This window comes from Podarcis muralis, chromosome Z (assembly GCF_964188315.1).
Source record: "Podarcis muralis chromosome Z, rPodMur119.hap1.1, whole genome shotgun sequence".
Lineage (NCBI taxonomy): Eukaryota > Metazoa > Chordata > Lepidosauria > Squamata > Lacertidae > Podarcis > Podarcis muralis.
In genome coordinates this window covers 40009351-40152252 of record NC_135673.1, presented here as the reverse complement: position 1 = coordinate 40152252, position 142902 = coordinate 40009351, and the positions used below count along the sequence as shown (strand labels likewise).

The following is a 142902-nucleotide window of genomic DNA, read 5'->3' as shown; positions in this document are numbered from 1 at the left end:
CTGATGGAAAGCACACTGGGCTACTGAGGCCACCTGAGCCTCGAGCGACATGGGGAGCTACAAAGGAAGCCACATGTTCCCATGTTGCCGCATTCCAGACCTCTTGTGAAGGAGACACACAGAGCAGGGCCCCAGATGATAATGACAGGGTCTGGGTCTGTTCACAGGGAGAGGGGCAGTCCTTGAGGTATTATGGTCCTGGAACAACCTGGCCACCAAATTCTGCATCAGTTGAAGTTTTTGAACTGTCTTCAGAGGCAGCTTCACCTCTAACACATTGCAGTAATCTAACCGAGAGGTTACCAGAGCATAGACAACAGTAGTTAGGCCATCCCTGTCCAGATAGGGGCGTAGCTGGGCCACCAGCCGAAGATGATGGAAGGAACTCTTCCATGGTGAATATTTGTGCAAGCACTCCCCCTTATGGTAAAAGGGGGAACTAGAATTGCAACAATAATTTTAAGACTCAGACTATTTTTCACACCATTTCATGGCATTTACACAGGCCTAAATGCTGTTAAGGTGCTACACTCAATATGCCAGCAAGTTTGGAAAACTCAGCAGTGGCCAGAGGATTGGAGAAGGTCAGTGTGCATCCCAATCCCAAAGAAGGGCAGTGCCAAAGAATGCTCCAACTACCACACAATTGCACTCATTTCACACGCTAGCAAAGTTATGTTTAAAATTCTACAAAGCAGGCTTAAGCAGTATGTGGACCGAGAAATCTAGAACTTTAGAAGAGGCAGAGGAACCAGAGACCAAATTGCAAACATGCACTGGATTATGGAGAAAGCTAGAGAGTTCCAGAAAAACATCTACTTCTGCTTCATTGACTATGCAAAAGCCTTTGACTGTGTCGACCACAGCAAACTATGGCAAGTTCTTAAAGAAATGGGAGTGCCTGATCACCTCATCTGTTTCCTGAGAAATCTCTATGTGAGACATGAAGCTACAGTTAGAACTGGATATGGAACAACTGATCGGTTCAAAATTGGGAAAGGAGTACGACAAGGCTGTATATTGTCTCCCTGCTTATTTAACTTATAAGCAGAATTCATCATGCAAAAGGCTGGATTGGATTAATCCCAAACCGGAATTAAGATTGCCGGAAGAAATATCAACAACCTCAGATATGCAGATGACACAACTTTGATGGCAGAAAGTGAGGAGGAATTAAAGAACCTCTTAATGAGGGTAAAAGAGGAGAGCACAAAATATAGCCTGTAGCTCAACATAATTTTTTTTTTTTAAATAAGATCATGGCCACTGGGCCCATCACCTCCTGGCAAATAGAAGGGGAAGAAATGGAGGTAGTGAGAGATTTTACTTTCCTGGGTTCCACGGCAGATGGTGGCAGCAGTCACGAAATTAAAAGACGCCTGCTTCTTGGGAGAAAAGCAATGGCAAACCTAGACAGCATCTTAAAAAGCAGAGACAACACCTTTCCAACAAAGGTCTGTATACTTAAAGCTATGGTTTTCCCAGTAGTGATGTATGGAAGTGAGAGTGGGCCATAAAGAAGGCTGATCGTCGAAAAATTGATGCTTTTGAATTATGGTGCTGGAGGCGTTATGTATTGAAGTTCTCACCCTGGCCACCAGGGGGGGTTGTGTATATAGTTTTCACTCAGGTCCACTAAGTTAATTTAGGCGGGAAACCCTGGGCTGTTGTTGTTACAATGTTGACAGCTGGCTACCTATAAAAGCAGGCCAGCTGAGCTGTTTGCTGTTCAGTTCAGTTCCAGCTTACTTATAAATAACTACTTGGAGAAATCTCTGTGTCGTCTGCTATGTCCACCCACTACTTAATATTGGTGACGAAGGTGGGATTGGATAGACATCAGAGCACAGCCAGATTCGGACACTCACTGAGTGGAATCACTGAGCTAAAATACTGAGCGATATCACTGAACAGAACCCAATTCAGAGCTGACCGTACTGGCTAGAGCAGTGTGTTCCACCCATCGCCCACCAGCCTCTGAATCATGGGACTCATACCTTGCTCAGTTCGCCTGCTACCTCCAAGCAAACAAGCTGATCGAAGGTCAGAGGGGCCTATACCTCAGCCTATGTGGGCCCGAGGTGCTCGAGACGGTCCGAGTTTTGGTTGCACCATCCAGGCAGTGCCGTGGAACGTGCTAAAAGAGAAGCTTAAAAAATCACTACGCTCCAAAGCCGTCCAAAATTGCTGTCCGCCATGCGTTTTACCACTGGGACCAGGCAGAGGGGGAGTCAATCAACAGCTACATCGCCGCCCTTCGAAAGGCCGCACTGCACTGTGAGTTCCGAGACTTAGACGATGCCCTGATGGATTGACTGGTCTATGGGGTTCAGAACAATTGTCTGCAACACCATCTTCTCGCCAAGCCAGACCTCACACTGCAGAAGACCATCGAGGAGGCTGCGGCCTCAGAAGCTGCTGAACTCTCCACCCAGGAGATTCGCAAGGACAGCAGCCCACATCCTGCTAAGAAGCCAATTCCAATGCACCACGAGGCGTCCCCCAGCGAAGGCGAAGACGTGCACCAGACGAAGAGGGAACGCGGGAAGTTCAAATAGAGGTCCAGGGACAGATCAGAATGTGCTGGGTGTAGAGGCAATCATTCCCGTATCAAGTGTCGATTCAGAGATGCCATCTGTTGGCGATGCTCCAGAAGGGGCCACATTGCTAAGGTCTGCCGATCGGCTGAGTCCGACGCGCCCTCTTCACCATCTCGCAAGTCCAAGTCTTCACCCCAGTCCACCAGCAGAAGCTGTTTCACCCTCACCAACTGCCACTGCTCATCCGGATTCACGATTGGCCAAACCAACTCGCCTATGTGTCACAAGCTACATGTCACCATGCTCATCGGAGGAACTCCGTGTGACATGGAGATTGACACTGGGTCTGCCTTGTCCATTGTATCCTGGAGCACCATCAAAAGACTCGTGCCAAAGCTGTCCAAGAGGCAACTTGACCCACACCACATACATTTGAGAGACTACCAGGGAAACGACATCCCCATGGTAGGCGTCGGCCGGTTCTGGGTTGTCACGAAGTGGGAGTCACGAAGCCCCATTCGTACCAGGTGGCACTCAAGAACGGACGCTTGTGGTGCCAGCACATAGACCAGCTAAGGCACAGGGTTGGGGATTTGGACACTACCGCTATGCCCCCAACTGTGGCACCAGCTCCGGAGCGGATGCTAATGGAAGGCAAGGCTCCACCTACATCTTCCTTACAACCTGCGGGCATGGAGCTGAGCCAAGCCATTTCAGTGAGTCTGCCTGGCTCTCCATAGACTCGGACCACTGCCATCCCTGACCATCCGCCGAGTCCGCTCATGGCGGTTCCTTCAACAGCAGCGGAGCCAGGGAACTCAGGCTCAACGCCACATTTGGTCACACCACCTTCGCAGCCAGAATCGGGCGGCCACCCAGACTCTGGTATTGGCCCTCGGCGGTCCAGCACGGTTTCCAAGTGCCCAGCTTATTTAACTGCACATGTAATTGCTGTATGGTGAATAGGGTCAATTAATATGTGATCGTGAGTCTTACAGACAATATAGTTGATAGTGAAACAGTTATGCCTGTGAATTTGTAAAATTGGAATCGATATGCTTATGTGCCTTACTGAATCAATAAGGGTAGTGCTGTATGTAATGGAACCACTATGATTGTAAATAATGCCTTATCTTGGTGGGGAAGGGTATTATGTATTGAAGTTCTCAGCTTGGTCACCAGGGGGGATTGCGTATATAGTTTTCACAGGCCACAAGTTAATTTAGGCGGGAAACTCTGGGCTGTTGTTGTTAAGATATTGAACGCCAGCTGCCTATAAAAGCAGGCCAGCTGAGCTGTTCGCTGTTCAGTTCAGTTCTTATAAAGAACTACTTGGAGAAATCTCTGTGTCGTCTGCTATGTCCACCCACTACTTAATACGAGGAGACTCTTGAGAGTCCCATGGACTGCAGGAAGACCAAACCTCTCCATTCTGAAGGAAATCAGCCCTGAGTGCTCATGGAAGGACAGATCCTGAAGCTGAGGCTCCAATACTTTGGCCACCTCATGAGAAGAGAAGACTCCCTGGAAAAGACCCTGATGTTGGGAAAGGAGAAGGGGACGACAGAGGCAGTGGCGTAGCGTGGGTTGTCAGCACCCGGGGCAAGGCAAGTAATTTGCGCCCCCTAACCCGTGGATTTGCGCCCCCTAACCCGTGGATTTGCGCCCCCTAACCTGTGGATTTGCCCTAACCCCAGATGTTGCGCCCGGTGCGGCCGGCCCCCCCTGCACCCCCCACGCTACGCCACTGGACAGAGGACGAGATGGTTGGACAGTGTTCTCGAAGCTACCAACATGAGTTTGACCAAACTGTGGGAGGCAGTGGAAGACAGGAGTGGCTGTCGTGCTCTGGTCCATGGGGTCACGAAGAGTCGGACACGACTAAATGACTAAACAACAACAATGTCTAATACGGATTTTAGAGTTCTTCTAAAGTGTTAACATAGTTACCTTTACTCTTGGTGTGACAAAATAAACATGTGACTATAGCTCTTGTCTTTCACTATGTGAAGCATGGGTATAGCCAGCATTTTTGTTGGGGGGGGAGGGGCAGCCAAAGTTGTTGAACTTTTTTTAGGAAATCAAAGTTGTTGTTTTTTTTAAAAGATATTTATTGGCTTTTTCACAAATATTATAAAACATATAAATCACAAAAAACACAAAAAACAAAAACAAAAATACATACCAAAAAGCAAAAAACCACATGTATAACTTCATTCCCTTATGTTCATGAAACTTACCGTACTTTCCCGACCTCCTCGTACCTCTCCTTACTGTATTCCATCCTCTAATTAAGTCTCTTCAACAAATCCTTCCCTAATTTCTGATAGATTTTTAGGCTTACTTTTCATATTCACTTAAAGATAACAGCTAGCAAGCCCTAAATTTCAAAATCAACATCGTCTTAACATTCAACAATTTTACAGTATTTCTTAAGATAGTCTTTAAATTTCTTCCAGTCTTCTTCCGCTGTCTCTTTCCCCTGGTCTCGGATTCTGCCGGTCATCTCTGCCAGTCCCATATAGTCTATAACTTTCATCTGCCATTCTTCCACGGGGGGTAGTTCTTCTGTCTTCCAATACTTTGCAATAAGTATTCTTGCTGCTGTTGTAGCATACATGAAAAATGTTCTATCCTTCTTTGACACCAATTGGCCGACCATACCCAGGAGAAAGGCCTCTGGTTTCTTCAAGAAGGTATATTTAAATACCTTTTTTATTTCATTATGTATCATTTCCCAGAAAGCCTTAATCTTTGGGCACGTCCACCAAAGGTGAAAGAATGTACCTTCATTTTCTTTACATTTCCAGCATTTGTTATCAGGCAGGTGATAAATTTTTGCAAGCTTGACTGGGGTCATGTACCACCTGTAAATCATTTTCATAATATTTTCTCTTAAGGCATTACATGCCGTAAATTTCATCCCGGTGGTCCACAACTTTTCCCAGTCAGCAAACATAATATTATGACCAATATCCTGTGCCCACTTAATCATTGCTGAATTAACCATTTCATCTTGTGTATTCCATTTCAACAGCAAGTTATACATTTTTGACAGATTTTTAGTACCGGATTCTAGCAATTCAGTCTCTAATTTTGATTTTTCCACCTGAAAACCATTTTTCCTATCGGACTTAAAAACCTCCATTATTTGATAATAATGAAGCCAGTCTCGCACTTTATCTTTCAATTTCTCATAACTCTGCAATTTCAATTTATCCCCCTCTTGTTCCACTATTTCCCAATATTTCGGCCATTTCGACTCCATGTTAAGTTTTTTCACAGCCTTTGCCTCCATTGGAGATAACCACCTGGGAGTTTTATTTTCCAACAAGTCTTTATATTAGTCCAGACATTATACAATGCTTTCCTGACAATATGATTTTTGAAAGCTTTATGAGCTTTAACCTTGTCATACCACAGATATGCATGCCACCCGAAAGTGTTATTGAACCCTTCTAAATACAAAATATCTGTATTCTCAAGAAGTAGCCAATCTTTCAACCAGCAGAAAGCTGCTGATTCGTAATAAAGTTTGAGGTCTGGCAGGGCAAATCCCCCCCTTTCTTTTGCATCAGTTAGTATCTTAAATTTTATTCTGGGCTTTTTGCCCTGCCAGACAAATTTGGAAATGTCTTTTTGCCACTTCTTGAAGCAGTCCATCTTATCCACAATTTGCAATGTTTGGAACAAAAACAACATTCTAGGCAATACATTCATTTTTATAGCTGCAATTCGGCCCAACAAGGAAAGCTTCAACTTCGACCAAATTTCTAGATCTTTTTTCACTTCTATCCAACATGTTTCATAATTGTCTTTAAACAGATTCCCATTTTTAGCTGTCATATTAATCCCCAAATATTTGACTTTCTTGACCACAGTTAAACCTGTCACATTCTGAAACCTCTCTCTTTCAATAGGTGTTAAATTTTTCTCCAAAACCTTAGTTTTAGTTTTGTTCAATTTAAATCCTGCCACTTGACCAAAATCTTGAATTAGTTCCAAAACCCTTTTTGTACTAGATTCTGGCTCTTGTAGAGTAAGTACCAGATCATCTGCAAATGCTCTCAATTTGTATTGTTTGGCTCCGACCAATTCTTTCTCTGACTTGGAGATCACAGGGAAAAATACCCTGTGAAGAGGACATTACAGGGGGCATTATTATATATATTTATTATCTTTTATATTTATTTATTTATTTATTTATTTAATTGCGCCTTTTCCCCTGAGGGAACTCAAGCATAGAAAAAGCCATCATTAAAAAGCAATGAAATATTAATAGAATTAAAACTATATACATATGTAAAAATCTGTCTTGCATTTTGGTCCTGGAACAACCTGGCCACCAAATTCTGCACCAGTTGAAGTTTCCAAACCGTCTTCAGAGGCAGCTTCACCTCTAACACATTGCAGTAATCTAACCTAGAGGTTACCAGAGCACTGGGCACCTGCTCTTACAGGGGCAAGGCAGCGTACTTGCTTCAAAGTGCTGGTTTTGACCTATGAAGACTTAAATGGCTCAGGACTGCAATACCTCAAGGACTGCCTCTCTCCATAAGAACCAACCTGGACACTGTGACTAACATGTGAGGCTCTTTTTTGTATGCCCCCTCCGTGAGACACCTGGGGAGGTGGCAGCAAGAGAACAGGCCTTTTCGGCATCAATTCCGTGTTTGTGGAATGTTCACCCCAAGGAGTCTTGTCTGACACCTTCATCACATGCATTTAGGCACCAAATGAAAATATTCCTCTTCTCCCAGGCTTTTGGCTAATTAAACAATCCATGGGGTGGTTGTTTTTTAATGTGTTGGAGAGTGTGTATGTGTGTGTGTGTGTGTGTGATTCTTTTGTTTCAGGGTCATCTAGTTTTAGGCCCTGCAATCCTGCCCACAGCCATCTCTGTGTGGCTCAAACCACCAATGTTTTGGTTAATAGCCAGACACACTGACTCATCAAGCCACTATGTTATCCATTGTTGTGCTTTTTTCCTGTAATTTGCTCTGTGACCCTTGGATGAAGGTTGGTTAATACATAATGATAGTAATAAATAGATGCAGTTAGGTGTGTAGCCTTCAGTGTAAATATTTTATTTTGTCTACCTTTGTTTTATAGTCTTGAATTAATTCTTCCATGGTGAACATTTGTGCAAGTACTTCTTCCCCTTATGGTAAAAGATGGAACTCGAATTGCAACAATAATTTTAAGACTCAGACTATTTTTCACACTATTTCATGGCATTTACACAGGCCTATTAAAGGCATTAGGGACGCGGGTGGTGCCGTGGGTTAAACCACAGAGCCTAGGGCTTGCCGATCAGAAGGTTGGTGGTTCGAAGCCCCACGACGGGGTGAGCTCCCGTTGCTCGCTCCCTGCTCCTGTCAACCTGGCAGTTCGAAAGCACGTCAAAGTGCAAGTAGTTAAATAGGTACCATTCTGGCGGGAAGGTGAACGGCGTTTCCTTGCGCTGCTCTGGTTCACCAGAAGCGGCTTAGTCATGCTGGCCACATGACCCGGAAGCCGTACGCCGGCTCCTTCGGCCAATAAAGCGTGATGAGCGCCGCAACCCCAGAGTTGGTCACGACTGGACATAATGGTCAGGGGTCCCTTTACCTTTATAGTTCTGTCTTTCACTATGTGAAGCATGGGTATAGCCAGGATTTGGGGGGGGGGGGGCAGCCCAAGTTGTTGAACTTCTTTTAGGAAGTAAAGTTATTGAGCTTGGAGATTACAGGGGGAAAAAATTATTATCTTTTTTATTATTTATTTATTTATTTATTTATTTATTTGACTCCACCTTTTCCCCTGATGGAACTCAAGCATAGAAAAAGCTATCATTAAAAAGCAATTAAATATTAATAGAATTACAACTATATACACATGTAAAATCTGTTTAAAACATGCAAATAATTGCAATAGATAAGTCTCATATAACCTGCATGCTTAAGTTTCATTCATGCATGATTATGGCTTTTACATGTGTGGCAGGAGAGAATGGCAAGTGCGCTGGGAAGATTCCAGGACAATCAAAGAAACATTTAAGCAGTTCAGTAAAGTGTATCACAGTATAGTATCAATCTAATTCTACTGGATATACAAACAGAAACAGTATCCACATGTCTCTTCAAGATCACTGGCTATTCTTCTACAGTTCTCCATGACATATTGTTGTGAAGAGGGATTTTCAACTCTGACAAATATGAAAGATCAGAGAAGAGAAAGGCTTTTCACTGTGTTGGTGAGGAGATGAGAGTTTGTTAGTCTCAAATTGGACCTGATATATAAATGAGGTTACCTGGCAAAAGCAAGCTCACGCCTCCCGTTGAGTTTGCATACATATTTAAGGTACATATGTAAGAGGCTTGTTTATTAATTATACCTTGGGGAGTGATCTTATGTAACTGCACTGTTTTATGCTTTCTGGGTGTTAAGCTGGTCTCTGGCCGTAATAAATTATCTATCAATCTGCTTTCTGGGTGTCGCAGGATCATATCATAAAGTAGTTGTGTTCTGTGTCATAAATCAAGCACAGCTACGAGTTGTTTCTTTTTGTTTTCTCATGTATTTATCAATTAAAAATTTGGCGAGAGCAATTTTTTATTCTGAAAGTGTGGCCCAGAGGGTGGGCGAAGCTTGAGAACTGCTGCCCGTGCCTGGGGCTGGCATGTGTGTGCCTGGGTACGCACAGTTGTAGGGCAAGGTGCACCGCCGCTATGACCACCATCACCCCATTGGCCGGCCAGCTTTGAAGGGTGCACTCACGGCATCCTGCAAGCCCTGTGTTGCTTTGCAAGACTCGCAAAAATGGTGCTGGGCTCACAGGGCGTCGTGAGCTGTTGGAGGAGCACAGCTGAGAACGAGGCAGCAGGCATGTGCCAGCCCAAAACTGCTTTTGTGAGTGCCGCTGGGCTCAGAGCACCCGAGTTGCTGTGTCTTTCACAGCAGCGCCCCCCCCCCAAATTGATGGGTAAAAGGACCCCTGACCATTAGGTCCTATCGTGACCGACTCCTGGGTTATGGCGCTCATCTCACTTTATTGGCCGAGGGAGCCGGTGTACAGCTTCCGGGTCATGTGGCCAGCATGACTAAGCCGCTTCTGGCGAACCAGAGCAGCGCACGGAAATGCCATTTACCTTCCCCCCGGAGCGGTACCTATTTATCTACTTGCACTTTGACGTGCTTTCGAACTGCTAGGTTGGCAGGAGCAGGGACCAAGCAACAGAAGCTCACTCCGTCATGGGGATTCGAACTGCCAACCTTCTGATCGGCAAGTCCTAGGCTCTGTGGTTTAACTCACAGCACCACCCGCGTCCCAGTTGAAGGGTATTGCCATTCAAATGGTGTGCACCGCATAATGTGATCAATTATGCAGGGCACAGCTTACCTGCTCCCCCCAATAAATGTTGGCACCCATAATGTGAGGGAATTTATATACTGCCCTTCATCGGAAGAGCACAGGGTGGTTTACAGTATAAAGTATTTTAAAAGATACTGCTTGAATGTCAGTTCACACCTGTATTGTGACCTCTGTGAACTTGTGCTTGCTTTTTCTGCCTCCTTCCCATTCTTTTTTCCTTGTGTGTCATGCCTTTTTCTTCAGACTGCAAGCCTGAGGGCAGAGATAGCATTTGTAGTGGCTTTTGCAAGCTGCCCTGAGAGCCTTTTAGGTGAATATATAAATCTGCAAGTAAAGAAATCAACGAAAGAGATAAGAAAGGTGAGTTTCTTTGTTTTTGTATGCCACAACTGCAGCAAGAATTTTGTTAGCCAAAAATTGGAAATTGCAAGAAATACCAACAGTGGAAGAATGGCAGGTGAAGATGTAGGACTTTTTGGAGCTGGCCGACCTGACTGGAAGAATCCGCGATCAGAAAGAGGAGGTATACCAAGAAGATTGGAAGAAATTTAAAGATTATTTAGCTAGATATTCTAATATAAGATCAGTAGAACTACTTGTAAGTACCAAATTGGCCTAGGATTAAAGTATGTTTAATTGTATATGTCAGGGGCTCAGGAGCAGAGGCACAGGGAAGAGAGGAAATGGAGAGCGAAGGGGAAGAATCTGAGGGCAGCGTAGGGGAGTATGAAAGTGGCCCGAGAGATTCCATGAGTCTCTCCAGCGAATCAGAAGATTCCCAGAGGGGGGCGCCGATGGCCAGGGCAAGGGGGGTCCCAGGGGGGACACACCAGAAGCAAGGGGCCAGCGGGGACTCCCAAAGCAGCAGCGGGAGAGCAGGACCAGCTCCTCCACCAGAGCGTAGTGAGGGGGAAGAGTCACATGTATCAGGGCCGGCTTCTCCTCCAGCAGGGAGAGAAGACGAGTCAGGGGTGGCCACGCCTCCATCGCAGAGTGAGGGAACGGAGGGAGAGTCAGGTGCAGCTAGCCTCCCCGAAGGGGGAAGCAGTGACAGGAGCAGTGTAACGGTCAGGAGGAAGGTGGCCGGCTGGGCGCGCGCGCCAAGTTTGAATGTACAGGCGCGCGGCACAGCAGGAAACCCGGATTGGGAACCAGGTCCTAAAGCCCGCCGGAGGGAGGGGGAGGACTCAGGAGACTCAGCGTCAGAAGAGTCTAGGAGAGGCGAGACCCCAGCGGACAGGCGGGCCCAGAGGAGAAGAGAGCAAAGGAAGAGGTGGAGCAAGGCTAGAGTATTAAACTGGTGTCTGGGGGGAGGAGACTCAGACGGAGCTTCGGCGGTCTAGAGTTTGAGACGTAGAGCTGCGCGCCGCGGCTGTGAAAGCGGAACTGAGCTTCAATAAAGACTGTTTTATATAACAACGAACTGGCGTTGGTCCTTTGTGAGCTGGGACCTAGGGCAGCTCTGACAGTATAACATTTTGGATTCAGAATATTATGAAAAGGAACGAAGAGAGCAATTTGAATGAGTTAATTTTATGAGAAAGTGGATATTGGAAAACTGTTACAAGGAGATCCATTGAAATTCAGTTGGGGGGATTTGAGGAAGTCACTTAACAATGAAAATTGAATTGGCTTTTTAGAAAAGATAGGTGTTTATATGTTTGTTTGTTTTTCTTTTTAATATTGTAATGTTTTTCTTTTTTGTGTGTTATATTTGTTATAAATTTGGAACATCAATAAAAAAAATTGAGAAAAAGAGAGGTGAGTTTCTTGGTACTAGAGAAACCCATTTAGCTAAACTAGAACAACCGGTGTTGTGGAAAAAGAGGAAGGAGATCCATATCCAAATTTATTGATAAGAAGAAGGTGCTTGTAAATCCCCTTGTTTACTTGCTTCATCCTAATTTTAAGAGGCACCTTGTCATACCTGTTCTTGGTTAGGCAAACGAAAAAGCAGCAGCAATGTGATTGCAACATTGGTATTTCTAATGCATTGGGAAACACAAGGCTTTGGTCTTACGTTCTCAACTGCTGGCATTGGTGCAAAATATGGCTGCCGCATACACTAGATCAATCCACCAAGTGGCTGTCACCAGTACACTCTCTTGCCTGGCATAAGCACCTGGCCTCCCAGGCCCACTGCCAGGGGTGCAATATCCCACCAGTTCCCACCAGCACTGAGCCCTGCCTGAGACCCTCCACCCTAGGCAGCTGGGTCTGTGAGCCTCCAGTTTAATATCCCTAAAGTCTAGTTTCTTCCAGAGGCATGGGTGCTCCAGAGCAACCTAGGAGCTGTCCAGGTTGGCCCTTGCCAAGGTTGCTGGCTTAGGGGGTGCAAAAACTGGGCCTCTCCACTCCAGCTGCGGTTGGCTGGGAGGGATGAAGGCAGGCAGGCAGGCAAACAGACAGACCGACTGACCAATGGAGGCAGAGAAGGAGGAGGATGGGAGGCAAAGCAGAGCAGACCTGAACCCAGTGGCCGAGAAAGAAGTCACTGGAGGAGCACGAAAGGCAACAAAAAGCAGAGTCTCTGTTTTGTGGCTCTCCTGGGTTGGAGGCACTAGTACAGCTCCTTGCCAAGGGTGCAAAGGAACCTAGGTATGCTTCTGCTCCAGAGCAGCATAGCCACCCTTGGAAAGCTATTGATACTTATAGTTAAGCCTGGGAGGGGGCATCAACAAGACAGGCTACCAAAAGGTACACTGTCCAGTGTCTCTGGAACCAGGTGGGGTTAAGCCACAGGCAAACCATCTCAGCTGGGGCTAAGATCTGTGCTTTTCAAACCAGGAGCATTTTTATTAGGAATTACAGGTGATCACCGAAGAATTTATGCTTTTGAATTATGGTGCTGGAGGAGACTCTTGAGAGTCCCATGGACTGCAAGAAGATCAAACCTCTCCATTCTGAAGGAAATCAGCCCTGAGGCCACCTCATGAGAAGACAAGGCTCCCTGGAAAAGACCCTGATGTTGGGAAAGATGGAGGGCACAAGGAGAAGGGGACGACAGAGGACGAGATGGTTGGACAGTGTTCTCAAAGCTACCAGCATGAGTTTGACCAAACTGCAGGAGGCAGTGGAAGACAGGAGTGCCTGGCGTGCTCTGGTCCATGGGGTCACGAAGAGTCAGACACGACTAAACAACAACAACAGCTACAGTGGTACCTCTGGTACGTTCCGGGTCCCCGTTCGCATCCTGAAGTGAACACAACCCGCATCTGCGCGTGCAGCGATTTGCCGCTTCTGTTCATGTGCATGACGTCATTTTGAGCACCTGTGCCTGTGCGAGTGGCGAAACCTGGAAGTAATGCGTTCTGTTACTTCTGGGTCGCCGCGAAGTGCAACCTGGAAGTGCTCAACCTGAAGCATATTTGACCTGAGGTATGACTGTACTGACATTCTGAAGGAGCAGAAAAGACTTTTCATGTATGGACAGTGACAGAGCAAGCCAATTGGGCGCCTTGGGTGACACGCGTGCCCAGGGGCGGGGCCAGCCGCCCGCGGGGGTGGGGCGAGCTGGGGCAAAACACTCCATGGGGCCTCCGAGGAGTCTACCTGCCTCCTCCCACTCAGCCGCCCTACAGCTGGGAGGGAGGCAGCAGGCGGACCGCTTGGGCAGCCCAAGCCACCACATCTCTCCCAGGAGATATGCATGGCTCAAGTGCGCTGCAGGCCCCGTGGTGAGTGCCACCCGGCATTTTGTCACCCCCTCTCAGTTGTGACACCCGGGGTGGCCCACTCCTACCACATACCCCTTCCTTCGCCCCCGTGTATGGAACAACAGCTGTGTGGATGTTATTGGCCCAGAGTTGGAAAGATGATAGTCCCTACCAGAGAAGAATGCCAAAGTTGATGGACTATGCTGAGATGGCAAAGCTGACTGGAAAACTCAGAAACCAAGAGGATAAAAACTTTATACAAGAATGGGGAAAAAATTATAAGTTATCTAGGAGACCACTGCAGGCAGATGGAAACAAGAGCAGGATTTTGACTCACTTGTAGTGTAAAAAACATTATGGATAATATGGTTTGATATAAAAACTGGAGTATGGACTAATACACAATTGCAGATGTTTAAAACAAGACTCCATGGGCGGGATGGGGGGAAGTTGCAAGATTCAGAGAATCTCCACGTACAGAATGACTTTATTGATGTGTGTTTACTTGTATTTTTTATTTGTAAAACTAATAAAATGTATGGGGGGAGGGGAGAGATCTGTGCTTTCCCTCCAGGCCAGGCCTTAGCATGGTCACCAGCTTTTCTTTTGGGTCTGCTCTGGGGGTTTTGAATATGTGTGCAAAGACTCTTTCATGGGTATAGCCGTCCTTTACCTTGGGCAAAGCCGCTGGAATCACAGTTGATACTGATGACTTAAAGTAGTCATAACAATAACAACTGGCTTCAGCTTGCATCTCTGTTCCTGCAACCTCCTTTTCTCCTTGCGTCATCTCTTTGTAGGCAGAGGTCAAGGGCTGCCTTAGCTGGATCCCAACTAGAAAGAAAGCCTGGAAGGGGATTCAAGTGTATTAAGTAATAAAATAATAATGGAATTGGTTTTTATAAGCCCCCATTGGCAAAATGGTGTAGGGTTTAAAGGCTGAAAACAAACCTACCTACCCCACAGCACTTCTCCCCCCCCCCCCCATGGCCACCACTGACTGGTTGTGGGGCTGCTGAAGAGAAGCAGCATTTCATGACTGGAGAGCAAATATCTCACTCCCCACCCTGGGCTTAGCTCTTACCTGTGGCTCTTAGAAGCTATCAGCATGTGACAGCAGCCACAACAGTGGCCCCGATCCTCTGGTGACTCGCCTCTCCTAGCCTGGAGGCGAGCGCTCCTCCTGTGGGAACTTAGTTCCCTCCACCTCTCTGCCCTGAGCCTTGGCAGCTCAGGAGAGGCTGGGGGGTTATCGGACCCAGAGGCAACCTGCTCTTCCCCTGACGGGGCTGAGAGTGGAGCACCTGCAGGCAATGGGTCCTCCATCACCTCAGGAGCCAGAGCAGACTCAGCTGATGCCTGCACCTGAGATCCAGCACAGGTGAGGACCCTTCAGGCTCATACCTCAGCCCCAGCTCAGCTGGTTCTGGAGGCGGGGAATCCTGTGCAGGCTAGGATTCCTCAGGTTCAGCCTCTGAGTCCGAATCCCAGGCCATCAAAAACAGCTTAAGGGTAGTCAATGGGTCTCAAACCCTCAGCAAGTTAGGGACTTCCCTGCATGCGAAGGGCTGAGGGGCTAGGACCAATAATGGGTCCAATAGTCAAGAAGGTGGTTTCTGCTTGTGCTATAGAGGGAAGTGAGTGGCAGATGGGGCTTGTCAGCCTGGGAAGGTAGCCCATCTAGGAGAAGGAAAACAATGATCCTAAAACTTGCTGCCTTGTGGAATATATTTGGGAGAAGAAATGGCAAAAGAGTAAACCCTACACAAATCTGGAGTGGAGTCCCCAAGACAGTGGCTTTCAACCAGTGTGCCATGGCAGCCTGGGGTGCCTTGAATGATGGTCACGGGTGTTGCAGACACCACCTGTCCCTCTTTCCTTCCCTCCCTCCTCTGATGCCCTCTCAGGTCTCTGCCTCTAGCACAGCTGTTGCAGCAGCCCTGGCTACAAGCTCACATGTGAATGGTGCCTTTGGGGCTGTTCATGGGATGCTGGTTGCCAGAAGCTGAGGTAGTCTCGGAGTAAGCATGCAAGCAGGCAAGGGAGCCCAGCCCACCAGCCCTTGCTGTTGGGAATGGACAGAAAAGTCCCAGACCCCTGTGGGGCAGTGTGAGGGGGCACTTCTCTTTGGGGCAGGGGGGGCAGCTCAGAGACCAGGGGCAGCAGCAGCAGCTGCCCAAAGGACTCCCAAGTAGAGGGCAGAGGAGGAGGAGAGGAGGCTGAGGGAACCCTCCACAAGGGAGGGTGAGAGGCTGCTAGCTCTGCAGGCAAGGGGTGACATAACTGGGCTCCTGAGCCCCACGGGGGGGGGGGGGGGCGAAGAAAGAATGTAGTTGGTCAAGGGAGCTGTAGACACAAAAAGTTGAAAACTTCTGCCCTAAAGTATTTAAATGGCATCTTGTATGCCTCTTTCAGGCAACCCCCACAGCCAATCTGGTGCCAAACATTGCTCTGCTTTCCTTTGGACAACATCAGCAAGGCCCAAAGTGGGGTCCTGTCACCTTGGCAACCTAGGACATCCATGCACACTGCCTAGGCTTGAGCCCCAGGAAGGTCACATCCGTGTTACTAGCACAGTGGTTTGACTTCACCCGAGAAGCACACTCCATTGTCTCTTGGATGGCGGCTAACAGATTGAGGTTGAATCCTGGCAAGACAGAAGTATTGTTTTGGGGGGGACAGGAGGCGGGCAGGTGTGGAGGACTCCCTGGTCCTGAATGGGGTAACTGTGCCCCTAAAGGACCATGTGCACAGTCTGGGAGTCATTCTGGACTCACAGCTGTCCATGGAGGCGCAGGTCAGTTCTGTGTCCAGGGCAGCTGTTTATCAGCTCCATCTGGTACGCAGGCCAAGACCCTATGTGCCCATGGACTGTCTCGCCAGAGTGGTGCATGCTCTAGTTATCTCTCGCTTGGACTACTGCAATGCGCTCTACGTGGGGCTACCTTTGAAAGTGACCTGGAAACTACAACTAATCCAGAATGCAGCAGCAAGACTGCTGACTGGGAGCGGCCGCCGAGACCATATAACACCTGTCTTGAAAGACCTACACAGTACGTTTCCAAGCACAATTAAAAGTGTTGGTGCTGACCTTTAAAGCCCTAAATGGCCTCGGTCCAGTATACCTGAAGGAGCGTCTCCACCTCTATCTTTCTACCCGGACACTGAGGTCCAGCATTGAGGGCTTTCTGGCGGTTCCCTTGCTGCGAGAAACCAAGTTACAGGGAACCAGGCAGAGGGTCTTCTCGGTAGTGGCACCCGCCCTGTGGAAAGCCCTCCCACCAGATGTCAAAGAGAACAACAACTACCAGACTTTTAGAAGACATGTGAAGGCAGCCCTGTTTAGGGAAGCTTTTAATGTTTAATAGGTTATTGTATTTTAGTGTTTTGTTGGAAGCCGCCCGGAGTGGCTGGGGAAATAATAAATTGTTGTTGTTGTTGTTGTTGTTGTTGTTGTTGTTGTTGTTGTTATGACAGATGCATGCCAACAACTGCTGGGAAGAACTCAAAAGAAACTTCCATGCATGCAGTACCTCTAAATGAACAAACTGTCCTTTCGTTGTTCTCTTTTCAGTAGTAGCCCATCCCTTTTCATCACCTGAGGCAGAATGGTAGGTGCAGTATTCCTGCCACTACAACTTCACTGACCAGGGTTGCATGGGCAGGGATGGGTGTTGGTAATATGGCATCCTGAATGAAGACAAAATATGGTGCGCACACACCACAATATTCTTATTTTCACAATAATTTATTTTAGTACAGTTGCTTTTTTACTGGATCTTCTCAGTAGGTACCAGAATAAATATAGGTTTTTTTTAAAAAAGATTACTATTATTACTTTGTGCCCTGTGCGGGGGAACTGCCCACACCGCCCTAAATCTGGCATTGCATGTGGCTTCAGGGTCCAAGTGCTGGCAAGATCTCGTGAGAAGTCCACAAAATCTCGCTGGAACTTGGAAGCCATTGTTCCTTCTCCTTGTTTCTCTAGTGGCAGTAGCAGGAGACCAGCGGGACATTCACCCTGCATGGGGTAAGTGAGAAGTAGCATCAACAGCAAGATCTCAGGCAAGCTCTGAGAGATCTCACTGGTAGCTGCCACCAGTGATTTTCCAATGGTGGTGGCAGGCCCACCCTCCTCCTGTGGGATTCTGCTGCTCAAGGGATGTGCCCATGTGTGGTCTGTCTCATGTGTGGTCCAGCCTTGGGCTTCATGGACTACTTTCTTATGCAGCTATGTTTGTAGCAAGTGGGTTCTTAGCAAAAAAAATATATTGCAATGTAGGGCCCCCATATTGATTATTCCAGAGCTCCTCCAACCTGCTTATTGAGCATTCAATCCCAATTTGCTTACACAAAGCTTATGCAGAAGTTAGCCTATGTCCAGGATGGAGAATGTGGGGGGAATTAATAGGATGCTTTGAGTCTTGTTTAACTCGATGGGACTTCCTCCTAGGGGATGGTGTGCATGTGTAGAACAATCAGTCAGTCAAACTTATTGTATACAGCCATGGGTCTTTACAACACCACAGGGCTAAAAGCAAGACATTCATCTAGAATCAGGCAACATATATGTAAAATTCCACAGCATAAAATTTTGAAATCACAATGCATTAACACAACTGAAGCAAAGTTTCTTAGCTGCCAGAGCAAATTTGGCTACCAGATGTGTAATTTGTATGTATTTATCGTCTAAGAGTTCAACGATCACTTCCTTGGGGGATTAATCTGAGAGGGGATTAATCTGAAAACAACAACTCTGGTCATCGTATATAATGGGCAAATCAACAAATAGCGCATGATGTCCTCAACCTAGTTACATCCATAGGTGCATTTCTGGTCCTATTTCCAAAGTTTCTCCCCCTCCAAGCATGCTGAAGGCATCTGCTGAAACCTAAGTTCAACAAAAGCCCTGCATAACTGTGGAAAAGGAAGAGTCTCCAGATAAGGGGGCCGTGAGTGGTTGTCCTTGATTTGAGAGCATCAAGCAGAGCAATGAGCAGTGATAAGGGGTGCTCTGTCTTGGCTGGCGCCATGGTTGCCTGCCAGGGATTGTGTTATGTCCTTGGGTATCTGCAGAAGGGAAGATGGCAGGTACCCCAGGGAAGCTGGCTTCAAGCACTAGACCTGTTGGCAGTTCAATGCTGTGCTATAAAGATGTCTGCAAAAGTGACATGATCCCTTGCAAGACAACCACAGTGCCTGGAGACAGACAGTCAGGTCTTGCATCCACAGCAGTGACCAGAGGAGAAATGACTGCTGGGAGGAACGCAGAGAGAAAAAATGCAATGGTGCATCTGCAGTAGCACAACTGCATGCCTTCATCTGCTCCAGCTGCAACAAAACATGTCTCTCATGCAATGCCATTGCTATGGGTGGGGTTGGGGGCTCCTAGCCGGGGGTCTTTGCCCTGGGTGAAACCTCCAGATTGGCACCACTGAGGTTCCCAGCCTGTGTGTGTGTGTGTGTGTGTGTGTGTGTGTGTGTGTGTGTGCAAATGCATGTTCATGGGCCTTTGACCCAAGGGACATAAAACCTAGTTTAACTCCTGCTCTCCTGTATTGGCACATACCCCATGCACATTTGCCTACACACACACAGGCTGGGAGCCTCAATGGAGGCTTCACCCAGGGCAAGAAACCTGGCAAGCTAACCCCCTGCCCTGCCCCCAGCCCCATAGCTATGCACTGCAGCAGTCGCTGTAACTCTCCAATAGTTTGACTTCACCCCCAAAGGCCCACTCCTCCATTATCTTCCAAGGCAAAGGGATGCCAACCAAACCATCAAACAAATGGGATTTCAATGATAAGTAATCCTAGATTTTTAAACATATGTACTTGTTCATGAGGGACGCGGGTGGCACTGTGGGTTAAACCACAGAGCCTAGGACTTGCCGATCAGAAGGTCGGCAGTTTGAATCCCCGTGACGGGGTGAGCTCCCGTTGCTCGGTCCCAGCTCCTGCCAATCTAGCAGTTCAAAGCACCTCAATCTGCAAGTAGATAAATAGGTACCGCTGTGGCGAGAAGGTAAACAGCATTTCCGTGCGCTGGTCTGGTTTGCCAGAAGCGGCCTAGTCATGCTGACCACATGACCTGGAAGCTGTACGCTGTAGTACATCAATAAAACATACTCAACTAACTGAGGCTCTGCCTCTCCCCCCACCCAAGATAAATCCTAGCTACACCCATGTGCCTGGATTTAACTAGCTTCCTTCTATGTCCAATTTTATTCAAAGAAAGCAAAACTAGGTTATCAGCAGTGCTTTTTTCCTTTAAAAAAATGTTTAGGGGACAGCAGTCACGAAATTAAAAGATGCCTGCTTCTTGGGAGAAAAGCAATGACAAACCTAGACAGCATCTTAAAAAGCAGAGACATCACCTTGCCAGCCAAGGTCTGTATAGTTAAAGCTATACAGTACTCATCATCATCATCACTTTTAATTTGTATACCGTCTTTCTATCTTACAATACCCAAGGCGGTTTACAAGCTGAAGAAACAAAGAATGTACACCTAATAACAATCTAATGCAATACAAAAATGTAATAATAAAACATAACTTTAAAACAAGCAACCTACATCAAATAAAGTAACATTCAACAACCATTAGACTAGTATAGAATAATATTAAATATTAGCATATAAAAATTAAACAGAAATACACTATTAACAATTGCAATAAAATAATTTCTAAACTACAATCAATAAAACAACAGCAAGCCACAGTGCATAAAATAATACAATACAAACTGAGAAGCAGAGACTGGAGGGTGGGGCAAGGCAGGTGGGAGAAGGCCTTGCCTGATGAAGTCTTTTCCCTCACCACTTAAGGACTTAAAAGCTTTCTTCCTATTTAAAAGGGATATCTACACAGTAACAAACCCAAGTATTAAAAAAGTATTTTTTTAAAAAAGTATTTAAAAAGTGATGTATGGAAGTGAGAGCTGGACCATCAAGAAGGCTGATCGCCGAAGAATTGATGCTTTTGAATTATGGTGCTGGAGGAGACTCTTGAGAGTCCCCTGGACTGCAAGAAGATCAAACCTCTCCATTCTTAAGGAAATCAGCCCTGAGTGCTCACTCAGTGGCATCGCAATGGGGTGGGGGGGGTGGGGGGCGGTTGCGCCCTGGGTGCCATGTCGGGGGGGGGGTGACAAGAAGGCACCCCATGGGGGCTCGCCCCGCCGTGGCATCACGAGCAACCATTGCGCCGCTGCAGGTGTATGTGGAGGATATCCCATTGGCAGCTGCAGCTGTGAGCAGAGGACATAGTGCTTTGCTGCCGGTGCTGCTTGAGTCTGTATGGATGGCAGTGGGATCCCTCCATCGCCACTACAGCCACATGTAGAGGATCCTCCGTTCGCGGCTGCAGCCATGAGCAGAGGATCCTGGCACTGTCCGTATGGCGCTGGAGTGGCGCTGGGGGCAAACCGCTATGTACAGTGCATGTGCAGCATTGCTACATGCAGTGCATGCGTCGTACGTAGCAAGGCTGCACATGCGGCCTACGTAGCGACGCCCCTCCCCAGGTGTCACGATGCCTTCGTTCGCCCCTGTGCTCACTGGAAGGACAGATCCTGAAGCTGAGGCTCCAATACTTTGAACACCTCATGAGAAGACAAGACTCCCTGGGAAAGACCCTGATGTTGGGAAAGATGGAGGGCACAAGGAGAAGGGGACGACAGAGGACAAGATGGCTGGACAGTGTTCTCGACGCTACCAGCATGAGTTTGACCAAACTGTGGGAGGCAGTGGAAGACAGGAGTGCCTGGCGTGCTCTGGTCCATGGGGTCACAAAGAGTCGGACACCACTAAATGACTAAACAACAACAACATTTTCCTACTCATGTTGAAATACTGCCCCTCAATGAGGCCAAACTTCGATTTACAAAATGTTTAGGGGTATGCATACCCCCCAATGTCCTGCCAGAAAAAAGCACTGGTTATCAGTATACTGTATGATGGAATGAGCACTTCACACTTTGCAAAACATGGGATGCCATATCAGGAATGCAATTGTTGATATAAAAATTAAGTAAGAATGGTGCCAATATATATCCTTGCTTTAATCCGCTTTTAATAGGAATTGCCTGTGAAAGGGCATATTGTAATTGTAGTTGTAATTATGCATAGGAGCCAGCTTCTAGGAGCACAGGTGTATTTGGCCTTCCAATTAAATATTTGAGGACCCCAGGCTCCCACAAAATTAAAGGGCACTGCCATTCAATGGAGTGCGTGCACTGCGTCATGTGATCAATTACGCGGGGGGGGGGGTGTATGTGTGTGCAAATATTCAATTCAAGTTGTCACTCCTGGCCTGATGTAATTGTTGGATAAGCCAGAGAAGTTTTTTTTGTCACTGTTTGATCGAAGCAATTTGTTCTACAACCTGAGTTGCATAGGGATCGGGTCCCTCTCTCCTCTCCCGCCCACCTGCGAACACTTTCCCGAAGCGCGGCGGCGCTTCAGTCTCCACCCCGTCTCCGGCTGCGCACCTCCCACCTCTCCGTACATTGGATCCCAGCTCATCCTGCGCCCGCCCCGGCTCCACCTCCTCTTCCTCTTTATATTCGCTCGCCTGGCCTGTTCCGAGTCCTGTTCCTTTGGATTCTTGCCTTGGATCTTTCTAAGCCAGGAGCTACCCCAGGAGCTAACCGAGAGACCACCGAGAGACCACTGTCTACAGATCCCGGACACACACGGCGAGCGCAAAAGTACCAGCCAGGATGTCTCAAGACGAGGCGGTGGCGGCGGCGGCAGCGGCGGGCAACGAGAACGCAGAGGCCGATGACCCGGGTCTGCTTATGGCGATCCTGAGCTCCCCGCTCAACCTGATGCTGCTGGGCCTTTGCTGCTACCTGCTCTACAAGATAATCCGGGGGGATCGGTCCCAGCCCATCCAGAAAAAAGACGACGAAGACGGGCCGCCGCTGCCCAAGCTCAAGCGCCGCGACTTCACTCTGGAAGAGCTGCGCCCCTTCGACGGCGTCCAGAACGAGCGTATCCTCATGGCCATTAACGGGAAGGTCTTCGACGTGTCCCGCGCCAGGAAGTTTTACGGGCCGGGTATGAGATATTTTTGCGCCCTTTCCGTCCCTAGTTACAGCGGGGGCGGGGGCGGGGGGGAGCGGGGCAGGCAGGCAGAAGTTCGTTGCGGGGGGGGGGGGAGGAGGGTGGTGGCGTGGTGGTTGCGAATTGTGCAATCTTGCATGGCACGCTCCGGGTCAGTCTGCCTGTTGAGTCAGTTTGCTTTAATTCCCGGCAAGGCCACTTTGGGCTAGCGTTGGAAATTGATTCAGTAGAGTCTTTCCAAACAAGCCAGTATTTCTTATATTGTAAGAGAGCAATTAGTCGCTTGCCGGAAAAACCACTTAAAACTGCCAAATGTTGCCTGTACGTGTTGGCTGAGAGGTCTACTCTAGAGGTTAGCCCCTGGCGGAGTTGCCTGGCGGGGCTTTTGCTCGCGGGGAAGCGTGTCTCGCTTTGCAGTCGAATTCGGTTTTTTAAAATATATATATATGTAGCTGAGATGATAGTTTCGAAGCAGAATGCTGTTGGGTCTAGGTTGAGGTTTGCGAGGCTTGAGCCTGCTTGTGTTTGCTTGGAAGAAAGTTCCACAGATTTCGGAGTCGCTTACTCAAGAGGAAATTGGGTAATAGCCAAGCTACAGGGCTGCCATAGGCCATGTCTAGACTTACTGAGCAGTTAATATTTGCTCTCGAGTAAGCTTTCGTTGGATCGGGGTATTTGCCTCCGTGCTGATCAGCACTTTATATCAATCTGGAATAACCAGTACAGTGGCAGCATTTGTTCATTTCCTCCCAAGAATGTATAATTTAAATCCAGGCTTCTGCTACAAGTTTGCATTTGAAGAATTTATTTTCTCTTTTCACTATCTTAATTCTGAGTTAGGTGTTGTGGTTTGGTGTCAGTGCCTAAAATCCTGACCCATTTGCTAAGTAAAAAACTGCTGCACCTGTAAATAGTGATTAAAATTGGATGATCTCATGCTTTGATGGCACCTCTATAATAATTTTTGGGTCGGCTGTTTCGTTGGGGCTCTATAATGTGTTGCGCCATCTACTTTCTCACTGTGTGTAAATATGAATTAAATAGTTGACCATTTTCCAGTTGATCAGCCATCCTGATTAAAACTGTGTGAGAGAGGGATTTAAACCATTGTGACAGGAATGGAGGAAATATTTATGTACTGTTATTACATTGTCATCAATTTACATGGCACTTTAGAGCAGTTTCCCAAACCTGGGTCTCCAGCTGTTTTTGGACTACAGTCCCCATCATTCCTGACCACTGGTCTTGGTAGCCAGGGATGGTGAGAGCTGGAGACCCTAAACAGTTGGAGACCCAAGTTTGGGAAACATTGCTTTACAATAGGGGCAAGGAATGTGGAGGCCAAATGCCTCTCTGTAAGCTATTCTTTGTTCCATCCCCTCATTTGAGTGCTTTTGTTGTTTGGAGAACATTATTCAACTGTGATACTGTCTGTCCACCTAGGCCAGTACTGTCTATTCTTGACCTGCAGCGGGCTTTCTGTGCAAAAAGCATGGGGGGGGGCCTGGGAGAGGGAAGGTGTGCACACCTGACTTGCGGTAGGAAGCAGTTGTGAAGCTCTGCCCCAGTTGTGATGGGAAATTGAGAGATGATTGTGAAGTGGGTGATGTTCAGTCGCTTCTTTGTTTCATTTTAAATTAGCAGCCAAAGCCCTTTAGGACTCCAGAGATTTGTTTGCCATGGTCCCCACATTAAAGTTGTGCCTGAAGCCTAGAACTGGTGTGCTGTTTCACAAAACCAAGATTTGTGTGACTCTGCAAAACGGGTTTCCAGGGCAGTGGAAAGAGAAACACAGAACGCGAGAGTCAGGTAGAAATTTGAAGGAAATCATGTTGGGTACACATATGAAAGGTTAGCATCTGGATTGGTGTCGGGTACAAGAGGTGGGCAGAAGATAGATCAGGCTGTATTGATATCTCTGGGTGATTTGCAGATTGGTATGGAATATCTGCAATTCCATCCAGAGATGTTAATACAGCCTGATCTACCTTCTGCCCACCTGTTGTTGTAGACTGCAACTAAGCTGCAGAAATGTGGGGGGGGGGACCCTTATTGGTAAGGAGCAGGCGTTTATTGTGAAAGTATTGTGTGCTCAATTCAGTTCCGGTGTTGGAAACAAATTCCTAGGCTTGGAATGCACTAGGGAGGCACCCCGTTCAAGGCACCACCTTGCTTTTTTCATTAATGCTATGTGTGTTGTGTGCCTGGCTCTTCAGTGGTAAATCCAACAAGACTAAAGTCTTCCTCATCTTTAGATTAAAATGCTCAGGTACTGGGAACACTGGGAAGAGGTACAATGAAACAGCCTTTCAGATGTAAGGAGAGACTCAGCCCAGTTCCCTTCCCCCTTGTTTCCCTGCCTAACCAGCCAGTCTTGTTCTGTAGAGGGGATTATACCCCAGGCACTGAAAGAAGGAGGGAGGTGACCACTCTGGCCTATTGTCTTTCTAGCCCCTCTCAAGGTGAGCTTTGCTTGGCATGCAATCCCTGTGGTTGCACAAGACCCAGAAGCTTCTCCCCAAACTTTCTCCATTCTCTCTCAACCCAGATGTTGGGCAAGCCGAAAGGCCAGAGTGTGCAGTCGCAGGATCTATACAGAGCCCTTTGTATAGCTAGCTAAACATATACCATGGCTCTTCCACAACTTTTGTTTTTTATTCAACTGTGGAAGATAGATGGATGATTATGATTAATTGTGGCCCGCTCTTTCTGCAAGAGCCTGGGGCCTAACTAGACTTTTGCAGGCAAATGAATGTTAACAAAATGGCAACAAACTGTTTTGTTGTTGCTGCTGCTGCATGGAAGTAAGAAAGGATTTTATTTCCAAAATAAAAGTTCCAATACAAGCAGCAGGTGGGGAAGCACCCTCTTAACCTCATCCATACCTCTCCCCCAATCACTTCACCACAAATCGCCCCCCTCCTATTGCTGATTTACAGTGAGGTAGCCATGGGTGTTTTCTCAGAGCTGCATACTTTGGAGTTCCTCCTATTTAATCCTCTCAACAAGCCTGCAAGGTAGGTTAGACTGAGAGCAACTGCCAGAATGTCAACCATGGCTGATTGGAGATCTGAAGTCTCAGATGCAACATGCCACTGAAGCTTGGAATGGCTTCAAAGTAATCTGCACTCATACCTTTTTGCTCCTGGTCGGCAAGCACTTTAATCTTTCGCCTGCCAAAACTTTCTATGTCCCTAAATGTTGTTTGGCAAATATTGTTTGGCAACAGTTTCATATGGCCTACTTTTTGCATAGTTTCTTTCTGCTACTCCTTGTTTCTTATTCACAATGTGCTGCCTGTTGTCTGTTGTTGTTGTTTACTTCTTTCTCACACACACCCCACCCCATTCCCTCCCCAAGAATAGATCATACTCTTCTTGAAAGTATCTCAGTAATTCCTACCAGGCAGCTTCAGAGCCTGGAATTTATAAGCCAATCTTAACGTATGTTTCTAGACCTCATGATGAAAGTGAATCTATGTTGGGGAAATTGAGGGGGATTCCCCCCTCCTCCCAATTTTTTTTTTTAACCCACAGATTTTGATTGTACATAAATTTTAAAATAAAATTATGGTGTTCCAGCAACAGTTCAGAGAAATCAGGGAGTGATGAACTAGGAAAGTTACTGATTTACGCTTTTATTGTCTAAAGTCCATAGAGAAGCCTGCCAGAATTGCATATACAGTGGGTGGGGGTGACCTTGCCCATTATGCCTGTGCTAACTCAAGACTTCCCCTAGGAAGACAGATGGGGAGCTGCATTTAATTCTAAGTTTTGGTGCAGACCAGGAATGTGGAGCCACTGGCCTCCCACAGGTCCCTGACCATCAGCCATTCTGGCTGGATGGAAAACTGTTTCTACATATTAGCAACACACACATATATATATTGGCCTATCCTGACCTCTTTTTCTTAATGGCAAGTGCTCCTGCTCAGAAAAAAAAGCATATTGGTTCCAGAAATGCATTCTGACTGTGCAGATAAAATACAGCTGATAGAACTGTATCAGGGTGTGTTGTTAATGTGTAGAAACAGTCCAGATCCAATGATCCCCAGATGGAGATGTCTGGTGCCATCCGGGCACCCAGGAGGCTTCACTTGGTCACAAGTGGTCAAAAGCCAGGTATCTGGGTAACTTCGGACACCTGTTTTAAGTACTCATGTCAAAAGTTTAGAGGCCAAATGGGAGGGGATGTGAGTGCAGGCATTTGGCATGTCATGTGTACTCTGACCTTGTTATCAAGTCCTTATGGTCAGGCAGGTATCAGCATTCTAATATCTCACTCTTTTTCTCTGAAGATGGTCCTTATGGGATTTTTGGTGGAAGGGATGCATCCAGAGGCCTTGCCACCTTCTGCCTGGATAGAGAGATTCTGAAGGAGGGACATGATGATCTTTCTGATCTTGATGCCACCCAGAGAGAGAACCTGAGCGACTGGGAACAACAGTTCGAATGTAAGTATTTCAAATGTTGTTGCCCCAAAACTTTTAATCTTCTACACCCTCCCACGAGATCATATTGGTCAATAACTGATTATGGATTGGGGATTGAACCCATCTCACTTTTTTCCTAAACGAGTTGGCCATTGTTTTCCAGATGAATTTGTTTTACATTAGCATTAACTAAAAAACAGTGCTATTAGTACGATTCCATACATAGCACGATTCCAAGCATCTTTACTCAGAAGCAAATCCCTGAAGACAGGTTTGGGGAACCTTTGGCCTTCTGGATGAAGTTGGGACTACAGCGCTCATTCCTGACCTTGGTTCTGCTGGCTGAGGCTAACTGGAGTTTGTGAGTCCTGCATCATCCAGAATGCCACAGGTTGAAGTTGAATGGAATTGGTTCTTTGGGAAAGTGCAGTTAGGATTGCTGCCGCAAGACAGAGGAGCTATTTTAATGCAAACCCATGGAAATTTTCTGCAGGTATTTGCCTAAAAACCTGTCATCTTCTTGGCACACACAATCCAAAATTTCCTGTTGCAGAATCTAAACAGAACGGGTTTCTGTTGACTTCACTATTGGTATCTAGGATGTTCTAACCTTACATTTAAAGCGACACCACAACTGCCTCCCAAAAAAGTGTTGGTACCCAAAGTTTGTGGATGTTTACTAAAGTATTTTTCTTTGGTCTTCATTCAGTTAAATACCACTACGTGGGCAAGCTGCTGAAGGATGGGGAAGAGCACACTGTATATTCAGATGATGAAGAAGGAAAAGCCCAAGAAGGAGGAAAGCCCCAAGAAGAAGGAAAAGCCCAAGAAGAAGAGAAACCCAAGGATGCTCAGGCTCGGAAGGATGATTAGTGGAGAATGATCTTGAAATTGTTATGGGGTTTTTTTTGTTTAAATCTTGCATTCCGATTTTCTCTCAGTCTAAACACCAGTTTTGGTTTTAGAAATAGTATGTGAATTATCTTTAATTAAATACATTTAAATCTACATTCCTACATAACCTTGCCAAGTCGGCACTAAACTTCTTAAATTAAAGATAATGTGATACAAATTTGGCAAATGGGGTTACAACAGAACCCAGTTCTTTGGTAAATAAAGGGGGCAGCCACCCAAGTCTTGATGCTGTGCAGTTTCCATACATTTAATGGTGCTTCCCAAAATGCCTCCAGCTTGGTAGATAGCGAATGGCAAGTATTTGTTAAGGTAGAGTTTTTCTCCCTTTCCTGTATTCATGGTGAATCGAAGGGGATCAAAAAGCTTTCCATTCCTTTACAGCAGCAATGTTGTTATTTTATTTTTTTTAAATCTGACCTCTGTTTATTAACTACAGCTCCACCATAACCCATATTCGGGCACATATTCTCAATTTATGTCTACTGCAGGTTGCTTCTGTATGGTTTACTCAGAATATTGAATACTGTTAATATTTGGGATTAGGGGCTATTATATGGTTCCTTAGTGATGTATTGCTCCAAATATGGGGTATATATAAACATCTGCCTTTGCTGGGTCAACCCAATGGCGAAAGCCCCTGCATCAGATTTCATTAGAACGGTCTGGGAGCAAGCAGGATCCATGAACACTGGACCTGGAAAAAATCCACCAATGCAGCCTCAAACAAATGATAAAACAACAGCTTCAAAACCTGCAGAAAGACTTGTTTAGGTCTGAGGAATATCTTCCTTGATGTTAGTGTATGTTGTGGAGCCTTGATTAGATAGCCATAGTTCATGTATGGCTTAAAATTTGATTTTGTGAAGCCTGAACTGCATCCTTAGCTGAGAGGTTCTTTGGAAGCTCACCAGCATACACTGGATTACAGTGCTTAAGGATTAGACAACCATTGCTTCAAAGATGCTTGGCTCACCATTACTGTACAGCTGCAGGGTGCTCTCAGCTTCTGTGCCTGTATGAGCTGACTCTGTACCACAGAACCCTTGCAAAGTGCAGAAGACAAAAATGAAATTAGGATTGGCCTTACTATGGGTAAATAGCTTGAAACAACAAGCACACAGACCCATTTAGATAACCCCAACAGTGGGAATGATTGGACTAAGGTTAGTGTACCAATGTGTTCTATTTTTTACATGACTTAGTTTCTTTCCTGCATTCTTTATACAAAGCAATAAGTGGTGTCTCTTTGAATTTCCAGTATGATAAAGAACGAAAGTTCAGCTGCTGCTGGATATTCTCAGTTTCTAATGCAAGATTTTGTTAGATTTTTTTTTTTTTTTTTTGTCACTTGTTGGGTGAAGTATATCATGACCTACCCCTGGAAGGTTAACTGATAGTACTCTAAATGATGTTTAATTGTACCGCTGTGTCTCTTGGGGGGTTGTTTCCAACTCAAGACGCATGCATTTGTTTTCTAAATGGCAAAATAAAATCTTCCTTAAAAGTTGGCGCCTCATTGTCTGATTGAAAACTAACGAGCAGTAATTAGCACTCCTGTGTCACAGGAAATGGAAGTGTTTATAATGGAATCTCTCACTTGTGTGCCTTCCAATCCTCCTCAAGAAATAAGCCGTGGGTTTCTAATCAGATATTTATTTCAGTCTTCACACATTCAGTAGAGCAAGGCTGAAGCTACTTCACAGCTTTGCAACACAATATAAGAAATTGAGTAAGAACAGCCCTGTGGAAGGGCAAGATACATAACTTTCTGTAACACATACAACACAAGCCCTCTCTCCAATGTACTGGTTTGTTCACACAACTAAAGTGTTCTTATTCTATTGACAAGAGTCAACTGAAGCCACTAAGCAGAAGATTTTGGGCACCATTGAGTGGCAAAGCATCATTTAAGGAAATATTTTTGAGGCCTAACCCCTGCTATCAACACAGATTTAGGCTGGCCCAGGGCAGCAACCAGATCAGTGATAAAATGGTTAATAACAGAAGTAATTGCATACACTCGTGGCTAATACTTTTAAGCACAGTGGTACCTCGGGTTAAGAACTTAATTCATTCTGGAGGTCTGTTCTTAACCTGAAACTGTTCTTAACCTGAGCTACCACTTTAGCTAATGGGGCCTCCTGCTGCTGCGGCACCATTTCTGTTCTCATTCTGAAGCAAAGTTCTTAACCCGAGGTACTATTTCTGGGTTAGTGAGTCTGTAACCTGAAGCGTATGTAACCTGAGGTACCACTGTACGTGACAACAGCGGCAAAAGTTTTGATTGCTAGCTATTGGAAGAATAGGATTCCAACAAAAAGAATGGCTGGGGAAACCACTGTACTGTATTTTAAGAACTCTACTTTTCAGCCAACAGTATTCCCCCCCAAAAAAAACACTTAGGAAAGCAGGAATGATTTTAAATCTCTCCTGAAAATTAAGAAGTTTTCACCCAATTAAAAAATATGTATTCGTATCAAGTTTGAACTGCACTTGGAACTTTTTCTCCAACATAGCACATTCAAGTAGGGTAGTAGGCTTTCAGTTAGAATTCCAAAGGTTATGACTAGATTTATAACTATTTTAGGGAAATAATTTGACCACACGTTTTTGGGCTTTGTACCTTTAGACTCCTTTTGAACTACTAAAAAGTTCAGAGATAGGAAATTAGACAACACAAAGAAATTTGCACATGCTATATATAGTGCTCTCTTAATTTCTGCAAGTTGAAAGTAGTTTCTGTAATAATGTTGCATGGAATTGCATGGTGTCTTGCCTCTGTAATGGACTGGATGAGATCCAACAAACTGAAGCTCAGTCCAGATAAGACTAAGGCATTGTTTCCTATACCAGATGGGTGGGAGGTGGCTTGCTCTCGAAGGGTTTACACTTCGTCTGAAGGAGCAGGTATGTAGCTTGGGGCAGGGATGCTGGTGGTGCTGTGGTCTAAACCACTGAGCCTCTTGGGTTTGCTGATCGTGAGGTTGGAAATTCAAATCCACACAATAGGATGAGCTCCTGTTGCTCTGTCCCAGCTCCTGCCAACCTAGCAGTTTGAAGAGATACCAGCGCAAGTAGATAAATAGGTTCCACTGTGGCGGGAAGGTAAACAGCGTTTTTGTGCGCTCTGGCATTCGTCACAGTGTTCCATGCACCAGAAGCAGCTTGGTCATGCTAGCACAGGGGTCAGCAACCTTTTTCAGCCATGGGCAGGTCCACTGTCCCTCAGACCATGTGGTGAGCCGAACTATATTTTGGGGGGGAAATATGAACAAATTCCTCTGCCCCACAAATAACCCAGAGATGCATTTTAAATAAAAGGACACATTCTACTCATGTGAAAACACTCTGATTCCCGGACCATCCGCGGGCCGGATTGAGAAGACGATTGGGCCACATCCGGCCCATGGCCCTTAGGTTGTCTACCCCTGTGCTAGCAGCATGACCTGGAAAAGCTGTCAGTGGACAAACGGCGGCTCCCTCGGCCTGAAAGCAGAGATGAGCCCATCCAGGAGTCCTTTACCTAAGTAGCTTGGGGGTTCTTCTGGATCCTTTACTGTCACTTGAGGCTCAGGTGGCCTCAGTGGCTTGGAGTGCCTTCCAGGTTGCTCAGCGGAGCAAGTTTGAGCATATTACGCTGATCCTGGTTTGGCTGCAATGGCTAGCAATTAATTTCTAGGCCCAATAAAAAGTGCTGTTTTTGGCCTATAAAGCCTTAAACAGCTCAGAACCACAATGCCCCTCAAGGACTGCCTTTTTCCATATGAACCTACCCAGACCCTGAGATCATCATCTGAGGCCCTTCTTCATGTGCCTCCTCCTTGAGAAGTCTGGAGGGTGGTAACTTCAGGCGCCAGGCAAAGACATTCCTCTTTAATCAGGCCTTTGGCTGATTGACTTCCAATGCCCTTTTTAAATGTGCTTGGGAGGGGGTTTTATTGAGTTTTTATTCTTATGTATTTTTATTTATATTTATATTGTGGTTTTATGTTGTAACCACCCTGAGACCTGTGGGTATAGGGCGATATACAAATAATAATAATAATAATAATAATAATAATAATAATAACTGCTCTGTTATCCTTGCATCTCCCAGTAACTTCACGCCTTCCAGCTCAGGAAGTTCTATAAATCTCTAGGGACTTCAAGCCACCTTTTTTTAACTGTCTGATGGAACTCTGAGGTTTGCAAAAGTACAAAAAACGACTTCAGAGAAATATCCCCAGTGCCCCAGCCCCACACCCCTGGCAACCCAAACCAAATGGGTAATGCAGAACATCTGTTGCAGGGCAGAATGGAGTACAGTGGTGCCCCGCAAGACGAACGCCTCGCAAGACGGAAAACCCGCTAGACGAAAGGGTTTTCCGTTTTGGAGGCGCTTCGCAAAACGAATTTCCCTATGGGCTTGCTTCGCAAGACGACAGCCCATAGGGAAATCTCCGGGACAGCGGGGAAGTGCAGCGCATCTTCCCCACTGTCCTCGGACCTCCTCCGAAGCCTGGCGGCGGGGCGGGGACACCTCCTCCCGCCGCCCGGCTTCGGAAGGCTCCTCCGAAGCCGGGCGGTGGGGCGGGAACACCTCCACCCGCCGCCGGGCTTCGGAAGGCGGGGAGGGAACACCTTCTGAAGGCCGGCGGGGGGCAAAAGTCTTTGTTCCCCCCTGCCTGCCTTCCTGGGAGAGCGGAGAAACGCAGCGCGTTTCTCCGCTGTCCCGGACGGCTTTTGAAGGGAGGCGGGGGGGGAGGCAAAGACTTTCGCCCCCCGCCCACCTTCAGAAGAGGTCCTGGACCTCTTCTGAAGGCTGGCGGGGGGCAAAAGTCTTTGTCCCCCCTGCCTGCCTTCCCAGGGGCTTTTAAATCGCCCCGGACAGCAGAGAAGTCCTCCGCTGTCCGGGGTGATTTTAAAATGCCGCCCGCCAGCATTTTAAGATCGCCCCGGACAGTGGAGAAGTCCTCCGCTGTCCCGGGGTTTTTTAAAATGCTGGGGGTGGGAAGAAAAGCCCTTGTTCCCCCCCCCCCCCAGCCTTCAGAAGAGGTCGGGGGACAGACTGTCCCCGGACCTGGTCTGAAGGCGGTTTCCATAGGAACGCATTAATTGATTTTCAATGCATTCCTATGGGAAACCGTGCATCGCAAGACGAAAAACTCGCAAGACGAAGAGACTTGCGGAACGAATTAATTTCGTCTTGCGAGGCACCACTGTATTACATAACCAATCTCTATGCCACTGGGACAGGGATTCTATCATATTTATGTAAGCAGTGGCAAACTGAAGAGCTCAAAATCCCCACGGTACCAGCTAGTAGCTAGAATGTTGCTGCTGGAGAATAATAATAATAAAAAAAGACACTTGCAATACATTTTCCAAGCAAAGTTGTGTCAAACCAAGTTGTGTGCAATGTTCACAGTTTAATTAGGTTCTTCAACCACAAAGCCAAGGCTTAGTTCAGAACGTTCCTCCTATCAAGTCAGCACATTGGGTTGCCTCGCATAGTAACATCCATGCTGACTGCACCAGGTCTCCAAGGTTTCAGGTGGGGAATTTCTCAGCCCTACTTGCAGATGCCCAGGGTTGAATCTGCCCCTTAGCTACACCCCTTCCCTCTGCTTCTAGAATAGGTGACAAAAAATGTTTCTGAGTATGTACAGTGGGCTTTCCAATTGCCACATGACAGCCACAGCAAGCCTATACACTGGGGTTCAGGAAGAAGACACAGTGTTATAGCATAGGCCACTTCCAGAGTGGATAAGGTAGAGGAGGGATGGAATTAAAACCTGTCCACCACTGAAATTCAGGCTCTTCCCAAACTTTGTCTGGTCACTCATGTGGCCAAAGGTCACTTGCATCAAACTGATTTGGGATTCCTGGCACCTTTTCCAGATTCCATGTTTAGTTTAGTTTAGCTAGTCCCGGGGTGAGCTCCCGTTGCTTGGTCCCTGCTCCTGCCCACCTAGCAGTTTGAAAGCAAGTCAAGTGCAAGTAGATAAATAGGTATCGCTGTGGTGGGAGGGTAAACAGTGTTTCCGTGCGCTACTCTGGTTCGCCAGAAGCAGCTTAGTCATACTGGCCACATGACCTGGAAGCTGTCTGCGTACAAACACTGGCTCCCTCGGCCAGTAAAGCGAGATGAGCGCTGCAACCCCAGAGTCGTCCGCAACTGGACTTAACAGTCAGGGGGTCCCTTTACCTTTTTAACGTTTGGAGAGCTGCGGGTTTGCCAGCCATGATTTAGGCAAATAGGATCAGGTAAACTGCTGTGCAGAATGGAACCCGCCCCGCCCCCATCTCCTCTCCTTGTCTTTGTATTGGTGCAAGTCTGAAATTCAAAAGCCTGGATATTATGTTTATTACAATAAAGTAAGGCAGCAGCAATACTAAGACTGCAATCTCCTCTGTGCATTTAATGTGGAAGTGTAAGGCCCATTTAATTCAATGGGACTTCTGTGCAGATATTCTGTATGTATATGTATATGTGTGTGTGTGTGTGTGTGTGTGTGTGTGTGTGTGTGTGTGTGTGTATATATATATATATATATATATATATATATATATATATATTTGCTGCTAGGCTGCATTCTTAAGTGCACTTAAGTAAGAGTAAGCCCCATGGAAAACAGCACAACTTGCTTCTGAGTAGACATGCATCAGAGTGCGACGGGGTGAGCTCCTGTTGCTCGGTCCCTGCTCCTGCCAACCTAGCAGTTCGAAAGCACGTCAAAGTGCAAGTAGATAAATAGGTACCGCTCCAGCGGGAAGGTAAACGGCGTTTCCGTGCACTGCTCTGGTTCGCCAGAAGTGGCTTAGTCATGCTGGCCACATGACCCGGAAGCTGTACGCTGGCTCCCTCGGCCAGTAAAGCGAGATGAGCGCCGCAACCTCAGAGTCGTCTGGGACTGGACCTAATGGTCAGGGGTCCCTTTACCTTTTACACTAGTTTCTTACATCAACAAATGATTAGCATGAAAAAGCCCTGTTAACATGCTGTGAACTGCCCCGAGATCAATGGGTGAAGGGTGGTATACAAATTTAATAAAGAAATAAAAACTAAGACTTTCCATTACGTACTGAAAAGGCACAGAGGTCACAGGAACATTTTAACCCAGACACTTCTTTTTGGAAATTCAACACTGACGGTTTTGAAACATGGTAATTGCAACAGAGAACCAAACCTTCCTATTGCCTCAGGCCCAGCCTGTTTTTGTGAGCAAATCAGGCAGCTGAGCCCAAGGCCCATTCTTGATGGGGCAAAGGCCAAGCATTAAATTATTCTAGCACTAGTTTTGCCTGTCATGGAACAGCTTCCCTCCTTTCTTCCCTCCTTTCTATAAGCCCTTCTGCTGCTGAAAAGTCTGGCCTATGAATCAATTCTCAGTTCCTGGGATGAACGCAAAGCTAGAACGTAGCAATCGAGTTTTATGTGGCTGGTTTAGCACCTCCAGATGATATGGGTGCAAGCAGGAGGAGCAAAAACCTGCAGTAGATGACGGTAAACTTAATGTTCTTTCTCCCTCCTTGTAAAGGTTTCTCACTTTTCTTGCCGTTTCTCAACTGCCTGGCCATTAAAGGTAAAGGTACCCCTGCCCGTACGGGCCAGTCTTGCCAGACTCTAGGGTTGTGCGCCCATCTCACTCAAGAGGCCGGGGGCCAGCGCTGTCCGGAGACACTTCCGGGTCACGTGGCCAGCGTGACATCGCTGCTCTGGCGAGCCAGCACAGCACACGGAAACGCTGTTTACCTTCCCGCTGGTAAGCGGTCCCTATTTATCTACTTGCACCCGGGGGTGCTTTCGAACTGCTAGGTTGGCAGGCGCTGGGACTGAACGACGGGAGCGCACCCACGCCGCGGGGATTCGAACCGCTGACCATGCTATCGGCAAGTCCTAGGCGCTGAGGTTTTACCCACAGCGCCACCTGCGTCCCTTAGAACCACCGCCTGGCCATTAGAACCACCTTAATTTCAAAACAATACACTATGTTGGTTGTTGCTTGCCAATAATCATCAGGAACTAGCATTTAAACAAATTTACATAAATATTTTTATTTTTCGTAACACAGATTTCCCCCAGCAGTACAAGCTTGAATCAGAACATGTATTCACAATTGCTTTAAAAAGACATTTGACAAAGCATCCTAGAAAACATCTGCAAGGTTACTTTGCACGTGTCTTATCTTTTGGCAACCTAACCAGTGTTTTTTCTATATATATATAGAAATTCTGGCAGCACATAAAAAGCAGGGAAATAGTTCAGCACAGTTTTGTGTAGAAACTGACACTCCCGAGCGATTAAATAAGGGAGCTGCTAGCTAAAGTTATCTTCTGCAGTGCCATATGAAGAAGTAATTGCTTTTTATCTCTGGAGGTTTGGGGAGCATCCCTGGAGGGAAATTGGCTGGGATTATCAGTGGGGTGAGGTTGCGGGTGGCGCTGTGGGTTAAACCACAGAGCCTAGGACTTGCCGATCAGAAGGTTGGTGGTTCGAATCCCTACGACAGGGTGAGCTCCCATTGCTCGGTCCCTGCTCCTGCCCACCTAGCAGTTCGAAAGCACGTCAAAGTGCAAGTAGATAAATAGGTAGCGCTCTGGCGGGAAGGTAAACGGCATTTCCGTGCACTGCTCTGGTTCGCCAGAAGCGTCTTAGTCATGCTGGCCACATGATCCGGAAGCTGTACGCCAACTCCCTCGGGCAATAAAGTGAGATGAGTGCCGCAACCCCAGAGTCAGTCATGACTGGACCTAATGGTCATGGGTCCCTTTACCTTTACCAGTGGGGTGATTTTACTTGTCCTCCCCACAGAAGTGAATGACCGAACCAAGGAGCTTCTGCATTCACCGAAACGTGGAATACTCCCCTGAACCATTCAATCTTTTCTTTCTATGTGGAGGAGCACACAAACCCAGCTCCTAAATTCAATCCAAGGGTGACATCTCAGATGCCCCATGGCTTCATTTGGTGTTAAGGGCCATGAAAAAGCCATACAGTGGTACCTCGGGTTAAGTACTTCATTTGTTTGGGGGTCCGTTCTTAACCTGAAACTGTTCTTAACCTGAAGCACCACTTTAGCTAATAGGGCCTCCTGCTGCTGCGCCGCCGGAGCACGATTTCTGTTCTCATCCTGAAGCACTATTTCTGGGTTAGTGGAGTCTGAAGCATATGTAACCTGAAGTGCATGTAACCTGAGGTACCACTGTATTGGCATTTCATTTTAAGATGCAAGAGCTACGTCTTTGTTCGAATCGGAGCATTAGCAAAAGCTGTGTGGAGCATAGAAGCACACAGCATTCTCTTGGGAGGCTCTTATAAAACGCAACTTCAATTGTGGCGTACTTCCATGGAGATTTGACGTTCAGCAATCGACAGGTAGACCTAGCCAGGTCCCCAAAATTTCTAATTAGTAAAACTAGAAGATACTTGACTTCCCAAATGCCATACATAGCTAACCTCGAAATACCAAAACAGCGAAGGGCTTTCACCTTGGCCCGTTGTCAGGCCCTCCCTTCGGCAGTCCAGGAAGGCCGTTATAGGAAGATACCTTACGAGGGGAGGAAATGCCCATGGGCTCTGAGCATCAGGAAACAATGGAGCATGCCCTTCTTTATTGCCAGTATTATATAGACATTCGAGCCAGGTTTATCCAGCCCATCCTATATAAATTCCCAGGGCATTCAGAACAACACAAAATTTCCCTATTACTACAGGACGAAAGCCCAGAAGTCATATATTCAGGCGCCAGATTCTGCGCTGTCATGATAGATACTCGTCGAAGGATGGTCTATGCTACAAATCAGTCCTAAAATGAAGGCCCATATTGTTAGATCTGTATCATTGAAGCCCCACCCCATATAGCTGTTTTAACTGGTCTTTTTAATTCTTAATAGTTTTGGGGGGCTGCAGTCACCCCCACAGCTTGAGGGCCTCCAGCAAGGCCTCCAGGAGTAGTTTAATTTGAGCACTATTGTTTCTTGCTTTGTTTTTGTTTTTATTATTCTGTTAAGTTATTATATAGTTTGTATTTTGCTTTTTAAGGGGAAGGGTCAGGGCTGCCGGGAATGGGCCTCAGCCAATAGAATGGCTGGGGCAGGTTCCACGGGGGGGGGGGGTGTATTGGGACACCCGATCTCAGCAATCATGGGCAGCAGGAGGAGTTTTGCTAAGACCAGACCATGTCATTACCAAGGAGGCAGGTTTAGTCGTTGTTTGAGGACTATCCCTGCCTCCAGGTTTGGTCCTGACCGGAAGGATACAGGAATCAGCAAGGGAAACCCACATCACCTGAAAGTGTTGCTGTGCAATGCCAGGTCAATGATGAATAAAACCACTGCCATCCACGACCTGATTGTGGATGGAGGATTTGACCTGGCATGTGTGACAGAGACCTGGTTGGATGAAGCAGATGGGCCTGTCCTTGCTGCTGCTTGCCCACCAGGTTTCTCTTACGCACAGCAACCCGGGTCATGTGGGTGGGGAGGGGGGGTTGCAGTGATTTTTAGGAAGTCATTAGTTTGCACCAGGCGTCCTATTGGGAAGACCCAGTTTTCTGAGTGCATGTTCTGGAAGTTGGGCAATAGGGGCAGTACAGGATTCCTTTTGGTGTACCGACCTCCCCGCTGCACCAAGGATTCCCTGCCCAAGCTGCTGCAGGTTGTGGCGGATGTTCTCCTGGAGACACCCAGCTTGGTTGTCCTGGGGGATTTTAACATCCATGCCGACACGACCTTACAAGGGGTCGCTCGGGACTTCGTGGAAAGCATGGCCTCCATGGGGCTGTCTCTGAATAAGTTTGGCCCAACTCATAGCTGCAGACATGCCTTAGACTTGGTGTTTACCTCTACGGATGTTGGTGATCTGACACTAACTAAAAGCGAAACAAAAGAAGTGCCATGGTCAGATCACTTCCTGGTGCAACTGGACTTCTCTGCGACCCTTCCCCTCTGCAGGGAGGTGGGACCGATTCGGATGGTCCACCCCCGCCACTTAATGGATCCAATTGGCTTCCAGAGAGTGGTAGAGGATGTTTTATGCCAAGTTGATGGCCTTTCAGCTGATTCCCTGGTGGCACGCTGGAATGCGGAGTTAACCAGGCCTATTGGCTGTCTGGCTCCGGTTTCCCCCGGAGCTGAGGGCGATGAAACAATCATTGAGACGGCTAGAGCGCCGGTGGCAGAAAACTCATTCTGAATCAGACCGGACACGGGCTAGAGCTCAACGTCGAGCCTACCAAGCGGCAATGGCAACAGCGAAGAGGGCCTTCTTCGCCGCCTCCATTGCATCTGCAGAAAACAGCAGCAGGAGACTTTTTTTAGGTGGTTTGCAATCTATCGGAACCACCTGTACCACCGGGGCCTGGTAGGGACCCCAAGATCTCCTGCAATGCTTTTGCAAAGTTTTTTGCAGATAAAGTCGCTCAGATTCAGAAGGAGGTAGACTCCACCGTGGGAGCAGGGACAGGGCGGGAGAGTGCTAGAGTTCTGTCTGGTCCTGTTACATGGGATCAATTCCAATCTGTTACCTCTGAGGATGTGGACAGGCTGCTTGGACAAGTGAAACTGACCACCTGTCTACTTGATCCTTGCCCATCCTGGCTGATAAAAGTGAGCCATGAAGGGCTGGGCGATGGGCTCTGCAGGGTGGTGAATGCTTCCCTCTGTGAGGGAGCCTTCCCAGACCCGCTGAAAGAGGCAATCATTAAACCGCTTCTTAAAAAAACATCTTTAGACCCGGCCAATTTGGCCAACTATCACCCAGTCTCAAATCTACCATTCTTGGGCAAGGTGATTGAGTGGGTGGTTGCCTGATGCGGACCATTTGGATCCCTTCCAGTCGGGATTCAGGCCTCATCATGGGACTGAAACTGTCTTGGTCGTGCTGGTTGATGATCTCCGGCGGGCTAGGGACAAAGGTGAGAGCTGTTTCCTAGTTCTGCTGGATCTCTGAGCAGCCTTTGACACCATCGACCATAACATCCTTCTGGACCATCTAGAGGGGCTGGGAGCTGGGGGCACTGTTATACGGTGGTTCCGCTCCTTTCTCCAGGGCCGTGTCCAGAAAGTGGGGGGGGGGATGAGTGTTCAGACCCCTGGGCTCTCACTTCTGGGGTGCCTCAGGGTTCCGTCCTCTCCCCCATGCTTTTTAATATCTATATGAAGCTGCTGGGAGAGATCATCAGGGGGTTTGGACTGGGTGTTCATCAGTATGCAGATGACCCCCAGCTCTACCTCTCCTTTAAATCAGAACCAGTGAAGGCGGTGGAGGTCCTGTGAGAGTGCCTGGAGGCGGTTGGAGGATGAATGGCGGCTAACAGATTGAGGTTGAATCATGACAAGACAGAAGTACTGTTTTTGGAGGACAGGAGGCGAGCGGCTGTGGAGCACTCCCTGGTCCTGAAAGGGGTAACTGTGCCCCTGAAGGACCAGGTGCGCAGCCTGGGAGTCATTTTGGACTCACAGCTGTCCATGGAGGCAAAGGTTAACTCTGTGTCCAGGGCAGCTGTCTACCAGCTCCACCTGGCACCCTATCTGCTCGCGGACTGTCTCGCCAGAGTGGTGCATGCTCTAGTTATCTCCCGCTTGGACTACTTCAACACGCTCTATGTGGGGCTACCTTTGAAGGTGACCCGAAAACTGCAATTAATCCAGAATGCGGCAGCTAGACTGGTGATTGGGAGTGGCCGCCGGGACCACATAACACCGGTTCTAAGAGATCTGCATTGGCTCCCAGTACGTTTCTGAGCACAATTCAAAGTGCTGGTGCTGACCTTTAAAGCCCTAAACGGCCTCGGCCCAGTATACCTGAAGGAGCGTCTCCACCCCCATCGTTCAGCCCGGACACTGAGATCCAGCGTCGAGGGCCTTCTGGCGGTTCCCTCATTGCGAGAAGTGAGGCTACAGGGAACCAGACAGAGGGCCTTCTCGGTAGTGGCGCCCGCCCTGTGGAACGCCCTCCCATCAGATGTGAAAGAGATAAACAACTACAGTGGTGCCTCGCAAGACGAAATTAATTCGTTCCGCAAGTTTTTTCTTCTTGCGAGTTTTTCGTCTTGCGAAGCACGGTTTCCCATAGGAATGCATTGAAAATCAATTAATGCATTCCTATGGAAACCGCTTGCCAGGCTGGCAGTGTGGAGAAGGGCTTTTCTCCCCACCGCAAGCCTTCAGGACAGGTACGGGAACAGAGGGGAAGGGGCGCAGTGCTTCTCTTCTGTTCCCGGGGCTTGCGGTGGGAGGAGGGTATTTCCTCCCCACCGCCAACATTCAGAACAGCATTCTGAATGTTGGCGGTGGGAAGGAAAACCCTCCTCCCACCGCAAGTCTTCAGGACAGCTATTCCGAAGGAGGAGCCTTCCGAAGGCTGGTGACGGGAGGAGGTCTCTCCGCCCCACCGCCAGCCTTCGGAGCATCCTTCCGAAGCCTGGCGGCGGGAGGTGGTCTTTCTGCCCCACCGCCAGGCTTCGGAGCAGCCTTCCGAAGCCTGGCGGCGGGAGGTCTCTCCGCCCCACTGCCAGGCTTCGGAGGAGGTCCGAGGACAGTGGGGAAGACGCGCTGCGCTTCCCCTCTGTCCCGGAGATTTCCCTATGGGCTTTCATCTTGCGAAGGAAGCCCATAGGGAAATTCGTTTTGCGAAGCGCCTCCAAAACGGAAAACCTTTTCGTCTAGTGGGTTTTCCGTCTTGCGAGGCGTTCGTCTTGCGGGGCACCACTGTACCTGACATTCAGAAGACATCTTAAGGCAGCCCTGTTCAGGGAAGTTTTTAATATGTAACGCTGTACTGTTTTTAACACTTGATTGGGAGCCGCCCAGAGTGCCTGGGGAAACTCAGCCAGATGGGCGGGGTATAAATAATAAATTATTATTATTATTATTATTATTATTATTATTATTATTATTATTATTATTTCACCCATTATTTATGTTTAATCAAATATTCTATGTATGTTTTAATCTACAATTGGTTCTTGCTCCCATTTATTCAATAATTGTTCGCTTAGATTCATACTGTTATGCTATTTGCGGATGAGGGACCAACTCCCTTCTCTTGCAGGGGCCCAATTAGTGCCATTGCCTTCCGTTAAGAGTTTGGGTGTAATCCTTGACGCCTCCCTTTCCATGGAGGCGCAAGTTACAGCAACAGCCAAGGCGACATTTTTCCACCTTCGCCGCATCAAGCAGTTGGTCCCTAACCTTTCCCGCCCCGACCTGGCCACAGTGATCCATGCGATGGTCACCTCCAGGCTTGACTACTGTAATTCGCTCTACGCGGGGCTGCCCTTGAAGCTGTCCCAGAAACTCCAGCGGGTACAGAATGCTGCAGCGAGGCTCCTCACGGGGTCTGTGCCATGGGAGCATATTCACCCAGTGCTTTTCAAGCTGCACTGGCTCCCGGTGGAGTACAGGGTCAGATTTAAGGTGCTGCTTTTGACCTTTAAAGCCCTTCACGGCCTAGGACCCTCGTACCTACGGGACCGCCTCTCCCGGTATGCCCCATGGAGAGCCTCAAGGTCCATAAATAGCAACACCCTAGTGGTCCGGGGCCCTAAGGAAGTTAGATTGGCTTCAACCAGAGCCAGGGCTTTTTCAACTCTGGCTCCGGCCTGGTGGAACTCTCTGCCTCATGAGACCAGGGCCCTGCAGGATCTGATTTCTTTCCGCAGGGCCTGTAAGACAGAGTTGTTCCGCCTGGCCTTTGGCTTGGAGCCAATTTGATTCCCTCCCTCCCTCCCTTTCTTTTTTCTTTTCCTTCTCCTCCTGCAATGAGGCTACATTTTAATATTTTAATATTTTAATGTTGTATTTTATTTTTGTTTTTAAGTTGTAATCATTCTTCTTGTTTTTATTATTGCTTGTAAGCCGCTCTGAGCCTGGCCTTGGCTGGGGAGGGCGGGGTATAAATAAAAAATTATTATTATTATTATTATTATTATTATTATTATTATTATTATTATTAATTTAGGTTATGCTGGTTTGTGGCAGAATAAAGTTAGACGTTCAGCAATGCTTCCAAGGGACCTACGCTGAGAGCACTTTGCCACTTTTTGCCCTTTGCAGAGGATCAGCAACCTCCAGCAGATATGAGCTGCAGGATTATGATGATACCACAAGCCCTTCTTGATTACCATGCAGGAAGGCCTGTTTCCCCAGCACTGCATCTCATGCTTGCCATCATAAAATGAACTGTGTACAAACCGTGTACTAAAAAACATGCACACACATGTAAAACGTATTATTCACTGCAGGGTGGTGAAGATCCAGAGGGGGAAATGGAACCCCTCAACTGTCCTCTCCCCTTAACTGCCATTTGGGGGTAGCCATTCCATCAGGTTGCCTCAGTGGTAGAGGTAGGAAGCACGGTTCATTTCATTGGCTTTGCGGAAGACCCTTTTACTGTGCCAGCTGGTCATTACAGCACACCTGTTTAGAAATTGGTGCTTGAGTTTTGGTTTTTAACTTTCCTCTTCCTTCCCTCCCTGTCCCTTTCCCCTTGTGTGTCCTTTCTCCCACCCTCCTGGATTATAAGCCTACAGTGGCACTGTGTTAGCTTGATTGTATGTGAACCACTCTGGGAGCCATTGGCCGAAGAGCACTAAATGATCTAAATGAATAAATAAAACCCAAGTGCAAAATATTACTTTCAGATTAAATAAACATTTGTTGGCTGCATCGGGAAATCCATTCAATTTTTGCAAACTAGGTTAGCGTTAAAGAAAAGACAAGCTTAGAGGACTGCGGAAATTGCCACCACCCATCAGCCTGACGCAAAACATGAATCTAAGCACAGAAAATATCTGCATACATTGCTTCATTACTACTTTATTGGAGCAGAGGTTAACAAACATGGATGGTATGCTAGGGAACGCTTATTCACATGAAAATTACCATGACATGAAATAAATAAAGCATATTAAAAGTGTAAGCAAAAACTCAAACTATAATTTGTTCCTCTTCTTACAGCTGTGACTATCTGGTGCAACAAGCGACAACCTAGCTTGCAGCCCTCGGAACTGCCTATTCTTGTCAGTAGAATGGTTTCAGGTTGTAGTCCTTGACGGTCTTTGTTTTGCCCGTTCCATGTTTCATAAAATTATAAGCAATAACTGAACAGAATAATTTCTATGGGCTCAGACTACATAGCTATGCTTAAAGCATTCCCTGTTCAGCAGATCCATCAAATACAAAGTACAGCACCCCTAGCCTGTGAAGTACATGTGAAAATATGGACTTCTCGCTTTCTAGTTCTGTCTTTTGAAATGAAAGTAATTAATTCTGTGACATTTAGGAGAGGACTGGGGGAAATTTCATTGGTTCTCACACAACATCAACCATGATTTTAATTTAGCTCTCCCCTCTCAAGCCCCACCTATTCTTCAAAATAAATTAACTTGGGGGCCAAACTCTGTGTGAGTTCCTGGTCTCCTGATATGAGTTTGCTTTTTAAAAAAAGGAAAAAAGAAAAAAGAAAAAGACACTTTAAAGCAACCTTGGTGCATCCTGCTTTGACTGGCGCAGGGATGCTGGGCTCTAGGGGTGCTAAGCCCTCCCTTTCCCTGCTGTTTCCTCCCACCTATAGTCCCCTCCTGCCATTGACTTCTGTCCCATGGCAGGGGGGAAAAACAGATACAACTGGCCCGCCACTTAAAGCGAGGGTTCTGTTCCAGGTGCCCATGCACAAAAGCAAAGTTGTGCAGTCAGGAACCCCCAGAACTGTCCCTCCCCCCAATACAAGGCAAGGTCTGTTTACCAGGCTCTGGGAGCTTCCCACTATCTTCCCAAATTCTGGCAAGCAAGGAAAAATTGCTGGGTGCACAGGTGGGGGAAAATAAACAGCTGGGAATGGAATGTTTACCTCGCTCTCAATTTATGTATTTACCATCACCACCACCCCAAATATATATATATAAGGTGGGCATAAGATATGGGCCCAACCTTACCTCTCTCATGCCCACATTTCCACCTTACCCTGACGCTAGTAGGGAGTTACTTATTATTAGTAAAGTGACTGGGGTGGGAAGGGCTAAGCACTTCCTCCCAACTCCACTACTATGATTGCCATCTGAGCACCCTGAAACTGCTCTTTCAAAAGGAAAAAGGGGGGGGGAAATGAATGGCAGGAAATCTGATAATGGCTCTCCTGTGTCCTGTGTAACTTTGCCCTCGGCTGGATAATAAAGGGCAGAAGATTTAGGCAGAATTAAAGGGAGGAGCCATTCAAACCAGGGCACCTGTTATTCTACTCAAACCATTCCAATAAACCCAAAGGGACCTGCCACAAAAAGGGTCTGGACTGAGAAGCAGAATCTGGCACACAGCATATACTGCCCAATGCTGGATTAAGCTATGCTAATTGCAGAGTTTTCTGATTAAGTGGCATATAAATCTTTCTAAATAAATAAAAGGCTTCTTGCAAAATAAATAATAATAATAATTAAAAAAAAAAAAGCTTGAGTATCTCAAATTGCCACGTCTGCAGTAAATTATAAACACGTTCCTTCTCTGCCTTTTGGATAAATGTTTCATCTCTCACACCATCCCCTTTCTGAAATCACTGAGGAGGCACTTTCTTTTTTTAATCTTATAAATTAAACAATTTGTTCAACTAACTCCTTTAACTGTACAGTTACTAGGGAGCATTTTCATATTCTGTGGCTCCCTCCGAAATCGGCAGGGACCATTCACTTCACTTGGCTCAGATTCTGAGTAGACCATTCAACATGGCTTCAATCATGCACTGCAATAACTTTTTTTAATAAAAAAAAAAATTTGGTCATTAGTACAGATGTTGAATCTGTTGACCAGTTTTTGCCAAGCTGTGTCTGCCCTCTCGTGCTCTGCCAGCATGCACAGCAGCCCAAGCAGAGCACCCAAATCACCAAATGTGATTTATTTTTAAGTCCTTAAGAGGGCCTAATTTGAGCTTTCAAGAACCACCCCCATCACCCCCCCAAGACCAACCAAGTTAGCATCCTCTTCCAATTTCCCCTCCACAGAATGTCTCTGCATATGGATTGGATTGTTTTGACAGGAAACAAAGGGCATCCTTCAGGAATCTGTTTCCACCTATTTTCTTAACAGCAAGTCCCCTGAAAACCAGGAGTTGCAGCAAAACCTCCTGGAGTGAAGAATGTCCCCGTTGCAGGAGCTGCTCATTAACACCAAAAAGGGCTTCCAAAAACTGAAAGCTGCCCCCATCCTATTCCACCCACTTTCTTGTTTCACCATCTCACCAATTCTCTTGCCTCTCCTTCTTGCCCTGACACCACTCTTCTTGCGCTAGCCTTGAAAATTCTCTGCTTTTCATTTATTTCGCACCCATTCTCACCGGTCTTATTAATGTCTACATTCCCCTTATCTGCCTTTGGGTGAGCTTCTTGGAAAGGAGACCCACCCGAATGGGTGGCATCTGTTGCTTTTACTGCCCCTGGCATGGTGTGATGAGTTTTACATTTCATTTTGTGATGGGACATCTTGCCAGGAGACTCCATCTCTTCACAATGGTTTGCTTTAAAGAACTGCGGTTCATCATCAGACAAATTGTTTCCAGAATATCTCTTTCTGTTGTCCTTCCTACCAGCTTCCCTCTCCTCATCACTAGATGTCCATTTGACTCTTTGTTCTTCACCCCTTACTTTGCTGCTGGTTCTTTTGTATGTTGTCCTAAGCTTTAGCTTGGAGTGCCTTGCTGAGTCACAGTACTCAGAGCGTGAGAAGAAACTGTGTTTGCTGCATTCCATACCTTGAGCACCACAACAATCATTTTGGACAGAAATCGACAAATCTCTCACCATTTTCTGACCGAAGGGTGACACCTTGCAGCCACCACCATTTTTTCTTTCTTTTTTGCTTCGTGACTCATTAAGGGCCTCACTGAAGGATTCAGAATCACTGCTGATCTCTTCCAATACATCCTTCAATTTATTCACACGGCCAACTAGCTTGTGTGATGCCATAGCCACCATTTCAGTGTCTTCTGCTTCAGATTTTCTATCGTGAGTTGCACTTACTAGGACACGACTATTCAATTTACCACGCAGCGTTCCTTCTTCAGCCTCATTTGACAGATCTTTGCCCCGATAGTTTTTGGCAAACTCCCTAGCACATGCCTGGCTTTTTGGCAGAACCTCAGGTTCCTCATCCATTACGTCCCAGTTATCACTACGCCTGGAGCTTTTCTCTTGGGTATTTGGTACACAAATCAAATCCGTCATGCACTGCCTATCTTTGTTCTGCAGGTTAATCTGGAAGCTGTCCTTATTGAAATACACCACCCTCTGCCACTGAGACTTATTCGCTGGGTTATCCACCCTTGGAAAGTCCCGTGCATATTCTGGGGTTTGATAGTAGTTGAGTAAATAATGTGTGAATTCATCAGTTTCATATACCTTGGGCTTCCTGAATTCTCTCTCCCTGGAAGCTTTAGGGAAGCACCCAAATGAGTGGCTGTCATGGGGCCTGTGTGTTACGTAGGTGGTGATGGTTTCAGCAATTGGCCTGTTCAAAGTATTTCTCCAAAACGGATCAGGTAATGCAGGCAACTTAAATGGAATGTGCTGCTGCTGCTGCTGCTGCTTCTCCTCAATAAAAGCATCCGCCGACTGAGCTGATTGACACTTGGATTCTCTCTTATTCTTCGACTCTTGTTGCCCAAGGCAGTTTACTTGTTCCTTTGGTGCATTCTGTATCTGAGATGCAAAGGAGCAATTCTCCCTTTTGATTTCAAGATTCAGCAGAGGGCCCCCTATTTGCTCGGATGCTTGTGCAACGTCCTTAGGGGTGGGGGGATAAAAGAAAGAATTATAGCGCAACAGAACAAGGGACTTGAGCAGAAAGCAAATACCGGTAAATCAGCAAAGCCTAATGATAAATGATTTTATGTACAATTTGGGCTAGTCAAAGACCCTTCAGTGCCTAAGACAGGAAATCCAAATGGCATCCACCCACCCAGGTCAAACAACCCAGAATGCACCTGGTGTGTGGCCAGAAGCTCTTGGACTACAACTCCCATCATGTCAAATGGCCTTGGATTGCAGGAGTTGGAGTCCAAGAACAATTGGAGGACAACATGGATGGATTACTTTGTCCTAGTGATTCTACTAAAATGCAGAAGCTGCATAAAAGCATTGTTGTGTTTTAACAGCTCGTCCCCACCCCCATAAAAAGGGACTTATGCATAACCTCCCTGTGGGTTGTACCTCATGGGTGAAATCTGCCTCCCTCCCTGCCAGTCTTAGCAAGACCCAAAATACACGGCTTGGGAAACACACTTAAGACTTCATTCACTGTGGGAGTTGTCTCTGCTGTTTGAGGCGGTTCAATTTTTCCAGAAAGGAAACCTGTGTTTTTTGTTTTTTAAATGCCAATTCACTTCAAACCACATCTTAAAAGGCTCACAAAGCTGCACAAATCATAGCCTTTAAGATACAAGCCAGCTTGATTTTGCTGTTTTCAGAGGGAAAATAATTATTAATGAAAGTCACTTGCCATGGGCAATAGTCAGATTGCCGGTTTATTTGCTTTCGCTTTTTTAATGATAACTTCGGAGTCGTTCTACTAAAATAATGACCCCACAAAAGAAAGCGAGTTTCAGCCCCACCTCAATAATTCACAGCAATTTCCTATATGAAAAGAGAACTTCCACTAACAAGCATTTGCATGATCCTTTGTCACAGGATGAAAAGGAGAAGTTATCAAAAGCCTTACATCTTGCTGAGGAGTTTACTTAAATCACTTCATTCTCAGAGTCAGCATCTCCCAGCGCACCCAGTTCAGTGCATCAAAATGTGGTGTGCCTTGGATGTGGAAACTGAGAAACCTGCTGCCCACTTGTGGCGAACTCTGCTATCATATATGCCTACAGTTCTCCACAACTTATTACATATATTTAAAAAAAAAAACATTTTAAAAAACACCCTTAGAATATTTTGAAAATTATATCCTTACTTTTACTTTGTTTAAGAGCAAGGAAAGCAGCCTCATGGACTCCTCCCTTTTCTGAGCTATATCGTGTTTCTTCTCTTCCCAATTGGGCATCTTCTCTGTCCACAAATCTTCCGCATCTGTTACCTTCCGCTGCTTTCTTTGGCGTTTTGTATCCCACTCTATCTCCCTTTGCCCATGTTTCTTGTGCTTATGCTTCCTCTTTCCTTCTCCAGTTTTCTTTTCTTCATCATCGCGTCGTTTTCTAGGCAATTATTGATATGGGACAATTTAGGTGTGGGAGGGAAATAATTTTACAGTTTTAACCCTTGCAAGGTAGAAGGGAAGATAAGGAGGCAACAGGAAGGGCTTCCACCCTTGAAATCTGGACACAAGAGAGAACACTTCCTACAAATTTGTGTTTTGGAATGTAAACATATATACTTCACACATTCTAAGGAGATGCAAAATGTTTGAAGAACCTCAGGGCAGCTCTCTCTTGCAACATCTTCTGGTCCTAACATTTCCCAGTACTGCATCTAAAGTTACATGAGCTATTTCAAACACTGCCATAAACCATGGTTTATCATGACAATAATGAACCTAGTCTCCCAACCCTGTCCCTGCCCCCCGGTCCTTCAACGGTGTGGCACTTTTGCTCAGTGGCAGACCTACATTTTGGAAGTTTGAACTGTTAATGCGGGCCCCTACACAATCAGTAACGAGGTCTGGGTACCCACTATTATCTTCAACGGGGTATTCCGTGGCAGATCACCATATATATATATATATATATATATATATATATATATATATATGGGTGTGTGTATTTTTAAAAGTTAACTGCTACATCTCAGATTTTGATTAAAAATGCTGTACTGGACAGATTATCTCACATGTCAAAATCACTGGTGTGAATAAAAAAAACCCTATGCCTTATAGTTTTTGAGTTATGGGAGGGATGTTATATACAGTGCTACCTTGGGTTACATACGCTTCAGGTTACATACGCTTCAGGTTACAGACTCCGCTAACCCAGAAATAGTGCTTCTGGTTAAGAACTTTGCTTCAGGATAAGAACAGAAATCGTGCTCCGGCGGCACGGCGGCAGCAGGAGGCCCCATTAGCTAAACTGGTGCTTCAGGTTAAGAACAGTTTCAGGTTAAGAACAGACCTCCAGAACGAATTAAGTACTTAACTCGAGGTACCACTGTACATGTGTGGCTAAAGTCATTTCTGGGGACCCTCCAAGATTAGGGTCCCTGAAGCTTAGATCCGCCACTGCTTTTGCTATTTTAGATTAGTGATATGGTTCTCCTGGACTGATTGAAAAGCAAGGATAATTTGCACTGAATACATTTCTGATGCCAATACAATGAACCTGGGAAATAGTGGAATAGATGAGGACAAACAAGCTGAGCTTGGATCCTGGCAAAACAGAGGCACCCTTGTCTGAGAAATTGGTCAGTTTCTACCATGGATGAGGTTGCACTCTCCCTGAAGGAGAAGGTTCACACACTGAGGTGCTTCCAGATCCACCTACATCACTGGAGGCTCAGGTAGCCTCAGCAGCTGGCAAGGCCCTTTACCAACTACAGCTGGTTCATCAGCTGTGGCCATTCCTGGGCTGCGAAAGCCTTGCCACAGTAGTTCACGCGTTGGTTACATCAATACAGTCATACCTCGGGTTGAAGTAACTTCGGGATAAGTATTTTCGGGTTGCGCACTGCGGCGACCCGGAAGTAATGGAGCGTGCTACTTCCAGGTTTCGTGCTCGCGCATGCGCAGACGGTCAAAATGACGTCACGAACATGCGCAGAAGTGGCGAATCGTGACCCACGCATGCGCGGATGCAGGTTGCATTCGCTTCTGGATGCAAATGGGGCTCCGGAACAGATCCAGAGGTACCAGTGTACTGGACTACTGCAATGCACTCTACATGGAGCTTCCCTCACATGTGAGCTGGAAAATGCAGTCAGCAATCATGCCACAGCATACCACACTAAGAACCATCTTGTTTAGGCAAGCCTACCCAGATGCTTAGAAAGTTGAGGTGATGTGTGTTTTAACTTTATGTTTTAAAGCATGCTTGTGGTTTTTATTTATTTTCTTGTTTTATCTTTTGGTAAACCTCTTTGAAGTTGTTGTTGTTGTTGTTGTTGTTTTTTACAATCAAGCGGTCTATAAATTTTACGAAATGATTAGTAAATAAAAATCTAGTACAGTGGTACCTCGGGTTAAGAACTTAATTCGTTCTGTAGGTCCATTGTTAACCCGAAACTGTTCTTAACCGGAGGTACCACTTTAGCTAATGGGGACTCCCGCTACCACCGCCACACGATTTCTATTCTCATCCTGAAGTAAAGTTCTTAACCTGAGGTACTATTTCTGGGTTAGCGGAGTCTGTAACCTGAAGCGTCTAACCTGAAGCATCTGTAACCCGAGGTACCACTGTATAGCATGTTCACTTATATTTGCTTTTTTAAAAAGCTAAGAAACCCATCTTAAACTTTTCTCCCCAATTCTTACAGAATAGTTTCTACATGTCGTTAATGTTCCTCCGTTAGTGTGTTCATACCTGCAATACTGATAACCTAACAACTTTCTTCCGCCCTTCACTGGCTTCATTATAATGATGCCAAACGCTAGGATTATTCCCCATCACTCCTGAACAGGCATCATTATTACTACTCAGGGAGTGCTCAGATGCACTACGAAAGCTAGCAGATTGTATACAAACACTTTCACCTTCCCTGGCTCAAGAAAAGAAATAAGACACTCGTCTGGAGGCCCTGTGCATTTGCTGACCTTGGCTCTTCTTTTTTACAGTCAGAGCTACAGACCACTTTGCTTTCAATTTAATCATTGTTCCTAACCTCCAGTCAACATTTCTATGCCTCCACAGGCCAGAAAAAATGGTCTCAAGGCACAGAATGCAGTTCTAAGCAGTTCTGGCCTTGTAAGTTGCTGAGCCCTACTGCAGACTGAACAGAGCAGCTAATTCCCAAACTCTGCGCTGTGTGAAAACTGCTAGTATGTCACGTGAGCATATATAATGCTCCTGTGAGTTCAAAAGTACCCAGCCACAGAAGAGGATGCTTCTGGTATCTGTGTGAGTCACTACTCTGATCTTTCCTCCTCCTAACCTGTCACTGGGTGTAAATGGATCATTCTACCACTCCTCATGGAGTAACATAGAACGTCCTGGTCTGAGAGGTCTGTTGTGTCTGTGCATGAATCACTGCTCTGACCTTGCCGTCTTCTAGCTAGGAGGGCCCTTCTAAAGGCAGGTGAATTGTAACGAACATAGTATAAAAGTAGACCTTTTCCAGGAGCATGAATGAAGCACGTCTCTCCAAATTTAATTCGGAGAAAGTGTGCCAGAGTTCTCATAAAGCCTAAGAAGCATTGCAGAAAGGATTTTGTAAGGGTTCTATAGACCTGAACGATTCCTGATGAGAAAAAATATTTTGTGAAATCCTTGTTGATTTTCTAGGAAACAATTTCGGCACGCAGCCAACTCGGACTTCTGTACATACCGGTGGCTCTCAATGTATGGAGGGGCTATGTACCAGGGGTAGCACCTAAAGCCAAAATTGTGTGTAGTCAAAACACATTGCAACTGGGCTTGCCCAAGTCTTTTTTTCCCCAGACACCCACCCATTTTCTGCCCTGCCTTTGTTAATTTTTTTTTTTTGCCTACCTCATAAAGCTAAACGCACACAAGTTTAATGAGCGTACGTTGCAAATTACCTGTAACCGGAAATCCCTGGGCCTGAGGGTCTGCATTTTATATCCTAATTGCTAAATAGTCTTTAAAAAGGGGAGGGGTGAAATAAAGTCTTGCAAAAGCTGAATTTGCTGAGAGTTTCGTAAATCTAGTGTTACTATTTCAGTCTTTTGGCATAACAACTTTTGTTCTGAATGCAACAAAGAAGGTGGAGCCCAAGGCTCCCTGCAGAATAAGAACATATGTGCTCAGATGCAATCTGGCATTGAAGAAGCCCTCTGGAGAGCCAAGGAAGGTTGAGAAAACAAGTGGTGACACACATTTATCTTTGAACTCAGGAGCAAAACCTAAAAACCAAATTACATTATATTCTCTCACAAAAATTGATCTAACTTCAGTGTAGGCATAATGCTGTTATACAGAATTTCAGCAATTGATAAAACAAACCAAATTGCAAAAAAGGTCTTATACAACTATGCGCCTAAGGTTCATCCTCATACAGAACCGCCACTTGTTATCTCTTAACGTAAAGCAAAGGACATATTGCCCTTTCACTGAAGGAAAGTTTCTATTTGTTAATTACCATGAGGAGGCAACTCTGAACTAATAGAAAAGAACTAAGCATCTATGGAAAAATTCATGCCGCTATATAACCAAAAGCTAAAATGGCAAAAATATCCTTTTTTGTTCCCCTTGGCAGAATCAGGAAGTCTTTGAACAGTAAAATGGCAGAATTTGGAGTCTGCTGGATTTTCAGTCGCCCAATAACAGCTACCTGAAGGAGCGTCTCCACCCGCATCGTTCAGCCAGGACACTGAGGTCCAGTTTTGAGGGCCTTCTGGCAGTTCCCTCACTGCGAGAAGCAAAGCTACAGGGAATCAGGCAGAGGGCCTTCCTGGTAGTGGCTCCCGCCCTGTGGAACGCCCTCCCATCAGATGTCAAGGAAATAAACAACTATCTGACATCTGAAGGCAGCCTTGTATAGGGAAGTTTTTAATGTTTGATTTTTTGGTGTGTTTTTAATATTCTGTTGGGAGCCGCCCAGAGTGGCTGAGGAAACCCAGCCAGATGGGTGGGGTATAGATCTATTATTATTATTATTATTATTATTATTATTATTATTATTACTACTACTACTATCTGATAGAAGCATGTTTTGAATAGCAGGACATGAAATTAGTAACCAGATAGTAATCCCATGGCCAAAAGTTGGACTGTTTATATCTTGCTAGTTTTCTCCAGTAATCTAGATGTCTTTACTATCACGTTTACACCTACAGATACTGTTTTGAGTTTGTGGATGCCAGAGTCTTCAAATCCCAGGTACTAGCAAGTGTTCAAAACTACTCAAACCAAGCTAGCCTCCTAGTAAGGAGAGCAAAGGAAGGGGGGGGGTGTCTGTGGAAGGCAGAGTTTAGGAGTGATATGATCTAGCTGCAGACTGGAAAGCTAGAGAGGCAGAGCACAATGTTTGATGTCTACTAAATCTAAGGCTATGGCTATGGTAGAAGCAAGACCCTCTTGGGGTGTTAATGCTGTGAACCCCTCCATCGTAGGTTCAGGCTGCATATATGTGTAAATAAACCATATATCCTAAAGACATACAGTCCCCACTGTGCCTCATTTCCAAAAGAAAACACAAACCCTGGGTTAAGTGCCTGGAGCCCCTGGAATCTCACGCTGATTGGAGATTGGGATGGCACCTAGCACTATTAACAGCTGCAGATAAAACATGAAGTGAGAAACAGTGTTTTGATGTTTGCAGCCTTCTGTTAAAAGTCCTTCAGCTTTATCAGTTACACTGAAATGTACTTTAGGGAAGACAGTAAAATAATCATGGTTATGTGAATGCTACAGGAGCACACATTTTAGTAACGGGTAAACAAATTAATTTCCCAAGACTCAACTTTCATTTGTTTGTTTTAGGCTAAGACCCTACCTGCCCGCGGACTGTCTCGCCAGAGTGGTGCATGCTCTAGTTATCTCACGCTTGGACTACTGCAATGCGCTCTACGTGTGGCTACCTTTGAAGGTGACCCGGAAACTGCAATTAACCCAGAATGCAGCAGCTAGACTGGTGACTGGGAGTGGCCGCCGGGACCACATAACACCGGTTCTGAGAGATCTGCATTGGCTCCCAGTACGTTTCCGAGCACGATTCAAAGTGTTGGTGCTGACCTTTAAAGCCCTAAACGGCCTCAGTCCTGTATACCTGAAGGAGCGTCTCCACCCCCCATTGTTCAGCCCGGACACTGAGATCCAGCGCTGAGGGCCTTCTGGCGGTTCCCTCATTGAGAGAAGTGAGGCTACAGGGAACCAGACAGAGGGCCTTCTCGGTAGTGGCGCCCGCCCTGTGGAACGCCCTCCCATCAGATGTCAAAGAGATAAATAATTACCTGACATTCAGAAGACATCTTAAGGCAGCCCTGTTCAGGGAAGTTTTTAATATGTAACGCTGTACTGTTTTTAACACTGATTGGGAGCCGCCCAGAGTGGCTGGGGAAACTCAGCCAGATGGGCGGGGTATAAATAATAAATTATTATTATTATTAATTATTAATTATTATTATTATTATTATTATTTGTTTTAAAAGAAATGTTTCTAGCCCTCATGGCAACGAGCATATTATGTATAAATGCCTGCTGAAATCTCGGGAGGCAGAAAGGTGTCTGGAAAAGATTTCAAGTACTTGGGGGCAAGTTTTCCATTATCTCACATAGATATCCCAATAACTAAACAAAATCTGAATTATTCTTAACTAATAAAATGGCTAAAAAAGGGAAAGTATGCAGATTTTCTCTCCTTGCATAAACTTAGGTAAGTCACAAGGTCCAGCTGATTTTGGTACACAATGTCAGCTGCCATTATGCAAAGAAAAGGTATGGAGCCCTCACAGCCACAAAAAACAATCCTCTTATCTCAGTTTCCCCACTAACAGGGCATGCTCAATCTTGTCTTTAAGAGAAAAAAGAAAAAGCCACAGAGATTCCTCACCTTTCAGTCCTTTTCCCCCCTCTGTCTTCGTTCCTCTTTCGCCCTCTCTCTAGTTCTTGCAGAGTTATTTTTTCCAGGTTTCTCTGATTTACAGCAGTATCACTGAAATGATCAGTAGTATCAGACGTCACCTGTTTAAAAATCAAAGAAGTACAAATTGTAGTATCGCTCACTCAAGCATACAAAATCTACAAGGTCTCCAGAGCCAATTTCAAGATCTCAAATAGAACACAGGGAGCCTTAACAACATCGGGACATTCCCTAAACCACTTTGGCTCAACTATCTCCATACCAGAAAGAAGGCCTTTGCTATGCAGTCCAACACAGATGACATACGGGTGGCAGGGAGACTCATGCTCAAGTAAAGGAAGTTGTGCTACTGAGAAATAACTGCTTGTGACTGTAACCCAGCATGAACACAAACACTTCCCACCTGGTCCCTATGCCACACTGCAAGCTTCTATTTTTGGAGCTGGAGGTTGGAATTATAAAGGCAGTTTAAAGGTTCAGTTGGGATAGGGTGTAAACAGAATACAGGTGTCATGTGAAGGTACCCATGGGATATCCCTAAGGCTCTGAAAACCAGCTGTTATTTGTCCTCAATTTTAAAATGGGAATTGGGCATCTTTCAAACCTCTCCCATATTAAAAACCACAGTGCTGAAAATGAAAAGAACTAAAAGGTGTCCGTGTAACTAGGCTACATACATTTAATAAAATCAAATCCAAGTAATCTAAGAGGTGAACAAAGTGAAATTATTTTCAAAGCTGCAATTGTATACCCATTAAAGACCAAACATGGAAATAATGCTGAAAGATATTCCAGTTAGGTAGCCCCAGAAAAATGCATATTTTTTAGGAAGTTGTGATTTACTCTCAGTAATCATTCAAAGTTTCTGTATATGGAAGCAGATGCCCCATATAAAGAAGACCAAACCTGTCAAAACCATATGGCAGCGGGGTGTGTGTGTGTGTGTGAATTGTGCTCTTCAGTTCTGCTCCAATGAGTTGTGAGACCCCTTGCAACAGCATGGAAGTGGGTATAGGAGGTTGTAGGAGAGATAGGCAAACATCTCTTCACCTCCTCTTCCATTAGTGCTGGCTTCTGCAAGACTCTTCCACAAATGGAAGGACTCCTGTTTCCTAAAGCATGTGGTTTCCAGAGGTTGTTGAATTGCAGCTCCCATCAACTTTGAGCCAATATGGCTATTGGTCAAGGATGACAAATGCTGTAGCCCAGCAGCCTTGGAGAGCCACAGGTTCCCCATCCCTGGCACAACACAAAAACTCTGGTGCCACCTGAAAGGGTGGCAGATTAATTGTGGAACATGACTCCCACCATCAGATGCATGAAAAATTTAATTCAGCATATCCTTTCTTGGGACTAGATTCCACATCACTAGGCACTTCCACCTATGGTAGAAAATAGTTCATAATGCCTATGCCAAAATAAAACTGCCAGCCTTTCAGGTGGCATAAGACTTGGTAGTTTTTACAGCAATAGACTAAAAATAGCTACTCCTAAGCAATACTTCTTACCTTGATGTAACATGCAAGAGCTTTTCCATCATCCCCTTTAAACACCAGCTTCATTCCCTTAAATGTCTCCATAGCTTTTGAACAAGATGAGGACTCCTGGTATTGGACAAAAGCTTCAAATGTCCGCAGGTTCAAAAGGGAACGCAAAGTCAAATTATTCATGCGTGCTCCCACTTCTTCCCTATAAGGGTCAAGCATAGGGATATCTATGTTCTTGATCTTCCCAAAATTTTCAAACACTGCTCTCAAGACATCTTTCCTTGGTGATTCACTACCTGAGCCTTTCACTGCAAACCATTTGCATGGCAATCCTTCCAAATAGATGCAACCAGGACTATCCTTGCTTTGCTCTGCTAAGTCTTCCTCTGGCAATTCTCTAGTGGGTTCCAACTCCTGAGGAGCTGGCGGATTGGAAGGTGGCTCCATGACAACCACTTGCAAATCATCTTTGAAGCCACTGAGGTTTATCATCTTGCCATGAAGCTTCTCCTTCAGCCTACAAAACACGCGATTGGTGTCTGCCTCTCCCTCACACAGAATGAAACCCTTAGTGTTCTTGGTAACCTTAACACTGGCGAACCGGTCTGGACAAACCATTTTCTTCAGCTTTTCAATCACTTCCCACTTTGGGACTATGTAGGTAGGTCCGGTGGGTTCTGGAAGCACTATACAGATTGTCATTTTCATTACTGGCATAACATAGAGTCGATGAAAAGCACAGAACTCCATAGTTTCTGAGGTATCATATACTACAGTGTGGTTCATGATGTCCAGAGGTCCTTTAGAAAAACAATTAAAGAGGAGCAGTTATGATAAAGAGCAAATAAAGAATGCTCCTTTATATTCTACATAGTTACTAGGATCAGCTGCTTGCACCATGCAAACAGTGCAAGGTGACATTAAACACAGCTGTCATTCATACCAGCCTCTTTCAAGCTGGACTTGTGTTTTCCAAATTTCTGACAAGTACACTATTTTCTGAATTAAAATTAGAGGCACATTTAGACCTAAAACTGTTTGCTCTTGAAGAATGACCCTATCTTTGCAAATTTACTTTGAATGAAGGGCCTTTTATTTCAATGGAGCTCACTGCGATTGCAACCTTGCTTGTTTGCTGTTTTAAAGGTTATCTTCTAAAAGCACAAAATATCTTTAAAATGATATACAGTCATCTTAGAAATGGCATACAATCATCCTAAAGTGTTGGTAGGGAAGAGATATAATACACACTGTGAGGAGTGTTAAATACAACACACAGTCCCAATAGGACCTCTTATTGAACTACGGAAGAGTCTGAAATTAAATCCAAACTCCCAGCAAAACGCACGCACATAAAAAACTATGCAGATACAAAAAAAGCATTTGCAGCTGAAATACACACCACTCCTGGATAAATCACTAAGCATGTCACAGAATGCCAACCAAGAACCAATTTGAAAGAAACCCAGTAAGATAACCAAGAAACCAAGTAAGATAAAATACACACTCATGGCACGTTGCAAATTATGTTTACCCAGAAATGAGTTCCACTGGTCTTGCTCCCTAGCAAGTGTAATCAGGACTACACCCTTCAAGCTCTAATAGCCATGAAAGAATTGCAGCTAATGTATCCAAAGCTCTCTTTAAAATTAAAATTGAACTGCTGGGGAAATGGTATAAAAATATTTTAACAAAGTCTGAAACAAACTACACAAAAACTGCTTTCTGAAACTTTACACATCTACAAATATATATATAAACACAGCTTAGTAATTCTAGCAAATGGGTACTTTAGGAAAAGTCTCTAGACTTAACTAAGCTATTTCCAATACATGAGAACATGTAAACTGCACAAGTCAAACGTTCTTTTCTGTTAAAAATAAAATGACTATTGCTTTTAAAGAGCATCTGAAGTAATCAAAAACCATTCTGTCTTCTTAGACAACCCACAGTCAAGTCAAGCAGTGCAGTTACATGGATGAACTAGTTTCCATTAACATGGCAAAGAAATGCTTCCACAATTCACTCACAACTATGTCAAGTTTCAAGGCAAGATACACATACTGTATATGTGTATTTACTGCTTCATTTATAACAAAGGTCAAGTGCATGAGAGGTCTACACTCCAAGTTTAGTTTAACATAACTTAGGGAAATCTGTTCCTCACACTCCATGCTATAATTAATTACACACCTTGGAATGCAGTTTACTTCGAAAGGCAATATAATCCAGTCATTTTTTTTTATCTTGAGATTTTCTGGCTTTTCAGAATACAAGTCATGAATTCCATTCCTCCACACTGTAGTATGCTTCCCTTCTCAGTCCTCTAGTTTGTCTTTAAGCTCTGCACTAGAAATCATGATATTCTGATTTGTATAGTTTGGATTCTCTCCTAAAATGCCATAGTTCTCAACAGATTTATGTAATTTTTTTGTATTCAAGTCAGAGCATAACAAAATACTCCTCAGTCTAGTCCTTCTGCTATATTAATGTGTTAGGGAAAGTATACTGGCAAATCCTTGCCAGCTCTCTTCTGAGATGTCAGGGTCCAAATTACAAGACTCAAGGGAAACTGGAGCAAATAATAAAATGCAGCTGCTGGCAAAGCAATCACCTGTTCCCATCCTTTAAAAAAACACCTTGATCACAGGTGTACACCCACATGTGCTGCTGCTTATCTTGCTTCTTAATAAACATCCCAGTAAAACACATACACCCAATGAAGTTCAAACACAACGCTGAAATGGGCTATATAATGTCCTTTGCCATACTTCAAAACAATAACCAGAAAGCATCCTATCTTAAAAATTAAAATCACACAGAAGAGAATTGGAGTGTAGCACATATAAATAACTTCCCGATAGCCTGGTAAGTGTCCAATGATGCTGGGGAAAACCTCAACTACAGTAGCAGACTCATCTGCCTGTATCTTGGTTCCCATTGGTAAACTTGGACTGTTAGGACTTTCGTTCCACAAACAGAAGAGGAAGTTTTATGAAGCAAATCAAAAAGAAATTTGTTCCTATCTTCAATAATACTGCATGATGGTAGACACCGGAGAGGAATTTATGGCTGAGCAGAAGATTATAGTGAAAGCTATATACAACCTGCACCATAATGGTCCAGCTGCAACACTGCATGGTAATGCAACTGACCTTTTAGCGGTTAGCAGTAGACTTGCACTAGTACTGTCATGCTGCAGTGTGGGTTGTAACACAATTCAACCCCTTCTTCCTAAACACAGGCATCCTATTTTGCTTCCATCTTCACAGTCCCTTCTCCAGAATCTGTCCACCCAACTCTGTGCATCTTCAAGGATGGCATACTGTTTTTACATAACTGTACTTTATATTACTTTAGCCTTAGAAAAAGACAAGACAGAAACACCCTGATGCTCCTCTTCCTCCTAACCACCGTTCTCATCCCTTATACAGGGACCCATCACTGTCAAAATATCATTACATTTGCTGATATGATAGGATGACATGATGCCCTTTCTTCTGCAAGCAGGAAGAGTATTCTCAGCAACTGTGCCCTTCTTGTGGCAGGCCATTTGTGGAAAGGCTTGCCTTTCACCTATTCTGAAATTATTTTGGGACCATCAAATACTTTATTATTCCAGGCTTTTAAACTAATTTTACTGGTCCTATCTACTCTGAATTTTGAGTGCTGTTCTTGTGAATTTTGCTGTTCTTAGTGTGTTTTTGTTAGTTAAACTGATAACTCTATTGAAGGATTTTAAAAGATAATAAAATTAAGGAGCTATTTGGTTTTATTTTTACCCTTTTATCTCCCCAGGGTCTCGGTGAGGCAAAAAAAGACTAAAACACACACTGGAAATATTGTGGGGTCATGGCAGTTAGGCCAATATTATGCCAATTTATGATTAACCAAGATCACTCTATTATGTGATCAAGCATAGTCAAGCAGAAATTTGACCCTTCTCCTCAATCCAAGCCTAACATTGGCTCTTCCTAAACCCTATCAATACTTGGAGATACCAGTTCCTGCTTCCCATAACATATAAATCCATCCCTCCTTTCAATCTAGATATGCAGTCTTCAATCATCTGCTTCCTTCAATTCATATGTAAAAGGGGGCATAGCTCCCTCTGGTGTATATGCCACAGAAAGGCACTAGAGTAAATTGTAAAACAAAGTTCCCACAAATTGAGTCTATTCAGCCACGGCCCAGTATACCTGAGTCTAAACGGCCTCGGCCCAGTATACCTGAAGGAGCGTCTCCACCCCCCATCGTTCTGCCCGGACGCTGAGGTCCAGCACCAAGGGCCTTCTGGCGGTTCCCTCATTGCGAGAAGCAAAGCTACAGGGAACCAGGCAGAGGGCCTTCTCGGTAGTGGTGCCCGCCCTGTGGAACGCCCTCCCATAAGATGTCAAAGAGATAAACAACTATCTGACATTCAGAAGACATCTTAAGGCAGCCCTGTTCAGGGAAGTTTTTAATGTGTGACATTTTAGTGTATTTTTTGGTCTCTGTGGAAGCCGCCCACAGATTATTATTATTATCCATAAAATGAGACCTCCACTACCCTCAGCTTTCAATACTGGACTTCACAACACCTCTTCTTCCTCATCCACATATATTATGTTCCCCTTAGATAAGCTGCTGCTTCCTAAGCCCACCCCCAAATAACACCTTCCCCCAGGTATTGCCCTATGTACAAAAATAGAAAGCTGAGCTCTTTTTCCTTCAATCCACCCTGAAGCATTTCCACATTACATATATGTGACCCAAACACTTCTAATCAGTGGGCCTCTCAGTACATCCTCATCTTGCAGCACATGCACCCAAACATACACACACTGCACATGCGGTCCTTCTCACATACAGCTCTAATAACACATGCAGAGGCAAACACACCCTACACGGCCAAGCCCAAGTCATGAGCAGGCTTCAACTATTTCCCTAGGCCCAAACGGCTTTCTTGCTCCAAAGAGCTTTCTTGCTCTTCTTTCATACAGCAACAAGTCCCTCTTTAAATTATACACAGTAATGCAGCCATAGACCACTCCACAGGTCCTCAGCTTCCTGCACCCCAGCACCACAGAGCTGACAGACCCTAAAGTTATTCAACGTGCTTTTTCTCCCCCCCCCCAACGCCCATGACTCCTTGAGCCAATTCAGAAAGCAGCACAATCCATTCCAGAGGCCTCTAATCCCCACAGCCCAATCCTAATAATGTCTCACACCCCACAGAGTGCTGGCCCACTCCACTCTCCTAGGGCTTGCACATTGATCCTTCTTTCACACCTCTAGGGCAACAAATAACCCTCTCTACTACCACGGCCCACTCATGTCCTCAAGGAAAGGCCTTTGCTGCAATTGTGGTGTAGTGGCTGTACAGTGTGAAGACTAGGGCTGGGGAGACCCGAGTTCAAATCCCCACGCAGCCATGTAGCTCAGTGGGTGGTCATGAGACAATCTCCCAGTCTAACTTGCTTCAGAGCTGTTTTGGGGATAAAAATGGAGCCAAGTGAGTGCCATAGTCTCCCACAACCCAGCCCCACACAGAGCTATCCTCACATGGTCCAGAGAGAGCAAACCCTTCTTGCACAAGAAAGGGATTCCAGAGCCTATAAAGACCCCCACACATAAACCCACTAAGCGAACCAGACCCCTGTGTCAGGCAACCATCCGCACGCAGAGCCTTGCTTATGCCCCACAGAGTGCTAACCCCATTATACTTTCCACTATCCCCTTTCTTCCATCGCATAGGGTGACGTTACCCATACAAACACCACCACAAACCCTCTCCACTGCTAAGGAACATGCTTCTTTCCTTGCCCTAAAGCCCTAGACCACCCCCCAAGCCATGCAGTCAGGCCACCTACCCCCTAAAGCCCTAGACCACCTACCCCCTAAAGCCCTAGACCACCTACCCCCTAAAGCCCTAGACCACCCACCCCCTAAAGCCCTAGACCACCCACCCCCTAAAGCCCTAGACCACCCACCCCCTAAAGCCCTAGACCACCCACCCCCTGCACCCCTAGACCACCCCAAGCCATGCAGTCAGGCCACCCACCCTCTAAAGCCCTAGACCACCCACCCCCTAAAGCCCTAGACCACCCCCCAAGCCATGCAGTCAGGCCACCCACCCCCTAAAGCCCTAGACCACCTACCCCCTAAAGCCCTAGACCACCTACCCCCTAAAGCCCTAGACCACCTACCCCCTAAAGCCCTAGACCACCTACCCCCTAAAGCCCTAGACCACCCACCCCCTAAAGCCCTAGACCACCCACCCCCTAAAGCCCTACACCACCTACCCCCTAAAGCCCTAGACCACCCCCAAGCCACCCACCCCCTGCACCCCTAGACCCCAAGCCATGCATTCAGGCCACCTACCCCCTAAAGCCCTAGACCACCCCCCAAGCCACCCACCCCCTGCACCCCTAGACCACCCCCAAGCCATGCATTCAGGCCACCTACCCCCTAAAGCCCTAGACCACCCCCCAAGCCACCCACCCCCTGCACCCCTAGACCACCCCAAGCCATGCAGTCAGGCCACCCACCCCCTAAAGCCCTAGACCACCTACCCCCTAAAGCCCTAGACCACCCACCCCCTAAAGCCCTAGACCACCCCCCAAGCCACCAACCCCCTGCACCCCTAGACCACCCCTAAGCCATGCAGTGAGGCCACCCACCCCCTAAAGCCCTAGATCACCTACCCCCTAAAGCCCTAGACCACCCCCCAAGCCACCCACCCCCTGCACCCCTAGACCACCCCAAGCTATGCAGTCAGGCCACCCACCCCCTAAAGCCCTAGAACACCTACCCCCTAAAGCCCTAGACCACCCACCCCCTGCACCCCTAGACCACCCCCCAAGCCACCCACCCCCTGCACCCCTAGACCACCCCAAGCCATGCAGTCAGGCCACCCACCCCCTAAAGCCCTAGACCACTTACCCCCTTAAGCCCTACACCACCCACCCCCTAAAGCCCTAGACCACCCACCCCCTAAAGCCCTAGACCACCTACCCCCTAAAGCCCTAGACCACCCCCCAAGCCACCAACCCCCTGCACCCCTAGACCACCCCCAAGCCATACAGTCAGGCCACCCACCCCCTAAAGCCCTAGACCACCTACCCCCTAAAGCCCTAGACCACCCCCAAGCCACCCACCCCTGCACCCCTAGACCACCCCCAAATCATGCAGTCAAGCCACCCACTCCCTAAAGCCGTAGACCACCCCCCAAACCATGCAGTCAGGCCACCCACCCCCTAAAGCCCTAGACCACCTACCCCCTAAAGCCCTAGACCACCCCCAAGCCACTCACCCCCTGCACCCCTAGACCACCCCCCCAAGCCATGCAGTCAGGCCACCTACCCCCTAAAGCCCTAGACCACCCCCAAGCCACCCACCCCCTGCACCCCTAGACCACTGCCCAAGCCATGCAGTCAGGCCACCTACCCCCTAAAGCCCCAGACCACCCCCCAAGCCACCCACCCCCTGCACCCCTAGACCACCCCCCAAGCTACCCACCCCCTAAAGCCCTAGACCACCCCCAAACCATGCAGTCAGGCCACGCACCCCCTAAAGCCCTAGACCACCCCCAAGCCACCCACCCCCTGCACCTCTAGACCACCCCCCAAACCATGCAGTCAAGCCACCCACCCCCTAAAGCCCTAGACCACCCCAGCGGGCAGCGGCAGGGGATCAAGACCGTCCACGGCTTCCTAGGGATGATTCCGGCCAGCAGGCCTCCCTCCCCCAACCACGCCGACGACCCCGACCCACCTCCCCCTTCTTCCCCGCCCCACAGGTGCTCCCGGCGAAGCCCACAGTTACAGCCCCGAAACCTTCTCCGCGGCAAAACCCACCCCCGGGGGCAGAGGCCGGCCAGCGCTCCCCCATAGTCCATCCAGCCCCATTCCCCCCCCCGGCGCTTCGCCCCCTCCCTCCCCCGCCCGCCCCCGCCTCCCCGGGCAGGCCTCGAAGGGCGACTGCCGAGCCCCCCGCTCCGCTGCACGGCGTCCCCCAGCAGCATCCCTCCCGACCCTCCTACCGGGGAGAGGCCTAGTCGCTGGCGGAGGGCGAAGCCGGACCCGCGGCTGGCTTCCCCCTCTTACCGGAGGCCTCCGCCGCCTCTCCCGCCGCCGCCCCCAAACCGGCTCCTCGCGGCCTCTTGCTCGGGCCTCCCCGGGGCGGAGCGCGCCGGGCCCCGCTACCCGCGGGGGAACGGGGGAGCCTTTGCTTGCCGGAGCCCCGGAGCCTCCTTCTTCTCCTCCTCCTCCTCCTCCTCGCTTGTCAAAGGGACGTTGCCTCGCCGCTGGGAAGCCGAGCGAAGCCAGGAGCCCCTCGGACGCCCAGCGCTGGTTGCAATTTATTGCCCGCAGGTAGAGGTGTCCCACCCACTCAGTTTCCGTGCGGACCCGATCCTATGCTGCGCTCGCGAGTAAAAGCCCCCTCCGAGGGCTGCTACTCACTTGCAATAATAATTAAAGGTTGCTACGTGCCCCCCCCTTTTTTTTAAAGGGGAGGGTAACAAATTGAGACAAATTGCATTTATTCGCTTTGAATAGCCGGCGCAAAGTCCTCTTTTTAAATATATAATTATTTTGCTCTTCTATATACAGTGGTACCTCGGGTTACAGACGCTTCAGGTTACAGACTCCGCTAACCCAGAAATAGTACCTCGGGTTAAGTACCTTCAGGATGAGAACAGAAACAGTTTCAGGTTAAGAACGGACCTCCAGTTCTTAACCCGAGGTACCACTGTATGGCAACCCTAAAGTGACCATAATAACAGCGGTCAATTGACAGGTTTGCAGAAGGGCCTTAACTGACCACGTTTTATTCCGCAAGGAAAGGCGCTTGCTCGCAAGTAAACGCATCGCCATGCAGGTGGTTTGTTTTTTGTCGGAGCACGGAGCATGTTTGTTTTCTCCTGCTCCGGAGGGTAAGGACTCGAACCAGCGGATTCAAAGTCACAGGAAAGGAGATTCAGCATCTGAACATCAGGAAGAGCTTTCTGGCGGGAAGAGTGTGTTCGACAGTGGAAAGGACTCCTCCCGCCTTCCTTGGAGGTTTTAAACAGAGGCTGGATGGCCATCGGTCAGGGATGGTCTAGTTGAGATTCCTCCATTGCCAGGGGGTTGGCTGGATGACCCTTAGGGGTCCCTTACAACTCTACAATTCTCTGGTGCAGGTTTGTGCAGAGTCCTGGGGCACAAGGTGGATGCAAGGGGTGCATAGGATTGCAGCCAATCTTATGCATCGTCGGCTAGGGAATAAGTCCCACTGATCATGATGTAGGCGAGTAGATTGCTGCTGTGCAGGCTGATTTACCACCCTGCTTATTTAGAAGCAAGAATAAGTGTTTTCCTTTTCAAATAATACAGAGCATGGTGAAATCACAATAAGAAAAACCTCCCCTTCAGTAGTTTCAAGCACTACTACAGGTTCCACATAATACCTGTACTGTACCACATTGTTTAGTGTGGCAGCACCTGCACTTTGGAACTCCTAGCCTATTGCAATAAAAGAATGCCATTTTTTGCAGACATGGGGTGCCTTGTCTTTTTGTTGGTTTCCGTATCCACATACCCTGTCAGTTAACTTGCCTGTCAAAGCTGGGCTGCAGTTTTGTGCCAACCACACATCTCAAATAAATCTATATTTAACGTTCTCCAGTCCCCAGCTATGGCCAATTGTGCTGCGGTCATTGGTTGCAAGGGACGTGGGTGGCGCTGTGGGTAAAAGCCTCAGTGCCTAGGGCTTGCCGATCGAAAGGTCGGCGGTTCGAATCCCCGCGGCGGGGTGCACTCCCATCACTCGGTCCCAGCGCCTGCCAACCTAGCAGTTCGAAAGCACCCCCGGGTGCAAGTAGATAAATAGGGACCGCTTTCTGGTGGGAAAGTAAACGGCGTTTCCGTGTGCTGCGCTGGCTCGCCAGATGCAGCTTTGTCACGCTGGCCACGTGACCTGGAAGTGTCTCCGGACAGCGCTGGCCCCCGGCCTCTTAAGTGAGATGGGTGCACAACCCCAGAGTCTGTCAAGACTGGCCCGTATGGGCAGGGGTACCTTTACCTTTACATTGGTTGTGACATAAGGTCTTTAGAGCATTAACCTGCTGCACACACACACACACACACACACATATCCAATACAGGCAGTATTGCTATTTTAGAATCAAGATCCTTGCGTTACGAGTCCCATTTCATGAAAGATTTTATCCCAAAATAGGTATACCTGAGGGATTATCCACCACATGTGAAAAACAGAGGCTGGGTGTATACCCCAGGAGGAAAATGTACAGCATAGCTGAAAGACCATCAATGGGCCATGGGGCAGAAGTGGGAACACCCACAGTTCAGAGAGAAACTGTCATAAAATGAATGGACATCAAAATAGAACTGTTTAATGACATAATGTTGTTGACAAAGAAAAGCTGCTTCTCCACAGAAACAAAGCAATCAGAGCAGAAAGGGCTAAAAATGCAATCTTAAAGAAGGTACCCAGCAGCAGGGATATGGTACAGTCGTACCTTGGTTCCGGAACGCCTTGCAACTTGAACATTTCGGCTCCCGAACGCCACAAACCCGGAAGTGAGTGTTCCGGTTTGCAAATGTTCTTTGGAACCTGAACGTCCAACGCGGCTTACGCAGCTTCTGATTGAGTGCAGGAATCTCCTGCAGCCAACTGGAAGCCGCGTCTTGGTTTTCAGAAGTCGAACAGACTTCCGGAACAGATTCCGTTCGAGAACCAAGGTACAGCTGTATTTGAAAACTAATGTTCCATTTCAATATGCCCCCCCCCCCATTTTTATCTAAGATGTTTCAAATAGATTTTCTTATTACACTGTGTGCACTGGTGACTGGTGTGGCAAGAGAGGATGGCATGTGTCGTGGGAAGATTCAAGGACAATCAGAGAAACATTTAAACATTTCAATGTATAAATATAGTGCATATGGGTGGTGTGTGTGTGTGTGTGTGTGTGTGTGTTGCAGAATATGGATAGATATCTTTTCAAAATGAGAGCAAAAGCATCAAGAGATACTGAGGACAATCCTGGTTATGTTTTCCAATGCATTTCTTACCAATAAAACAGCAACAGTGTGGTGCCAGCATATTTTTATTCTGAAAGTATGGCCCAGAAAAAGAAGTTTGAAACTGCTGCTCTATTCCATTGACGGTGCTGGAGTGCCCTCTGCTGGGCATTTACCGAACTATTTATTGAATGTTTTATGAAGGTTCCACAGCTTAGATCTTAAGTAGGCCTGTTGGAGATCCAACCAATTAACAAAAACAGACTAATATACAGTACATAGGAGATATGGATTGGTCAAGAAAAGTAGTGATTATTTGCATGAATGAGTAAAGGTATAAATGCAATTGCTTTAAATGTGAAGGGGTTGGAAAACCTGATAAAATGGACTAAGACAGCAGAATTTCTTTATAAAAGGGATCCACAAATATTTTTCCTGCCAGAAACAACAAAGCCAATTGGAAAAAAAAAATATGTTTTATTCCGTCATGGGTGGGACAAAGGTTCAGAGCAAGAGGTTCAAGCTAAGGAGGAGGTATAGGCATATTAATACACACATTACTTAATTTCCAAACTACTAAAGCGCTGAGAGATGTAAATGGAAGACTTGTATTTGTTGAATGGATGTTTAATGGAATGCCTAAGGTAACATTGGCATCTGTCTATGTACCAAATAGTGGTCAGTTTCCTGCAAAATAACTTTGGGTAGAGCTGCTAGGGATTTAATAATTTTGTTTTTGTTCTACTAATTATGTATATTATGCAATAAGAATTGCAGTGCTATCTAGTATACTGTCATCATGTTGCTTGTGTTGTTTGTTGTGTTAGGGATTTAATAATTGACAGTGACCTTAATTGGAACATACTGTAAAAGGATTATCATAAGCATTTGGCTGATTCTGCTTAGAAAAAGAAAAGCGCACTGGAACTCTAAAAAAGGCAGATAGCTGCTGAAGCTCTCAAGACTGCTGCAAGAGTGGGGATTAAGAGACATATGCTGAGAGGCACATGAACCCAGGGGAAACCAGTCACTCACATGTGGCTCCAATTTTCTAGATTTAACTTCTGCCTCACTTCTGAATGCAGTGCAAGGGACGCAGACAGGAGACATTAAAATAGCAGAACATGCACCAGTCTCTGCAAAATTTGACTTTGCTCCAGTGTGGTACTTCAGCCCAAATCAGCTGATTAGGGTAAAGTTTACAAAAACACTAGCGAATTTCTTTAAAGAAAATAATACTGGAGGAATAAGCTCCAGTTTGTTTTGGGGAAACCATGAAGACAGTCATGAGTGGTGTTTATATTCAGATAAAATTAAACAAATAACACAGAATGGAGAGAGAAAATATAAATTAGAACAGGAAATCTCCTCTTTAGAACAACTACACAGAGGAAGAGGAACAAAGGGTATATTTTAAAAGCTACAAATAAAATGGAAAGAATTAGAAACTATAGAAGCAGAGAAAATGATACAGCTGTCATATTTAAAACAAAAACATACGAATTGGGGGGAAGGAATCAAAACTCTTAGCAAACAGATTATGGAGAAAAAAGAAATAAAACAATCATAACTGGTATAAAAAGCAAAAATAAGAGAAAATGCATTTTCTTTTCTTTTAAAAAAAATATTTATTAGAATTTTACAAAAAGAAAAAAGAAAAATGCATTTTCTACCAAAATAATCCGTAAAGAATTTAAGGAGCTCTAAATGCTTCTTACAACGACTTTGTGAGATAGTCCAGTATTCTTATCCCCAAGATGCAGTAGTGGAGCTGGCAAATAGTTGCCTACCAAAGGCTGTCCAATAAGCTCATTAGTGAAGAAAAATACAAAGCACATGCATGTCTTGTCAACAGACCACTCTGCAGCATGCAAGCTTTCTCTATATAGAATCTACCTTGCTAGAAATAATAGGGCAGTTCTGAAAAACCTAGCAGCTTTTAAAAAGAATCCAATTTTTAAAAATTGCAGAAATCCAGCTACATCCAGATTACTTAATAACCAAACAGCAGCAGATTATAGCTGAAATGGAGGTTCTCAGAGAACCAACATCTGCATATATAGCAGATATAGCAAAGCATTTCAATAGTGGGGCAGTCAAGCTGTTGGGACTCTGTTCGTCTGTGGAGTAAAGACCTAACCATGATCTTTCTTGCTCTCCGCATCATTCTGGCAAACACTTGTCTTTTTAAAAAATAATAATAATATTTTATTGATTTTCCAAAAACAAAAAACAATAGAAAAACAAAACAAACTGACTTCCCTCTAGTCCCTTCTCTGGTTCCATTACAGTGGTACCTCTGGATACGCACACCTCGGGTTGCGTATTCTTCAGGATGCGAAGTGGCAAACCCAGAAGCGCTGTACCGCGCAGCACACATGCACAGAAGCGGCACCTCCGGTTGCGAATTCCTCAGGATCTGACCAGAGCTCCAGAACAGATCCTGTGCACAACTGGAGGTACCACTGTATTTGTCAACATGCTGCATATCCATATTTATTTATTACATATTTATATCACCTATATGAATTTAAGGAAGAGTGGAAGATGTTTATTGCATATATACAGAAGCAATGTACACAGGTTAATACATTAGCAGGGTTTTAAGTTTATTTGTAATTTTACATAAATGGATAATAGGTGAATAGCTGGGAAAACCAGGATAATTGCACCAGGCCAGCTGCAGGTGGCACTATTGTTTCAGGAATGCTGGTGAACCAAAATCCAGTTAAATTAAGTTTACAGAACTTTCCCGGGGTTTGGTCTTCCACTCAATCCATAAATAATTACTTGTTGTAATTTAACTTTACCTTTACCTGTTAGTGGGGCTCCAGAACTAGTGCAGTAGTTCATGGGTAGGCAAACTAAGGCCCGGGGGCCGGATCCGGCCCAATTGCCTTCTAAATCCGGCCCGTGGATGGTCCAGGAATCAGCATGTTTTTACATGAGTAGAATGTGTCCTTTTAATTAAAGTGCATCTCTGGGTTATTTGTGGGGCATAGGAATTGGCTCATTTTCCCCCTTCAAAATATAGTTCAGCCTCCCACAAGGTCTGAGGGACAGTGGACTGGCCCCCTGCTGGAAAAGTTTGCTGACCCCTGCAGTAGTTCCTTGGTGCAGTGCCAAAATTGTTGCCAGGTCACAGTGATCTTCAAACACTGATCAGGAGACCTGCAGGTGCAAAATAAGGGTACCACGTCTCACACGTACAGCAGATTTTTCCTAACAGCAGTTAAAGGAACCTCGACATCTCCTAGCTGCTGCAACAAGCTTTCCTGCCCCCTGGTCACCCAAAACCAAAAGAGGCATGAAAAGGACAAAGGAGAGTTGGTAAAAGCCCTGGAGAGTAGGAGACATAGACAGCTGTGGGGACGCAGGGCCTTTCGGTCTTGACAGCTGATCAAAGAGGCAGAGCTCCTGTGTTCATTAGGCCCAACAGTCCACCAAATCTGTGCTGATTGTGTTCTTGCTAATAAAGGGTTAACTCCAACTTGCATGGCCTGATCTACTGATATGCAGGCACACCAAAGTGAGCAGGAATTGCTTAATTGCTACGGCAATGTGGACAGCACAGAAGAGCAATATTATTCTGGAATGTGCTGCTGGAGTTGGAGCAAGGAAGATTCTAACCCGTTTTCTTCAAAGTTGCTGATCTGTCCTGTTCTCTGGTACTTGCAGGGTCTATTCTCTTTGAGGCCAACTTGTGCCTAATCTGTACCACTTAAGAATATAGGTAGTGCAGACATTCATCTCACTTAAGCCTCTGGTGCATGTTGAAGTATTACAGTTGTGACTGTGTGTCTCTTTTTTTTAGTAGCAGAATGTATTTAAGAGAGACAATATGGTACAGTGGTTAGAGTGTTGGACTAGGGCCTGGAGACCAGGGTTCAAACCCCCGCTCAACCGAACAGCTCACTGTGTGACCTTGGGCTAGTCCCTGCCTCTCTGCCTAACCTACCTTGGGATCGTTGTTGATGAAACAGGGAGGAAGAGAACCATGCACACAACCTTGAGCTCTTTGGAGAGAAGGCTTGATATAAATCACGGGTGTCAAACACAAGGCCCGCGGGCCGAATCCGGCCCGCCAGACCTCGTCATGTGGCCCGTGTAGCCGCCGCCGGCCGCCAGCCTTCACCTTTTATTCTCGCTTTCTTTTCTTTTTTTGACACAAGAAAGCCGCCTCTTCAGCGCGTGCGCGGCAGCCTACAAGCCAGAGAACGTCTGCCCTCTAGCGGCGTCTGCCGTTCTACACAGGAAACCTCCACTTTACATGCATTCAGGAAACCTCCACTTGTTTTAATATTGAGCGCATGCCATCCTGTGATGTGACAGATCCAACGGCTGCCTGAACCCTTCTCTCCTGTACTGTAAGTCCTACAGATACAACCGGCCCTTTGAGGGTGACCAAACTGCTGATGCGGCCCCCGATGAATTTGAGTTTGACACCCCTGATATAAATGTATGTATAATATATATAATATGTGTCTCTCTCTGGGTGTGTGAGACTACACACACATATTTGTATGGTACACCTATATCAGCACAACCCGATGCCTTCATCAGCCCCAGCTGCATCAAAACATCTCTCCCCATAGGTGCCAACTCCATGGGGCCCTGGGTGCCTGATCACCCACAAAATTCCCCCATGAGGGGACCAGGCACCCACAAATTTTTGTGCCAGGGCCATGCATGCTGCATGGCACCCATGGCCCTGGGCACCCACGGTCGTGGGGCCAAGTGGCGCTCCTGTCTCTCCCATATCAGTCTCTACAGCCACAGCAGGCGCTGTAACCCTACGGTTTAACTCTGCCCACAAAGGCACGCTCTTCCGTTGTCTCCCGAGACAGACGAATGCCAACCAGGATGTGTGTGTATATGTGTGTTTGTGTAGTGACATTCTTAGTGAATCAGGATCTCCCTATTTGCTGCCAGACCCCTTTGGCATCAGTGCCACCCACGCAATCCCTTCAGCTCTGTCACGGCTGTGGGTGCTGGACAGGGACGTCTTTACCATTGGGAATAGTGGCACAGAGAGCCAGGGCACCAAGCAGTGGAGGGCACCAGGCGGAGAGTCCGGGGAGGGGAGAGCAGGGAGGTAAGTAAGGCGGAGCAGGGGCTTGGTGCCTGGACGCCTCCAGCGCCCGTCGGAGGCACTAGGACCCTGTTCCGCTCTGCAGCACCCGGGTCATTCCTCATCCCAGGTGCACCTGATTGATGCTGGGAGAACAATGGACTGAGTCCACCAAAACCTCCTCATTAACTTCTTAACTCTATCATAACCTGGATGGTGTCAGAGTGAATGTCAGAGTATTTCCAAAACCTGTCGACTTTAGGAAAAAGCCTCAAAACTTTGGGAATTCATATAAAATCACTAGTTCCACCGATTTGCTTCATTCCAATGCCCTTTAATACCTTTGGCCAAGGACTTCAAACCCCATCAGTTCCCGCCATGATCCCTCAGGCGTGCAGTCACGTACTCAAGCTCTCCTGGGCAGCCCCTTTGCCACTGCGGAGCGCTCCTTCGGTTCACCGGGTCTCACCTGGTGAATGGGGCTTGGGCTACAGGGCACATACCAAACTTTCTGTGGGTTGGCCGCCCCTGGAGCCCTTTCCAGTGACTGCCACAGGGGAGCCTGTTTATTTATTTCTTGGAGTATTTTAATCAAAGTATCACAGAACTGGATGGTTGGAAGGGATCTCCAAGGGTCCTCTAGACCAAACCCCTCCAGTGCAGGAACAAGCATCTCTCACAAAACACATTTGCTCCATCTTCCCTGTGAACTGAGGAGATTTCACCCCTCCCATATCCAAGAATCTCCTGATGAGTCTGGTGATTTTCCAGAGAGGAGGGGGCTGTGTTCTGCTCTCTACTTATTCCACCCCAGCCTAACATCAAAGAGTCAGTCAGTCAGTGGGGGGGGGGGGAGAGAGAGACTGAGTGTTAGAGATCGTGTGTATAGATAAGATTGCTGCTAAGAGCAGCTGCAGGCACTCAGTGCAGTTCAGCATTCATTTTGCTTAGACCTCATCTCATTTAGCTCTGTATATAGTTTGTGTATTATAGTTGTAGATAGAATAAAGAAGATATTCTACAGAGCTGCTCGCCGAGTCGTTTATGCCCTGCTGTACTCTGCTATGCGATGACTGTCTTCTTGTGGAAGTGAATCTGGTGCTCACAACTCTAGGCTGTGAGTCCACAGCACTTTGACCTGTTCCTGTGCAGAATGTGGTCTCTGGAAGTGCTACCCAGCTCGCCTAGCCCAGTCGGGGCTGAAGTGGATGAGTCCAGTTGGTGGCACTGGCTCAAGGGCGATGCTGACATGAACAGCCCTTCAGTTACAACAGAATAACAGAACCATTCACACAGTTGGAAGGGAACCACCAGGGTCATCTAGTCCAGTGTTTCCCAACCTTTTTTGGGCAAAGGCACACTTGTTTCATGAAAAAAATCTCGAGGCACACCACCATTAGAAAATGTTTAAAAAATTAACTCTGTGCCTATATTGACTATATATAAAGTAACTCTCTTTAATAGGAATCAAATAAACACAAAGATAGTATTTTATAATTACAGTGGTGCCTCGCAAGACGAAATTAATTCGTTCCGCAAGTCTCTTTGTCTTGCGAGTTTTTCGTCTTGCGATGCACGGTTTCCCATAGGAATGCATTGAAAATCAATTAATGCGTTCCTAGGGAAACCGCCTTCAGACCAGGTCCGGGGACAGTCTGTCCCCCGACCTCTTCTGAAGGCTGGGGGGGGACAAGGGCTTTTCTTCCCACCCCCAGCATTTTAAAAAATCCCGGGACAGCGGAGGACGTCTCCGCTGTCCGGGGCGATCTTAAAATGCTGACGGGCGGCATTTTAAAATCGCCCGGGACAGCGGAGGACTTCTCCGCTGTCCGGGGCGATTTAAAAGCCCCTGGGAAGACAGGCAGGGGGGACAAAGACTTTCACCCCCGCCAGCCTTCAGAAGAGGTCCTGGACCTCTTCTGAAGGCTGGCGGGGGCGAAAGTCTTTGCTCCCCCTGCCTGCCTTCAAAAGCTGACCGGCCCAGGCTTTGCGGACAGGTGCCAGCATGCCGAAGCCTGGGCGCGCCGAGATCAGCACGCCCAGGCTTCCCGCCCCGCCGCCCGGGATCGGGGCATCGTCCCGATGGCGGGCGGCGGGGGGAGGCGTTCCTGCCCCACCGCCCGGGATCGGGGCATCGTCCCGATGGTGGGCGGCGGCGGAGGCCTCCCCCCCCCCCCGCCGCCCGGGATCGGGGCATCGTCCCGATGGTGGGCGGCGGGGGGAGGCGTCCCCCCCCCGCCGCCCGGGATCGGGGCATCGTCCCGATGGCGGGCGGCGGGGGGAGGCGTCCCCCCCCCGCCGCCCGGGATCGGGGCATCGTCCCGATGGCGGGCGGCGGGGGGAGGCGTCCCCCCCCCGCCGCCCGGGATCGGGGCATCGTCCCGATGGCGGGCGGCGGGGGGAGGCGTTCCCCCCCGCCGCCCGGGATCGGGGCATCGTCCCGATGGCGGGCGGCGGGGGGAGGCGTTCCCCCGCCCCACCGCCCAGGATCGGGGCATCGTCCCGATGGCGGGCGGCGGCAGAGGCGTCCCCCCCCCCCGCCGCCCGGGATCGGGGCATCGCGCGCGGAGCCTGGCTCGGGTCGCCAATGCTGCGGGCGGACATGGCGAGCTGGGCGGGACTCGGGCGCGCGCTGGGCGCCTGCTGCCTCCTGGGCCTCTTCTGCGGCGCGGCGCTGCCCTTCTCGCTGCAGGGCGCGAACGAGAAAGCGCCCGCCTCCCTCCCACGGCACACCAGGTAACGTCTCGCGGCACACTAGTGTGCCGCGGAACACCGGTTGGGAAACACTGATCTAGTCCAACCTCCTGCAATGCAGGAAACTTTTGCCCAACATGGGGTTTGAAACCACAACCCTGAGATTAAGAGTCTCATGCTTTACTGACAGAGGTATATCTAAGTTCAGCATTTTTTCCCTCAGTTTGGTGCCAGGTTAAGCGATGCCATTTTGCTCGGACAATTTAAGACCAGGAGTGACTTGTCAGATTTTGGCTGGCCCACATGCATCTGAGACTATATAAGTGTGTATATAGGTGCATAGTTAATAAATAAGCAACTAAAAAAAAAGGTTATGTTTCCTGTTTTCTTTTCCCAAGCAGAGATAATGTGTAAGCGTGGTGTCAGCTCCCTTTAAAAAGGTCAGCAACTTTGGGGCTGTTACCGGAAAAATCCGAGGGCTCCCTTGGACAAAAAGTAAAGACACCAACCAGAGTAAATTGAAGCAAATCAGCAGCCTGTAGGCTTGGTCTTTATTGAAGAAAGACTGTCGCGACAGGGTGCTCCTCTCACTTGCAGGTGAGAGGAAAGACCCAGAAAGATGGTGTGCCAGACCTTATAAAAACTTTTGAAATTTCCCTCCTGTAGCTCAAGCCCACCCCCAGAAACATCATGCATACATTACAGAAAGGAGGGGTTGAGGGAGGAGTTGTGGTGGTAACCTGAGGGTCCTGTCACCTGGCTGGTTCCTCCTTTCCCCCTCCCCATGAGTCATTTTCTGATGACAAAAGGTAGTCCTGCCCCCTGAGGGAAGATCTGATCATTGTCCTTTGTTTCAGTCCATGCTGAATCCACTCCCATATTCAAGTTCTTTGTGATCTTGATTGTCTTCTGTCTAGGACCATCAGGGTTGGCATAGCAACTGGGCAGGGCTCCTGTGGATGTGCTGGGATGGTGAAGGGATTATGGCTGGCCTGTATCAAACCTTCCCCATTTTGTAGTCCTTCCTTCATGGAGTAAAATAAAAAGTGGAACAGTGCAAATCCGATGTATGGTTGATTTTCTATGAATTTATAACAGAAGCGTAGCGTATGTAGTGTGTGTGAGTGTGTGTGAAGTTTGTACAAACTGAATGATGGGGGTGGGTTTTCCTGCTACAGGGCCCCCCCGTTGACAACTTTGGGAAAAGGGGGGGGGGCGCGCAGGAGGGTTCTTTGCACCACAGCGCCGGATATGCTTAAGACAGCCCTGGCGCTAGAACTAAACTCCCCGAGCCACGCGCGCTCCGGGCTCCTGGGCACGGACAATCGGGCATCAGTCACCTGCATCGACCCCTCTCCAGCCTCAGAGGGTCAGCTCTCCCTCCCCTTCCCGTCTCCAGACCAAGTTGGCACCGCCCCGCGACGGCCTTGCGTAGCGCACACAGGGGCTGGACTGCCGGGTATGCGTCGCTATGCGTCCTCCTCGCTAGTTGCCCGGCCCGCAGCGGGCATGGTGCAGCCGCCACCCGGGCGGCATGGCGACCTGGAAGCGGGACAGTCGGCTCACCGCTCTGCAGCGGCTCAGCTGCGCCGGGCTGGCCGGGGCGCTGAGCCACAGCCTGACGGCGCCTCTGGAAGTTTTCACCGTCCTGGCCCAAGTTGGCACTCCCCACTCGCGGCGAGGGCTCTGGGAGACGGGGCGCAGCTTATGCAAGGCCGAAGGCATTGGGGCCCTCTGGAAGGGCAACCTCACCGCCTGTTTGCGCCTCTTTCCCTACAGCGCCCTACAACTGGCCTCTTACCGCAGGTAAGCCGGGCTGAAAAACCTCCTCGGCTTTCGAACCCAACCAGTTGATACCCAACTAATGGCGTGGTGCGGGGACACGGCTCTCCAAGGGTTAATAATTCCTGCAGTTCGTTGTGGCTGCCCAGCGTTTTTCCGTTTCTACAGGCTCATGGAAGGGGAGGGGACTCCAGTAAACTTCAGTCTTATTTTCACCTAACTACGACTAAGCTCTGTTGAACACAGTGAGACTTCCGCGTAAAGATGCACAGAGGTCCGAGTAAGAATGACTTCAAAAATAAAAAAAAATCTTTATAGTATTAACCAATCAGAGGGGTGGACTGAAGAGTCAGAGGAATGCCGGTAGTTAAAGGGCGCTCTGAATGGTCCAGCTGATGTCCAATTTCCTCCCTGTCTCTAGGAAGGTGTGTGGAACAGTGTAGCATTCTGGAGGTGTTTGTTTTTTAACTGTCTAACTCTGAAACCTAAAAGATAAAGTATGATTAACTGTCCACAAAATGTATTTTCCATGCAGAAAGTGGGTTCCAAAACTAGTTCTTGCCCTGTGCAACATACAGACTTTCATTATAAGCTGCATTCTGTGCCCAAAAACAGAACTTATTTTTCCCCTTTGGTGTTGAATCAGATAATAGGATGAAGGTTTTCTATATTTCCCCCAGTGGTGGGAGCTAGATGTAGCTTCCGGGGTGTGGTGCTGAAGAGAGAGCTGTAAATCAAGTCTGATTTCTTTTAAAAGAAAGACAGAAATAAATTAAACCTGTTTTAGATCATCTTAGGCAGCTGAGGAGGTTTTTTTGCCTTCTATTAGCCAGACTTCACACATGCGTAATAGGCCTGCCACTTTTGTGTTGGAAGATAAGTTCTCCTTATTTCAGACTTAAGCTAATCAGGAATTCATCAGAACTGAAACTTGCATTGAATGGAAAGTTCGCAGAAGGCCTTTTTGATTATTGTCTGGGGTGGGGTGGCCAAACTACAAAGGTACAAGGCAAGAGCCACTAAAAATGAAACAAATGGGGGGGGGAGCCATGGTTTCTTTGGTTAACTCATGGTTTGTTAAGCAGTGGCTTAAACAAACCATGATTTAGTGTTACAAATGAATCACTGACTTTATCTGTGTTGTGTATCTGACTTGTGATATCCCCACCCCCATATATCATACCAGGTTTGTCTTGCTGTTTGTGGATGATTTGGGCCACATCTCCCAGTGGGGTTCGATCATGGCTGGAAGTTTGGCTGGCATGGTGGCTGCTGTTGCAACATACCCAACCGAAGTCGTCAAAACCCGTCTCATTGTACAGAACCGGTTGGAGCCCTCCTACAAAGGAATTCTGCATGCTTTGTACATGATTTATCATCAAGAAGGCGTCGCTGCACTTTATCGTGGTGTTTCACTGTCACTATTAGGTATCGTGAGACTGCATTCCTTTTCCTATAACATTGGGGTTGGAGTAGTGACTGAAAGTCAGTGCTTTTTAGTTACAGTCATACCTCGGGTTGAATGTGCTTCAGGTTGAGCGCTTTTGGGTTGTGCTTCGTGGCAACCCAGAAGTAATGGAGCACGTTACTTCCAGGTTTCGCCACTCGCGCATGTGCAGACGCTAAAAATGATGTGACGCGCAGACACGCCGTTGCATCTTACATTCCATTCAGGATGCGAACGGGGCTCTGGAACGGATCCCGTTCGCATCTCGAGGTACCACTGTATTTTACTTACAGTATTTTCTGTGCCACCTGTTTTCTGGGCAGCTTCTATCAAAAAGACGTTAAAATACAGCTGTCAGTTCAATCAATAAAACAATAAAAGGCAGCATTAAATTTTGAAATGCAATAAGACAAGCCCCCTTTTTTAAAAATCGCTTGTGTCAGATCTCAGTCTATTGCCTGCAAAACTGGTGTATCAGCAATGTGCTGTTAACTGCGTTCTCAGTCATTCATCCTCCCCAAAACGATGTGAGGAGATCCAATTCTTCTGATATTACAGATGGAGGATCATGACTGAGAGGCATAAATTTTCCCATGACCAAATGTAGCAAGGAAAAAAGAGGCAATGCACACAATCTGCAATACAGATTCTGATTGGACCCAACAGCAGATACTATACAGTGGTACCTCTGGTTGTGGACGGGATCCGTTCTGGAAGTCCGGACGGATCCTGAGGTTTCCACTACCTGAGGACCGCTTCTGCGCATGCGTGCGTGGCAAAACCCAATCAAATACTTTGGGGTTTGCCGCTTTCGCATCCTGAAGTTTACGTAACCAGAGGATTACTTAACTGGAGGTACTACTGTATATGGTTTTTAAAAAACCCATTCAATTGCCAGTGATGACCTTGGTGCCTCACCTACTTTGGCTTTTATCGTCCAAATGTTTTAGAAAACCAAATATATCCCAAAAGAATATTTGCACCTTACATTGTGTGAAGTTCTGTAGTACAATGCTTTTCTGTTTTACCCTTAACAGAAATGCAATCAGACTTTGGAGTTAATGACATTTCCAGGACAGTAAGCACATGTTAATCAGCAACTTTGCTACAAAAGAGCATCAAAAGAATCCTGCTGGATCAAACCAAAGTCTTATGTAGTCCAGCATTCTGTTCTCACTGTGGCCAACCAAATGACTGTGGGAAGCCCCAAAAGCAGCCCCTGGGTGCAAACACACTTCTTATGTTTCCATTTTCTGGAAGCAGAAATTATTGCAGGAGAAAGATATTCCCATCACACCCTGCGTTGCAAACTTCTCAGAGGCATCTGATTGGCCAGCGTTACCAGATGGGATGTTGAGCTAGGTGGTTTCTTGATCTGAACCGGCATAGCAATTTGTATCAGTAAGCACCTAACAACTTCCACAAGTCTCATTTGCTTGCTTGCTTTTCATGACAGGTGCTATCCCATTTTCCATCGGCTCTTTCCTCGTTTACACACATCTGGATAAAATCTGGGGTCAGCCCAGCATCCGCTTCACTCCTGTGCAGAACTTTGTGAATGGCTGCCTGGCTGCTGGGGTTGCACAGACACTTTCTTTCCCTTTTGAAACAGTCAAGAGGAAAATGCAGGTATGGAATTTAGGGCTACTATATTCCTCTAGAACTGGCGTATGCAACACACCAGCCTCTTGCTCAGTGGTTGCCAACCTTTGGTGGGGGACTGTAGGCACATTTGCAAAAGCTCTTGTGGGCACCACACCCCCACAACCAAGCACATGTTGCAACCTGTTCTGATGACTACAGCAGAACGCTTCTTTCACACCTAATTTCATTGGAGGGAGAGGATCCTGCTGGCATCAGGGAAGGTCAAGAGGGCCCATAGATGAGGCGATCACACCTCTTCTGGGCTGCACTGTTGTCTGCTTAAAGGACGGGAGGGGAAATCATACCTGGGACTGTGTGCATATGTTTAGCACTATGTGCTAGATTCTGGAACTAGAAGGTAGATGTATTGGTAGACCTTTGAGTTGTTTGCAGGGGATCATCCAGGTTTTCTGATTTGACTGATCCAACCAGCAGGTTTTATCTCGGAGTCTCAGGATTTCCTAGCTGTGAAATGGGGCTCTATTTATTTAACAATTTCTTTACCAGTTGATTAGAACAAAAGCTCCGAGTGGTTTACAAGAAAAAATATCAATAAAAACAGTTAAAATCAAGTAGCTAAAATGCAATTAAAACCAGCTGTAAACTTAACAAGAGTTTAAAGCACATCAACATATATGTGTTTGGATAGGCTTGCCTTAAGAAAAATGTTTGAATCAGACTGTATAGTTCATAACTTGCTGTGCCTTAAATTTGCAAGTGCAAACACCCCTCACATGCCACTGTCGTGTCTTGCCTTGAGTCAATCATTTATCTCTCATCTTTAATGTTCCTTGCCTATAAATAACATGAGTATTAACTGGCCGGCCCTTAGACTAATTTTAGAGCTTTGTGATAGAATCCCTAGTTTGTAATAAGTCAGAAGTAGTTTTGTATTGGTATATGCAGTTTATCCAGGTGTGTGGCTCATGGAGGGGACGCGGGTGGCACTGTGGGTTAAACCACAGAGCCTAGGATTTACTGATCAGAAGGTCAGCAATTCGAATCCCCGTGACGGGTGAGCTCCTGTTGCTCGGTCCCAGCTCCTGCCCACCTAGCAGTTCAAAGGCACATCAAAGTGCAAGCAGATAAATAGGTGCCGCTCCTGTGGGAAGGTAAACGGCGTTTCCATGCGCTGCTTTGGTTCGCCAGAAGCTGCTTAGTCATGCTGGCCACATGACCCAGAAGCTGTACGCCAGCTCCCTCGCCAATAAAGCGAGATGAGCACCGCAACCCCAGAGTCAGCCACGACTGGACCTAATGGTCAGGAGTCCCTTTACCTTTACCTTTATGGCTCATGGACAATAGCAGAGAGTTGGCACCACCATTTTGCATCTGTAGCCCAGCTGTTGAGCCTTGGGGTTCTAGTAATGAGCAAAGCAGACCGCCACCATTGCACTACAATGGTACCAGTCCTTACATTTGCCATGTGGCATCCTTTGCCACAAAGGAATTGTTGCTTTAGAGCAAGGTTGGAGAACCTGTAGCCCACCGTTGGACTGCAGCTCCCATCATCCCCTACCATTGCCCATTCTTCCTGGGGCTGATGGGAGCTGGAGTCCAGCAACATCTGGAAGGCTGCAGTTTGCTTGACCCTGAGTAACTGTACCTGTGTTGTTTCATGCATCCAATGAAAAACAGCCTGGGAAGCAGGGCTTGTGGGAGACACTGCAATGGAGGGGAGGATCAAGCACACCCTGTTCCACCCACCAGTTTTCCCCTGCAGATGCTCTCTAAATGCACATCAATTTATAGATTTGGAAGCTTGTTATAGGAAAGCAGGGAGGTTCTTAATACTGCCTTTGACGCATCTAGCTCAATATTGTCCTCATGGACTGGCACTGCCTCTTGTATCCCTACCTGGGGATGCCAGGTATTTAGTCTGAAACTTTCTGCATGCAAAGCAGATGCTCCACTCCCAAGTTATGGCCCTTCCTTGTCTACTACATTTGCCTTGTAACATGTAGTTCTGCCCTTAGCTATACAGCTGGCAGAGGAGAAGTGTTAGGTCATTTTAAGCCACTAGATGGTGCTGTTACTCCACAATACACTCCCAGCTCAGGCTGATTCCTGCAGCCTCCAACATTTCCTCTCTGGTCTTTCTGCCTGGATTTACCAGGCAGAAACCTTTATTATTATTATTAAGTTAGGATATTGCACACACTTAACTTGGAGTAAGACCCGTTGAATTAACTGGGACTTAATTTTCACTAAATATACATAGAACTGAGATATGTGTTAAGTTGCTTCTTTCTTCATTTTAAAAGCATCCTTGCAAAAATGTAAATTTGCAGCATCTTCTTTGTTGTTCACCCTAACTGTATCCCTTTGTCTCCCTCTTTCCCTTTGCTCCTGGTTGACCTATTAGCGAACTGAAAGGTATAGTATGCATGCTTGGGCATGGGTCCTCGTGGCTTAGAGTAAAAAGTGCAGGTGCTGGGTAGGTTTCTTTTTGCTAACATGCTGCTGAATTTTAGAAAGAAAGGGGAGGGAAACAAGAGAGTACTAAAGCATAAGGCAACAATGACTTTTCACAACGCTTTCCATTTTTAGCAAATGTGAAAGGCTTAGAATTTTCTACATAAGAGCAACATTCGCAAGATCCTTTTACAGACCCTTAGATCCTTCTGTTGCACTGTGACCAAACAAACCAAGAAGCCTTCAATTAACCATAGTTGCCCAGTTTGTCCAGACTGGGAAACTGTGGTTTCCCAAGGCCATGGCTCAATGGTAAGGGATCTGTATTCTATGCACAAGGTCCCAGGCATCTTCAGGTAGTTCCTGGAGAGACTTCTGCCTGAAACCGAGGAGAGCTGCTGCCGGTCAGTGTTGACAGTACTGAGCTAGGTGGACCAGTGCTGTGACTCGGTACAAGGCAGCTTCCCCTGTTCCATATAATTGCTGGTTTTGGATCAAGCCTAGATCTTAAATTGTGGCTTGAAGTTGGTTTCTTATGTGCTGAAGCTGCTAAATATAGATTCTTGGTTCGGATAAAAGCTATGGTTAATTAAAGGTTTCATGTTTTAATTGCATTTTGAGTGAAGGGAGATGCAGAGGGGCTTCATGCATTGGGGAAAGACTTGCTTTATTAAGCAGATATACAATTGAAGCAAATGCACAATGGGTCAGTGCATCTTGCTGTTAACCAGAAGTTTGGTGGTTCAAGCCCACCCAGGGATAGCTGTGGGCAGGATTCCTGCACTGCAGGGGGTTGGACTCAGTGACCCTTGAGGTACCTTCCAACTCTACAATTCTATGATTCTATGAAACATATGATTGTCTGAAGCAGCTGGAGTACTGTTAAGCAAATATATGATTGACTGAAGCAGCTAAGTACTACTCATTTATTTATTATATCTACCCCTCCATCCTTTCTCAAATGAGCGAAGGGCAGCATGCAAGACTCCTCCCCATTCCGACACCCCCCCCCCCATTTCATCAGCATAACAACCTTGTGAGGTGGGCTAGACTGAAAGAAAAATAGCAGCTGGTCCAAGGTGAACCTTACGGCCAGCAGGTATTTGGACCCTGTTCTCCAAGATCTTCCTTTGTCCCTCTACAATGCTACCTTGACAGTTTATAATTGTCGCAATTTAAATGAAAAGAAAGGGTAATCTCTTCATTTATTTAGAAGACTTATATGCTACTCTTCATAGTATCTGTCCCAGAGCGGTTTGCAAAATAGATCAATAAAATAATAATAATAATATCTACAATAACAGAAGTAGGCAATCCCTGGCACCCAAACATGTGGAGTGAATCCTTTAAATCAGGGGTGCAGAATTTGTGCCCTTCAGATATAGTTTTGGGATTACAACTACCCTAATCTCGAACTATTGATCATGCTTGGCTGTAGCTGAAGGGAACTGGAATCTCTGTGTGTGTGTGTAGAAAGTAGCCTAGTGTACCAAGTTAAAAGTCACGCTTGTTGCTCCACCTACATTTGCCTATGGCCCCGCCCACTATTGGCATGTGGCCCTTGGGGGGTTATATAGAAGGGAATGTGGCCCTTAGCTGGAAAAGGTTCCCACCTATGCCTTGTCCAGACTGGCATTTTTGATGCACCTAGAACCTGAGAGGATATATCAGAACACACACTTCTCTTTTACAGAAGCTTTCTGGACTGGTTGCCTCGATACAGATCTTATTTACCCAGTGGGACTGGCTTGGTGGTAGATTAATGACAGAGAAAAGAAAGCTGTTGCTTGCACAATGCATACTTTTATGGAGTCAGCTGCAGTGAAAGCCACTTGCCTTACAGAGATTTCAGAGGGTGCTCAACAGGTTCATGGAGATCAGCAACTGTTAGCTCTGACAAGAGGGTCCTGTAACAAAATGCTGTAGTGTGGAGTGCTTTGCTTCACTATTGAAGTCAACCAGCCATGTCTTCCTCCACAACACTTCATACCATTCTCCCTTCCACCCCACTTTTCTCCTCCTTGCAAATTCTACAACCACTGAGTTCATAGGCCTGGTTTATTTTGGGAGCAGGGGTGTCGGCTCCTCAACAAGCTGTACACTTGTACAGTTATTCACATGTAATATTCAGCGAGTGCTGCGCTTTCCCCCCAGAGGTACTCAAGGGTACGTAGTACCAGCACCTCTTTTTCTAGAAGAAAGGCACTAGCTAAAAGTGTTGCACTTACTGTAAGAACTTCATGGTGAGTACCGGCACCTTTTTCCCTAGAAGGAAAGCACTGAACAAGTGTATAGTTTGTGTGCCTGGGTACCCAACGTTCAAGCTGTACATGTGCACAGTTACTTAGCCACATTGAATTTCGTGGGCTCACTGCTAAGCAGATGCTTATAGCATTGCACTACATGTCATTTTCCTTTCTATTCCCTTATTTCTGTTTCTGTTTCCATAAAGCTCAAAGTCAGGATCCCAGAAAGGAACTGATTTGTGATAGGCTTAGGGGAGTCAGAAGGAATCTCAGGCTAGACCAGAGAAAGTATAACTTGTGGAATTGTTTGGCAGAGCTCCTGCACCTTTAGAAGCTGAGTAGAAGAGGGAAGCAACACCTGCTGAAATCCCCCGTCATGCACAGCTGCTAATATGCTAATATTTCAGAGCTGAAATTTGGGGTCAGAGTAGATGACCGCTGGCTCCCTTTTTGCCCTGAATATGCTGAAATTCGGGGTCAGACTAGATGACCGCCGGCTCCCTTTTTGCCCTGAATATGCTGAAATTCGGGGTCAAGCTAGATGACCGCTGGCTCCCTTTTTGCCCTGAATATGCTGAAATTCGGGGTCAGGCTAGCTGGCCGCTGGCTCCCTTTTTGCCCTGAATATGCTGAAATTCGGGGTCAGGCTAGATGACCGCTGGCTCCCTTTTTGCCCTGAATATGCTGAAATTCGGGGTCAGGCTAGATGACCGCTGGCTCCCTTTTTGCCCTGAATATGGAGATATGCCCACTTTGGCATCTGGTCCTCCTACAATGGAATTCGCCACCCCGAGATCTGGCACTGGCCATTAGCTCCAGTGACTTTCATAGCACAGTCCTATAGATGTCTACTCAGAAGCAAGCCCCACTGTGTTCTCCCTGGTAAGTGTTTATAGGAATGATTTCTTGGGAGGAGTACAAGTCTACCACTTGGCTGCGATAGCTAAAAACAGATATCCTCAGAAGGAGGATTGGAACCTCAGAACAGAATCCTGAAACATTAGATCAGATTCTGATATCTGGCAACCCCAGACCTTGTTCTCACCTTGGGTGGCCTGGTGCTCTTACACCTTTATGTAGGAAACATCATTTTACCAGGTGCACAAAATCCCCCTCTTTTGCAGTTCTATTAAAAGCCCTATTCTTTCTGGACACCCCAGTATCAACCAGCAAAGGAAGTAGTATCAACTTTTGATGTATGTATTGTAAACAAACCCCCATTGGATGCCTGAATTAATCCACCACCAGCAGAGAGTCCTATTGTCCCAACCTAGTCCAATGCAGAAACCGTGCCTGATTCCAAAACTGTTTCCCTCTAGGGATATAACTGTGTCAGTTTCCCAGGCCCTTCCTTTGGGCAAAAGGAATAAGCACGTCCCCAGACAAACAGAATCTCAAGTGCTTCATTGAAGCTTCGACTGAGGGCTGCTAGATTTGAGGTTGGGCTTCATTAAGCCTGGAAGTATTTAGATATCCCCAATCGTCCGTGTTAACCTAGCCCTTGAAAGGATTCTGTGTTCTTATTTTAGATTTCAGATTAAGAGAAATAAACGCCCCGAGTAGTTCTGCGCCACTTCTTTTCCTAATCCCTTATTAGCAAGGCTGGCACATATCGCACTCCTTGGCTTTCTCACTGAAAATATAATTTCAAAGAATTATTGCAGGGCAACTTTTTGTACCCTGGAAAGATCCATAAAAACCTGTGTCTTTATTTCTTAATTCATTTCTATATCTCTTGGGTTTGGGCTTATATATATATATATATATATATATATATATATATGCATGTATTAGTTGCATTATTGTTTTATTTACTTATGGGATATTAGGAGGGGGGTGTTTTAACCTTGCTTTGGAAGTAAAGGGACTTATATTGAGGCCATGGTGAAGGGGATTTAAAAAAAAATATTCAATCCGTTAATCAATTAATAAGCAGATAGTAAATCCAATCAAAACTCTTCCGTCCAGTTGAAGAGTGCTTCTCTGTAGCGGAAACATGTCCTGGAGGGTTCATCTTTCAGTAAACAGAGTGAAGCAGCCAAGAACTTAAAATATGAGAGTGGGAGCATCTCATGTATCATCACAAGGCATCCCTCCGACAGAGAGGATCACTTTAGGCTTATCACTGTTAAGAAGCTGTCTGAGGTCTGATTTAACACAGAACATGGGGCACAGAGAATGCTTTCCCCTTGTGAACCCTCCAGATATGTCTGGGTAATTAAATCTCTGGTGTGCTAGTGTTAACATGTGGATTTAAACGTAACCTAGGTAGGTTGCAAGCATTCCTGCACAGAAATCTGCAGGACTGAGGCTTGGTCTGCAGATGCAACAGAAGGAAATGGTAATGAGGCAGGGGTTTGAATTGCTTGTACACTTAGGTTGCAAGTTGAAGATACTACTTTTGAATGCTGTCATTTTGTTGTTTTAAGGCCCTGCAAGCAGAAATGTAACACATCTGTGAATTTCATCTGCAGTTCTGGTATTCTGTATGCAAGAAGTTTTTATCCTGCAGTCCAAAGTGGTGTGATTTATCCTGTTGACTCATTCTTCTTGAGTTTAAACCAGTCCTAATTCATTGTAAGAAAACGAACTTGTTTCCTCTATGGTGAAAGACAGTTTCCGAGCTGAACCTGCAGCACTAGTGTCTCTTTGTACTTTCAAAGTTTCTTGCAAATTCTCTCTAATGCTGAAGAATGAGAAAAGGAAATGAGCTCTGCCCTTATGGCTTAACTTGTAGGTCTTGGCGGATATCTCACACAGTGCCTTGCAGACATCGCTTAGCATAACATTTATCTGGGAACTAAGCCAGAGAGAGAGTGAGATGCAGAATTCCCTTGCTGGAAGCACAGAACTTGTTGTCATTTCCCTTCACTGTGGCTGGAGCAGTGATTTCCAAACCGGAGCCAGGGCATAGACATATGTCCCAAGAGTATTGACAGTGTGGTATAAGCAAGCAATTAATTAAATAACTAAAGCAGAAGTGGCTAACCTATGACCCTCCAAATGTTGCTGGACTACAACTCCCATCATCCCTTGCTCTTGGCCATGCTGGCTGGGGTTGATAGAATTGGACTGGAGTTGTGTAGCACCCTGCTTGTGGTTAACGCTTAGCTGGAATGAAATATTCAACGCAGCAATAGAGAAATTAAAATAATTATTTATTTGTCAGACAAATAAATGAGAGGCACAGTGGTATATGGTTACCAAGCTCTGGCCTGGCCTCCTGCCATTATGGCCAGCACTTATATTCCCTTAATCCAGCCCCCTTTGCTCCTCCTTGGCTGCATCTGTCCAATCAGCCTGGTTGGATTTCCTATTGGCTGCCTGCTATATCCAATCACAAAAGATACACCCACATCCTCCTGTCCTTATATGGAGCACAAAGAGCTATATATTGTTACATCTATAAATGACAAATAAGTAGTAATATATCTTACATGTGTCTCAACAAGGAATATTAATTACCAGCTCACCTCTTGCCCTCTTCGCCCTATTGCCTTCTAAAACAAATGGTTAATCTTAAATTTTTATCTTAAACATATGTCAAGGATCTTGAGTTTCACATCAACATTGAAAGATCTCCTTCATTTGAGAGTTTCTAAACAAATGTCTGACAGCCATATATCAGGACTGCTTGGATGGCTGCTTGGATGGCGTCTTCTTGTCTGACAGGGGGCTGGGCTCAATGGCCCCTGTGGTCTATTCCAACTCTAGGACTCTATGAAATAAGAATCTAACATCTAAATTTGTTACTTTCTAAATCCTTTGCATAGTTACATTTAAGCCAATATATTTAAGCTAATATATTTCATACATTATCATAGGTAACCTTTTAAAAGAATAAAGCTTCTCAAAGTAGAAGTAGAAAAGGGAACTCAGTAAAAAAACAGCTTTTAAAAGGAACCCCTTCAGTTTACCCCCCCCCCTTCAGCCATCTGCTCTCCTCTTTAGCTGTTCCCAATATTTATTGCTCTTTTAACTCTCTCAGTTTAAGAAAGAAACAGTTTTAAAAGACTTCCCAAAATTGCTTTAAGAAGACTTCCCAAAAAGCCTCTCTTTCTGCCAGCTAGATGCTTCTCCATTTGGTCTTGGCCTTTTAACCTTAGAAAGAAGATCTGGCTCATTTTACTGGGAGGCACATTGGCATTATTTTACTATTTACCAACTATTAATTATGTTTATCTCTGCCTTTTTTATCTTTTATAACATGTAGGGTCAGTGTCCTTACTCAGTCTGTAATTTCAGCTTTTACGACTTTGAGAATTGTTTTCTGCTATCAATCAAGGGGCCCCTTGTCTAGGAAGAAAACACTGTCAGTGTTTTCTTAAGCAGCTAGCCTTCTTGCCTGGCGTGAAACTTTTAAAAATCTAAGCCCTCTTTAATATACAAGCCTTGATCAAACATTAATAAAATGCAGGCTTATGCCTGATGCCTCATTCCCCCCTTTCAAGCTCAAGGACCTTCGTCCCAAGTGTCCTTGATAGCTTGACCTTCATCATATTCCTGAGGTAAAGCTCTGTATAGGGCCATGATATGAGGTAGAGTTTCATTTGAAACCATCTTGCTAATTGTACTTCTAAAACATGAAATGATACATGGCATCATACATAAAACCATTACCACTACTGTCAAGAAAAACAAGCAAGACAATAGTATCCCTTTGAGTCCTGTGACATTAGGTAACCAATTGGTGAGCCATCCCATATCCCATCCTTCCCATGTTTGTACTGGGACATGTGCTATATTCTCCATCTTTGTAGCCAACACACGGATTGCCTCACCATTATCAGAAATGTTAAAGCAACAGGCATTCCCTGTCAAGTTCAAGACTCCACATAGGCCTCCCTGCTTGGCAAGTACATAATCCATTCCCATTTTCAGCTGCAAAATGGCGGCTCTACTTTCATCCAACTGTTGTGCAATAAGTCTCAAACTCTGGGCCGTTGCATTGGTTACAAGTTCCACTACTGCTTGCAATCGAATTATTCTGTTTAGATTATAGATAGGATCCCGTGCCCCTTGTATGAGCTCACCAGGATTCCAGGAGGCAGGATCATAATAGGCTATAATGCGCTCTGGTGGCCAATCATCAGTACCGCTCCAACTTTGGGTACTTCCTCCTGCTATATGAGAAATATCAGCGTTTCTTCGTGTACGCTTGGCCAAATTAGTAGGCATAATCCACATTGGTGGTAATACCCATCCCAGGAAACAAGTCCCACTCCATTTGGAAGGGAGTTTCTTGTATGCCCATTCTCCACATATCCACCACAACCATCGGGTCTGAGGTTTTTGGTACGTGGAGTACAGAAGGCGAAATATCAAAAGAGGTAGAGAGTTCACAGTGCAGTATGTTAGATTGCCTTTTTCTGTCACAGTTATGTTCCATACCACTTTCCATGCATGAATAAAAGGAGGTGCACAGGGCAAGGTATTCCGAGTTCGATAGGTAGTACCGTGTGCCCAGGTATGACTATTCTTAAAATAATCCCAAGTATAGTGACAATGAGAAGAGCCTATCATGATAGAATCAGCTGCATCTGATGATTTATGTACACAGAATTCCCCTTGTACAGGTATAACTCGTAATGGTTTAGTTGAGTTCCATCCGTGGAAATTCTGTAATTCTGTTTGGTGTGGTATTTCGCTTACCATACCAATGGCATCTAATGGTATCGGTAATAAGGGCATACCTCCCTCTGAATCATCTGGCCCAAGAGAGCAAACAAGGCAATTGGTCCTATTTGCAACATTGGCTACCATTTCAGCTAAACCTACCCACATATTGTGGTCATGGCGGAATCCATATTTAGTCAATTTGGTCAGATTCAAGGACCCTTCCCCTTCCCAAGGGATCAGGATTAATAATAGAATCATGTTGATGTCTAGCATATGCATTCCTTCCACAGAAGAGTACCTTATTGTGATAGCAAATAAATATTAGTCCCAATATAATTCCCCCAGTGACAGGAATGGGGAACCACCAAGACCAAAACATATATCCCAAGGATCCCCAGTGAGTAATATCTCTGATAATTGTTCCACAAGGGGGGCAGTCAATCAATTGTATAAGAGAATCTTCCCGTTCACAGTCGCTGGTTCAGACGCTCCTCAAGCTTCAGGCGTGCGCAGGTCAGCCAGCTTCCAGGTTGTGGCTGCAGCAGGCCGGTCGTCTAATGTTGCCCGTGACCTAGCCCGTTCCCGGTAGGGCTAGATACAGGGGTTTTTGGAGAGAGTCAGTTTTAAAGGATTAGAGGGGTCACCTTTGCACGTCCAACTGCCTTCGGACTTCTTCAAACGAGAGTGATGAATCCAGGGGGTCACCTCAGCTACCTTCACCGCTGTTGGAGTAGAGAGCAAGACGGTGTAAGGTCCACGCCACTTAGGTGCGAGTGGATCACGTTTCCACTCTTTCACCCATACGCTATCGCCAGCCTGGAACTGATGAATCGGCTCGGCAATGCTGCACGGCGTGCGCTCGAGGACCCACCTGTTAAGAGAAACAAAAACACGGGAGAGAGATTGCACTTGTCCCTGTGTCACATGGTCTCCTATTTGTTTAAGGTCAGCTGGAATATCCTGAACAAAGGAGGGCGGTCTCCCATACAGGAGCTCAAAAGGTGACAACTTAAGTCTTTTTGTGGGTGCACACCGAACACGAAACAGTGTTATGGGTAACACATCTACCCATCCCAATCCCGTTTCCTGGGTTAATTTTGCCAATTGGGTTTTCAGAGTCCGATTCATTCTTTCAGTTTTCCCTGAACTCTGAGGCCTATATGCTGCATGCAGTCTCCATTTCACTTGTAGGACTCGACATACTTCTTGTACTACTTGATCAATGAACGCTGGCCCATTATCACTTCCAATGCATCTAGGTAATCCAAACCTCGGGATCAATTCAGTGAGGAGTCTCTTAGTTACCTCTCGTGCCTTTTCAGTTCGGGTGGGAAAGGCTTCAACCCATCCGGTAAGAGTGTCTACAAACACAAGGAGATACTTGAATCCCTTAGAAGGGACCAGCTCTGTGAAGTCCACAATTAGACTTTCCATGGGGACATATCCCACATGTTGGATTCCAGGAGGTTGTACCGGTCCCTGCCTGGGATTGTTTTTAGCACAAAGAACACATTTCTGTGAAATGCAAGTTGCTAATTGTGATAGGTTAATAATATACAACTTCCGACTGAGACTCTCTCTGGTTGCAGTACCGCCAAGGTGAGTAGATTCATGATAATTTCTTACAATTGTGCCTGCTAGATGATGAGGTACATAAATCCTATTGTCCGGCAGGATCATCCAACCGTCCTTCACAACTGCTCCTTCCTGTTCAGCCCACTTCCTCTCTTCTGGGGTATAGTGAGGTTTAACTTCTTCTGGAACTACCTCTGGTATGAGGGCTGCTATAAATCCTCCCACAGGCTTTTGGGCTGCCTCTCGGGCTGCTTTGTCAGCCGCATGATTTCCTCTGGTTATTGGATCCCTTCCTCGTCCATGACCTTTGCAATGCATTACAGCAATCTGTTCTGGAGCCCATACTGCTTCTAACAGGATTTCTACTTCAGGTCCATATTTCAAGGCCTTCCCGTGGGCTCCTATTAGACCTCTTTCTTTCCATAGAGCTCCATGTGCATGCAGGGTTAAGAAGGCATATTTAGAATCAGTATAGATGTTTGCCTTACATCCGGCTGCCAATTGCAGAGCTCTAGTTAAACCTATAAGTTCAGCTTTTTGTGCTGAGGTGCCGGCAGGCAAAGCTTCAGCTTCCACAACTTCCTCATTGGTGACCACAGCATATCCTGCTCGTCTGGCACCTTCATGCAGGTAACTGCTACCATCAGTGTAATATACAACATCTGGATTTTTCAATGGTTCATCTTTCAGATCGGGTCTACTGGAATAAACTTCATCCATTACTTGGAGACAATCATGTGATTCCTCATCATCTACCTCTGGTAGGGGCAGCAAAGTCGCTGGATTGAGCATATTCACTACTCGTAGATGAATCCTGGGATTTTCACACAATAGGCCTTGGTACCTAGCCATCCTTGGGTTCGTTAGCCAATAACTACCCTTATATTCCATGAGTGTCAGAACAGCATGAGGTACATTCACATACATCGTCTGGCCGAAGGTAAATTTATCAGCTTCTTTGACAAGGCTTGCAGTGGCCGCTACTGCCCTTAGGCATGGAGGCCATCCTTTTGCTACTGAGTCCAATTGTTTTGACAAATAAGCTACTGGACGGTTCCAACTTCCTAATCTCTGGGTCAGGACTGCCGCTGCAATCCCATTCTGTTCATGTACATACAGCTGAAAGGGTTTTTCCGAATTAGGCAGTCCAAGGGCTGGGGCCTCCATAAGTCGTTGTTTGATAACTAAAAAGGCTTGTTGCTGCTCAGGTCCCCATACGAATGGGTCCTTCTCTGCACCTCGAGTGCTTTCATGTAAGGGCTTGGCCAGACTGCTGAAATCAGGTATCCATAGTCTACAAAACCCTGCTGTTCCCAGGAATCCTCTAAGTTGTTTCCTTGTGGTAGGTTCCTTGATAAGGCAAATAGCTTCTTTCCTCTCTGGTCTCAATGCTCGTTGTTGGTGTGAGATGTCAAAGCCCAAATATTTGACCTTTTCTAAACATAACTGTGCCTTTTTCTGGGAAACTCGGTAGCCAGCTTGCCAGAGCAAGTGGAGCAGTTCCTCTGTCCCTTTTTTACAGGTATCAAAATCCTTTGCTGCTAGTATAAGGTCATCTACATATTGCAGAACCACCTTTTCTCCAGGTATTGAGGGGTAACTTGTTAGATCCTTCGCCAAGGCAGTGCCAAACAAAGTTGGGGAATTTTTAAATCCCTGGGGCAATCTTGTCCAGGTTAGCTGGCCTTTTGTTCCTGTTAAAGGGTCTTCCCACTGGAAGGCAAATATAGGTTGGCTCTGTGGTGCCAGCCGGCAACAGAAGAATGCATCTTTCAAGTCCAATACAGTAAAAAATGTTGCTTCTGGTGGGATCAAACTCAGCAAGGTATATGGGTTTGGTACATTTGGGTGCAAGGTCTCGATAGCCTGGTTTACGAGCCTCAAGTCCTGCACTGGCCTGTATTCATCTGTCCCAGGTTTTCGAACAGGCAAAAGGGGTGTGTTCCATTCTGATTGGCAGGGCTTAAGCAGACCATATTTTAATAGGCGGTCCAAATGTTTCTGGATGCCCTCTGCTGCTCGCCGGGGTAAAGGATATTGCTTTACAGATACAGGGGTAGCCATAGGTTTTAAGGTTACTACAATTGGAGCTATATTCTTGGCCATTCCTGGTGGGCTATTTTCGGCCCATACTCCTGGTGGCACCTGTAGGGTTCGGAGGAGCTTGTTTAATTCTGTATCCAATGTGGGTTGGACTTGCAAGGCTGACATTAGGCGCCATGATTGTTCCTTAGGTACTGAAAGGGTAATTATTCCTGCTGCCTTTGATGGCAGTTTCATTTCTGGACCTCGAGGAGTGAAGGTGATTTGGGCCTGCAGTTTGGACAGCATATCTCTACCTAAGAGAGGTATTGGACACTCAGGTATATACAAAAACTGATGGGTTAAACGATGTCCCCCAATCTGGCATTCCAAAGGTTGGAGGAAAGACCTCTTAGCTGACTGACCAGTGGCACTTTTAATGACTACACTTTTGGATGCCTTTTTCTGCAATAGTTCTGGGAGTACTGAGTATTCAGCCCCAGTATCAATCATAAAGTCTATTAAATGGCTTCCTAATTGAATCGTGACCGTGGGCTCCTGGAAGCCTAACTTTATGGAGTCCGGTCGTTCCTAGTCTTGGGTAAAATCCTCCTCTGCCAGTCCAATGAAATTGTCTCTACTCTGTCCTTGTCCAGGTCTCTGATATCTTCCATTTCGGATCATTCCCCGTCCCCGTCCCTGGTTTCTTGGGCCGGAGCCTGGGCCTGGGCCTGGGCCTGGGCGTACTTCTTCCAACCTCAGGGGTTCAGGACACTCCCGCTTCCAATGACCCTCCTTCTTGCAATTCGCACATTGATTCCTTCCCAGTGGTGGATTCCTTCCCCGCCCTCTTCCTCCATTTAAGGGGCGGTAGTCTTGCTTCACTGCTGTGGCCAGCATTACCATCTTTTCCTTCTGCCACTTCTTCTTCTCTTGTTTCTCAGCCTCATCCCTATTCCGATAAACTCGGCGTGCAATGGCCATAATTTGGCTCATCAGCATCCCTTCCCATCCTTCTGACTTCTGAATTTTCTTACGAATGTCAGAAGCGCACTGGGCCACAAATGTAGCAGTAATCATTCTGCTGTTTTCAGGGGCTTCAGGGTCAAAAGGAGTCCATATACGATAGGCTTCTTGCAGCCTCTCTAAAAAGTCTCCTGGACTCTCATTTGGTTTCTGTTCTACTTCTGAGACTTTAGACATATTAGTTGGCTTCTGGCATGCCCTGCGGATACCTTGCACAAGCGTCTGGCGATAGGTGGTAAGCCTGGCCAGGTGAATTGCATTGTTTGGATCCCAATTAGGATCTTCCAAGGGAAAGTTGTCTTGGAGATGACGGTCAATATTAAAAATATTTCCCACTCTGGCCTGCTCACGCAAATATATCTGTGCCTTTTCAATTATGTCTCTTCTTTCCTCAGTGGTGAACAGAGTATTCAGAAGCTGGCGACAATCTGTCCAAGTAGGACTATGAGTATTTACTATTGAAGTCACCAAGTCCATCATAGCCTGAGGTTTTTCTGCAAAAGATGGGGTGTGTGTTTTCCAATTCATCAGATCCGTAGTTGTGAATGGAATGTACTGAAGGGTCGAAGTTCGAGGTGGCCTTGGTCCGAGTTGCCCGTTAACCAGCACAGGCTCCTCAAGTGCATCAAATACTCTTCTGAGAGGGGCTACTACGTGATCTTTCTCTTCGCTTTGCTCTAGGGGCCTCAAATCATAGGGGATGGTATTTGTCCCAAGGCGTTCTTTTAGCAGCTTAATACGCCTGGCTGTATTGCTTGCTGACCGATTAAGGTCTCCCTGTAACTTCTGTAATAATTCTCTAGGACTTGGATGTACAGGGGTTTGGGGTAGGCAATCAGTTGTTCCACTAAAAGAGACTGTAGATGGAGTTCTACTGGGACTCACAGATGGAATAACCACTTCTGCTTGGGCTTCATTATAGGACTCCAATGCCTCCTGAAGATATTTATCATAATCTATCAAGGAGTCAAGTTCTGTGTCTCTACCCCCATTATTCGTTCCACTTTCTTGCCTTGGGGTTACAACTGGTGGAGGGTTTGGATTATGCTCCCTTCGATGTGGAGCATAGGGTGGAGGTGGAAGCACCTCTTCCTCTGGTCCCTCAAAAATGGGTTTGAGTTTATTTGGCAAGATTCCTTTCCTAGCTTCGGCTTTTACAGCCAATAATTTGCATCGTTGGACTTTGCATTCCCTTATCCATGGAGGATTTTTATTTAATGTGCTCAGCCAGGAATCTATATATGAAAATTGTTCTGGGCACCCTCCAGTTTCTTTGGTGATGTTAGACCAAAGTTTGCTTACTAAATTTATATCAAAAGTTCCCTGAGATGGCCATCCAGTATTTTGTTTTGGCCATTCTAGTTCACATAACGTTCTCAAGCGCTCTGGCGTCATTTTGACTCCATATGCCCCTGAGAAGGCTTTCTTAAAATTATTTAACATACATTCAAGAGGTGTATTTCCCCCCTTTGAACCCCCAACTCCCATTGTATGGCCCTGTGAAGTATCCACTCAGTCACTCACACACACGCTTCGTGGGTTTCCTTGCCCAGATGGAGTCGCCTCACTGGGAACCGAAGTACTACCCACTCCACACTCAGGTCAGCTACAGATTGCTCTGTACTTTCTCACACATACAATGCGCAAGATACTTCACCACACTCTACCTCCCAACTTTCCTTTTCCCCCACCAGACCACCATCTGATATACCCAACCACCTAGCGTACTCAGTTCCCACTTACTGAGACGCAGAAGTTTGATCAAGACTTCTCTTCCTCCCAATTAATTGGAGGGCCAAAAATCCCTTTGTGCACTTACCCCTTGGTTGGTTCCGTTTCCCCCCGGTCCGTCGCTGCCAGTGAGCAGGGTATCAGACAGACGAGACTTCTGCGTTCCCCTGGAAAAAATTTTTCCATGCGCGCTGGGTAGGCAGTTTAGAGATCCTCTCTCTTGTACCCTGCTCAGTAGAGCGAAGGGGCTGCGTTCCAGCAGACCACTTATCCGAGTCACAGGAGCACCATAAAATGTAGCACCCTGCTTGTGGTTAACGCTTAGCTGGAATGAAATATTCAACGCAGCAATAGAGAAATTAAAATAATTATTTATTTGTCAGACAAATAAATGAGAGGCACAGTGGTATATGGTTACCAAGCTCTGGCCTGGCCTCCTGCCATTATGGCCAGCACTTATATTCCCTTAATCCAGCCCCCTTTGCTCCTCCTTGGCTGCATCTGTCCAATCAGCCTGGTTGGATTTCCTATTGGCTGCCTGCTATATCCAATCACAAAAGATACACCCACATCCTCCTGTCCTTATATGGAGCACAAAGAGCTATATATTGTTACATCTATAAATGACAAATAAGTAGTAATATATCTTACATGTGTCTCAACAAGGAATATTAATTACCAGCTCACCTCTTGCCCTCTTCGCCCTATTGCCTTCTAAAACAAATGGTTAATCTTAAATTTTTATCTTAAACATATGTCAAGGATCTTGAGTTTCACATCAACATTGAAAGATCTCCTTCATTTGAGAGTTTCTAAACAAATGTCTGACAGCCATATATCAGGACTGCTTGGATGGCTGCTTGGATGGCGTCTTCTTGTCTGACAGGGGGCTGGGCTCAATGGCCCCTGTGGTCTATTCCAACTCTAGGACTCTATGAAATAAGAATCTAACATCTAAATTTGTTACTTTCTAAATCCTTTGCATAGTTACATTTAAGCCAATATATTTAAGCTAATATATTTCATACATTATCATAGGTAACCTTTTAAAAGAATAAAGCTTCTCAAAGTAGAAGTAGAAAAGGGAACTCAGTAAAAAAACAGCTTTTAAAAGGAACCCCTTCAGTTTACCCCCCCCCCTTCAGCCATCTGCTCTCCTCTTTAGCTGTTCCCAATATTTATTGCTCTTTTAACTCTCTCAGTTTAAGAAAGAAACAGTTTTAAAAGACTTCCCAAAATTGCTTTAAGAAGACTTCCCAAAAAGCCTCTCTTTCTGCCAGCTAGATGCTTCTCCATTTGGTCTTGGCCTTTTAACCTTAGAAAGAAGATCTGGCTCATTTTACTGGGAGGCACATTGGCATTATTTTACTATTTACCAACTATTAATTATGTTTATCTCTGCCTTTTTTATCTTTTATAACATGTAGGGTCAGTGTCCTTACTCAGTCTGTAATTTCAGCTTTTACGACTTTGAGAATTGTTTTCTGCTATCAATCAAGGGGCCCCTTGTCTAGGAAGAAAACACTGTCAGTGTTTTCTTAAGCAGCTAGCCTTCTTGCCTGGCGTGAAACTTTTAAAAATCTAAGCCCTCTTTAATATACAAGCCTTGATCAAACATTAATAAAATGCAGGCTTATGCCTGATGCCTCAGTTGCAGTCCAATTCTACTTAAACACATATACACACAGAGAGAGAAAGACTCTCTGCTGTTAGGAAAGTTATGGGGAAATGCATTTAAGAGTCTGTGAAAGAACGGAAGACATGTAAAGACCCTCCAAACAAAACAGAACAAGTGCTTATTGCTCTAGAACCCATCCCATAAATAATTCGGAGCAAGTGCTCAATGAAGACTGGACCTAGCCTGACCACTGGATAAATTTTGTGCAAGCAAATTGGGATGAATGCTATATAAATAGGTCATCTGGAGGATCCCTGACCAGACATGTATCGGATTGCGCTGTAGGCCTGCAATTCTAAACACGCTTCCTAACACGTTTTCCCCATTGAAATCAGTGAGACTTGAAAGCAAGCATGTCTTGAATTACTCCATGATAATGTAGCTGTTCAATGTAGAATACTAGCAAGAATGAATGAATGAATGACAAAAGTATGTTGTTGTTGTTGTTTAGTCATTTAGTCGTGTCTGACTCTTCGTGACCCCGTGAACCAGAGCACGCCAGGCACTCCTGTCTTTCACTGCCTCCCGCAGTTTGGTCAAACTCATGTTTGTAGCTTCAAGAACACTGCCCAACCATCTCGTCCTCTGTCGTCCCCTTCTCCTTGTGCCCTCAAGCTTTCTCAACATCGGGGTCTTTTCCAGGGAGTCTTCTCTTCTCATGAGGTGGCCAAAGTATTGGAGCCCCAGCTTCAGGATCTGTCCTTCCAGTGAGCTCTCAGGGCTAATTTCTTTAAGAATGGATGCGTTTGATCTTCTTGCAGTCCATGGGACTCTCAAGAGTCTCCTCCAGCACCATAATTCAAAAGCATCAATTCTTTGGCAATCAGCCATCTTTATGGTCCAGCTCTCACTTCCACATATCACCACTGGGAAAACCATAGCTTGAACTATACGGACCTTTGTCGGCAAGGTGTATACAAAAAAGTATACTTTTTGTGTGTACAAAAGGTGTGTACAAAATTATACTTTAGGTTAAAAGCACACTTAGCAGATGAGTTTATAAGTGAATAGTATGGAATTGCTTGGCATTGTATTTTTCGTGTGTCGGTGTAATTTAGACCAAGGGTGGGAACCTGTGGTCCTCCAAACATTGGACTCCAGCTCCCATCATCTGCAGCCAATACAGCCCATGAAGGGCTATATCTCAGTGACAGAGCATATGCTTTGCACATAAAGGGACCCATGTTAAATCTCTGGGTAGAGCTGGGAATGCCAGTTGGTGCAGAGACAGAGAACCAAAAGTCCCCCAGATGCTGATGGACTCAAGCTCCCCTCAGCCCTAGCCAGCAGGTCTAATGGCCAGAGATGCTGGGAGTTGTAGTCCAACAACATCTGGAGGACACCAGTTTCCCACCTCTGGTGTAGACAAGACTGAAATACTTGGACCAGTGGTTTGATACAGCAGCTTACTATGATCTGTAATAATTGGAGTCCAGTAACATTTGGAGACGGGACGTGGGTGGTGCTGTGGTCTAAACCACAGAGCCTAGGGCTTGCCGATCGGAAGGTCGGTGGTTCGAATCCCTGCGATGGGGTGAGCTCCCGTTGCTCGGTCCCTGCTCCTTCCAACCTAGCAGTTCAAAAGCACCCCAAAAAAGTGCAAGTAGATAAATAGGTAACACTGTGGTGTGAAGGTAAATGGCATTTCCGTGCGTTGCTCTGGTTCACCAGAAGCAGCTTAGTCATACTGGCCACATGACCTGGAAGCTGTCTGCGTACAAACACTGGCTCCCTCGGCCAGTAAAGCGAGATGAGCGCTGCAACCCCAAAGTCGTCTGCAACTGGACTTAACGGTCAGGGGTCCCTTTACCTTTTTAACGTTTGGAGAGCTGTGGGTTTGCCGCCACCCATGGTTTAGGCAAAGTGGCAAAGATCAGGTAAACTGCTGTGCAGAATGGAGCCCCCCCCCCTCCCCACTATCTCCTCTCCTTGTCTTTGTATTGGTGCAAGTCTGAAATTCAAAAGCCTGGATATTATGTTTATTACAATAAAGTAAGGCAGCAGCAATACTAAGACTGCAATCTCCTCTGTGCACTTAATGCGGAAGTGTAAGGCCCATTTAATTCAATGGGACTTCTGTGCAGATATTCTGTATATATATATATTTAGTGCTAGGCTGCATTCTTACGTGCACTTAAGTAAGAGTAAGCCCCATGGAAAACAACACAACTTGCTTCTGAGTAGACATGCATCAGAGTGCAGTGTTGGTGACTTAAGGGCACTTGAAAACCATCGCTGTTTGGGTGGGATTCAGTCACATACCAGCAAATGCAGCTTGTGCAACTGCAGCCATACGGTGCTCTTGCACTGCAAACCCACTTCCCTTTCTGCAACAAAGGAAGTGATGATAAAATGTGGGATAAGACTTGCTTTGCTCTGCTCAAACAAATCAGAACAAATGTTCAATCCATCGCATAACCTCCCTGCAAACTTTGTGCAATCAAATTCGGACGAATGCTCAAGAGGTAGGGCACCCAGAAGTGACCTTAGGCTGCAACCATTTCCACACTAACCTGACTAGGACTTACTTTAAAGCAGACATGGATAGGCTTCTGCTAAAAGGGTTTCAGAACAACAGGGACTTCTTTTCCTCCTTTAAAATAGTGATGTGTTCTCTCTCGAGCAGGCTCAGAGTCCTTGCCTCCCAAACCACGGAGGGGTTGATGTCCATTTTGCAGGCATGGTGGACTGTTTTAAGCAAACGGTGAAGACAAAAGGGGTGCTCGCCCTTTGGAATGGACTCACTGCTAACTTACTCAGGGTACGTACTAAAGCACCTGTTGTTCAGTACCACTGGAGGTCTGATTTATTGTGCTCCTAATTAGAAATTTATTCTTTTTTCCTCCTTCCAGAATTTAACCATGAGGTGTTGATGGAAGTTGAGAATTGCATGCAGTTTTTTAAAGCTGCCATTCTTTGTAGATCCATCTTTATATAACCTCAGAGTGGTTTTCAGGGTTCTCTCCTTCCCTGTTTTATATTCCTGATTCCTAGATCAGGTTAGGCTGATCTAAGATGACTGGCCTGCAGTCACCCAGTGAGTGGGGATTTGAACCCAGGTCTCCCAGTTCTAATGGTCCACCATCCTAACCACTGCACCACACTGCCTCTCGATTAATAAACATGCTCAGGCTTTCCCCCCATAGTAGGCTTGAAACCTGGATAATGAAAATACGTGACTATGTTTTTTCGTTTGCTTGCTTTCTAAACAGATTGTTCCTTATTTTGGAGTCATGTTCAGCACTTTTGAATTCTGTCGTCGCGTCTGCCTGTATCGAAATGGTTACATTGATTCCCCTCTGACCTACAAGCTAACTCCAGGTGTGGACCAGAGTTTAAAGCCTAAAGAACTGCAAGAATTTAAACTACTTGGAAGAAGAAGCTTTTAAGCCTCAGGATGCATTTTCTGCAAAGCAATACTAGGTCAACGCTGCAAAATAAGACACTGTGGTTTACTACCAGCTAACTAGCCCTCAGTTTAACAGCATGTGACTTTTTCCTTAAAATGCCTCTTATTGATAAAACTAGGCCCGAACTACTGAATGGGCCACTAAGTCAATGGAGCGCACCCAATATTGATTGTGATCTGCCGTGCAGTAGAGAACCTCCAGCCTGTGGCCACAAGTGGCATCAAGTGTGGAGCAGACGACTGCCCACTTGTCAATCACAGGATGCCACAATGGCGTCAGGTGCAAGGTGCTTTGAAGTCCCAAAGTCAGGACTTCAAAGCACCTTGCAAGGCACTGCTAAAACAGAGGGCAGGGCGTCTTTCGTGTTCTTGGGTTTCCTTGCAAACCCCTCCCTGAATCAGGAAAGGGTTTGCATGGAATCCTGCCAAACTGAGCAGGGTTTAACCCTGTTCATCAACTGATGAGTGGCAGTTAAATCCTGCTCCGTTTGGCTGCACACCGGTTCAGGATTTAACTCCACCCTCCTGACTATCAGCTATCAGCTGACGTCTGCTGATGGACGGGTGGGCACAGTTTTGGGGGAAGTGGCCTTGCAGGTGGCTGTTCCCTACCCCTGCTCCAAACAGACTTCAAAGAGGCTCCCTGATCATTAGTTACAGCAAACTGCTATGGAGACACATCTTCAAAGGAGGCTGCTGTTAATTACCAATCAGCTGTAACAACAGAGGGATGAGGAATTAGGGATCCAGCCTGCTGGTTCCCTGAGCTGAGCAAGCCTGTTATCTCAAACTATACGTGCAGCAGAATGAGATGACAGAATGGACTATAACACTCAAGACTGAAAGGGGGGGTCTATGCTTTTTTTTTATTGCTCTCCCATAGTTCACTCCACCGCAACATAACACAGCAAGGAGAAAAGTTCTATTCCAGACCCCTCCTTGCTGTTCTATTTTTTTCTGACTCCAAATAGCTTTTTGATATAAGGGAGCACTGGCATTTGTGGTCCCACCACCCCCTTTGAAATGATAGCCCTTTCTGTTCATTTTACCACCTTATTCTGCTATGTATGTAGACCTCAGAGGCCCCTGCTGTATGTAGAGGCCCCAGAGAGGCAGCAAAAACAAAGTCTATTGAACCTTTGCAGGCCATCATATATGGAAGGTGGGCTGCATTCAGCACATTGAATCTCAGGTTGTACATGCACGGCCTATACTGATGATGTGACTGGAATCCTAGCAGGGATGCAAAGTCTTATCGGCAGGGAGGAGAAAGAACCACTTCAACATCTTTTGGGAGGGAGAATGCCAAAGTGAGAAATCAGGTGTTTTTACTTGCATGCACTGAAAATACTGAACTGTTTTTGAAAAGGAAAAAAAGCACATGCAAAGGATAATCAAAAATCACACAAAATTGACATTTGGTGCTGCATGTCTTTGGGGAAATACATTAGGTGGTTCACAGGTGGGGGTTGCCCTGCCCACCTGTCAAAGCTGACCTATAGGGGGCCACCAGGCCACAAAGATTCCCTGTTTATGATGTATGTGATAAGTATGTATGGATAAGTTAAGTATGGAGGAGTTGATGGAGAGTAGTGAGATGACATGATGGGAGTGCTTCTCCACATCAGAATTCCCTACTCATAAGAAACCAGCACAGGGAGATTAGATTGGGAGCCTGTCTGATAAATGCAAGGTTTCCACAGTAAGAAAGTTTATTTTGGGAGGGTGAATATTTACATAACACAATGCTGGGTGCCACTTGAATTCTGAAGTGGCACTGCACAAAGCAAACTTTGCTACATTATGCTTCTGGCTACGGGGACTGCAGAATTTTCTGGTGGACTGTGACCTCAATGCAATGCAGGGAAAACCCACTGCTGGGTCTCTCTGTGATTCCTAGAAAACCTCACAAAACCAGTGACTGTGCACTTTATAAACGGCAAACCAAAATGTATGACAAACCATTCTGGCTCTCAGGCACATGGAATGCAGGTGTACTAACAAAAGTGAGTCTCTGGGGAGGGTGTGTGGGCGTGTGTGGGTGTATGTGTGTGTGTGTGGAATTGTGGCTATGTGTACCCTTGTTGTCATTTTAGTTGTGAGCACATGCACACTGCTGTCAACAATTGCTGTTGAAACCCTTGCAATAACAGTCCTTGTTTCACTTTACCAAGGTGTATTTGATATTAAACTTACCTTTTTCCAGGGTGGAAAAAAGTGCAAAATGGTGATGTGGTTAAAGAGTTGCAATACTGCTTTGTCCCAGTTCTCTCTCATATTCATATGCGCAAAGAAGAGGGAATTATGTCATACAAGGATAGAAGAAGCCAGCTTTGCCAAAATCCCCACTTCTACATATATACTAAAGAGGAACAGGAATGCTGCAAATGTCTTTTGCATCTGTGCAGAACAGAAGGATCAATTGTATTGGAAGTCTCACTATTACTGAAATGGGTTCTTGTAGGCAGGCCAGACCCTAGCAAGGTGCAGGGAACTTCCTTCACACCAAGGGTGCCCCAGTCCTTTCTGGGCAACATTCCTAGGGCCACATGCCTGGTATGGGAAGGTCCATAGGCAAAGCAATGAATGTAAATGTTACCTAGTTTCTAGACACACAAATGTCCTTCTATCCATCCATGCAAGCAGAAGGCATCATCAGAGTGCATTGGTGGCTGCCTGGCACCCATTGGGGCTGGTAGGGCAGAAGACAGGATACCCCACAGCAAATGGAGCTGGAGCAGATGACAGGCAGATCCAATTAATTCTACTTCTGTTTCTTCTCTCTCTGCTCAGTTCTACAAGCATGCCGGTCACACAAGCATGCTGGTCAAAGATGGATTTAACTCTTTATTAGAAAAAAACACAATCTTCACATACTTGATTTGAGTGTCAGGCCAACAAGCATAGCAGCTCATTCCCGGTACTCATACTCCATGAAACTCAGTTGCCAAGACTGAAAGTCCCTGCTTCCCACAGTAGGGCTTTTCCCGGGCAATCAGACTCTGCTTACATGTAGTCAACCTCTACTCCACCCTTTTCGTGCCTCTTTTGGTTCTGGGAGACAAGGGGGGAAGGGAGCATGTTGCATCAGGAGAGGGAGACACCCTTGCTTTTTCACCAGCCCGACTCATGCCCATTTCCACCCTCCTGCTTCTGCGTCTGCCACTGATTCTGGGCTTCTCTCTGCTACAGGCTCTCCCCGCTCACTAAGCCCTGTTACCCAGTCTTCTCCCCCCGACCACTGATCATCATCCCATCACCACTCACCAGGCTCTGAGCCTTCTTCCCTTGGGGGTTCCCCAGCTGGATCCTCCCACCAGTCCATGACAGTAACACTGACACTATGGAGGAGGAAGCTGGCAAGCAATGCCATCCTCTGCTGGTTGTAAGGAATGAGGCAGGCAGGTGGGGGCTGGCTGAGGGTGGAATGTGTTTGGTGGGACAGTGTGCCACGTGCTAATTCACCAACCTCCACTGTCAAGAGTACACACCCTGAGGCATCATGCCTCTACCTGTTGCTTGGAATTGCAGGTGGGGAGGGTGCTGTTGCACCTTCAGGTCCTGCTTGTGGACGTCCCGTAGCCGTGGGGCTGACCAGTGCAACAACAGGATGCTGAACTACGGTAAGTGGTCTATTGGCCTGATCCAGTTGTTGGTATCTGTCTCGAGAGACAATGGAGCTCACACAATGGGAACGAAGTCAAACCCGCTGGAGAACCACAGCGCCTGCTGTGGCTGCAGAGACTGGTAACTCATAACCGCTGTCTCCTGTGTTGTTTTTTGCTGAGTTAGCAAGCCTGGGCAGCATAGGAGGCAACTCCTATGGGCTGAAGTCTCTTCGGCCCTCCCAGTGAAATATCCCCCCCCCCCCCATGTTGAGGGACATTTCAGGTGGTGTGTGTGCACCACATCATGTGATCAATTATGCAGGATGGGGCTTGCCTGCTCCCCCCCCCCCCAGGTTGGCACCCCTGCTGGACAGCGTGTATGGAGGTCCTGGGCTGCCCAGACGACAAGACCCTCCTCTGAGCCTCCCTGATGTGGTCCAAGGGAAGGCAGAGCAATATGTTTGGCACCAGCAGGGCTGCAGGAGTTACCTTCTCCTACTTTCCCAGGTCCACGAGCCCCATTTGTCCCTGTCCCAGTAGGGCTGTTCTTATTGAAGGACACCGATTCCACCTTGCTGCTGTCAGCCAGAAAATGCATTTAAGGACACACAGCCTGTTCCTTCCTGAGGTTGCCTGGGGAACACCCCGTCTGTGTCATCGCACGTCACCCAGGTGCAAACCCACCTCACATCGTTCCGTAAGCGAAGCCCTGCCCCCTCCTTCCAAGGTTATAGTCAATCTCCATCGCGCGCTTCTCCCAATGCGCCCCATCCTCTGCAAGCCTTGGCAACTTAGGATCGGGGCTTCCTTGTATCGAGGCATCATAGGCAGCCAAGGCCCACCCCCTCCCAGGCTGCCAGGGGTCCCTCAAGAGGAAGGAGCACAGAACTCCCCCACCCTCACACATTGCCACCGCAGTTCTCTCTGCGGTTCCTCCCTCCAGCTCGGGTCCAATCAGGGCACTGGGAAGCGGCTGTACGTAGATGCCCGCGTTTCCCCTCCCTCCCTCTGTTCCCACGTTAAAGCCTGCGCGGTATAAAAACCGGCCATTTAATTTGCTCGGTCTCAGTGAGCCGGCAGCCTGCCTTCCATCTCCGTGTGTGCAGCCATCTCCCCTCCCTACGTCTTCTTTTCCGATCGGATCTTAAAGCAGTTTTTGTTTCACTTTTTTCCCGAGCGCTCAACCTTCTTGCCACCGGCATCATGACTGACGCGGCTATTTCTTTCATGAAAGATTTCTTGGCGGGCGGCGTGGCAGCCGCGATCTCCAAGACAGCGGTAGCCCCCATCGAGAGAGTCAAGTTGCTTCTTCAGGTACCACGGGGTGGCTGGGTGGAACCTCGCGCCTTTCGATGGAGAACGGTGGGAACGATTTGGAGAGGGTGGAGGGAAGAAAGAAGGGGATCTTTTAAGCAGTGGCTCTCACCAGCTTTGAAGTCTGCTGGGGACGACGAGGGGGCCGGGCAGGGATTCCTCAAAAGAGGTCATAGGCGGGTCGACTGAGTTGAAAGGCCTCTATTGTCCAGACTGCGCTGGGACGTTCCGTGCGCTATGGCGCGACAGGCTGATCCTGCGCTCTGCCTTTGTCTGAAGCGCTGCGGCCTCGTGGCTTATCCCAGCTCCGAGGAGATGCGAGGGAGTTTTTTTTTAAAGCAGCGGTTCTCTTCCCTGACTCCCCCACCAAGGTCGCGCCAAGGAGATGCAGGCCGGAGCATCCTTTGTTCCCTGCCTTTGAACCCAAGAGAGCAACAAAATTAGATTTCCAGCCTCAGTTCTGCGCCTGCCCTGCCGCTTGCCCAGGAAAAAGGCTCTTGCTGACCCAGGTAGAGAGTGTGGGCCGCAGCTTTCTCTGGCATCAAAAGTTCAGCCCTAAAATTCTATGCTAGGCTTGTGATCGGGGTTTCCTATGGCCCAGGCCTTGGTGATGGTCCGAGGCAAGCGGTCGACCTCTGCCCGCCCCCGTACCAAAAGGAACACGCAGTTCTTTTCTTCCCTTTAAACGTGCCGGTCGAAGGGGAGGAAACCCCACGCTCGTTGGCAGTTTGCGTCGGAGCTGCTGCTGGCGAAAACTAGTTCCGCTTATGCAAATCCCCGCCTGGCGTTGGATTAGTTGCGGGGGAAGGAGAGGCTGGCAAGGAAGGGCAACGCGAGTAAATCGCGGCCTGTCCCCGCAGAGAGCCTGGGTTGCCTTTCTCTCTGCTACCGTTGCGGGAAACCTGCCACTTGGCAGCGTGGCTGCATCCAAGCAGCATCGCCTCAGAATTCGAGGAGGCACGAAGGTGGCACTTCATCCCCTCCAACGTGCCATTGCTTTTGGGCAAAGCCCAAGGTCTTTGAAGTGGAGACCCTTTGGAGCTTGGGAGTTACCTGGCTGTGTAAATGAAAAGGAGGCATATAGCACATGGTGCTAAAACCTGTGATAAAAACTCAAAACTCCACAAAAATCTTACTGAGGGTTTTATTTCAAAGAATTAACCCCAAAGTTTGGGCAGGTGACCTTGAAGGCAAATCTCTAATGGACACCAAGTTGAAACTGTCTTGCTACATAAATGGGCCACATGACAGGTCTTTGTGTTCTTGTTGCTTCATCAACAGATTGGCTCCCTGCATATGGGAGAGTAAAACGTCAAAATTTAATTAAACTTGCCTTCCAAAAACTAGGGTGTTGTAGCAAGAGAAGGTCTGTCAAGGTCATGTGGGTGGATTGAAAGTACTGATCATAACCTATGGTAGGGGTCTGCAACTAGAGACAGGAGGGCCAGATCAGGCTCCTTAAGGAGTACTTGCAAGAGCTGCCAGTTGCCAGAGATTGTAGATGGGAAATTGGGGTGTGTTGGCCATTTTATTTGGGACACAGGTTTGTCATGTCACCTTCCAGTCCCTCCTGTGGACACCTTGGGGCCTTTATGAGATCTGGAACACCTCGATGATCTGGGCACAACTCCTTGTAAAAGAGGTCACCTTGCAATGAAGTTATCATTGGCTGGATTACAGGCATTGTCTGGCTATCTTGCCAGAGGCTAAATAGAATGGAGCCTGAATACAGATTTGAGAGATGACCTATCAGGTAGTCATTAGGTTCAGCAAGGATACAGGATTCTCTTATCGGACTGAGATTCTATTCTATTCTTCTTTTTTTAAGCCTACCTCTCTCTTGTCTTGTTAAGCTAAAGTTTAATCTCTGCCTGAAGGCCTGGTGTTTTCCTGAAGCTTACTTTGAGTCCATGGTGATCACTCTTGCTTTCATGCCTCAGAGGCAAAAAACTGCACTTAAACTTTATGTTAACATAGGTCTGAGAATGATGGTTTGCGATTAGGCCTGGGTCAAGTGTGCCTAGAAAGGACAAAAGGGGCATTCAAGGTCTTTCTCCTATTGCAATAGGCTGGAAAGATGAAACTGCAACTTAATTCTTAGTCATCAGTGTGTACAGTGGTACCTTGGTTGTTGAACAGCTTGGCTCCTGAACACCGCAAACCTGGAAGTAAGTGTTCCGGTTTGCGAACGTTTTTTGGAAGCCGAACGTCCGGACATGGCTTCCAATTAAGTGCTGGAAGCTCCTGCAGCCAATCAGAAACCACAGCTTGGTTTTCGAACGGTTCCGGGAGTTGAATGGACACCCGGAACGGATTAAATTTGACAACCAAGGTACCACTGTAGTTCTAAATGGTGGAAGAAAAATGCACAGGCCCTGCTTGCTGTAAGTACTTGTGAGTCAGAAAGAATGATTTAGGCCCTGTAACTTGATACTTCTAACTTGAGCCTTGCTGTGCTGTTTCCCCAATAACCTCCCTTTATTCGGTTACAGCAGGCATTGGGAACCTATGGCCCTCTAGATGTTATTGGACTTCAATTCCCATCAGCCTCCCCCAGCCCAACAGTTGGGAATGAGGGGAGTTGGAGTTCAAGTGGCAGCCAGTAGTCTTCTTCTGGAAAGAATTATCGGCACAACATCTGTTATATTAATCTTCATTATTACATGGGTGACGTGCCTGTATTTGAGTATTTAAACTGTAACTTCCAGTGTCTCTGGACAGCTCAGTTGGTTAGAGCATGGTGCTGATAATGCTAAGGTTGCAGGTTTGATTCCTGTATGGGATATCTGCATATTTTTGCATTGCAGGGGGTTCAACTAGATTATTGTCAGGGTCCCTTCCAACTCTGATTCTGTGTGTAAAGAATGATGTACTATGTTTTCTCACATAGCTTGATACTGATTGTTCTATTGTTTAAAATATATGTTTAAGTATATATCTAGAGGGGATGCGGGTGGCGCTGTGGGTTCAACCACAAAGCCTAGGACTTGCCGATCAGAAGGTCGGTGGTTCGAATCCCCATGACGGGGTGAGCTCCCATTGCTCAGTCCCTGCTCCTGCCCACCTAGCAGTTCGAAAGCACGTCAAAGTGCAAGTAGATAAATAGGTACCGCTCCAGTGGGAAGGGAAACGGCGTTTCCGTGCGCTGCTCTGGTTCGCCAGAAGCAGCTTAGTCATGCTGGCCACATGACCCAGAAGCTGTACACCAGCTCCCTTGGCCAATAAAGCAAGATGAGCGCCACCACCCCAGAGTCGGCCACGACTGGACCTAATGGTCAGGGGTCCCTTTACCTTTACTTTATATATCTAGAGAAAGGGACGTGGGTGGTGCTGTGGGTTAAACCACAGAGCCTAGGACTTGCCGATCAGAAGGTCGACGGTTGCTAGGTCCGTGCTCCTGCCAACCTAGCAGTTTGAAAGCACGTCAAAGTGCAAGTAGATAAATAGGTACCGCTCCGGCGGGAAGGTAAATGGGTTTTCCGTGCGCTGCTCTGTTTCGCCAGAAGCGGCTTAGTCATGCTGGCCACATGACCCAGAAGCTGTACGCTGGCTCCCTCCGCCAATAAAGTAAGATGAGTTCCACAACCCCAGAGTCAGTCACAACTGGACCTAATAGTCAGGGGTACCTTTACCTTTACCTTTATATATCTAGAAGGGCCACAGGACCTCCCCCCCCCCCGCCCTGGGCTAAGTTAGAGCTTTGGTCCATATTCTGGAGAAAAATGAGCAAGTAGGCTAGATTTCTTAAGCTCAGGAAGAGCCACATTGCCTGTGAACATTGAGGCATTGACAGTGAAAGGGTTTTTGGGATAGTATTTAGGAGCCTAAGGAGAAGACTACAGAGAGATAAATCCAGTTGTGGCATAGCAAGTCATGGTTAAAATGATAGTCTGCAAGACACCTCTGTTTTAACCATGGCTTATGAACCATGGTATGGGACACGGGTGGCGCTGTGGTCTAAACCACAAAGCCTAGGGCTTGACAATTGGAAGGTCAGCAGTTCAAATCCCCTTGACTGGGTGAGCTCCTGTTGTTTGGTCCCAGCACCTGGCCACCTAGCAGTTCGAATGCACGTCAAGTGCAAGTAGATAAATAGGTACCACTCCTGCGGGAAGGTAAACGGCATTTCTATGCGCTGCTCTGGTTCGCCAGAAGCGGCTTAGTCTTGTGGACAAACGCCGGCTCCCTTGGCCTATAGAGTGAGATGAGCGCGCAACCCCAGAATCGTCCATGACTGGACCTAACGGTCAGGGGTACCTTTAACTTTTATGAACCATAGTTAACATCAGCTATGGTTTGCTATGGCTTAGCTATGGATTACGTCACTGACTATGCAGCCAGACTTAATGTCCACTTTCCATTTTGGCAGGTGCAACATGCGAGTATGCAGATCACAGCAGACAAGCAATACAAGGGCATCATGGACTGTGTGGTCCGGATCCCTCGTGAGCAAGGTTTCCTGTCCTTCTGGCGTGGTAACTTGGCCAACGTTATCAGATACTTCCCCACACAGGCCCTCAACTTTGCTTTCAAAGACAAATACAAGCAGATCTTCCTGGGTGGCGTCGACAAAAGAACCCAGTTCTGGCGTTACTTTGCTGGAAACTTGGCATCTGGTGGGGCTGCTGGTGCTACCTCTCTGTGCTTTGTCTACCCTCTCGACTTCGCCCGAACCCGTCTGGCGGCTGATGTGGGAAAAGCTGGGGCTGAGCGTGAATTCAAGGGGCTTGGAGACTGCCTGGTCAAAATCTTCAAGTCGGACGGCCTTCGGGGACTGTACCAAGGCTTCAACGTCTCTGTCCAAGGCATCATTATCTACAGAGCTGCTTATTTTGGTATCTACGATACTGCAAAAGGTAATTTTCTTGGGCTTTTGCTGGGGCTTTTTGGTAGTTTTATATGGCTTCCCATTCAAAGTTCGGAAGTATGGATGCTCAAGTACAGCATTTCCCCTTATTTCTGATTTCTTCACTTCGCAGGGATGCTTCCTGATCCAAAGAACACACACATCTTGATCAGCTGGATGATTGCTCAGTCGGTTACTGCTGTTGCTGGCCTGACCTCTTATCCCTTTGATACAGTTCGGCGGCGTATGATGATGCAATCTGGTCGCAAAGGTGGTAAGTATCAAAGCCGCAGCAGGGAGCACAGAAAGCACAGCTGGCGGTTTTGCTAGATCTTTTTGCCACCTCTGTGATGTCTGCACAGTCCCACATATGTGGGACCTGTGGCTGTATACCTAGCAGGGACCTGGGTGGTGCTGTGGTCTAAACTACTGAGCCTCTTGGCCTTGCTGATCGGAAGGTTGGCAGTTCGAATCCCCATGACTGAGTGAGCTCCCGTTGCTCTGTCCCAGCTCCTGCCAACTTAGTTCAAAAGCACACCAGTGCAAGTATATAAATAGGTACCATTGTGGTGTTTCTGTGCACTCTGGCTTCCATCACGGTGTTCTGTTGCGCCATAAACGGTTTAGTCCTGCTGGCCACATGACCTGGAAATCTGTCTTTGCACAAATGCCAGCTCCCTCAGCCTGAAAGTGAGATGAGTGCCACAACCCCAAAGTCGCCTTTGACTGGACTTAACTGTCCAGGGGTCCTTTACCTTTACCTAGCATGTATGTTTTGGGTGCACATTGCATTGTCTACTTTACCAGACTGAAAGTGTGTCCCGTCTAGCTATGTATTGTTGGTTCTGGCTGATGATAATATCTTAAGTTCAAGCTTGGCTCTACTACCTGGTTTTCCTTGGTGGAAATCATAGCTAGAGCTTGTTTCAAACAAAAGCATACAACTCTTGTAGATGACCAACTTTGTTCTGAAACTTCACACAGGTAAATTTGAGTGTTGTGGAAGGGATGTTTCTTGCTAAAAGACAGAGGGACTGGTTTATAAAAGAAAAAAGAGCCACACTGCCTTCTGGAGTGTCTCTAAATTTTATTAGACTAGATTGAGCACAGGCATAAAATAGACTGCTTCTTGGCTGATGGGTCTGTCATGTTAGCTGCAAGTGTACCAATTCTACTTCAGAATAAGAAATCCTATAGGAGAAACGCAAGACCTAGAAATTTGAGGAAGATGCTAGACTTCTGGAAGCCAGGGTAATGCTGCCTCTTTGGCCTGTCTTTTGCTCCTTTAGTAATCTCTGCAGCAATAGAGAGCCAGGGGGTTTCGGTCGTGTGAGAGCAGGTGGGCTAAATGTCCTTTAGATACATTCTGTGTATATGATCTCTCCCAGTCTTAAACAGTGAATATATGTTAAATACATAACTGGAAATTACCCAAAGGTCATCCAGCTCACCTGCTGCATGACCAAGTCAAGTAAACTCATGCATCTCAGTTTCACCATTTAATACAAGCTCCTAGCATCTGTCCATTTCTCCCTTCAAAAGCTTCCAGAATAATTAGAGGGTTGGATAGTTTAAGAGGGAAAGCATTCTTTACCACTACAGGGTACTTTTGATAAGTACTTCCAATTTGTACAGACCACAAGCACTGCAATCTATACAAATTCCAAACATGCGGCCATTAACTAAAGGAAAACACATTTTATCATGCTGGGCAAGATGAGTGGCTCGAAAGGCTGTAGCTCTGTGGAAGAATGCCTACTTTGCATGCATTTGATCCCTGGGATTGCCAGGTAGTGCTGGAAAAGATTCCTGACTGAAACCCTAGAGAACTAAGGACAGCCAGTGTGGACAGCACTGAGCTAGGTGAACCAGTGATCTGATTTGGTACAAGGTAACTTCCTATGTAAGGGATGCGGGTGGCGCTGTGGGTTAAACCACAGAGCCTAGGACTTGCCAAACAGAAGGTCGGCGGTTCGAATCCCCGCAACGGGATGAGCTCCCGTTGCTCGGTCCCTGCTCCTGCCAACCTAGCAGTTCGAAAGCACGTCAAAGTGCAAGTAGATAAATAGGTACTAATCCAGCGGGAAGTTAAATGGCGTTTCCATGCGCTGCCCTGGTTCGCCAAAAGCGGCTTAGTCATGCTGGCCATGACCCAGAAGCTGTACACCAGCTCCCTTGGCCAGTAAAGCGAGATGAGCGCCGCAACCCCAGAGTCTGTCACGACTGGACCTATTGGTCAGGGGTCCCTTTACCTTTACTAACTTCCTATGTTCCTAGGCACCCTTTTCCCTTTAAATATGTGCTACAGTGTTAGATCCTTATTTCTGTTTGGCTACATGTGGTAATAAGTGGCCATGAATGGTTAGCACACTCAGCCAATGGGAGAATTTTGTTCCACTTCCTACTCCCCTGGTGAACCGCTGCAGATTATCCCAGAAGTAGGTTTGTTGGACAGGGACAGATCTACCATAAAACTAATGAAGCTTAAACTTCGGGGCCCCTAATCCCAGAAGAGTCCCAGAAGTTACTTTAGTCCACGTTGCTTAAAATTTTTGGGTCTAGTAGATCTATTTTGAGTTCCACACCTGGAAAACTATAAGGTATAGGGAAAAAAATTGTTCACACCAGTGACTTTGATATGTGAGATAATCCAGTGCAGTGGTACCTCGGGTTACAGATGCTTCAGGTTACAGACACTTCAGGTTACAGACCCTGCTAACCCAGAAATAGTACCTCAGGTTAAGAACTTTGCTTCAGGATGAGAACAGAAATCGTGATCTGGTGGCAGCAAGAGGGAGGCCCCATTAGCTAAAGTGGTACCTCAGGTTAAGAGCAGTTTCAGTTTAAGAACGGACCTCCAGAACAAATTACGTTCTTAACCCAAGGTACCACTATACAGAAATTTTAACCAAAATCTGAGATGCAGTAGTTAATAAAATAAAAATAAAAATTGTGATCTGTTGTGGAACAACCCCATTGAAGAAGGTAACAGTAGTTACCCAGACCTGCTGTTTGTGACGGGGGGCCCCATAACAGTTCAAGCTTCAGGGACCCCCTAATGTAGGCCTGCCACTGGTGTTAGGTATTTTTAACCTGAACGCAAAGTAAACATGGTAGATAGTGGGATGTAAGAGTACTATGTCTTCACCGCTCTTGCCTTTGGCTCAGCCCTCTAGTTCCCTTGCCCTGCTAATGACTTAGTCCATAACTAAGCCTATTCCTTCCTTATCTCAGCCCTGATTCCACTTTACTCCATTCCTGTCCCCTCTATGTTGAATGGTAGGCTTCCCGGTGCTTCTTCCTAAACTCATGTTTTGCATGCATTCATGCTGCACAAATCAATATGTGTGTGGAAGCCAAGCAGAACAGCAGGATTGCAGTATGCATCAAAAGAATCACTTGCTCTCCCATGCCAAGTTTTCTTTCTCTTTTCTTCTTTAGCTGACATCATGTACTCTGGTACAATTGATTGCTGGAAGAAGATTGCCCGTGACGAAGGAGGCAAGGCTTTCTTCAAGGGTGCTTGGTCCAACGTCCTCAGAGGAATGGGTGGTGCTTTTGTCCTAGTCTTGTATGACGAAATCAAGAAATACACATAAGCTACTCCCCTCCTGGATGGCACTTACTATGTTATGTTCATGGACTGCGTCAAAACTATTTATCAGTTCCTACTGAGGTTTCTACTGGTTGGCAGAGGGCCACAGTTCTACTTGCCTGATCCATTTATCAAGTTGTTCCCCTGACAATGGGACTCAAACTTTATTTTTGTTCAGTCACTTCTGTTAAAATAAGTTTGAGATAAATAAAATTTAAATTTAAAAACAGAAACAAAAGTGCTTTGATTCTTTCATTAATTACTTGAATTATCCACTGCTTTGAGTCGTACCGTTAAATCGATGAGCATTTTGCCAATGGTGCCAGTATTATGTGGATTGCATCTGGGAAGACTTAATAAGGGTGGTTGTTTTATTTTTGCAGTATATTTTGAAGCATGGAGCTTTAGTGCTTGCTACGGGGCTTTCGGGGGGGGAGGGGCTTGAGTAAAATGACCTTGATTGGTCCTTCTCCTAGTGAACCCACCTCCTTGCCCTGGCCACCTCTACCAATTTACATAGCTCTGTCCTCTGGGCCCCACTGGCATAACCACCCAGAGGGAGAGTGTGAGCCAAATCTGCTCTCCAAGCACACAAGCAGTGGCAGGAGGAGGCACTGATTGGCCACTTGGAAGCAGGTGGGCCTTAGCAAGGTATCCAACAATACTGATGCTGGCTTCAGCAAGCAGGGTAATGAGTGGCTAATTGTCCGGGAATCGATAATTTTACTTCTTAGTTCTGCAAAAACTAATATAAAACAATAGCCCAAGCAACTGTTTAGAATTACTCACGTACTGTGTTGGGAAATTAAGGTTATAATATCCAGGAGAAAATATAAAAGCCATCTTCATTCATCCCAAATCACCGTTCTGTTAATACCTGCGAGTCACAGGTTGGTTATAATTATGTTCACCTCTAGCAGCAATAGATGATGGAGCTACTCCAGGTGGCATGAAAATCATTCATAGATCTCTCCCCATGCACATTGAACTGATCTTTTTGTTTTTACTTCTCCACAAGTTTTATTCTCCATCCCTCTTGATACCATGATTCCAGCGTTTGGGGGACATAATTCTTTCCAGGCTAGCTGCTGTCAATAAGAATGCTACTTTTTCCCTTTTTTATGGTATGATTGATTTTAAATTAGGGAGTTACTTAACATTGTATAGGCTTGGCCAAGTGTGTCCTTGTATCCTGCTACCCTTCCCTTTCCCATCTTTTATGGCTCAATATAATATGCAACGGGGACGCGGGTGGCGCTGTGGGTAAAAGCCTCAGCGCCTAGGGCTTGCAGATCGAAAGGTCGGCGGTTCGAATCCCCACGGCGGGGTGCGCTCCCGTTGCTCGGTCCCAGCGCCTGCCAACCTAGCAGTTTGAAAGCACCCTCAGGTGCAAGTAGATAAATAGGGACCGCTTTCTAGCGGGAAGGTAAACGGCGTTTCCGTGTGCGGCTCTGGCTCGCCAGAGCAGCGATGTCACGCTGGCCACGTGACCCGGAAGTGTCTCCGGACAGCGCTGGCCCCCGGCCTCTTGAGTGAGATGGGCGCACAACCCCAGAGTCTGGCAAGACTGGCCCGTACGGGCAGGGGTACGTTTACCTTTATAATATGCAACATCTCAGATTTGGGGTGGTTTTGGGCCCTGTTGGACAAAATGTGCAATGACAACATTGCACTGACTTCTACACCAGATTATAGTGTCTACTCTGTTAAGAGCCCAGTTTATAAGCAAAGCGAATCCATTGACCTGTTACAGAGTTTTTTTAAAAAAACAAAAAATAATAATAAAGCTTTAAGATGTCAACAGAAGAAAATAAACATGGGGCTTTTATCTTTAAATTTCACAGGTAAGATTTAACTATATGCCTAGTATGCAAACATAAAACATACTGGCAGGACTTCATTTCACTTATAGATTCTATTCTATACCAATAGAGTAAATGCAGATGCTGGGAGGATTATATTATAGCTAAAACAGGGCCACAGAGAAACAACAAGGAAGAATTGGCAAGTTAGGGAAAACCCAAGGCTTGTAGAAGAATGAGTTGTTTTAATTCCCCACTGGGGGGGGGGAGATTGCAAATGTCCCATTGAGGACTGATCATACTGAGTGGATACAGAATGCTAAATCTCGATTGTGGTGGCAGTGAGAAATCTGCCTGAGAGTCCTGGAAGAAGATGTGGCTATTTTACTGCTGAGCCCCATAAGTTTACCAAGAAACACACATGAATGCGCTCAGTATACACTTTCCCAAAGTAACCGCTAGGACCAATACTTGCAAATACATAATTTCAGCAAAACACATTTGATGTCTAAGGCTACCCCAAACTTCGCAGCTTGGGGGGATGGGAATGAAATACTTCTACCATGCTCTAGGGAAACCAGTTCCCATTTTCTTTCCTGCTTCACCAGTCTGAGTGACGGAAAGTTTTATTGTGTAGTACTTGGCTACACATGGAGACCATAATTGTTAAAAGGCATTAACTGGAACACAGAGTTCAGTTCCAAGGACCAGCTTGGCAAGTGCGCTGACCTGGAATCAACACCATAGCTATGGCTTCCTCACTGTACAGCCACCACCTCCTCTTCTCTGCAACTGTGATATGGGTGATATGCAGCAGTTTCATCATGCTTACATGGCTGGCTGAAGTCCCCTGGTTGCCTGTTCCAAAAAGGCCCAGATTCCTTTGCCATGTGTTGCAGCTTGGATTGGAAAGAAGCCATTGGGATTGGGATTTCCAGTTCAGCAAGTTCACCACCTTCCTACTGGAGCTTGAAATTAATCCTTCATGTTAAGTGCCTTTCTTTTTTAAAAATAAAGTGAAGAAAGAAAAAGTGCATAAAAAAAATAAAAAGGGCAATAAAGAGGGTATAATTATAGCACACTAAATGTAATCAATTTCACTTCCACACATTATTATATATATGCTAATGCATATAGAACTATTACTAACATAATATATTCCTTACTTTTTTCTTTCAAGGGGAAAACCCAGTAAGGTCCCTTGCAACACTATTTTGGGATGCACTCCAGGTAATATTAAGCATCCAGCTGATGGGGACTTAAAGGTGTAGTTGTACATAATTTTGTGCAAGTAGGATTTGCAACAAACCTTGGAGGTGTGGAGCGTGTCTGTTCCAATCAGTCAGCCATGATCTCTTCAGTACTTCATTCTGTTCCCCACCTGGTTTTCTTGTCTTTTCTTTTCTTCCCCTGATCAGCCAGCCAGCAGTCAACACATTCAGTCCTCAACAGATTGTTGTTGAGTTTTCCCCTCCTTAGGGTTTCTCTCCGTAAATATATTTTGTACTTCTGCAAACTTCAGGTTTCCTACTGCTGGCGCCCCCCTTGGTGGTGCCACTTGGGCTTACAGAAACAGCAACACTTATGCTCCAACATCAGAAGCAGAAAGAATAGTAGTGTCTTTTTGTTGCTCAAATGCTTGGCTGAGCATGTGTTGTCTAGTAATTCTTACAACAGTCTGTATAACAGGCCACTTTTAGCTCTATATGGCTGATGTGGGAGGCTGGCAGAGAGTGGACAGCCCAAGGGTATTTAGTGCTATCACAGGAGAGGTGAAATTTTAACGAGGGATCTCATTGTGTCTGCTCTTAGCAGCTATGCCACGTCACTTGATTGCAATATCGTGGAGAGCTGGGCCATGTGTTGGCTAGTCATCAATAGAACTGCAAGATTTCATCAATAAACCAGTTAGATTATTTTTTTAAAACCCACAATGGCTAAGAAAGTACCTTGGTTAATCAAGCAGCATGTTTGTTTATATGTAATATTTTTATTATAAATACTTACAAAAGCTGCTGATGGGAAGAACCATTTTAAGAGAGGTATCCTCTGTTCCCTCACACTTGGTAAACAGTGTCTCTTCCAAGACTGCCTGCTGTGGCCCAGCAGTGAGAATATAAGAAGCTGCTGAATCAGGCCAAATACCCAGCATGCTATTCTCACACTGGCACACAAGATGCCTCAATGGGAAGCCCAATGGCAGGACCTGAATCCTATAGCACTATAGCAGTTGGTGATTCCCAGCAATTGACATTCCTAAGCATATTGCCTCCCAACAGCATATGTAGAGAAAAGCCATTGTGGCTAGTAGCAGTTAATAGCATCATCCTCTGTGAAATATAAATTGGGTAGCAGCATTGGACTGCAAGAAGATCAAACCTATCCATTCTGAAGGAAATCAGCCCTGAGTGCTCACTGGAAGGACAGATCCTGAAGCTGAGGCTCCAATACTTTGGTCACCTCATGAGAAGAGAAGACTCCCTGGAAAAGACCCTGATGCTGGGAAAGATTGAGGGCACAAGGAGAAGGGGACGACAGAGGATGAGATGGTTGGATAGTGTTTGCAAAGCTACCAGCATGAGTTTGACCAAACTGCGGGAGGCAGTGGAAGACAGGAGTGCCTGGCGTGCACGAAGGAGTCACGAAGACGACTAAACAACAACAACAAAGCAACATTTTTCAGCCCAGGGCTGCATTTTCTTCTAGGCAACCTGCCAGGAGTGGATATGCCCAGGAGCAAAAGTGAGTGGGTCAGTTAATTTTATCTTTGAACGGTAGGACAGGTGCATTCACACACTCAAGTCTCTCTCCCAGGCAAGTAAGGAGAGTGATCATAGTTCAAAAACACATGCCAGTAAGACTAAAACACACAAGAAAGCTGCAAAGGAAGAGATGGAGCAAAAATCTGATTCAGTTTGCATTTAAATGTGAACTTCTGGCCAAGATGGCATCGAGAAAGGTTGTTATTGGCAGAGCTCTGCATTTAAAAGTGAACCTGCCCAATTTGCCGTTTCAGAAATAATATGCAGACTGCAGAAATCCAGTTCTCCAGCCAATTAATGTGTACAAAAATGCATATGCTTGGCTAAAATGAAAATATTAGTGAAAATAACAAAACAAAAAGAATTACATTAGAGAAAATTGCTTCACAAAAATATGTATACTAGGAAAAATACCTAAATGTGTATATTGGGATAAATTTGCATTAAAATGCTTAATAATTTTTATGAGGACTTAAAAAAAATAATCTCAAACTAATGTGGAAATGTGGAGCACTGAACTTAAGGTGGAAACAAATGAGAAGCTGTGGGAAACCAAAATTGGTAAATTCACTCATCCCTCTTAGCAATCAAGGTGTGTCCACTTTGACTATGAATTGCTTAATAAATAGCACTAACATATCCCCTTATGAGTCAGATATGTTGAAATCAGATGAGCAACACAGCAGCTTTCTCCTCTAGGCATCTGCTGCTTCTTCCCTTTCCCCCGGCCCAATTTATCTCTTGCCAAATTGGGTTATGTAACAGTTTCTTTTCCTGGAGAAACAGTGGTGTTGGGAAAATAGTGTGCTATTTTACACCTAACTTACCACCCCTAACAATCGAGGGAAATCAGACTAGTGAAAGTCATTTTGGTTTGCCCTCTTCTCAACACCCATCACAGAGATTTCCTATTGACTCCCTTACAGCTCAAAATTATCAATGTACAAAGAGCCTGTAAGCCAGTATTTGTTGATACCCCCGAAACTACCAAGATTGTTTCAGGGGTGCTTAGCCAAGATCTTTAAAGCTAAATCTAAAGTTGCAGTGGAGGACAGAAGTGCCTGGCGTACTCTGGTCCATGGGGTCACGAAGAGTCGGACACGACTAAACGACTAAACAACAACAAAGTTGCCTGATTTATTCAATGGTGGCTATCTAGTCTTTTATATATTGTATGTGTTTGGATTTTCAATGTATTTGGATGACTTTGTAAAAAGATAGTAGTACTACTACTACTAGTAGTAGTAGGTCCCTGTGTGCATCAGTAGTAGTAGTGTGCTCACTTGCTCACTCTACTACTTCTGGTAGTGAAAACGTTCAAGTGAGTAATCTTTGACTTCCCCAAGATTACCTGGTGAGTAAGAACCCTCCAGCAGAAGTACAGGGGCAACTCCCTCCCTGCCCCAATTCTCCCTGCCCACTTTCCTCAGATGCTAACTAACTATTGTGCAATTATAGTTGGCAGTGGAAGTCCCCAAAGCGGGACAGTATGCTTGATCAGGCAACAGGAGCCTCCAGCCCTTCAGGCTGCCTCCTCTTATCAGGGCCTCATGACTCTTCCCAAACATGCCCCTCTGCAAGACCACACCTCCTCACCAGCCCTGATCCTTGTACTCCCCAGGTGCTTTTGTCTGCCTGCCTGTGTCCATGTGTCCTTGAGCTGTGGCAAGGTTTCTTGGTTGTGAGGAAAGAGGTATGCATGGGGTGTGTGTATGTTGTAGAAACCTTTGACTTCTGCATGGCTGGAGTGTAATAAGCAGTGGTGCAAAGGTAAAGAGTCACATCCATGCTCTTTTCCTCACTTTTGATGCTGGCACCAACCGCCCCTGGTATAAGGTTCCCAGAAGGTTGCCCAGGAAGGGATAGTATGTCATAGGAGCTTGGGAAGTTGTATATAGTCGATTTATGACCTAAAAGGGAGCTTCTTTCACATTCATTACTTGTTATTTACAGAGTGCTTTAATTGGAATAGTTACTTACAATCTTTCATTGACAAGAAGTTGTGTTAGATACTAGGCCATTTGTTGGGAAAGTCATCTGCACAAGCTCTGAAGGGAATGGAAACTGTGCCAGAGGCCTGCCATTCATTTTGGCTGGGCTTGTACAGGAGGAGAAGGGATAGTTCAGCTGATCTGAGCAGGAGACATTTAATCTCAGGGTTGGGGGTTTGAGCCCCACACTGGGTGAAAGATTCCTGTGTTTTACTAGGTGGTCCTCGTGGTCCATTCCAACTCTTCAGTTCTGTGATAAGACATTCATCTTGGAGCCCAAAAGCATTCACACAACTAATGTATTGCACAGTTTCCTTTTAGATAATAGCAAGTTAATTACCTGGCTTCCAGCTCTCATGTTAGCCGTTTTAATAAGGAAAACAGTTTGTGGCTAAAGTTTGACCACTGCTCTGCCACCAACAAGAGTCAACCATTGTATACTGTGTGGGAGTTTAAGCTGGCACAAACCTCATTGACAAATCAGCGGGCCCCATGATACCAGCATTCCAGTGTTGGCATTGCCTTCCTACAGATTTATGGGTGCAAAGGGACCCATTGGGGGAATTTCCCCCAAAACAAACTCTAGGATCAAAGGAGGGATTCTCCTTGGGACTGCAGTGGGAGAGGACAATATTAACCCCCCTCCCCTCCATGCCCGTTCTGATCCCTTAATTGGCAGTGATTTGCGTGTTGAATCATCACAGTAATTTGGTCCTAATAGGATCTGAAGAATGTCCAACATGCTGGTTTCTCTTGCTGCTTCATGCTTGAGGCCTCCTGCGGACTGCTTTAGTGACCGTGTGTTTGTGCTGAGAAGGAATTTTACACAATGTGAAGAATGCATCTCTATGCTCTGTAGGGGAGTGCAAGCAGCCGGCTGAAAAGTTATTGCCAGAGAAGTACTTTGACCTCAAGAGCATGGCCCGGTAAAAAGACAGAGGGAGGAGCACATGGATAAATAATTGCCAGTTCATGGCAAAAGCCAGCACTACTAGGAACTATATGTTGATCAAACAGATGTCACCATGCCCTATCACAGACATAGCTAGCCCAGGGAGCTTTTAAGCTGCATACATGTAAAAAAAATCAGTAAATAATACCAGCAGGTACTGTGCACAAGATCCAGAAGACTAATGGTACAATCCTGTACCCCCACGAATTGGATTTCACTGTAAGAGTGAAAAAAGAAAAGTATGTTCAGAAATAGAATGTGGTACAGCTCTTTCTGGACTGTACCACCTCAGGCTATAGGCTGAGATATTTGTTTAATATGTTTACATGCCGTCTGTTCACTTCAAATAAAACATCCAAGGCAGCAAACATATTTTTTCAAAGACCCTAAAAACAATTTAAAATTCAGAATGGATGAAAGCCAACAATCTAGGAAATGCCTGGCAGAGTACATTTTTAGAATATGGTTAGGTCAAAATACTGCTGCAGCAAGAAGCTTTACAGCTGCATTGGAACATAAAGAAGCAAAAGGTGAAATGAACCAGGGAGTTCCAGTGCTTGGGAAACAGAGAACAGATGTTGTCCCATAGAATAAGAAGAAAACACACCTTCCCGTAGAGGTATATGAGAAAAATCTCCCTGACATAATAGCTTTCCGAAAATCCCACATCAACGTGTGCAAAAGCAAACAAACGCTAAAGACAATCTGTTCTGATCTATGCTACAAAAAAATAAAATCTTGTTAAAACATGTGTTCATGTCAGCTGTGCAGTTTGGTTTAGGCCAAACCAAACCAGATGTAGAAACTTTCCTCTATCTCCAAAGCTGCTTACCTGTCAAACAAGTTGCTCGGCAGGTTCAGGCCAACCGTCAGGTATGCTGTTTCCTTCAGAAAGTGTGAGTCCTACCTACACTTTATTCATCCTCCTGCCTGCAAGCTTTTGTAGACAATATGATTTTCAGATATCTGGCAGTGCACAGAACCTTTCCTTATTTGAGAACAGTAAAGCGCTGCAGGTAACTTTTAATTTAAAATTTTGGTGCTCTAAATTTTGATAAATAAACCACAAAAATCATTTAAAAAAATAAAATGAAATAAATGTTGAGAATTTCAGCTTCCTCCAGCATTAGAAATCATTTCTGGTAGGGAAGGACCTGCCATTTTTTAAAACACACACACACAAAAGAACACATGGAGTTATGAAAGTGTCACTGCTTTATTAATGTTCTGCCTTTCTTCCGCAATTCCAAAGACAAAAGAAGTTGCCTTTTGCTGAGGAAGACCACTGGTCCATCTAGCTCAGTCCTTGCTAACCTGGAACATTCCAGAAGTTTTGGACTATGAGCTGCAGTTCAAAACATCTGGAAGGAATCAGAGTAGAAAAGGTGGACTCACTCACTGGATCATCACCTTGTCGTGGTGAGTGGGCTTGCACGTTCCTATGACCCTTGTGAGCGAAGCCGTTGGGAGTCTCATACTCCCAGCTGGGTCAGCCAAGGCGGTAAGGTCAAAGGGGAGGAGCTAGACCAAGAATGATCCAAGAAGTCCTCAACAGCAGAACAGGTTGAAGATAACAAGCGGTATGTTACAACGGCTGTGCAGGCGGATGAAGGCTGCAGCAGATAAGAATCTACTGGTCGTCGTGATATTCATGCCATCGGAATAGAGCCTTGCTGCTGAGCACTGCAGCAGGCACAGATCTACACACATAAAACAAATTCACGCACAATGCCCCCTAACCCCCACCAATTGTAAAGAATTCAGCTCACACTTGATCAAAAGCCACCTCAACTCATATGAGCAAATTAAAGGGAATTCTAGAGGGAATTTCCCAGGGAGGACAGCAAAACCTTCATATGTTGTACTGGAGCTACACCCGCCCATGAGTGGTGTAAAAATCAACATCAATCAATTGTCTGTTTGTGTTCTACCACTGAACTACTGCCCTCGGTACATGACAGTTCTATATTAAAAAACAGAGTGTAGTAATACTGAATAACCGTTATTTCAAATAAAACTATTCCTGGAGTGCCCCTTGCCTTGTTTTTATTTTCTACCTCACCTATGTTTTTAGACTACAGGATTGGCAGCAAAGGAATGTACAGTATGACTGTAAAAATTAAAAAGAGGCTGTTTTCTTTTTTGATTGCCCCTTGGTTTGGTCTCACGAGAGTTATATTCCTAATCATCTGGAAGTCACCAGGTTGGCAAAGGCTGCCCTCATGTATGGTTTTTGTTCATGCATGGAGCTGGGTTGTAGTTGTTTGGATGAGGGGAGTATTCTAATATGTAGCCCACCTCATCCCTACACTCCCAAAGTGGTACAAATTTTGCTGAGCACACCTGAGTCTCTGAGCGCTAAGAGATCTCAGGAGTCCCAGCAAATATATTGGGTTTCGTATCCTTGGAGTGAAGGTCACTGGAAGCCTGCCAATATTGTTTTTCTGTGATGTAAGGCTTAATTAGTCATATATATGGGCTGAGTGCAGCATGGGAGGCTCACAATATTAACACTGCTGTATTTGACTAACTTCTGCTTAGACTAGGCTCTTTGAAGTTAATGGACCTCAGTTGGTCATGGCCATTGACTTCAATTTACTACTCTGAGCAAAAGTGAGTTGAATGCAACCCCAGGTTTCTAGGAGCACCTGGGCCAGACTTCAGGGGGCTTCCAGCATGGTGCCTCTGTGTGTGTGTGTGTGTGTGTGTGTGTGTGAGAGAGAGAGAGAGAGAGAGAGAGAGAGAGCGCTCTTATATTCCTTACTGAAAAATAAAAAGTACAAAATTACAAGTGTGCAGAGTAAGATAAGACACAAAAAAGAAGAAACAAGAAATAGTACCCATGTAGAAAACAAAACGGTGTTTCCGTGTGCTGCACTGGCTCGCCAGAGCAGCGATGTCACGCTGGCCACGTGACCCGGAAGTGTCTCTGAACAGCACTGGCCCCCGGCCTATAGAGTGAGATGAGCGCACAACCCTAGAGTCTGTCAAGACTGGCCTGTACGGGCAGGGGTACCTTTACCTTTACCTTAGAAAACAAAACAGAACAACAACAAGAAGAAGATATTGCTTACATTACCCTCCAAAAAGGGTGGGACTTGTTATTGTAGTCAACCAGACCTTTATCTAGTATGGTATTTATAAAAATGATATCCAAATATCATTAAATTTGTCCATGGCAAGTTTACATTTGTACACAACTTGTTCATGTGTAGCGAGTTTGGTGCCTGTGATGAAATCTCACATGCTGAACACCTTGCCACTCACCATGCAGCAACCATACCAACGTGTCTCCTGACTGTGGGGGCTGGCAGCCATCTTAATTCCTCCAAAATGTAATGCCCTCGTCTATTCAAGGTTGGGCTCCCGTTCAAAAGTAGTACTACTGTCCACCCAGTTCACCACTACAACAACCATCTGGGAGCCTGGCAGGGAGGGCAGGGAGCGGCGACACAGTCAGGTTGGACCAGTGAGGGACCTTTCTGAGCCCCACAGAGACACTTGGCCAATGCCCAGCCTGACCAGCTGCTACCTCACCTGACATAACACTCAATCTAGTAGACAGTGAGTTGGGCCTCTGTGTCTCTTTTCAGCTCCAGTCCCAAGCCTGACTGCCCTCTTTCAGGCGGACACACCTTTCTGGCATTTCATCCAGCCAGATGTGGCAGAGGGGAGAAGGGAGGTCTTTCCCCTTCTGCTCATCTTCCATTAGAGTCTCCAGCTATTTCTTCCCATGACCACTCATTGTCCAGAGCTTACATTATGTTATGTACTGAGTTGAATAGGATCCAAACTGCAGCAGCCTGATTGGTCCTAGAACAATAGGATCCAAATTGCAGCAGTCTGATTGGTCCTAGAACAATAGGATTCAGAATGCAGCAGTCTGATTGATCCTAGAACAATGCAGCAGTATGATTGGATGGCAGGAACCACCCAATCATGCTCCAGATATAAGTGAATCCACAACCTGATTGGCTTACAGTAGAATTCCGGAATTAGCCAATCATGTGCAGCCCATTGTGTAATTAATGTATATAAAGCAGATACTTTGAGGGGACAGGAATTCATTCCTCCTCACCACTATGAGCTGAATAAAAAGCATGAAATCACTTTGCGACTCTGAGTATATTTCACATTACAAAGCATATACTTAATAGACAAGGAACTGTCCCCTCTCCTTCCTGCACAGAAACCAATTTTGCAGGTATAAAACACGGGACTAGAGAGGACTCAGAAAAACATCCCAAATTCATTGCAGCGTAATTGGTCAGAGATTCAGGCAAAGAGTGACAGCTCCCTGCTACCAGTGTGTGTGTGGAAAAAATAGCTGAGCCTGTCAGAGACTGCAGATCAAGCATTCTGCAGCAACTGAATGAAGACTTTTGACTTCCACGGTTGTGAGAATGACCTTCAGCAGCAGAAAAGTGCTTACTTCCCCCTCCCCTTTCTCTTTTGCCCTTTAATTGTCACCTGACTGAAGGTCACCCATGGGCCATGACTGTGTCCCCTCCCTCCCTGCTGCTGCGTTTCCTTTTAAGGATATTCAAGATGCCAGGAAGTGTTTTTTACTTGATTAACTAAAGCTCCACCTTTGCTTATGTCATCATCAGAACGCCTGTCTGGGAAACTCTCTCTGAGTAGGCCTGCTCAGGCTTTTGCCAAGCGAAGGAGCTGGGAACCGCTCAGTGGCCACACTCTTAAGATTAACATCCAAACCATTTTCAAAAGCAGAGTTGCCTTGCATCCTAAACTTGCCAACGATTCCTAAAGCAGGCAACACAGCGCTGCATCAGTTTGCATACAAGCTAGCCACATGTTGCAGGACTACAATTCCCATAATCTCTGACCGTTGGGTACGGGGAAGGGGCTGATGGGAGCTGAAGTCCAGCAATCTCTGAATGATCGCAATTGGCCCAGCCTGAAATAAATATTCAACCCAGTCTTTTGTTAAATGCCTGCAGTGACCTGGTTCCCTGGATTCAATGCTGTTTCTTTTCACCCAGAAGGCAGAGACCTGTTCTGACTCTAAACTACTGCCATTTGTTATGAATCCTCTGTAGCTCGCTAAAAGATAACCTATCTGCCGAAGCGTGTGTTAGAGAAGCTACTACAAATATTTTGCATTTAATTTCCTCTGCTGCGGTCTAATTTTCTTTGGTGTTTTGCTAGCAAGCCTTCTGTTTTGGTTAAACAAGGTGATATGTTCTAATTTGGAAGGCTCCTGACCGCTGGTATCTCCACACTGTTTTAACAACTCCCTTTGGCTTTGCTGCCGCAACAGCATGACAGTAGCGGAGCAGGATAGTTAAAGGATGGAAGGAGGCAGAATTGTAACAGGAGACCTGTTGGATCACTTCCCATCCCACTTCATAAGTGGGAGTCCTGCCCTTTTATCTCAGTAGGTGCGGGGCAGCAATGGATTATTTAGATATAATTAGGTTGAATCTTGTTCCAGCGATAAAGCTGGAGCAATTAGATGACCACTAAGTTTGTCTTGTCAGGAGGGGGAGTAAGAATTTTACAAAAGAGTTTGGAACTAGAGGCTGGTCCACTAGAATAAATGGAGCACTACCCCAACAGAAGTCCCTACCTGCCTATTCTCTTAGAATCGTAGAGTTGGAAAGGGCATGAGGGTCATCTAGTCCAACCCCCTGCAATGCAGGAGTCTTTTGCCCAATGTGAGGTTCAAACCCATAACCCTAAGATGAAGAGTCTCATGCTCTACCAACTGAGCCATCCCAGCTGGGAATTTATATCCAGTCCAGGTCTAGCAAGGGCTATTTTTCCTCTCTTCCTTAGTCTCAGTGTTGTCCCTTGCAGATCATTGCGAAGATAAAGGGGTGGAGGAGAACAGCACACATCAACACCACAAACCCCCTGGAGGAACAGGTAGGTAGCCGTGTTGGTCTGCCATAGTCAAAACAATATAAAAAAATTCCTTCCATTAGCACCTTAGAGACCAACTAAGTTTGTTACTAGTATGAGCTTTCATGTGCTGAAAAAGTGTGCATGCACACAAAAGCTCATACCAATAACAAACTTAGTTGGTCTCTAAGGTGCTAATGGAAGGAATTTTTAAATTTTGTTTCCCCTGGAGGAAGGGTGGGATAAGACCACATTAGCCCTATTCTGGCATTGGAGTGTATGGGATGCTAGGGGAGGGGTAGTACTTCCGGCGAGTGTCACATCATGCAACTTATTGGGGAGTTTGTCCACCTTTGATCCACACCCTACACTCAGCTCTCAACTATCAGCATGCAACAGCAGCCACCACTCAGAAAACTGCTTCAATTGGCTGGCTAAATCCAGGGAGGCTAGTCAATGGGTCTCAAACCTTCAGTGAGTTAGGAGTTTCCCCTGCATACGAAGACAGGCTCCAGCGGATTGAGCGGATGAGACCAGTAGTGGGTCCAACAGTCAAGAGGGAAGCTTCTGCATGTGATGTGGAGGGAGGTGAGGGGCAGGTGGGGCTTGTCAACCTTGGAAGGTAGCCCATCTAGAAGGAAAACTCTGATCCTAAACCTCTGCTGCCTTGCAGCCATACAGTGGTACCTCTGGTTGCGAACGGGATCCGTTCCAGAGCCCTGTTCGCAATATGAGCAGAATGCTACCCGCGTCTGCGGGTCGTGATTCGCCGCCTCTGTGCGTGATGTCATTTTGCGCATCTGCACATGCAGGAGCGTCAGAACCTGGAAGTAACCCTTTCTGGTACTTCCAGGTCGCCATGGGACACAACCTGAAAAGATGTAACCTGAACCGAACGTAACAAGAGGTATGACTGTACTCATTTGTGAGAAAGGCTTCAGGAGTAAACCTTGAGGCAAAATCTGTACCCACTGCATTGCAAGACATATTTAGGGAAAGAAAAGTCTAAGGAGTAAGCCCCACACAAATCCAGAGTGGAGTCCCTAAACCGGTTGGGTGGCGCCTTGTACTCCTCCTTCTGGCAACTCCTGCAGCCAAACTGGTGCCAAATGTATTGATCTGCTTCCCTTTGGATCACAACAGTGATGCAAAAGGGGGAGTCTTTTGTCATCTAAGCAGTCTAGGACCTCAATACACACTGCCCATGCTTGTGCCTCAGAGAGGAAGCTTACTCCATTGTTTCTTGAGGCATTGTTTCAGATGCCAACAACAATTCTGGCACTGTATTCATAAATATGCAGAACACACAAGTGGGGACAATAACACTTGTCCCATCAGCAGCCCAATGTTCTCCCTGAGTTGTGATGTCCTCACGCTTCCCATACCGTGTAGAACCAGTGTAAAAAACTGAGGCCCAGACTCACCCAGCCCTACTGAAGAGGCTCCTCATGAGGCCGGAGGAACATCACCCGGTTAGTGTTTTATTGACTTACTGGTTTAATATGCTGTAAACCACTTTGAGATTTTTATTAAAAATCTAAAGCAGTAAGTAAGTAAGTAAGTAAGTAAGTAAGTAAGTAAATAGAGGCACCTTGAACCTAGGTTATGGGTGCTGCAACGGCATGTCTAGGCACACTTTTTTAATAACAAAAATACAAAGCTGAAAATAAATGAACTGCAGCTGAAATATTATGTTCATTTTTCACATGGTCTAGTCCTTCCCCTGCCCACCCCCCTAATATACTTAAGAGGGTCTCTTCTTTAGTCTTCAGAGAGTAGCTGGAAGTGGGGAGGCAGGAAAAGGTCCATCTTTCTATCCACACTGCAGTTTTAATATGAAATCTTAGGCGCAGTACTGCGCCCAGAGCTCAGAAACTGCTTGCGCTAACGAAATTCCCTGTCGCAAAATGCGCCTAGAAAAATGGAGTTCCAAACACTTTGTAGAACCCCAATTTCTAATCAACTTGGAATCCTAACAGGAGCAGAGCAGGCTCCCAGCCACAGATGGCCACTTTCCAAGAGTGTTGGAGGGGGCAAAGCTTTCATGTTTGTTCCCATTCTCCCTGATCATATGATGGTCTCATGATAACAAAATTATTACTATTAATAACAATAAAAAACGTAAAGGACCCCTGACAGTTAAGTCCAGTCGCAAACAACTCTGGGGTTGCGGCACTCATCTCGCTTTACTGGCCGAGGGCACTGACGTTTGTCCACAGACAGTTCTTCCATGTGGCCAGCATAACTAAGCCGCTTCTGACGAAGCCAGAGCAGTGCACGGAAACGCCGTTTACCTTCCCGCCAGAGCGGTACCTATTTATCTACTTGCACTTTGGGGGGGGGGCTTTCGAACTGCTATGTGGGCAGAAGCTGGGACTGAGCAATGGGAGCTCACCCCATTGCAGGGATTTGAACTGCCGACCTTCCGATCGGCAAGCCCTAGGTTCAGTGGTTTAGAGACCACAGCGCCACCCATGTCCTTTGCAAGAAACTTACGCAGGGCTTTAAAAACAACAACCCTAGAGTCTATTGAGCAATCCTTCTGATTTGTTTGCCCATTCACAGGAGCCCTCCCATGAGTGGGACTCTCCTTCCATTCATGGAACACACACTTTTGATTGGTCCCTAGTTAACAACCTAGGTGAACCCAATCACTTCCTGCTTGGCTTGGCTATTTGGTTTGGATTTTGCCAGCACTGTGCTATAATTTGAGGCCCCCAGCAGGCGAAGCATTGTTACTACAACAAAATCACTCTCTCTTGCTTAATGAAAACTTGGATTTTATACAAAAGCTCCAGAGAAACACTGCATCTCCACCTCTATTACACCAGGGTGCCGTTCCTAGACTACAACTCCCATCTTCCTTGACCACTAGCCATGCTGGTTGGGGCTGATGGAAATTGAGCTCCCAAAATCCGGAGGGCATCAGACCTGCACGGTTTCTCTTTTTCCCTCCCCTACAAAGGTAGATTGAATCAGCTACAGAGGGGAGGATCAAAGGAGGTACAGAGAAGGGCTTTTACGCTTTTCTTCCACTATTGCAGCATTGCACTGTTATTTGCTTTGGGGTGAAAGGGGAATTCCCCATTTGCATGACAGGGAGATTTCCCCCAAAGCAAATATTGTGGTAACGGAGGGGAAATGGTTAAATTGCCTCCCCAAGCATTTAAAAAACCTGCACAATAAATGTTGAGTCACATTTGATGCCACCTTTAGTATGGCTTTTAGTGTGATCAATATCTGGGTGGAAGACTGCCTGAGAGCTCCAGATTACCCCCTCTGATCTCTCCAGGGAACGGTGGAATACAGTGGTGCCTCGCAAGACGAAATTAATTCGTTCTGCGAGTTTTGTCGTCTTGCGGTTTTTTTCGTCTTGCAAAGCACGGTGTCGGGAAAGTTTTGGAAAAGCTTCAAAAATCACCAAAGTCTTAAAAAAACCTCAGAAAAGGCTACCACACCGCGTTCTATGAGTTGTTCCTCGAAGTCAAGTCGCAACTGTATTAACGGTGTTAAGAAAAAGGAAACAAACTTGCAAGACGTTTCTGTCTTGCGAAGCAAGCCCATAGGGAAAATCGTTTTGCGAAGCAGCTCAAAAAACAAAAAACCCTTTCGGTCTTGCGAGTTTTCCGTCTTGCGAGGCATTCGTCTTGCGAGGTACCACTGTACACGTGTAAAAAAGAAATTTAACTTTATGTCAAGAGACATGGGTGGGTGGGAAATGATAAGCCACATAAAAACAACCTGTTAGGGGTTTATTTCTCTGTACACATTGTTTCTGCCTCGGCAACACAATGTTTACAATACGTAAAATTTCTACGTACATATGAAGATTATAAAAATTTTAAAACACTGCACAACAGAGGCAAACTAACACCTCTCAGCTCTGCAGTGGAAGAAGTAAAATTCAACGGAAGTATAACTCAAAAAGTTTCCGAATACATTAAAAACATGGTGTGCAGAAGAAAATGCAAAATCCATAAAAACAATGGAGCAGTTCCATCTTCCATGGTAGAATCAACGAAGCAAATTAGTGATTTCATAGGGCGGATTAAAAAAGGACGAAGGGGTATTGTGTTTTCCCCTGTCCCTGCTTCCTAAATGACATTTCTTGGCTAGTCCTCTATATCGACGCTCCTTATTTGAACTGGTTATCAATAAGAGTTCCTTTCATTTTGGCCTTCTTCGCTTCCAGCTCAGCCTGATTAAAACAAAATTTTTAAAAAATTAAAGGGTAAAATGTTATTAAATATTCTTGGAATATCCCTAAATCCAGTGTTAATTACTATGTTGGTGCTTCAGAAACGCAGACAAAAGACTAGAGGAATGTTACCTCCCGCTTTGCTAGTTTTCAAATTGTATTCCAGGGAATAGCAAATTCCTCAGCAGCTTAACCAAGTATCCTTAAATCAATAATATACTGAGTTCCTGAATATTCACTTCACTGGCCACTAACCACATTTCTTCACGATCTGACATACCGCCATGCCTGGATATACCACGAGCAATTCCAGATATTTCATGCCTCTCTATCTAGGTCTCAAGAGCTCCCTCCAGACACGCCCTCCTCTCACTGGCCCTTGAGATGAAACATGTTTCCCTAAATCTGCTGCAATGGTCTGAATATTACCCAGCCCAGACAGCTAGCTGCAGGAAGGCACTATTCCAGACCTTTCTTGATAAAACAGTTCAGTGCCTTTCTAGAACAAATGCTTCGCAACATACTGGTGGCACAAAAATATCTGTAGAGTTCATCATGCCTGTCTGCACTTGTAAGATGTGCTGTTAAAAGAGGGAAAATGTGTTTATTTGGATGACCATATCTCAGTTTAATAAGCTTTGTGGGAGGACACACAGCTCCATCACCTCTCCCTGTGCAGAAAGAGAGAATATACCAGGAAATATTCAATTAACCGTAGTTTCACTTTTTTTCTGCCTAGACTAGGAAAATGTCTTTAACAGCACTGGAAAACTTGCTAATGCGGAATTTTGTGCTGCAGCTGACCCCTGCTGGAAGCCAGTACCTATTAGCTGATTAGTGATTGTTTCAAGCCCTGCTTAGATCAACAGGGAACTTCCTTTCTAGGAGGTGACTTCAACTCAAGCCACACTACAATAGAACACTGGGTCACCTGATGTCATTGTGACATGGAGGTGGTTACTCCAGGATCCAGTCTGCTGGTTGGAAATGTTTCCCCACCCCTGAGTCTGGACTGGGAGGGATTCTAACAGTTTTCTCACTTGTGCAGTCAGAAGGCTTGTTCCTGTCTTAGCTAACTAAGGGATTATCCCCTCTTACCTTTTGCCCTGCACTTTCCAGGCACATGTCCGCGCTTTAACGCTCCGTGTCTGAGCATCTTATTTTTCCTTTTGCCCCAAGTTTCCCACAGAAAAATCTGCTCTTTAAAGCTGAATCGGAGCAAATGTCAATTTGGGTTTTCCACAGATTGACGTTTGCTCCAATTGAGCTTTAAAGAGCAGTTTTTCACATGGAAAGTTCTGGATCAAAAAAACAAAACCCCAAAGCAGGGTGTGTGTTTGCTTGCATGTGAATCTTTAAATTGTGGATCATTACTGAGAAAAGCAGAGAAAGGTAAGTGTGGATAAGCCCTAAGCTAAAATGTGATTGTCTGAAAGTAGCCAGTGAGCTGAATCTTACTAGCATATAAAGAAAATGATTGCATCTAGCCCATCCATGAAATGGGAAGGAAGGAGAGAGAGTGAGAGAGAGAGAGAGAGAGAGAGAGAGAGAGAGAGAGAGAGAGAGAGAAAGAACTCACCAGCTCCTGCAGCCTTCTCTTGCTCATGCCCTTCCGCTCCAGCTGCTTCTCAATCACCTTGGCGTTCTGTGCATACGAATCAGCAATTTCTCGCTGGAAAAACACACGAGAGTTAGGGAAGTTAACACAAAGTCCAACACTTAGTAGTACTCTGCAGCAGAAAAACGCATTAAAAAGACATTGCAGGTTAAGGAAGTGGCATTACACTTTTCTCCCTACCCCACCATCTATTTTGGGAAGGTATTTAAACTCCACAACTGCTAACTCAACAATCCCTTTCTGGTGCTTTGATTTCCATTGGAAGCTGATACATATACCCTCAGGGTCCTTTCCAACTCCCTCCCTACCCCATAATAAAAAATGTTTACTCAGCAGTATAACGTACAGCTTCTGTTTGGCTGTACCATTTAAGGCTACAGAGGATGAGACTTGAATGCTCAGCCTATGAGAAACCACCCTCTGCAGAGAGCAGCCCAAGATAGTGGAACAGTCTCCCTTGGGAGGTGGGTGGACTCTCCTTCCTTGGAGGTTTTTAAGCAGGGGTTGGATGGCCATCTGTTGTGGATGCTTTACCTGAGATTCCTGCACTGCAGAGGGTTGGACTGGATGACCCCAGGGGTCCCTTCCAACTCTATGATTCAGTGATATCTATTTCTATTTTTTGCTCACTGATCTATGTTAAGAATAGTTCCATGGGTTTGTGGCTCTTCAAGAGATGCTTCCTTACCCCTCTTCACCAGCTGCAAAGTGGCTTTTATGTGTATATAGTATGACACCAGCCTTATATTAAACAGCTCGCCTCCTTGCCATAGGTGACCAAGAATTCTATGCCTGAGAATGAGTGGGCTTCATGGTGGAGGGATTGCTCGCCTTGTTACTCTTCTGGCAGCCCACTCAGTAGAAGGCAGTTTCTTTCGCAAAAGATTACCATTAATTTATAGTGCTTATGTCACTCTTTCTATCCAAGAGGCTCTCGGAGCAGCTTGCATAAAGTTATCACAGCAAAAAGCTCAGTGGCATCAGGAAGAGAAATATCATGATGTACTTGGTTTTTCCGGACCTCATCCTTAGCCTTCCACTGGTGTTTCCTTTTGGTCTCCGCCTACTAGGTGTTGGAAGCGCAAAGCAGGGTTCATTCAGTTTGCAACAAGGGTTAATTCTGTTATTGTTAAAGCAACCAGCCAAGGGGAGGACAGGTAAAGCCATTGCTTAGCAACCAGACAGAGTGGCATGATCTTCACAGAGGTAGAAAGGGGCCTGATTGGCTGTGTAGTTCTGAGGGAGCTTTTCCTCTGCATGTTTAGTTGAATGTCTCCCAGCTATGTACAAGGCGTCAGCAAAGGAAAGACAAAACCTCCCTATTCCTTTCTCCTTGGAGTATGCACTGTTTTTGCTCAGTTTCCTCAGTAACGTGTTTATCAAGACTTTTTTCTCTGGAGGCCATCTAGGTTATTTAAGTCACTTTGCTAATGCCAGGCAACAGCTCCCACTGCTGTCCTCTGAGGCAAAGGAGTGGGGCTAGTACCTGGAATTCAGCCCACTTTGCTGGCAGTTGCACCTGCAACAGCTTCCCTTTCTCTGCAGCCAGCATGGAAACATAGGCTAGTAGTCTTTCAGGACACCAGTTACTGTTGCAGGCTTATTTGCAAGGGTGTATGACATGCACAGTATGTATTCATGGTGCCTCTTTTCTCTACCCCTCAGAGGCAGCTGAGACTGAGAGGCAGCAGCACATCCATGCCAACATGTTAAGCTTTGTGGCAGAGTGGGAGGTTTCAAATGCAGTTCTCCCTGGCCAAAATCTTTGCAAAGGTGCTCCCTGTTACTAGCTGTCAGTGCTGGTGGGTGTACCAGAGACAGAAACGGCCAGTAAAAGGAGGCCAGCCTTGAATAAAGCCATCACCATGTGTGCAGATGCAGCAACCAATTGGCGTGAACTTCTGGGAGGTAGTCAGCAACAAGCACGGCATTGGCCCCACAGACAGCTACCACAGAGAAAGAAACCTGCAGCTGGAGAGGATCAGTGAATACTACAATGGGGGGCGCTGTGGTCTAAACCACTTGGGCTTGCCAATCAGAAGGTTGGCGGTTCGGTTCCCTGCGACGGGATGAGCTCCTGTTGCTCTGCCCCAGCTCCTGCCAACCTAGCACTACGAAAGCACGTTAGTGCAAGTAGATAAATAGGTACCGCTCCGGCAGGAAGGTAAACGGTGTTTCCATGCGCTCTGGCTTCCGTCATGGTGTACCGTTACACCAGAAGCGGTTTAGTCCTGCTGGCCACATGACCTGGAAAGCTGTCTGCGGACAAATGCCGGCTCCCTTGGCCTGAAAGCGAGATGAGCGCCACAACTCCATAGTTGCCTTTGACTGGACTAAACTGTCCAGGGGTCCTTTACCTTTTACCTTTACTACAATGAAGCATCTGGTAACAAGTACATCTCCCATGCAATCCTTGTTGACTTGAAACCTGGCGCAACGGACTCAAGTCAGGTCTGGACTTTTTGGCCAGATCTTCAGACCTGACATGTATGCACACAGACCTGTGTCTTTGGCCACAGTGGTGCTGTAAACAACTATGCCGAGGGCCACTGCACAGAGGGAGCCAAGCTAGTGGACTCTGTGTTTGATTTGGTAAGGAAGGAGTCCAAAAGCTGTGACTGCCTGGGCGGTGGCACTGACTCTGGGATGGGGATGAGCAACATCAGCAATATCAGTGTAGCATGAGTGTAGTGCGAGTGTTTTGGGGGACAGTCTGTTCCACTCTAGTGATGCATGCATTTTCTGTTCTCCTTGGCTCTTTCCCTGTTGACTTTGCAACCAGATTTACTCATTGTGTCCTTGTAGTTGCAAATGACATATGAAGAAGTCCCTGTCTAAACATCTGATTCAAGCATAAAACACTTTTTTGTGTTTCACAAATAATAATAATAATCCTACATTCTAACCAGTTAACCATACTGGAGCTCTTCCCAAAAGGGAAAAAGTCAGTTTACAGGGCGAGCAACCACAGAGGCCAGCTCACGCACCGATCTGAACTAGCTGGCCAAATAAGATGGCTACAGAAAGGCAGCCTAAATTTTGCCTACTACCACAGGGAAGGAGAGATAAAACTCACCGCTTCAATCTCCTCCTCCTCTTCATCAATGGTGGAGACTGTGACCGAACTGAATTTGCCCATGTCTTTCGTCCGTTTGGTCATCATCACCTTGAAAACAAAGGCATGTATATTTTTAATTAAGTGTGCATCAGCTTGGGGCTTAGAACAGTGGCAAGGAACCTGGAGCCTTCCCTATATTGCTGGACTCCAAGCTCCTATCTGCCCTAGCCAGCATGACTAGCACTCAGGGATTATGGTATTTGTAGTACAGCAGCATTTGAAGGGCCACATACTCCTCATCCATGGCTTAGAATATGTAGAAGCAACTGTCCTCTAATTCACAGCACCAGAACAGCCTCTTCTAAAGTGTAGCAGTAACAGGAAGAGAAAATAATTCACTTTTGGTGGAACTAGAGCAGAACAAAGGGCTGCCTAGCCCAGGCACGGGTCATCTCTGGTCCTCCAGGTGCTTCTGTCTGGACCTTGGAATTCTCCCCAAGTTACACAGCCCTCACCAGCCCTCCTTGAGCATTTTTGCTTCACTAGAAAGTATATTTGAACTCTGATCATACTTCTTGATTGCCTGGATAGAGAAAAGGGGGGATTTGCAAGTGTGCATAGAAATGAGCCTACTGTTCGCCTTTGTTGCCTCTGGTCCTGCCCTCTGGTCCTGCCCACCACTAGTATGCTGTCCCCAGAAGGTTGCCAGCCCTAAGCTTGAAGGCCACAGCCATCTCCTACTGTTCAAGCTGAGCAACAGCCAGGCACTCAGAGCCACAGTCTCAGTTTTGAGCTCCCAGCATGGAAGCAGCCATGATTCCACAGACTCCTCGTTCCTACCTTCTTGGGTGGCTCTTGCTTCTGGGTGTAGATGTTCGTTTTTCCAAAGCCCTGTCCAAATTTGACCACAGCACCATCAACAATGAATGTTACTGGGGCGTTCTTCTGCTGGTGCTGGTAGAAGAGAAGAAGTCCACACCTAACAAGTAGGGGGGTGGGGAGAAAAATAAAATAAAAAGAATGAATGATCTGCTAATTCATTGGACATTAAATAGAATCACATTGGCTAGTCAAGTATTGCTCAAGTTGTGACAAAGTTATAAAAGCTTGAATCTCTCTTTCCCTTTGTGTGTGAGAGAGAGTGAGAGTGTGTGAGAGAGTGTACCTTTATGTATGTGTGTACAAATAATATTTTAATTAATTATTTAGGAGTTTCATATAATGCTTGATCGAAGAAATTTCCAAGCAGTTTACAAATAAAATTGTAAATAAGACACTGCTAAAATTCCCAAAATACCTATGACGTCATACTCACTTTCCACACTTTTTTCTGTACTGCCGTTCAATGCCTTCCGGCCTGGGGGAGGAAGAGAGATAGTGTTGACTGTATGAACAGAAGACCCTAACCACACATACTCTGCGCTGAAGAACTGAACACAAAACCCTAAGAATAGCAAGAAAGAAGATCATGGCTTGGGGTGAAAAACATTCCTCCCTTCTGCTGTATATTAACAGTGAACTGATTCCTCCAGTGTCGATCTTTCTGTAATTAAAATGGCCCCATCTACACAAAGTAAGGAGGTATCAGCAGCCAAGGGAGAACCCTAAGGTTTGTACAAGTAAGAAAACAACCCTTTAGCAAGGACACACAACTTCTGAGTAAAATATTTTCAATTCTGTTCTGTCCATATGCAGGCTAGTAGAATAAAAAATGGCAGCCCAGGAACCACAAGGGTGATTAAGTGTTATGCTTGCACACCGACTTTGTGGAAGAGGCTGGATTTTCCTACCTGCGGAGATAAACGTTTTCCTCCTCTTCGGTGTTGCAGAATTTGTGGGCGTGTTTGGCTGCATCAATCACCCGGGCCCTGTCTCGAGGTCTCATGGGCAGCTTCTCCAGCTGACAATCTGCAGAAACACAGAGACTAGGGACAGTTTTTCACCACATAAGGACAAAATTCTGTCCTGTTAAAGGCCCCTGGGGTCATCTGTTTTTAGTAAACTAAGTGGGAAGAAAATACAAATTTCCATATATTTAAAATGTACTTTCACCCTCACTGCATGTTATAAAGTAGGTCTTTATTATTCCTTTCCCCGCAATTTTATTATTATTATTTTTAAAAACACGCAAATGTTTACCCAACAGTGAAGGCAGAACATTGTTGCAGATGCTTGTGGGTTGTTAGGAGGCCCTCCCAGAGCTACAATTCCCAAGTTCCCTGGGAAGAGGGATTCATTATTAAACCATTCTGGGAACTGTAGTACTGTGAATAGGGGAATAGGTGTCTCCTAACAACTCAGTACCTTTGGGAAACTACAGTTTCCAGGATTCCTTGGGGAAATGCGACTGTTTAAAATGGCATGATACTGCTTTAAATATATAGCTCCTAGGCGACCTAAGTCCCACTGAACTCAATGAACAATAAAAGAGAAGTGTATAAAATTGCTCATGGTGTAGAAAATACAGATAGAAAGGTTCCCCCCCCCCAATAGAACAAATAGGCCTGTTCACACTGAATGTGTGCAGTGTATCTCTGCAAATGTACAAGTGTTTGTATAAAAGAGTACATGTTTTTATTAGTTCAGCTGCTGAACTTTACATGTGAATAACTATAGGTAAACAGACTGTCTATTTGTAAACACAGGGACAGAGATTGAACACACAGAACCGCTGAGTTGGAAGGGAGCCCGTGGGTCATCTAGTCCAACCCTCTGCAATTAGGAAATCTCAACTAAAGCATCCATGACAGACAAGCACCCAACCTCTGGGGACAGCTCAGTTGGTGGAGCATGAGACTCTTAACATCAGGGTTGTGGGTTCAAGCCCCATGTTGGGCGAAAGATTCCAGCATTGCAGGGGATTAGACTAGATTACCCTCAGGGGCATGATTTATAGGGGCACGAAAGCAGAAAACAGGGTCTGCCTCCTGGTGGGGGGTATATTTACTGAACCATTCCTGGGTCCATATTTTGCATTTTTATGTCGTAAACCGCCCTGTGATCTTTGGATGAAGGGCGGTGTGAATGAGCTAAATAAATATATGATTATAGCACTAAGAGGGGAACGGGCCTCGTGAGATGTCTCAGCGGCGCCCAAATCAATCCGATTATTGAGGTTTTTTTCTCCCCGCACCCCCACCCGATGGCAGCGCCTTGAACAAACTGCAGATCCCGGAACCCCTTGGTGGGGGTGGAGAAGAAGGAAGTCCGCGGCCGTTGACACAGCAGCATCGCTGAAATTTAAGCCTGCCTGCCTTTGCCTAGCCTACCTCGCAGGGTGGTCGTCGCGGGAAAGGACCGCGCCGGCTAAACCCAGAGCCCCGGGTAGGTGCGAGGCGTGGGATTGAAATGGAGGAAGCGGAGAAGGGAAGCGCTGCCTGCGGGATCGGGGCCGCCCCTACCCCGGTTCTCTATGCTCACCCAGGACCAGCACCATCTGCCCGCACAGGCAGTAATAGACGTGCAGGGGCTTCTCGCCGTCGTCGTACTCCTCCCGGTCGCGGGTGTCGGAGCAAACCACGGAGCGGGACACCACCTTGGGCATGGCAGCGGAGGAGGAGGAGGAGGAGTAGGGGATCGGGCCCCTCCTAGCCTCCTATGCCAGCTGCGCTTGCTCGCGAGGAAGTGCGTTTAGGGTTTTTCTACAAAGGCCCATAGGGCTATCTTAGCTCTGAACGAAGCCTGCATCTACACTTCCGGTTCCCAATCGACGATACACGAGGGTGCCAGCAGGAATAAAATATATTGGGGGTGGGGGCGGGCTAGCGAAATAAGCCTCTCCCCACATGATCGAACTCATTGCACACCATTTGAATAGTGAGGCCCATTAACTTGGGGTGGGGGTGGGGTGGCCCCTCAAATATGTTGGGGGCGGGGGGGGGGGGGAATGAAGAGACCTCATCCCCTAGTAGTTGGCTCCTATACCGATGCAAAAGGCGTGGGGAAGGAAACATTCTCTAGGAGAAGGGAGGCGCAGCGAAGCTCCCAACCCCTCTTCGTATTGTCTTTCTGCCCCGCATTCTTCGGGCTTCGCATATGAACCGGAAGCGAGGGTTTTGTGCAATGCTTATAGGGATTCCCCATCCCCCTACTTTTAAACCTCTATAGCTTAGTGGCGTCACTGCGTTCTCTCTCCGCCTTCAAACCGATGGGAAGGGCCTCAAGCCAATCCCTCGTTGTGATTGGTTCTCCTCCCGGCCAATCCCGAAACGGCCCGAACGCCTTGTGCAGTTTTCGAGGGATGCTCCTAAAACCTTGAAACTTTTCCCTGCTAAGTCATATCGGATGCTGGATGTTCCCGCGACTTCGTTGCCAGCCATGGTTGAGGCAGCATCCGCAGAGTTGTGAGTAGTCGGCATTTAAGGGCGTTTGGGAAACATTCTTCTAAGCATTTTCTTAAGTTGGTTATACACCATCTCCCAAAATTCTCTTACAGTATTATTCTACCAGACTTCCATGAATGATAAAATGTGCCTGTTTTTTCTTTGCACTTCCAGCATAGGTCATCTTTAGACCGGTCCTGGGTGATATATTGATATATTGTCCAGGCACATTTCTCTTTTAGTGCATAACTAGCTGTGATTTTTAAGTTTATTTTCCACAATTGTTCCCACAGGTTCAAATCAACATTATGACCCACATCTTGTGCCCATTTAATCATAGATTTCACAAATTCTTCTTTCGTTTCCCAATTGAGTAATATTCTGTACATTTTAGATTAATTTTTAACTCTAGATCTTAATATTTCTTCTTTGAATTGTGATGGCTTTTATGCAAATCCCAATTTCTTGTCTACCTTAAATTTTGAATTGATTTGGTTAT

At 46.2% G+C, this 142902-nt stretch overlaps 5 protein-coding genes across 5 annotated transcripts; 3 read left to right on the top strand and 2 right to left on the bottom strand.

Moving 5' to 3' along the window:
- The first annotated feature begins 22116 nt into the window (after nucleotides 1-22116).
- On the top strand, nucleotides 22117-29468 carry PGRMC1 (progesterone receptor membrane component 1). The gene is made up of 3 exons (XM_028715318.2): nucleotides 22117-22611; nucleotides 26915-27070; nucleotides 27759-29468. Exons 1-3 carry the CDS (start codon nucleotides 22272-22274, stop codon nucleotides 27920-27922), a joined length of 660 nt encoding a protein of 219 aa, XP_028571151.2. The 5' UTR covers nucleotides 22117-22271; the 3' UTR covers nucleotides 27923-29468.
- A 14277-nt stretch (nucleotides 29469-43745) lies between these two features.
- LOC114588973 (A-kinase anchor protein 17B) lies at nucleotides 43746-65476 on the bottom strand. Its single transcript, XM_028714827.2, has 5 exons — nucleotides 65131-65476; nucleotides 57129-57907; nucleotides 55591-55721; nucleotides 48890-49130; nucleotides 43746-47715 (listed from the first exon to the last, which is right to left on the bottom strand). The coding sequence occupies exons 2-5, from the start codon at nucleotides 57891-57893 to the stop codon at nucleotides 46165-46167; spliced, it is 2688 nt and encodes an 895-aa protein (XP_028570660.2). The 5' UTR covers nucleotides 57894-57907; nucleotides 65131-65476; the 3' UTR covers nucleotides 43746-46164.
- Nucleotides 65477-77324: 11848 nt separating this feature from the next.
- SLC25A43 (solute carrier family 25 member 43) lies at nucleotides 77325-104641 on the top strand. Its single transcript, XM_028714930.2, has 5 exons — nucleotides 77325-77684; nucleotides 78847-79088; nucleotides 80564-80736; nucleotides 101690-101824; nucleotides 102276-104641. Exons 1-5 carry the CDS (start codon nucleotides 77413-77415, stop codon nucleotides 102450-102452), a joined length of 999 nt encoding a protein of 332 aa, XP_028570763.2. The 5' UTR covers nucleotides 77325-77412; the 3' UTR covers nucleotides 102453-104641.
- A 2493-nt stretch (nucleotides 104642-107134) lies between these two features.
- SLC25A5 (solute carrier family 25 member 5) lies at nucleotides 107135-116073 on the top strand. The gene is made up of 4 exons (XM_077922242.1): nucleotides 107135-107394; nucleotides 111764-112250; nucleotides 112374-112514; nucleotides 115682-116073. The coding sequence occupies exons 1-4, from the start codon at nucleotides 107284-107286 to the stop codon at nucleotides 115837-115839; spliced, it is 897 nt and encodes a 298-aa protein (XP_077778368.1). The 5' UTR covers nucleotides 107135-107283; the 3' UTR covers nucleotides 115840-116073.
- A 16869-nt stretch (nucleotides 116074-132942) lies between these two features.
- STEEP1 (STING1 ER exit protein 1) lies at nucleotides 132943-141756 on the bottom strand. Its single transcript, XM_028715654.2, has 7 exons — nucleotides 141502-141756; nucleotides 139872-139989; nucleotides 139397-139438; nucleotides 138922-139060; nucleotides 138100-138189; nucleotides 134985-135077; nucleotides 132943-133405 (listed from the first exon to the last, which is right to left on the bottom strand). The coding sequence occupies exons 1-7, from the start codon at nucleotides 141623-141625 to the stop codon at nucleotides 133343-133345; spliced, it is 669 nt and encodes a 222-aa protein (XP_028571487.1). The 5' UTR covers nucleotides 141626-141756; the 3' UTR covers nucleotides 132943-133342.
- Between the last annotated feature and the right edge of the window lie 1146 nt (nucleotides 141757-142902).

Bases quoted from the DNA above. Each gene is read 5' to 3' on its own strand.
- PGRMC1 (XM_028715318.2), top strand. From the start codon at position 22,272: ATGTCTCAAGACGAGGCGGTGGCGGCGGCGGCAGCGGCGGGCAACGAG. The intron at 22,612-26,914 runs GTATGAGATATT...TTTTCTCTGAAG, and splicing joins CAGGAAGTTTTACGGGCCGG to ATGGTCCTTATGGGATTTTT. The intron at 27,071-27,758 runs GTAAGTATTTCA...GTCTTCATTCAG, and splicing joins CTGGGAACAACAGTTCGAAT to TTAAATACCACTACGTGGGC.
- LOC114588973 (XM_028714827.2), bottom strand. From the start codon at position 57,893: ATGAACCACACTGTAGTATATGATACCTCAGAAACTATGGAGTTCTGT. The intron at 55,722-57,128 runs GTAAGAAGTATT...ATTTTTAAACAG, and splicing joins CTCTTGCATGTTACATCAAG to GTGACGTCTGATACTACTGA. The intron at 47,716-48,889 runs GTAAGGATATAA...CCCACCCCTAAG, and splicing joins TGCTCTTAAACAAAGTAAAA to GACGTTGCACAAGCATCCGA.
- SLC25A43 (XM_028714930.2), top strand. From the start codon at position 77,413: ATGGCGACCTGGAAGCGGGACAGTCGGCTCACCGCTCTGCAGCGGCTC. The intron at 77,685-78,846 runs GTAAGCCGGGCT...ATATCATACCAG, and splicing joins CAACTGGCCTCTTACCGCAG to GTTTGTCTTGCTGTTTGTGG. The intron at 101,825-102,275 runs GTACGTACTAAA...CTTTCTAAACAG, and splicing joins TCACTGCTAACTTACTCAGG to ATTGTTCCTTATTTTGGAGT.
- SLC25A5 (XM_077922242.1), top strand. From the start codon at position 107,284: ATGACTGACGCGGCTATTTCTTTCATGAAAGATTTCTTGGCGGGCGGC. The intron at 107,395-111,763 runs GTACCACGGGGT...CCATTTTGGCAG, and splicing joins GAGTCAAGTTGCTTCTTCAG to GTGCAACATGCGAGTATGCA. The intron at 112,251-112,373 runs GTAATTTTCTTG...TTCACTTCGCAG, and splicing joins TATCTACGATACTGCAAAAG to GGATGCTTCCTGATCCAAAG.
- STEEP1 (XM_028715654.2), bottom strand. From the start codon at position 141,625: ATGCCCAAGGTGGTGTCCCGCTCCGTGGTTTGCTCCGACACCCGCGAC. The intron at 139,990-141,501 runs GTGAGCATAGAG...GTGTTTCTGCAG, and splicing joins GCAGATGGTGCTGGTCCTGG to ATTGTCAGCTGGAGAAGCTG. The intron at 135,078-138,099 runs GTGAGTTTTATC...GTGTTTTTCCAG, and splicing joins AGGAGGAGGAGATTGAAGCG to CGAGAAATTGCTGATTCGTA.